The 126409-nt window shown below is 49.6% G+C and overlaps 2 protein-coding genes, 1 long non-coding RNA gene and 1 other non-coding gene across 4 annotated transcripts in view; 2 read left to right on the top strand and 2 right to left on the bottom strand.

The window, feature by feature from the left end:
• Positions 1-5133, top strand: part of LOC147368183 (uncharacterized) — an 8807-nt gene extending 3674 nt beyond the window's left edge. The window contains exon 2 of the long non-coding RNA XR_015166537.1: positions 4274-5133. This is a non-coding gene — a long non-coding RNA (uncharacterized LOC147368183). The remainder of the gene's footprint in view (positions 1-4273) is intronic.
• Positions 5134-64796: 59663 nt separating this feature from the next.
• LOC147368184 (U6atac minor spliceosomal RNA) lies at positions 64797-64922 on the top strand. Its single transcript, XR_015168703.1, has one exon. It is a non-coding gene; the product is annotated as a U6atac minor spliceosomal RNA (small nuclear RNA).
• A 10492-nt stretch (positions 64923-75414) lies between these two features.
• Positions 75415-105264, bottom strand: AP1M1 (adaptor related protein complex 1 subunit mu 1). The gene is made up of 12 exons (XM_086408659.1): positions 105116-105264; positions 99416-99572; positions 96756-96823; positions 95082-95212; positions 93627-93774; positions 83981-84107; positions 82871-83013; positions 82357-82428; positions 81593-81751; positions 77096-77221; positions 76418-76493; positions 75415-76247 (listed from the first exon to the last, which is right to left on the bottom strand). The coding sequence occupies exons 1-12, from the start codon at positions 105155-105157 to the stop codon at positions 76225-76227; spliced, it is 1272 nt and encodes a 423-aa protein (XP_086264785.1). The 5' UTR covers positions 105158-105264; the 3' UTR covers positions 75415-76224.
• A 5287-nt stretch (positions 105265-110551) lies between these two features.
• On the bottom strand, positions 110552-115994 carry FAM32A (family with sequence similarity 32 member A). Its single transcript, XM_086408660.1, has 4 exons — positions 115876-115994; positions 115616-115757; positions 111056-111109; positions 110552-110805 (listed from the first exon to the last, which is right to left on the bottom strand). Exons 1-4 carry the CDS (start codon positions 115947-115949, stop codon positions 110737-110739), a joined length of 339 nt encoding a protein of 112 aa, XP_086264786.1. The 5' UTR covers positions 115950-115994; the 3' UTR covers positions 110552-110736.
• Between the last annotated feature and the right edge of the window lie 10415 nt (positions 115995-126409).

Genomic DNA, 126409 nt, shown 5'->3' on the forward strand with positions numbered 1-126409 from the left:
CCTGCCAGAGCAGAGCTCCTCAAGTAATTAAATGTAGCATTGCAACATGACACAGCTACTCCACTCCTGGGGATCTACCCCATCCCACCCGCACCAAACTGAAAACAAGTGTTTTCACGAGTTTTGGCACACACATGTCCACAGTATCACTGGTCCCAATCGCCAGAATGTAGAAACAAAGGAATTTCCTGGCGGTCCAGTGGTCAGGGCTTCAAGCTTCCACTGCAGGGGGCTCGGTTCAATCCCTGTTTGGGGAACTAAGATCCTGCTGGCTGTGAGTTGTGGCCAAAAGAAAAAGGGAAAAGGTAGAAACAAGCCCAATGTCCATCAGTGGATGAATGGATAAACACAATGTGATCGTCCATACAATTACAAAGGAATAATACAAAGGAATGGAGCACTGATTCATGCTATGATGTGGATAAACCTCAAAAACACCATGCCGCGTGAAGGAAGCCCAAACATAAAAGTTTATATGTGATTCCATTTATATGAAAGATCCAGAATAGGCAAATCCACAGAGACAGGAAGTAGATTTGGTGGTTGCCAGGGGCTGGGGGAGGGGACGTGGGGAGTGATTGCTAATGAGATGGGCTGTCCTTTTGGGGGTGAAGGAAATGTTTAGGCACTAGATAAAGGCGCTGATTGCCCAACACTATAAATGTAGTAAATGCCACTGAAACACAAACTTGAAAATGGTTAAAATGGTAAATTTTATATTGTTTATTTGACCACAACTTTTAAAAAATATTAGGGAGGGGCTGGCTAAGAGGAAACTTGGGCTATCATCAGGCCTGTGGCCAGATTCCTGGAAAAGTTGTGAGCAGGGACCCTCTTTGGTGGGCTTCCCAGGTGGCTCAGTGGGTAAAGAAACCACCCACAATGCAGGAGACGCGGGTTCAAGTCCCCGGGTCAGGAAGATCCCCTGGAGGAGGACGTGGCAACCCACAGCAGTATTCTTGCCTGGGAAATCCCATGGGCAGAGGAGCCTGGCGGGCTACCGTCCATAGGGTTGCAAAGAGCCGGACACGACAGTGACAGAGCGTGCATGCAGGCACGCGCCCACTTTGGTTGGTTACTTGCTGTCAGAAGCTGTGCCGTTTATAGATGTCAGGCTCCACTGAATGCTGGGAGGCAGGACCACTGGTGTGCTGCCCCCTTACAGAAGTGGCGACTGAGGCCCTTGAGGTCAGGGAACTCGCCCAGGGACTCAGCGTGAGCAGCTGGGATTGCCTGTGGGACCTCAAGCCCAGCAGGTCCTTCCAGGGAAATACCATTTGCAGGCCAAAGGTGCTCAAGTCACACTGGGGGTGGGCCCAGGAAAGCCATCGCAGGACATTGTAGCGGGGAGAGCCAAGGGCTTCTCCTCTGACAGCCCCTGGCAGGCCCAGCATACAGGGGCTGACGGAGGATCAGAAAAAGGCCAGAATCCCCATAATCAGGAGATGCTTTGGTTAAGAGCTGGGTTCCTGGAACCAAGTAGCTGGCTTTGTTGGGCTAGGGGAAGGGCTTCACCCCTCTGAGCCTCAATTTCCCCCCTGAACCTGCCCCTCCCCCCGAGGGTCAGCATTAGCAGAAGGTGATGCTATGCGTGGGCTGGTGTGGCGTTGAACCCAATCCCTAGAGAGTTCACCACACCCCAGGACATCTCGATCGAGCCTTGAAACCCCTCCCCCGAGGAGCTTGGACATCTAGTTATCTGTTTGAGAAATGAGCATCGCGGAGAGGATACCGGCTATTCTGAAATGTTTAAACAGGACCAAAGTCAGTCCACCCTGCTGAGAACTGGGGGCTGGGGGGCAAGCACACACAGGGTGCTCTGGGTGGGAGATTTAGGATAATCCATTGACTGATGGATTGAACGATGGATAATACTTTCAAGAAAACAAGGTAGCAGATGGGATCATCTTGTTCTTGCAAGAGAGAGAGGTTCCCTGCTCAGGCAGAGCTGAACAGAAAGGCACAGCGTCCCATGCAAAGGGGAGTTAAAGGCAGAGAGAAAGAGACAGAGAGGGGACTGCAGAGAGATGGGGAGAGACAGAGAAAGTGAGAGAGGGACCCTGAGATTGGCTGATAGAATTCAGCCTTTGAGCTACTTTGAATTGAAGCCTCTGATGGGATTCAAACCTTCATCTGACAGATGCAGAAAGAAGCTGAGAGGTGGAGGGAGTGCCCTCCTTTCATCATCACCTGCACCCGTGGGTGCAGCTCTGGTGGAGCCCCCAACATCCCCCAGCCTCACGGATGTCCTCTGTCCCTACTCCTGCATCCCCCTGGCCCACAAGTCCAGTTAAAAATAGCTAGTGGAGGACCATGGTGACTTCTGAAAGGGGCCTCAGCCCAGCCAGCCACGACGTGCAGGCCACAGCCAGTGACGGCATTCACTGTGGCAGCACTCAGAGTACAAAGGCGCCTTCAGGGGAACCGGCGTGTCTGGATCGGATTTCTGGAGAGCAAACGCTTCTTTCATTTCCCTGAGCCCCGGCAGGGATCTGCCCTAACGGCAGAAGAAAACATCCCCTGGAAGGGAACAGGATCTCTTTGGGGGTGTGGGGGGAGCCCCAGGGCTCTACTGAATGCTGGCACAGAGAGAAGCTCCCGGGGCACCCCAAGGCAGCCCCCTTCCCCCATTTAGAGTAAGTTGGGAAGGCTTCCTTCTCCAGTGTTATGAAAGCGGCTCTGTAGCACTGGCATTCTTTCTTTCCCAAATGCTTGGGGAAATTTACCAGTGACGCTGTTCAGACCTGGCTTGCTACGCGGGAAAGTTCTCCACCAGCCCATCGGTTTCTTCCATAGATACAGGGCTATCCTGGCGATCTCTGTCTTCTTTTTAAGAATATTTGTTTATTTGGCTGAGTTAGATCTTGGTGGCAACACCCCAGATCTTCAGTTGCCACATGTGAACTCTTAGCTGTGGCATGTGGTATCTGGTTCCCAGACCAGGGATTGAACCCAGGGCCCCCTGCATCGGGAGTGTGGAGTCTTAGCCACTGGACCACCAGGGTGGTCCCCTGGTGATCTGCTTCTTCTTGAGTAAGTTGGGGGAATTTGAGTCTTTCAAGGAATTTGTCCGTGTCATCTGAGCCATTGAATTGATTGGAATCAAGTTGTTTTTGAACGGAGGAGCCTGGAAGGCTGTAGTCCATGGGGTCGCTGAGGGTCGGACACGACTGAGCGACTTCACTTTCACTTTTCACTTGCATGCATTGGAGAAGGAAATGGCAACCCACTCCAGTGTTCTTGCCTGGAGAATCCCAGGGACGGGGGAGCCTGGTGGGCTGCCGTCTATGGGGTCACACAGAGTCGGACACGACTGAAGCGACTTAGCAGCAGCAAGTTTTTTATAGAATGCCCTGGTGAACCTTTTGATATGTGTAGGACTTGTCCCCAGGGTCCCCTCTCTCCTTCCTGACATTGATCATTTGTGTCTTCTTTTGTTTTTCTGATCCATGTGGCTCAGCCCAGGATGAGAAGCTCCACACCTTGGTGTTGACTTTGTCCCAAAATTCGGGCAGTAGTGGGCTTGTGGTTCTCACTGTTCTGATGGCAATGACATCAGAGGTCCTTTTGGAAAGGCCACCCCGCCTGTGCGAACAACCTGCCTATGTAAAGGTGATGGTCAACCCATCTTCTGGCTGCACCCTTCGAGCTCCCTAACTTTAACTTCTAAGCATAGAACAGAAAGAACTTTGGGCCCTGTGAAGTCCAAAGTCCCTGGCTCAAATCCGTTCCTTTTTGTCAGGACTGGGCTAGGGTAAGGCAAAGTGAGGCCTCCAAGTGTAAAATGGAAAGAGGTGTCCATCAGCAGGCTTGTGGAAGGCAAGGTTGGAGAAAGCTCACAGAGACAACTTGGCCACGGTGTCTTGGGTTACCATGACAACAGGTGATGCTAATCCCTGCTTGCTACACCTGTGAAGAGGGGGAGGAGATGGAATTAGAACCGATGCAGGGATTAAATATATAATAATATATGGATGCCACACCCAGGGAAGTAAACATCCTGAAAATAATGATGGTGTGTGCATGCTCAGTTGTGTCCCAGTCTTTGTGACTCCATGGACTGTGGCCCTCCAGGCTCCTCTGTCCATGGGATTCTCCAGGCAAGGAACACTGGAATGGGTTGCCATTTCCTCCTCTAGGGGATCTTCCCAACTCAGAGATCAAACTCGTGTCTCCTGCATTGGCAGGCGGATTCTTTGCTGCTGAGCCACCTTGGAAGGATTCATAATAATTATTTAGCTTCCTTAGAGCCATTATTTGCTCCATTTTACAGATGAGAACACTGAGATCCAGAGCTGGTGGCAGAGACAGGATTCGAACTCTGGCTGTCAGCCCCCCAGCCTGTGTGCGCTTTGGTCATCACTGCCGACCGAAATCACAGCTCCACCCGCGTTCCTCTCTGCTTGGGTTTGCATATTCAGCTGGAGAAAAGTGATTTAAAACAGGAACACCCACGGTGGCCCTGAGTCTGCCTAAGTTCTGGAAGCGGGGCAGCCTCAGGACTCTGAACTTGGCTGGTGTTTTCCCCTAGCCCCAGGGGCCCAGGGACCAGGATTTGGCCTGTCTTAGGCCCCAAACCACCTGCTCGGCCCAGCGTCCAGCCGGCCTGCGTGTGAGTGAGGCAGAGAGGGGACCCTCCGCCGTCCTTATATACCGGGGTTATTTTTAACCCGGCCTTCCAGAACATTACGGAGCTTCCTCTCTCCGACTCGCAGGAAGCCCTACTTGGCTGTGTTTCCTGCTAACACGCGGCCCTGAGATTGCTGAGAACAACAGGCTCAAGACTGCTCGGCTCCGGGGAAAAAAAAAACCTGGCCCCCTTTCAAAGCCCTGACAAAACCCTTTAAGAGCCCAGCGCTCCCGCCAGCCAGAGCATGGCCCCCACAGGGCTGACAGATTGGTCCAGACTGTGTCCAGGGCCCCCAGGCAGGGGGCCCCCAACTCTATCACCCCTTCCCAAGGTGGGTAGAAAAACCTGTGCCTTCCACCCCACCCCCACCACGCCCCTTGGAGAGACAAATACTTGCCTTGGTGGATTTTTTTATGCTTCTGTTTTTTTTTTAATTTTTACCTGTGTATTTTTACTGAGGGGAAATTCACGTAACATAAAATTAGTCATTTTCAAGGGGAAAATTTGGTGGCATTGAGTCCATTCTCCGTGCTGTGCAACTATCACCTCTACCGAGTTCCCAAACATTTCCACCACACCAGAAGGAAATCCAGCCCCCATCAGCAGTCACTCCCCGTTCCTCCTCCTCCAGCCTCCGGCAACCACTGATCTGCTTTCTGTCTCTACGGCTTGGCCTCTCGTGGACATTTCTTAGAGATGGAATCGTGCGTTGTGTGGCTTCTAGCGTCTGTCTTCTCTCCCATAGCAGTTTTCGAGGTTCATCCACCCTGCAGGATGAATCAGCGCTTCACTCCTTTTTATGACTGAGTACTATTCCACTGCATGGAGGCCCCCGTGTTTTGTGTTATCCACCCCACTGTGCTCTTCTGTTTGTTTTGGCGGCAGCAGGCAAGATTTTAGCTCCCCGACCAGGGACTGAATCCATGCCCCCTGCGGTGGGAGTCCTGACTACTGGACTGCCAGAGAAGTCCCTACTTGTTGATGGATGGATGTTGCTTTCCAGCATACTTTGAAGGCTTAGGTTCAGAAGAAACTATTTTTGTCAATGCTGTGTCATTTTTTTTGGGAAGTGTGGCCGTTTGAGAGCAGAGCGAGTCACCCATAGTGTCTGCGATTTGGCAGCAGGTGCGGAGGAAAAGCGCTTGGCGACAGAGGCATCTCAGCACTTCCGTTCTGGTTGGACCTATTCTTCCCGTGGTCTTTTGTGCGCAGTGATGGTTTCTCACCGGGGGGGCAGTGAGCTGCTGGGGGCAGCTAGGATCTGGTTCAGTCCAGCCTCCTTTGCTTAACAACTGTGGGACGCTGGACAAAGCCCTTTGGTTCTCTTAAAGCCTAAAACCCTTATTCTTTGACATCAGCCCCCAGTATCCAGAGATCTTTGTGCTGGGAGGGCCCTCTCCTTTGCAGATGAAGAAACCGAGACTTAAAGAGGGCGTATGACTTGCCCAGGGTCTCAGGGGTACAAGAAGCTCAGAGGTGGGGCTCCCCTGGTGGTCTGGTGGTTAAGACTCTATGCTTCCATTTCAGGGGGTGCGGGTTCCATCCCTGGTCGGGGAACTAAGATCCCACATGCCACGTAGTGCAGCCAAAGGGGAATAAAAAGGAAACAAAACAAAACAAAAATGCCAGGGATGCAGCCCCAGCTTGATCTTGGGTGGGCTCCTCTCCTGGTTGGGGGCTGGCATCCTTGTGAGCAGCCTTCTCCTGACCCTCCCGGGGTCCTTTCTTTGGCCCCTCAGAGGAGCCACTGCCTCCTTTTCCAGTTTTTCTTGTCAGTACCTGTTGGAGTCACCCATCCTGTTGTTTGCTCCTTTGTGGCTTTGTCTGAGATAAGATCTTGTCACCATGTCTAAAGACATTTGCCTGAGTCAGTGGTTCTTACCTGATGGAGATTCTGCACTCCAGGGGATGTCTGGCAATGTCTGGGGACATTTTTTGTTGTCACAACTTGGGGTAGAGGGTGCTATTTGCTTTGAGTGGGTAGAGACCAGAGATGTTGTTCAACACTCTACAGGGCCCAGGATGTCCCCTACCCACAGGGATGATGGACCCCAAATGTCAGCACTGACATGAGAGAGACCCTGCCTCAACATGCAAGAGATCTGTTTGCTGTCTATCTATCATCAACCAGTCTATCATCTGTCAATTGATCATCTAGCTATCATCTTTCAATCATCAATCAATCATCTATCAGTTATGTATCTACCATCCATCTAATTATCCGGCATCTATCTGTTAGTCATCTGTCTATATCTATCTACCATATTTATTCCTGTTGGCTCAGGTGGTAAAGAATCTGCCTGCAATGCAGGAGACCCAGGTTCAATCCCTGGGGAGGAAAGATCCCCTGGAGAAGGGAGTGGCAACCCCCTCCAGCATTCTTGCCTGGGAAATCCCACGTGCATGGGGTCAAAAAGAGTTGGACTGAACGACTATCACTTTCGCCATATCTATAATCTATCAATTATCTATCTCCTATCTATCTACCTACTTAACCTATCACAGATAACAAGCCAGTCTCAAATATCAGCAGTGCCAAGAAATCCCAACCCAGCGATGATTCATGTGTCTGTATCAGAAAGGGCCGGGGTCCTCTGTGGGCTGGCTCCTTCCCACCTCCCAAGACTTGGAATCCTCCTACAGCCCTCTGAGGTGGGATCCTTTATCCCCAGGTGAGGAAACTGGGACCCAGGGAGGGGAGGGGCCTTGCATATGAAGCGGAGCTCAGGCTGCACTCTGAGGGCAGTAGGGAGCCATGAGAGGTGTTAAAGCAAGGGAGGAAACCAGTTGAGTCTGTGTTGGGGAGATGGCTTTGGGCCCCGGATGTGGGCTTGACTGAGGCAGGGAGCCTCGAGGGGACCCCTTTGGGAGAGCTAAAGGACTCCAAGAAGGAGGGGGCGACCCAAGTAGGGTTCAGGAGAGGTACTGGAGAGAGAAAGAGACGAGCAGGGCTGTTTCTGTAACAGCAGCTGCAGGCTGTGGCTGCAGAAGGGAGGGGGGCAGCTTCATTGGGCTCCTCCTGGGGGTCCAGGCATGGACCACTATATCTGTCCCTGGGGAGGGGAGGTCCGCTGAAGAGGGGAATGGCAGCCCAGCTTGTCACTGAATAAGCCTTCATCAGTGTTTATCTAGGCCAGGTACGGTTCAGTAGGGACACAGACTTCTGGTGAGGAACTGGCATGTGGGGGGGCTCCAGCCTGAGGGGGACATTTGGACATAGACATCCCCAATTCTGTGGGATTCGGACGGGGCAGTGGGAAGGACCCAGTGCTGGGGGCTCCCAGAGCGGGAACAGGGTCTCTGCCTGGGACTGGGGAGCACCGCCCGGGGAAATGGTATGTAGGTTCAGGCAAACAAGCAGAGCGGTGTTCCAGGTAGAGGGCATGGGTCTGGAGGCGAGACTTCAGCAAATTTGGGAAACAGGAGGAATTCAGTATGTCAGAAGGAAATCTAGGGAAGTGAACCTAGATTAGAAAAGATTGTAATGTGAGTGGCTCTTCCCCGGTGGCTCATCGGCAAAGAAACGGCCTGCAGGGCTGGAGATGTGGGTCGGGCCTCTGGGTCAGGAAGATCCCCTGGAGGAAGAAATGGTAACCCATTCCAGCATTCTTGCCTGGGAAATCCCAGAGAAGCGCCTGGCGGGCTACAGTCCATGGGGTCGCAATGAGTTGGACACGACTCAGAGACTCAGCAACGACACTGAGAGTTGGAGGTGGTGTGAAGAGCAGTTATGGGGACCGGATCCTCTCTCTTGTCACCTCCCATCCCTGCCCCAGCATCTTACAAGGTGGCAGCAGCTGTGGTTGGGAACCTCATCCCAGTAGGAACAGGGGACCTCAACTCAGGGCAAGTTTAAAAGTTGCACCTAAATTTATACCCGAAGCAGCTTCCAAGCCTGCAGCTATTTCTTGTCACCTTATTTTGGGTCTGCTGCCCTGGACACCTAACCCTTTGTAGCTGGCTCCACCAGCCAGGTCCCAGCACTGAACTTAACCCTCTGACCTCGCATAGCCCCGGGTGGAGCCCCTTGTCATAGCTACGGGTCCCTGAAGTCACTCAGCAAACCCTCAGCCTCTGGGCTGCGTGAGGCTGGGGGATACAACCCCCTGCAGGCCATGCCCGAGGAGCCCTGGGTCCGGGGAGAAAGAGCAGGACACAGACACCCCAGACTGCAGTCAGGGCTGGACCCGAGGGCGGGACGGGATGTGGGGAGGGGGAGACAGCAGGCTCCATAATGGGATCTGACACATGGAATTGAGATGCGGGGGCAGAGAGGGGATCCCCTGGTAGGGAAACCGCATGTGCAAAGACCTGGAGAACTGAGGCAGCCTGGGCCAGCCAAGAGGGGTGGAGATGCCCAGGGCCAGGTCAGCGGTGCCTGAAGACTGGAAGCCTGGACTTGACCTGAAGGCAAGCAGATTTCTCTTTCTTTTAAGCTTTTGTTTTATTTCTGTATTTATTTTTCGCTATGCCCGGTCTTTGTCGCTCGGCGTGGGCTTTCTCTAATTGCAGCGAGCGAGGGCTACTGACTAGCTGTGGTGTGCGGGTGGCTCCTCTGGTGTTGGAGCTCGGACTCTAGGGTGCAGGGGCTGCAGCAGTTGTGGCACGTGGGCTCCCTCGTTGCGGCTCCCGGGCTCGAGCGCTCTGGCCCAGTAGCTGCGGCCCAGGGGCTTAGTTGCTCCACAGCACGTGGGCTCCCTCTCCGCGGCTCCCAGGCTCGAGCACTCTGGCTCAGTAGCTGTGGCCCAGGGGCTTAGTTGCTCCACGGCACGTGGACTCTTCCTGGAGCAGGGATTGAATCTGCGTCTCCTGCACTGGGAGGTGGATTCTTTACTACTGAGCCACCAGGGAAGCCCAAGAGGGTTTCTTTAAAAAAAAAAAAAAACAACTTAATTTGTATTGGGATATAGCCGATTAACAGGGGCTTTCCAGGTGGCTCTACTGGTAAAGAATCCTACTGCCAATGCAGAAGACTCAAGAGACTCAGGTTCAATCCTGGGTCAGGAAGATCCCCTGGAGAAGGAAATGGCAACCCACTCCACTATTCTTACCTGGAAAACTCCACGGAGAGAGGAGTCTGGCGGGCTACAGTCCATGGGGTTGCAAAGAGTCGGACACGACTGCGCATGACTCGACAGCATAGCCGAATAGCAGTGTTGTAATGGTTTTGGGTGAATGGCGAAGGGACTCATCCATACAAACCTGTATCCATTCTCCCCGAGGGGCCTTCTTGACAGGGAGAGACAGCTGGGTTCCATCCTACTCGGGAGGGTCCATGGCAGGGGGGAGTGCGGGGGCAGCTGAGCTGGAGGAATCTTGCTGCCTTCACCTAGAAGAGCTGCAAACATCTCCTGGTTTCTCATTTCCAAGACCCGTGGCTTGTCTAAATGTGGAGCATTTTACTCCATGATGGATGCCCCCTCTGCCTCCCACAATTTATCTCCGCACCCACTCACTCATTCCTTTATTCATTTACTCAGTCATCTCAGTCATGCCTTCCCTGTCCCTGGGGAGCCTGGCACTCAGCCTGCTTTGGTCCTCCACGACCCCTGGCTCATCTACCAGAGCAGATGCGTTCCTCACCCAGTTTTGCCTCAGGAACAAATTCCCCTTTGATTTCCACTGGCCACCACCAGCTGGGATTCACACGCTGCTAATCCCAGTGCCAACCAACCCATATGGGGTGGCCCAGGAGTCCATGGACAGAGGAGCTTGGTAGGCTACAGTCCATGGGGTCGCAGAGCCAGACACGACTGAGCAACTAAGCCCAACACCACAAGGGGTCTAAAACTATAGCCTGGGGCGGGCGACAATCCTGCCTGCCGCTTGCGTTTGTAAAGCCTGGGAGCTGAGACTATTTGTTATCTTTTCTTTTTTAAATTGTGGTAAAATATGCATAAATTGAAAGTGTTAGTCTCTCAGTCATGTCCAACTCTTTGCGACCCCATGGACTGTAGTCTGTCAGGCTCCTCTCTGTCCATGGGATTCTCCAGGTGAGAATACTGGAGTAGATTGCCGTTCCCTCCTCCAGGGGATCTTCCCAACCCAGGGATCAAATCTGGGTCTCCCACATTGCAGGCAGATTCTTTACTGTTCTGTCTGAGCCACCAGGGAAAGCCTGGTGCATAACATAAAATTCATTTTAAAAATGCACAGTTGAGTAGCAGTAAGTACATTCACGTTGCTGTGCCACCATCGTCCATCCTCAGAACTCTTTCATCGTCCCAAACTGAAACTCTGTCCCCATTAAACATGAACTCTGCATTCCCCCTCCCTCTCCCCCGACCCTGACACCCACCATGCTCCTTCCTGTCTCTTGTGAGTCTGACTCCTCTAGGGACCTCATATAAGTGAGATCATTTCAGTGAGGTCATATAAGTGAGATCAGTATTTGTCCTTCTGTGTCTGGCTTATTTCATTTAGCGTAACGTCCTCCAAATTCATCCGTGTTGTAGCCTGTGTCAGAATTTCCTTCCTTTTTGAGGCTGAATAATATTGCATTGTGCAGATGGACCATAGTTTGCTTATTCATTCATTCATCAATGGACATTTGGGTTGTTTCCACCTTTAGCTATTGTGTGTTTTCTTTTTATAACAGCTTTACTAAGATATAGTTCACATCCCATATAATTTCACCCACCCAGGGTGTACGATTCCATGATTTTTGTGTATTCACAGAGCTGTCACCACAATTGATCTTGGAACATGTTCATTACCGTGAAAGAAACCTGTATCTCGTAACTGTAACCCCCTGATACAAATGATTTTATATTTTTTAGTAGTTGAAAAAATACAAAAGGAAACATACTATTTGGAGACAAAAGGAAGCTCTATGAAATTCAAATGGTGTCCATAAATAACGTTTTATTGGCACCTGGCCCTGCCCATTGATGTACATCTGGTTGTTTTTTTTAAGAAGTTTTTTTTTAAAGTTTTATTCTTTCACCCACAGCATAATCATACTAATTTTTTTCTCTCTCTCTCTTTCTGGTGCGTGGCATGTGGAATCTTAATCCCTTGACCAGGAATTGAACCCATACCCCCTACATTAGAAGCACAGAGTCTTTTAAAAAAATTATTTATTTATTTATTGGCAGCACTGGGTCTTCGTTGCTGCGTGGGCTTTCCTCTAGTTGCAGTGAGTGGGGGCTACTCTGTGCTGTGCTGTGCTGGCTTCTCTTTGCAATGAGTTCCCTTGTTGCGGAGCCCAGGCTCTAGAGCCCAGGCTTCAGTGGTTGTGGTTCACGGGCTTAGTTGCTCCATGGCACGTGGGATCTTCCCAGACCAGGGGTTGAACCCATGTCTCCTGCATTGACAGGCGGGTTCTTTGCCACTGGACCACCAGAGGAGTCCCAGATGTGTATCTTGTCCCTGGCTACTCTCAAGCCACAGTAGCAGAGTTGGGTGGTTTGGGCAGAGACTGTATAGTTCACAAAGCTGAGCCTTGGTACCGTGTATACCTTTGCAGGAAAAGTTTGCTGACCCTGCAATTTCTCTGCACCTCATCATCCAGGCTCCAGTCCTGCTGTGTGTGCATGCTAAGTCACTTAGGTCGTGTCTGATTCTTTGTGACCCTGTGGACCGTAGCCCGCCACGCTCCTCTGTCCATGGGATTCTCCAGGCAAGAAGAGCGGAGTGGGTTGCTGTGCCCGCCTCCAGGGGATCTTCCCGACCCAGGGATAGAACTCACGTCTCATCATGTTTCCTGCATTGGCAGGTGGGTTCTTTACTGCTACGGTCACCTGAGAAGCCCCCCAATCCAGCTGAGCCCCCTCCATCTTGCCCAGGGATGTCAGCACCAGCCTCCTGCTTCCTTCCTTGAAAGACCGTTATGCCCAGGAGCACGAGTGTCAAGGATGCCTCCTTCAGGGAGGCCCTGCAAACATCACTGTGGATGGTGTGTTCAGAGTTCAATTCAGATGTCCCGTCCAGTGGCTCCCTTAGCTTGGAATTCTGAGCGCCAGCACCGCGGACATCTGGGACCGGATTGTCCTCTGTGGGGGGCCATCCCGCGCATGGTAGGGGTGCTTTTCTGAGTGTTTGTTTATTTGGCTGTGCTGGGTCTTATTTGTGGCACCTGGAACCTTTGATCTTTGTCGAAGGGTTCTGGATCTCTGGTTTTGGCATGTGAACTCTTGAGCTGCAGCATGTGGAATCTAGTTCCCTGAGCAGGGATAAAACCCAGGCCTCTAGCCTTGGGAGCGTGGAGTGTTGGCCACTGGACCACCAGGGAAGCCCCAGATTGTAGAGTTTTAAGCAGCAACCCTGATGTCTGCCCACCACACGCGTGCAGCAGCCTCTACCTGCTGGCACTGATGACCAACAATGGCCCCATGTAGCTACATGTCCCTTCAGGGCAGGATTGCCCCTGAGTGAGGATCCCTGCAATAGAACTGCTTCATTTGTACGTAAGCAGTTTAATATTCAATATTACGTGTATATGTAGCTCTTTCCCTGCTGATAGATGCGTCTGCTACTTCTGGTTTTTCCCCTTTCTTAGAAATAATGTAACACGCTTCCTGTGTGTAACATTGAGTCATATTTTAAATCACAAAAGGACCTACGTGAGACTCATCTGGCTGTTTGAGAAACAGTATTCGTCCCCGGTAACCTCTCAGCCTGGGCACTGCTGACACGTGGACGGGGACCCTTCTTTGCTGTAGACCTCTGTCCTGTGCATTGTGGGGTGCATTGCAGCATTTCTGGTTTCCACTCACCAGATACCAGCAGCCCCCAATAAAACCTCCCCCACCAACATAACCAAAAATGTCCCCTGACATTGCCCAGCGTCCCCAGGGCTTAAAATCACCTTCCCCTTTTGTCTGACCCCACCAGGCCTGGCTTGGTGGGTGGTAGAAAGTGAATCGGAGAAGGCAGTGGCACCCCACTCCAGTACTCCTGCCTGGAAAATCCCATGGACGGAGGAGCCTGTTAGGCTGCAGTCCATGGGGTCGCTAAGAGTCAGATATGACTGAGCGACTTCACTTTCACTTTTCACTTTCATGCATTGGAGAAGGAAATGGCAACCCACTCCAGTGTTCTTGCCTGGAGAATCCCAGGGACGGGGGAGCCTGGTGGGCTGCTGTCTCTGGGGTCGCACAGAGTCGGACACGACTGAAGTGACTTAGCATAGAAAGTGAATAGAGACCTCCCCCTCATCACGCAGACACACCAAGAGTTGGGCTTTTCACACCTGACACCTCTCCCACTCCTCACCGCCCTCCTGTAATATGTCGATTACTCGCCTCTTTAGCAGATGGGTAAACTGAGACCTAGCCAGGAAAGCCAGTAATCTATCTTCCTGCTCCCTCAAGTTGTCTCCAGGCAGCAGAAATTACAGCCCTCAGAGTCCCAAATAGCTTGTTTCTCTCTCTCCAAGGCAGCTGCTGAACACACTAGCCTGTGGTTCAGACTCCCAGCTGCAGAGATTTTTTTTTTAAAAGCTTCAATTCTCATCCACTGGAGATCACAAGCTTTAAAGAAGGCAGAGCAGTCTGGTCCCTGATGAGGGGGCCTGGTTGTATTTGCCCACGGCAGTGGGGAACCATCACAAAATGAGCCCCTGCCAGTGAGTCCCACCCCAGGCTGTTCTGCTCAGTGAGCTCAGAAGGAGGCTCCTACAGACATTTTGGTGAGAATGTGGGACCCTGAGATGGTGCTGGGTGCAGCTTTGGAGGCATGGATTAGAGGTCACCTCCTCCAGGAAGCCTCCAGGAGTGCATTCCTTCCATTCTCACCTGGTCTGCTTTATAAAACTCCTCAAGTTTAGGAAGCCTCCACCCCTGGGCCCTGAAGGCTCCTCACCAACTGGTGAGACAAGATGTCGAGGTGAGGGAACCTTGAGAAGAGCGTGGAGGCTCAGGCTGTTAGAGCTTTGAGGCTTCTCTGCATTTTCAGAAAAGAGAAGGCTGTTAGAGGCTCAGGCTGTTAGAGCTTTGAGGCTTCTCTGCATTTTCAGAAAAGAGAAGGCTATTGAAGCTGGTTGTTTCCAACTCTGCCTGAATATTCGAGTGACCTCGGGGAGACCTGAAGACCTACGATCCCACCTGAACTCAGTGAACACCGTATCCCCGGCAAAGGGATAAGCCAGGGTCAGGTGCCTTGGGATACGAGGGACGGGGAGGACCATCATGGCTTCTCCAGATCCTGCCCCCAAGATGCACAACCAAGCCTGGGCACCAGCAACCAGCAGGCGTGCTTATTGGTAAATGGCTGTAAGATAACTAACTGCACTCGGCAAAAATGTCACTTTCTTGAAAGACACAGAAAGGCTGAAAAAAAAAATGCTCCTGATAAAGGAGACTAGGTCCTGAAGAAGACTCTCGAGAGTCCCTTGGACAGCAAGGAGATCAAATCAGTCCATCCTAAAGGAAATCAGTCCTGAATATAATATTCATTGGAAGGACTGATGTCGAAGCTGAAGCTCCAGTGCTTTGGCCACCTGATGAGAAGGGCCGACTCATTGGAAAAGACCCTGATGCTGGGAAAGATTGAAGGCGGGAGGAGAAGGGGGTGACAGAGGATGCGATGGTTATATAGCATCATCGACTCAATGGATATGAGTTTGGGCAAACTCTGGGAGAGAGTGAAGGACGTGGAAGCCTGGCGTGCTGCAGTCCATGGGGTCACTTGGACACGACTTAGTGACTGAACAACAACAACAACGGAAAGACATGAGAACAAAAGACAACCAGTGAGAAACTTCCCTGGTAGTCCAGGGATGAAAACTTTGTCTCCCAATGCACAGGATGCTGCTTCGATCCCTGGTGGGGGAGCTGAGATCCCGTGTGCCTCACAGCCAAAATACCAGAACAAAAAACAGAAGCAACATTGTAACAAATCCAATAAGGACTTTAAAAGTGATGCATATTAAAAAAAATTATTAAAAAAGACAACAGGTGAGTCTGGACTGGATCCTAAATGAGGAAAGAAAATGTTGCCTTAAGGGATATTGACTTAGTCTGCTTGTGCAACCATAACACAATATCAAGGCTTCCCAGGTGGCTCAGTGGTAAGAATCTGCCTGCAATGCAGAAGGCAAGTGTTCGACCCCTGGGGTGGGAAGATTCCCTGGAGAAGGGAATGGCAACCCACTCCAGTATTCGTGCCTGGAAAATCCCATGGACAGGGGAGCCTGGCGGACTATAGCCTATGGGGTCACAGACTCAGACACAATTGGGCACACATGCACGCCACACAATACCAGAGACTCAGTGGCTTATAAACACAAACTTATATCTCACAGATCCGGAGGCTGGAAGTCCAAGTTCAAGGTAAGGGCTGATTCGGCACCTGATAAGGTCTTCCTGGCTCATAGTTGTTGTCTTTTCACTGGGGTTTTACATGGCAGAAGGGGCAAGGGAGCCCTCTGGGATCTCTTTATAAAGGCCCTAATCCCATTCACCAGAGAAGGCAATGGCACCTCACTCCAGTACTCTTGCCTGGAAAATCCCATGGACGGAGGAGCCTGGTGGGCCGCAGTCCATGGGGTCTCTAAGTGTCGGACACGACTGAGCGACTTCACTTTCACTTTTCACTTTCATGCATTGGAGAAGGAAATGGCAACCCACTCCAGTGTTCTTGCCTGGAGAATCCCAGGGACGGGGGAGCCTGGTGGGCTGCCGTCTATGGGGTCGCACAGAGTCGGACACCACTGAAGTGACTTAGCAGTAGCAATCCCATTCACAGGAGTTCCACCTTCATGAGCTAATCATCCCCCAAAGGGCCCACCTCCTTGATACCACCACCTGAGTGTTAGGATCCCAGAGTATGCATTTTGGGAGGACACAAGCATCAGACCAGCAGCAGTGGGGTTCACTTGACTGCAAAATGTCAGTTTATTGTTGTTTAGTTGCTAAGTCATGTCCAACTCTTTGCCACCCCCATTGACTGTAGCCCAACAGGCTCCTCTGTCCATGGGATTTTCCAGGCATGAATACTGGAGTGGGTTGCCATTCCCTTCTCCAGGGGATATTCCTGACTTAGGAATGGGACCTGGGTCTTCTGCATTGGCAGGCAGATTCTTCACTGCTGAGCCACCAGGGAAACCCTACAAAATGTGAGTAAGATCATGGCATTTCTCAATGAAAAATTTGGGGAGTGCAACATTTGTCCTGGAGTTGGGTGGGAATCTCCTGGTTCTCAGGAATCGCCTGTATCTCAGGATATACAAACAGAAGAATTTAGGAGCCATGGAACATGATGTCAGCTGTGTATTCTCAAATAGTTAAAAATTATATTACATTGCTCTGCACTTAATATTTATATCCCTCCCCATGCATGTGTTGCAGCCCTAACCCCATCTGGAGTGGGGTGCCATTGCCTTCTCCGATGTACCTCAGAATATAACTGTATTTGGAGGTATGGTCTTTAAAAAGATGATTATGTTAAAATGATGCCTCGCAGTGGGCTCTAACCCAGTCCGACTGGTGTCCTTATGTGCACGCTTAGTCGCTCGGTCGTGTCTGACTCATTGTGACCCCATGGACTGTAGCCTGCCAGGCTGCTCTGTCCATGGACTATGGAAGCATCGTGGTTGCAACAGCAGGATCAGGGCAGGGGCCCTTCTCCGAGGGCCAGTGGGGATGGTGGTGCCAGGGTGGGCGTCGGGGTACAGTCTTGGGCAAGGTCCACACTGCCCCTTTCCGGCCTCTCCCCCACCTTAATGGCCTCAGTCCCTTTCTCTTCTGGTCTCTTGAGTTGTCCCTCATGAGAGCAGTGTTTGCTCCATTTTGCAGAAGTGGGCATTGACAGGCCTGTCGGCCACACACTGACGTGCTTGTCACGCCTGAGGGCAGAGAAACCCCGTCCCCACAAGCTGTCACTCCTCGTTCCTCTCCCCCCACACCTGGCACCTGCCAGTCTCTTTCCTATCTCGGTGGATTTGCCTGTTCTGGATGTTTCATATACATGGAATCACATACAATGTGACCTTTCGGGTCTGGCTTCTATTGCTCATCAGTTTTCGGGCTTCCTACGTGTTGCAGCCTATGTCAGTGCTTTCTTCCTTGTTGTTGTTGAGTCGCTAAGTTGTGTCCAGCTCTTTGCAGCTCGATGGACAGCAGTGCACCAGGCTTCCAGTCCTTCACTGTCTCCAGGAGTTTGCTCAAACTCATGTCCATTAAGTTGATGTTGCTCTCTAACCGTCTCATCCTTTGCTGCCCCTTCTCCTTTTGCCTTCAGTTGTTCCTTTTTAGGGCTGACCAAATATGTTATTTTTTAAAATCAGGGCTTTGCTTATAGAAATGCAAAATGCTATATTTGGCAAACATCAAACGATGTTTGGTTTCATTTTTTTTTTTATCCCCTCCACAAATAGCTCAAAATTGACTCAAGCTGCCAAACATCACACACTCCCAACGCTTAACCACAAGCCCAAGGGTCTCCTATTGAAAAGATTCGGGGTTTGGACATCCTTCGATGGCCCCCGTGGGACTAACATTTTAATTAAAAAGGTCTTAGAATGACAGACTTGAAATGTAAACTCCCAGGCATAGAAGGCCCGGCCGTGCCTGACATTCCAGGCCAGTCTCCTTGGAGCCCAGCAGCCGCAGAAGTCCCCAAGCTGAGCCAGGAATAGTTCTGCCTTTTATTTGGAAAGAGAATTACAGGGCGTGCAGCCCAGCCCCAAGCTTGCTGCGTCGAAGCCGTATTTTTGAACACGACCGTAACCGCACACTTGCCTTCGATAGTCTGTGCCAGGCTAAATGCTGCCAGCTGCCTAGACGCTCGGCTTGAGGCTCTAAACACAGGTTCTTTTTTATTCCTGTTTTAAGGTCTATCCGACTATTTCTGTGCAAAAACAGATTTAAAATCTCGATGGCTCAGAAGCCACTGGCAGCTGCCAAGGCCGCCCTGTTCTCTCAACTCCCCTCAAGGGGAATCTCAGGTTTGCCTTGTCCGTGGAGATTTTCCTACCTGCAGGAGCTGTCCCTGGTTCCCCAAATTTCCACTTCCCCATCACCCCAAGCCTGGAGAGGGTGGGTCTCTGGGATTGATGGGCTGACTGGCTAGGATGAGATGAACAATTCCTGGAAGGAGGCCTGGGTGTTTCTACCAGAGAAAGCAGGATGCATGATGGGAATGAAAACAGTCATGTGGTCACAGTGGTTGAGCCAAGATTTGAAGTTGGGCCCTACCTAGGTGAACGTCACAGGGTTAGTGTTGAGCCCTGGCTGGTGGGAGTGTAAAATGGTCAAGTCGCTGAAGTTTGGTGGGTCCTCCAAAAGTTAAAGGTAGAATTACCAGCTGAGCCACAAGGGAAGCCTAAGAATACTGGAGTGGGTAGCCTATCCCTTCTCCAGGGGATCTTCCCGACCCAGGAATCGAACCAGGGTCTCCTGCATTGCAGGCAGATTCTTTACCAACTGAGCTATCAGGGAAGCCTAGAATTACACAATGATCCATTCATTCCAGTCCTACCACAAAGAATTGAAAACAGGGGTTCAAATGAAAAAGGGCTTCCTAGGTGGCACAGTGATACAGAGTCCAATGCAGAAGACATAAGAGATGGGGTTTAGTCCCTGGGTCAGGAAGATCCCCTGGAGTAAGAAATGGCAACTGACTCCAGTATTCTTGCCTGAAAAATTCCATGGACAGAGGAGCCTGGTGAGCCACAGTTCACGAGGTTGCAAAGAGTCAGACACGATTGAGCGACTGAGCATCCATGCATGTGCTTCCTGTACCCGTTCAAATAAAACTTGTGCATGCATGTTCACAGCAGCGCTAGTCAGAGTCTCTGAAAGGTGGAAACAACCCAAATGTCCACCAGAGGATGAATGGATAAACAAAATGCAGTCCATGCATGCAATTGATCCTAGGTGGCACAGTGGTAGAGAATTCGTGTGCCAATGCAGGAGACACAAGAGATGCAGGTTCAATCCCTGGCTTGGGAGGAGGGCATGGCAACCCACTCCAGTATTCTTGCCTGGGAAAGCCCGTGGGCTGAGGAGCCTGGTGGGCTACAGTCCACAGGGTCGCAAAGAGTTGGACATGACTGAGCAAGCATGAGGTGAGGTGTACAATAGAATATTACTCAGCCATCAAAAGAAAAAACACTGATGCATGCTACCATGTGGATAAACTTTGAAGACATCATGCTGATTGAAAGAAGCCAGACACAGAAGGCCACAGAGTGTACGATCCCATCTACAGGAATTGCCCAGAATCAGCAAATCTGTAGGGACAGGAAGTAGACTAGTGGTTGCCAGGGGCTGGGGGAGGGGCAGATGGGCAGTGACTGCTTATGGGGACAGGCTCTCTTTTGGGGGTGATGAAAATGTTCTGGAACTAGGTGGTGAACTAGAGATGTTGGCTGCATAACCTTGTGAACCTACAAAGCCCACTAAATTTACTTCAAAATGGTAAATTTCACATTATGTGAATTTCATTGCAAAAAAAAAGCAACTCAGCTCTACCCTTGGGTTCAAGGAAAGGAAGTGTCTGGAAGCAGGTGGGGGAGATAACGGCATATCAGCAACACCTGTGAAAAAAAACTTCGGGGTTCCGTTGGGTTGATATGACTCAGCGGGGGGAGGGGCGGGGCCGGGACGCAGTGAATCTCTGCCCCTCAACAGGGGTATAGGGTCTGGAAGAGGGAGGTGGGTTCCCTGGCCAGACCACAGCCGTGGAGTGAGGCAAAGACAAAGAGCAGGGGATTTGGGGAAGAGCTCTGCAGGGCTGAGAAAATTTCAGAACCCATCCCTTCAAAGAGAAATAGTCAGTGTTAACTCTAGAGCTGGGCTGATGGCATTCAAATCCCAAACTCTGCCACTTACCAGCCGTTATGGCCTTGGGCAAGCCACTGGGCCTCTCTGAGTCTCAGTTTCCTCAACTGTGAAATGGGGTTAAGAAGAGGACCTGTTTTGAGACTTCTCTGGTGGTCCAGTGGTTGGGACATCGCGCTCCCAGTGTGGTGAGGGTCAGGGTGGAGGGTCTGGGTTCCATCCCTGGTTGGGGAACGATCCTACATGCTATGAGTTTGCATGCTGCGGATCCCAAGTGCCACAACTAAGACTCAGCACAGCCGGATGAATAAATATTAAAAAGAAAATAAAAGAATAGGACCTGTTTCATAACAGCTGTGAGAACTCAGTGGCTTGGGGTAAATGCACTATTCCCAGCAGAGGGAATGGCATAGGGAAAGCTCTGGAGATGTGAAGCTGTGTGGCAGACTGATGATGAACAGTGGGCAGACCTGGAGAGAGGCTGGGTTTCCGCCTCAGACACACCCAGCACACAGTAGGTGTTCAGACGGCTTCAGATACCTGCCCTGGCCTGGAGGAAATGAGCCAATTCCATCCTCTTTGCTTCAGGTTGGCCCCTAGGAATTAAAGCCGCCCCCCACCCGCCCCAGTTCTAGTTTAAAGAAGTTATACAAATGAGCAAGCACATAAAAAGATGCTCAACATCATTAATCACCAGGGAAATGCAAATCAAAACCACAAAGCGATACCACCTCACACCCATGAGGGCGGCTCCTATCAAAAACACAGAAAATAACAAATGTTATCAAGGAGGTCGAGAAATTGGAACACTTGTGCACTGTTGGGGGGGAAAGTGAAAAAGTGCAGCTGCCGTGGAAAGAGTAGAGGAGTTCCTCGAAAAATTAAAAATAGAACGACCTTATGATCCAGCAGTCTCACTTCTGGGTAGATCCCGCAAAGAACTGAAATTGGGGTCTCTAAGAGATCCTTGTCCACTCGTGTTCATAGCAGCATTTTCCACAATAGCTGAAAGGTGGAAGCCACCCAAGTGTCTAGCAAAGGACGGATGATCAAGCACAACGCGGTCCATCCATACAGCAGAATATTATTCAGCCTTTAAAAGAAAGAAAGCTGTCGCACAGTACGTGGATAACCCTTGAAGACATTATGCTGAGTAAAATAAGCCAGTAACAAAAAGACAAGCGGGCATGATTCTGCTTATGGGAAATTCCTAGAGCAGGTTCAGAGACAGAAAGCAGAATGCTAGTTGCTAGGGGCTGGGGGAGGGGGAGTGGGGAGTTAGCATTTAACCAGGACAGGGTTTCGTTTTTGCAAGGTGAAGGGCATTTGGAGATGGATGGTGATGATGGTGTGAATGTACTCAGGGCCACTGAGCTGTGCATTTAAAAATAGTTAAGATGGTGAATTATATGTTACGTGAATTTTACCACAATTTTTACCACAATTTGAAAAAAAACCACACACACTCTGAGATGTGTCTGTAAGAGAATAGATAATTCATTTGTACCCAGGGTGGGGCTCGCTGGGTGATGCAGGGTGAACAGCTCATTCTCTGGGTGCCTGTTTCCTCCACTGCAAACTGGGGGTGTGGGGGCCCCCCTCCCGGTGTCACTGGGAAGGTTAACATGTCATGTAGGGAAACCAGATGGGGTTGGGAAGGGGCGCCCCACATTTTGCAGGTCCTGCTTGGGAAATCAAACCTTGAATGTTCTGTTTTGGCTGACTGAGCACCATGCCTGCACTTTATTGCACAGAAAGATGCCAAGCACCTTGAGCAACCGTAAAACTAAAACTTGGGGCTTCCCTGGTGGCTCCGTGGTAAGGAATCTGCCTGCCGATGCAGGAGACGCAGGTTCGATCCCTGGTCCAGAAAGATCCCACATGCTGAGGAGTAACTAAACCCTGCACCACAAGTACTGAGCTTGTGGTCTGCAGCAAGAGAAGCTGCCACAACGGGAAGCCTGCGTGCCCAGACCAGAGAGGAGCCCCTGCTCTCTGCAACAAGAGGAAAGCCTGGGCAGCGATGAAGACCCGGCACAGCCAAAAGTAAATAAATAAAATTCTAAAAAAAAAAAAAACAAGAAAACAAAACCCCCAAACGTGCTGGTGTTTGTCCCGTGCCTGCCACGTGCCTGGCCAGCATTGTATCCACCCATTTTACAGAAGAGGGAACTGAGGCTCAGAGAGGTGAAGTGACTCGCTCCAGGTCACCCAGCAGGATGTGGCTGGGGTGGAACTAGAAGCCCTAATTTGCCTGAGCCCAAGCTGTGAAGGCCCTGAAAAACAGGGGAAGGCTCCCCTTGATGGTTCAGAGACAGGGGCAGCGTTGGGTTCTTCTGATACAACACAGCGTGGTTGGGTGATCAGAACTCTGTCCTAGCTGTACAACTCTTTCATAAATGCAAAATATATTCGTTTTCTTCACTATGGTGAGGAAGTGGGGGAAAGAGCTATTTTAAAAATGTGCTACCTAAATGCTATTGTGGGGAGGAGGGATCATTCCCGATGAGCCTGGGGAACAGCAAAGGGACACCTGGAGAAAATCCAAAAAAGGTCTGGAGTTCGGCAAACCAGAATTGTTCCAAGGTTGTTGTTTAGTCAACAATGTTACCCAAACTCATGTCCATTGAGTCGGTGATGCCTTCCAACCATCTCATCCTCTGTTGTCCTCTTCTCTTTCAGCATTCAATCTTTCCCAGAATCAGAGTCTTTTCCGATGAGTCGGCTCTTCAAATCAGCCCAAGTATCAGAGCTTCAGCTTCAGCATCAGTCCCTCCAACATGTATTCAGGGTTGATTTCCTTTAGGATTGACTGATTTGATCTCCTTGTAGGCCAAGGGACTCTCAAGCGTCTTCTCCAGCACCGCAGTTCAAAAGCATCAGTTCTTCGGCACTGAGACTTCTTTATGGTCCAATTCTCACTTCTGTACATGACTACTGGAAAAACCATAGCTTTGACTAGATAGACCTTTGTCAGCAGAGTGGTATCTCTACTTTTTAATATGCTGTCCAAGTTTGTCATAGTTTTCGTCCAAGGAGCAAGCATCCTTTAATTTCATGGCTGCAGTCACCGTCTGCAGCTATTTAATTGCTCCCTTTTGACAAATGGACTGCAGACATGGGAGAAGATTGCTTTGGGGAGGCTGAGGAGTGGAGGTAGGGGAGACAGAACTCTTTGTACATCATTGCAACTTTTCTGAAATAATAGTCTGGATGAGCTAAACCTATCCAAAGTAAAAACTTCCTTTTCATGAAGTCAACATGAATTTTGGCCCAGATGGGGCTGTGTCTCTGGGGGAGGCTTATGCTTCAGGCTACAGAGTACACGGAGCCCTTTGTCACCCTCGAGAATCGGTGACGTTGGGTCAGGGGGCCTTGGCTCACCAGACATGAGTGTAAGGCCGCCTCGGGGCCAAGAGGATTGGAGGGAGGAGCAGGCTTGGGAACAAGAGGGATAAGTACCCAACCCTTTCCTTTTTCTCCCCTTCTCCTCTGGATCACCAGAAAGTCTTGTTGGTTCTGCCTCCAAAATGCATCCTGATTTTGTTCTCTCTACTACCTGGCACCACCCAGCCTTCATCCCTGCTCCAACCCATCCCTCTGGCCTCTTCAGCCTCGTCTCCTCCATCACTCTGTTCCAGCCACCCTGACCCCCTTGTCCAGGACTTTTCAGCCTCCGGGCCTTTGCACTGGCTATTCCATCTGCCTAGAATACCCTTCCCCGCAGGAAGCCATGTGGCTCCTCCTCTAACTTCCTCCTGTTCTGTGCTCCAGAGTCACCTGGGAGCAGTCATCCTTGTCACTCTGAATTAAACAGTCCCCTCTCATCTGTTTGCTGCTTTGCTGAATCATCTGTCTCCCCTGCCAGGTCTTCACTTTCCAGGAGGACAGGTGTTACCCACCAGGGTCCTTGGTGTTCCCCAGCCAGTAGAAATTGACTAGAGGCCAGACAAAATATTCAGGCAAGGCTTTACTGGGGCCCCTACTGCAGCAGGAGAGAGCAGCTGCATGTACCAGCTTTCCTTGCTTGCTTGCTCCCTGGGGCGGGGGAGTCAAGCTCATTCCGTTCATGGGATGAGGGTAGAGAATGTGTCTGAGGGTCAGGCTGGAGGATGGCTTAGGTGGTTTGCCCACCCCTTAGGTGGTTTTGTGTGCAGGGTGCGTGCACACTAAGCTGCTTTTGCCCCAACGCTTTGCTTTTGATCCAGGCTCTTTAAAAGTGGCAATTAGGTTTTTTGGTCTCCTTGTGTCTTTTAGAATTGGCCCTAACTGCTGGATGCACCCAGTTATTTTTAGTCCCATTCAGTTTCTTGGTATTTTGTTGCTGGAGGAGAGGTGTGTCCAGGTGCAAGCTTGGCAACACTGCGGCAAGGGGTCCCAGGTCCCAACCTGTCTCAGCTTCCTTGCAGCTTTACTGTGATACAGTGGCTGCATGAAGAATTCCCTGGTAGCTCAGACAGTAAAAAAACAAAAAACAAAAAAACGCCCTCAGTGCAGGAGACCCAGGTTTGATCCCTGGGTCAGGAAGAGACCCTGCAGAAGGGAATGGCAACCCACTCCAGTATTCCTGCCTAGAGAATTCCGTGCACAGAGGAGCCAAGCAGGTACAGTCCATGGAGTCACATAAAGTCGGACACAACTAACCCTTTCAAAGCACGCACCTGGATGGGTTTTGGTAAAACTGCACGCATACAGTGGAACTGGCGAGCGTGTTTACGCCTGTAAATTTCCCGAGTCTCTTGGTAATTCCTTTCTCCCCTCCCCTTCCTCACCCGTCCCTCCCATCTCCACCCCTTCCCTCATCCCAGGCATCCACAGTCTGCTCTCTCTGACTATGGATTGGTTTGCACCTGCTAGAATTTCACATAAACGAAATCATCAGGAGTTTTCCTGGCTGGTTTTTTCCACTCAGCATCACAGTCTTGAGCTCCCTCCAGGCCATCACGTGCATCTGCAGTCCATTCCTTCCTGTGAGTGGAGGAGGGTTCTGTGGTGGCCACCGACACAGTTTCTCCCTTCATTGATGGGCATCTGGGTTGTTGCCATTCTTGACAATTCTGAATAAAGCTGCTATGAACATTCCTCTGAACACGTGTTTTCATTTCTCTTAAGTAAATACCTAGGCGTGGAATGACCGGGTCAAATTCTAAGTATGTGTCTCACTTTTTTAATAGAGGTAAAATTTGCATGCCATGAACTTAACCATTTTCAAGTGAACAGTTCAGCAGAGCATTCAGTACATCCACAATGTTGTGCAACATCGTCTCTATCTAATTCTAGACCATTTCCATCGCCCCAAGATATTTAACCTTTTAAAACTGCCAGGCTGTTTTCCAAACTGGTTGTACCCTTTTTACATTCTTGCTGCTGTGTTTGAAAGTTCCAACTGATCCACCCGTTAAGAGTCAGTGTTTTTTTCTGCCTAGTTCACCCAGAGCCAGCCCTGGCTCATGCAGGTGTTAAATAAATATTATTTGTTGAATATGTGAATAAATGAATGACCGTGATGACTCCTGGGGTGGTTTCTGAAATACACAGATGGGGCCTGGACTACATCCGATAAGTGTTGAGGAGGGAGATGCCCCCTGATGTCTGGAGACCCTAGGGCATCTGGGTTACAGTATAGCTCCATGTGCTGGCCAGCAAACAGTCCTCAGTTCATCCACAGCACAAGTCCCATTTTACAGAGGGGGAATCTGAGGCTCTGAGAGCACCTCTGAGGAAGATGTGGGGTTAGCAAGGACTCTGCAAGGGCCCCAGGAACGAGGCAAGAAGGATCAAACTGCATAGAGGCCAGTGGTTGATCTGGTTTCAGGGGACTTGGTTCGAACCCTAGCTCTGCCGCTGTCATTGTGTGAGCCCAGGCAGGGCAGCCACCATCCTGATCTTCCCTTTCCTCTGTTTTGGTTCAAACGGTAAAGAATCTGCCTGCAATGCAGGAGACCTGGGTTCGATCCCCAGGTGGGGAAGATCCCCTGGCGAAGGGAGTGGCTACCCTCTCCAGTATTCTTGCCTAGAGAATCCCATAGACAGAGCTACAGTCCATAGGGTCACAAAGAGTCAGACACGACTGAGCAACTAACACATACAATTAATTAGCCTGCACCAGGATCTTAGATGCAGCATGCAGGATATTTTTTTTTTTCAGTTGCAGCCTGTGGGATCTAGTTCACTGAACAGAGCTCAAACCTGGGCCACCTGCTTTGGGGCTCGGAGTCTCACCCATTGGGCCACCAAGGAAGTCACCGCTTTCCTATTCCATAAGAGATTTATTGAGGGTCTCGTGTGAGTGGAGTTCATAGCTGTGACTACGACACTTGGTCCCATCAAGTCAAATTCTAGGAGGTGAGACCAAGAGGAGGGGCAAGCTGGGGTGGATCAAGGCTCATTTATCTTTATTGTTTTTAACTAGCAAATATCCAACATCCTATACATATAGTATCAATATATAAGTGCTGCTGCTAAGTCGCTTCAGTTGTGTCCAACTCTGTGTGACCCCATAGACGGCAGCCCACCAGGTTCCCCCGTCCCTGGGATTCTCCAGGCAAGAACACTGGAGTGGGTTGCCATTTCCTTCTCCAATACATGAAAATGAAAAGTGAAAGTGAAATCGCTCAGTCGTGTCCGACCCTCAGCGACCCCATGGACTACAGCCTACCAGGCTCCTCCGCCCATGGGATTTTCCAGGCAAGAGTACTGGAGTGGGGTGCCATTGCCTTCTCCCAATATATAATTACCTAAACAAATATTTATAAGTATAAAAATATATAAATATTTTTCTTATATTTTATATATCATTTATATAACTATTTGTATATTTATGTATCAATATATTATATATCTTATATAATTTACTATATTTGCTGTTTTTGTTCAGTCACTAAGTTGTGTCTGAATATTTGCAAACCATGGACTGCAGCATGCCAGGTTTCCCTGTCCTTCACTGTCTCCTGGAATTTGCTCAGATTCATGTCCATTGAGCCAATGATGTCATCCAACCATCTCATCCTCTGTCCCCCGCTTCTCCTCCTGCCCTCAGTCTTTCCAAGCATCAGGGTCTTTTCCAATCTCTTTGCATCAGGTAGCCAAAGTATTGGAGCTTTAGCTTCAGCATCAGTCTTTCCAATGAATACTCAGGGTTGATTTTCTTTAGGATTGGCTGATTTGGTCTGCGTGGTGTCGATGGGACTCTGAAGAGTCTTCTCCAGCTCCACAATTATTACATGCAGATATAGACAGTCAATCCTTGTTAGTCAGAGAGTCTGTGAATTCTCCAACTTGCTAAAATTTACCTATAACACCCAAATCAATTCAAGGACACACACAGAGGGGCGACAAATCTGAATCACTTAGTGCAGGATCCCATCCGAGGCCGGACAAGGCGACACTCTGCCTTCCTGTTCAGACTGTAAACAAGCATCCTTTTCATACCTTTTTAGTGCCACAGTTTCCCCACTTCTATGCTTCTCATTGATGATCCTGCCGTTTAAGAAGGCCCCAAGGGTAATGCTCACGAACTGTCTGGTGTGCCTAGGAGAATAGAGGCTGGGATGCATGTTGGGGAAAAACACGTGTCACTTCATTCAGGTGTGAGTTCTGTTGGCAGTGAGGTGAATGTGAGTGAATCAACAATATATATTAAACAAAGTGTATTTAGGACTTCCCTGGCGGTGCAGTGGATAAGAATCTGCCTGCAATGTTGTCAGACATGGGTTCGATCCCTGGTCTCCGAAGATCTCACATGCCTTGGAGCAGCTAAGCCCATGCACCACAACTCCTGAGCCCGCGTGCTGCAACTCCTGAGCCCACGTGCTGCAACTATTGAAGCCCACGTGCCTAGAGCCTGTGCTCCCTGATTCGAGAAGCCACTGGAACGAGAAGCCCGTACACCACGATGAAGAGTAGCCCCTGCTCTCCGCAACTAGAGAAAGCCCTCTCGCAGCAACGAAGACCTAGTGCAACCAAAAATATCTTAAAAAAAAAAACAACACCTATGGCTGATTCATGTTGATGTTTGGTATAAACCAATGCAATACTTTAAAGCAATTATCTTTCAATTAAAAATTTTAAAAAAATTAATGCAAATCAATAAATTTTTTAAAAAAGTGTATTGAAATAGAAACATGTGGAAAACAAGGTTATGCATTTACTGGTTGATGAAGATGTTGTGACCAGAGGCTTGCAGGAACCTAGCCTTGTATTTTCTTTAGGGGCTATGGGTCCAATATTGGCTAATTCAGTGTTTTAGGAGTATAATGAGAACTGACTATACACACACACAATATGGGAACATATGTAAATATATGCAAATACGTGATAATACACAAATGTGTAATACATGTAAAGTTTTATATATAAACTTACATTTACACACATTTTAAAAATACTATATATATATATATATATATATAAACACAACATTGTAAAGGAGCTATACTCCAATCAATTAATTTAAAAATTTATTTTTGCTTTGTTGACTATGCCAAAGCCTTTGACTGTGTGGATCATAACAAACTGTGGAAAATTCTTAAAAAGATGGGAATACCAGACCACCTTTCCTGCTTCCTGAGAAATCTGTATGCAGGTCAGGAAGCAACAGTTAGAACTGGACATGGAACAACAGACTGGTTCCAAATTGGGAAAGGAGTATGTCAAGGCTGTATATTGTCACCCTGCTTATTTAACTTATATGCAGAGTACATCATGAGAAACACTGGGCTGGATGAAGCACAAGCTGGAATCAAGATTGCCAGAAGTATCAATAATCTCAGATACACAGATGACACCACCCTTATGGCAAAAAGTGAAGAAGAACTAAAGAGCCTCTTGATGAAAGTGAAAGAGGAGAGTAAAAAAATGGCTTAAAACTCAACATTCTAAAAGCTAAGATCATGGCATCCGGTCCCATCACTTCATGGCAAATAGATGGGGCAACAATGGGAACAGTGAGATACTTTCTTTTCTTGGGCTCCAAAATCACTGCAGATGGTGACTGCAGCCATGAAATTAAAAGACGCTTGCTCCTTGGAAGAAAAACTATGACTAACCTAGACAGCATATTAAAAAGCAGAGGCATTACTTTGCTGACAAAGGTCCGTGTAGTCAAAGCTATGGTTTTTCCAGTAGTCATGTATGGATGTGAAAGTCGGACCATAAAGAAAGCTAAGTGTGGAAGAATTGATGCTTTTGAGCTGTGGTGTTGGAGAAGACTCTTGAGAATCCCTTGGACTGCAAGAAGACCCAACCAGTCAATCCTTAAGGAAATCAGTCCTGAATATTCACTGGAAGGACTGATGATGAAGCTGAAACTCCAAGATTTTGGCCACCCGATGCAAATAGATGACCTATTTGAAAAGACCCTGATGCTGGAAGAGATTGAAGGCAGGAGGAGAAGGGGACGACAGAGGATAAGATGGTTGGATGGCATCACTGAATCGAAGGATATGAGTTTGAGCAGGCTCTGGGAGTTGGTGATGGACAGGGAAGCCTGGTGTGCTGTAGTCCACTGAGTCGCAAAGAGTCAGATACAACTGAGCGACTGAACTGAACTGATACATACATTTTTTTTTTTCTTTTTTACGGTTGGTTTGTTTGAATCCTGTTCCAAGCCAATGTGCATTAGGTTGGAATGTCTCTTTTGTCTCTTTTGTCTCTTTAACATGTAGTTTTTCCTCTCTCCTTTCATTTTCCCCTTTGCTTTCTATTTGTTGAGGGGCCGGGGTCGCCTCTAGATTCTGCCACTGGCATCCGTGTGTGTCACTCACCTGGTTGTGGCTCGGTGTGGATTTTCCAGCATGGTTGGCCCCCTTGAGACACAGGACAGGTCCCAGGGCTCTGTGCCATCTGAGGGACCCCGCAATGTCACGTCCTGTCCTCACAGCCTCCAGTGACCACCTACTGGAGCCCCAGCCTCTGAGTGGACTGCGTTTGGGGCCGGACAGCTGTCCCTCTAAAGCCTGGATTCCCCCTGGGACTGGGGTTAGGACAGCAAGGTGAATCCCACCCCTGCTGGCTCAGACTCGTCTTTATTTAGAAAGGGAATACTTTGTTCATCATGGATATTTTTGCACTCATTTGATTTTCAGAAAGATTGCATTACATATTATTGATGTCTATTCTTAGAGCTCTCTGGGCCCCCCACCTCCCTCCTCTGGACCCCTTTGACTTTGATCCTCATCTGCATGGGATAATAGTAATAATATCTTCCCCCCTACCACCGTGGGGTTGGAGTGAGGTTGGAAGGAACCCACAGGCAGGAGAGTGTTTTTGGCCCCCTCCCTCCCCCAGGACAAGGTGGTCCTGGAAGGGAAGTGGTTCAAACAGGGAAACTGAGAAAGAAGAAGGTCACCTGGTTGCTGGGTGGAGGGGTAGGGGAGAGAGGACCCGGTCACCTTCCTGCCCTCCCTGACTCTGTTGCTTCACCTGTAGTTTGAGATGGCAGCCCCATTCTTCTGCTTCCCTCTCTGTCTACAGACTTCAGGCTTCCAAAAACTGACCTCCCCGGTTCTCTGAGTTTCCTGAACACCTACTACGTGCTGAGCTCAGCCCCACCCCTGTCCCAGGGCCACAGCAGTGAATAAGACAGGTCGAGTCCTGCCTGATGGTCCTGACATTCCAAGGGGATCACGTCTGATGATTTGATGACAGGTCATGACAGAGACGGGGAATTACATAAATAGGGTGTTGAGGCAGGGGTGCTATGGGGGCTGTTTAGTAGCTAGGGGACCCAAGGGGGCCCTCTCTGAGGAGGTGACATTTAAGCTGAGGCCTGAAGGAGGTGAAGGAATGCACTGTGTGAGAATCTGGGGGAAGGCGCTTTGGACAGAGGGAACGGCATGTGCAAAGATCCTGGGGTAGAGAACAAGCTGGGTTTTTGAAAGCCTGTGGCCCAGGCAAGGAGGGACCCGGGGTGGAGAGGTGGGTGGAGGTTTGCCAGAAACCTCAGGAAACCAGGAGATCAGTTCGGGGATAAACATTCGAATCAGGCTTTCAGATGTAATTTCTCATAGCATCTGCCTTTCTGGGGCCATGTGGCTGTGTAGTGCCTCTGAAGCCCTCCATCTACCCTCGCATCCCCATCTGCCTGCCTCTCATCTTGGAGGTGTGCATTGGAAAGTAGAATCATCTCCCCTGGCTTTGCAACGAGTTATAAATACCGCACTTACTTAAAGCTTAGTTTCCAGTAGTTATGTACAGATGTGAGAACTGGACCATAAAAAAGATTGAGCGCCAAAGAATTAATGCTTTCCAACTGTGGTGCTGGAGAAGACTCTTGAGAGTCCCTTGGACTGCAAGGAGATCAAACCAGTCAATCCTAAAGGAAATCAACCCTGAATATTCTTTGGAAGGACTGATGCTAAAGCTGAAGCTCCAGTACTTTGGCCACCTGATGCAAGAAGCCGACTCATTGGAGAAGACCCTGATGTGGGGTTGGGGGGGGGGTGGGTGGTATGACAGAGGATGAGACGATTAGAGAGCATCACCGACTCAAAAGACATGAACTTGAGCAGACTCTGGGAGATGGTGGAGGACAGGGAAGCCTGGTGTGCTGCAGTCTATGGGGTCGCAAAGAGCTGGACACGACTTAGCGACTGAACAACAAGGATAAGTGCTCGAGGTGAGGGTGAGGGAAGTGGTGAGCATTTCTCCAGGTCCCTCTAGGTTCCAGGTGCATGTCTGTGTGTGTGGTGGTCGGGGAGGGTGTAGGAACCATGGCAGAGCCCTAGGAACCCCCAGTCTGACCCAGGATGAGCAAGAGTATCCTAGAGGGCTTCTCAGAGGCAGTGTCCAAACCGGGGCCTGCCCCCAAGCAGCCGTATGGGGTAGCTGTATGCTGTAGCTCAGGCCCCTGCCTGGAGCTCCGGTTGGCTTTGAGAGGCCCAGTGTTTTTGAATCCTGGCTCTTCCTTCTTTTAGGCCTGGGGCTTAGGACAGTCCCTGAACCACCAGGAGCTCTGTAGCACCCGAAGGTCTGGAGGGAAGTGTCCTTTACCATTTTTTTTCTGCCAGTTTTGGGACTATCTGAAGACAGGGGTGAGACCAGGGCAGGCCTTGGGGGGTTCCCAGGGTTCTGCTGCTCAAACCTTGCCTCTTGGAGGTGGGAGGTGGGGGTGGAGTGAGGTTGGATCCAACCTGACCCACCTCAAGCAGAGAATTTCTTTGAGGTTTCAGGATGTATTTTGAAACATCTCTGAAGTTTTCGCTCACCCCCTTGACATTTTCTTGTTAACTTTGCTGTAAAACCACATGCAATTTTCTGTTGAATCTGTGCGTACACTTCCCCAGACTCAATCCTATCATTACCGAGTGAATAGTCACTAAATCTGAGGCAGGCCTGGGACCCGGGACCCTTTGCTGCCATGTTGCCATCCTTCTACCTGGACACACCTCTGCCGGCAACAAGATACAAAGAAACCACATGGGATAGGACGTCCCCAAGTCCAGCGTCCAGCGACTGGAAGTTCTCCTTCCAATGCAGGGGTTGTAGGTTTGATCCCTGGTCAGGGAGCTAAGATCCTAGCTGCCTCCCGGCCCAAACACCAAAACATAGAAACAAGCGATATGGGGCAGATAGAGAGTAGCATGGAAACATATACGTTACTGTACGTAAAATAGACAGCCAGTGGGAACTCGCTGCAATGATGTGGGGAGCTCAACCCAGTGCTGTGACAGCCTAGAGGCAGGGTAGTGGTGGGAGTGGGAAGGGGTGGGAGTGGGAAGTGGTGGGGATGGGAAGGAGGTTCAGGAGAAGTGGACATATGGATATCTATGGCTAATTCGTGTTGATGAATGGCAGGAATCAACGTAATATTGTACAGCGATTACCCTTCAATTAAAAATAATTTTTTTAATGTGAAAGAAAAGAAATGATGATAATAAGCCACAACAAGCCCATGAACTAGGTACTGCCATCATCAATTGTATAAATGAGAAAATCAAGCTGTGGTCAATCTGTCTCCAAGTTTGGTAAGAGAATGAAATGAGCTTTCTATCTTTCTTATGTTCCTGCTAATTGGGTTGTTCCTGTTCCTAAAGCCAACACTAGAAGATATAGCAATATTTGTTGCTGTTCATTTGCTAAGTTGTGTCCGACTCTTTGCCACCCCATAGACTGCAGCACACCAGGCTTCCCTGTCCTCCACTATCTCCCGGAGTCTGCTCAAGTTCATGTCCTTTGAGTCGGTGATGCTCTCTAATCATCTCATCCTTCATCGCCCCCTCTTCTCCTTTTGCCTTCAATCTTTCCCAGCATCAGGGTCTTCTCCAATGAGTCAGCTCCTCGCATCAGGTGGCCAAAGTACTGGAGCGTCAGCTTTAGCATCAGTCCTTCCAAAGAATATTCAGGGTTGATTTCCTTTAGGATTGACTGGTTTGATCTCCTTGCAGTCCAAGGGACTCTCAAGAGTCTCCTCCAGCACCACAGTTTAAAAGCATCAATTCTTTGGTGCTCAGCCTTCTTAATGGTCCAGCTCTCACATCCACACATGACCACTGGAAAGTGTTAGTCGCTCAGTTGTGTCTGACTCTTCGTGACCCCATGGAGTGTAGCCCACCAGGTTCCTTTGTCCATGGGATTCTCCACGTAAGAACTGGAGTGAGTTGCCATTCCCTTCCCCACGGGGTATCTCCCCAACCCAGGAACTGAACCAAGGTCTCCCATATTACAGGCAGATTCCTTTACCATCTAAGCCACCAGAGGAACTGGTAAACAGGCACAGAAAAGAATTCTAGGCATTGAGGTGCTTGCTCTTAGGGGGAGAGGGGGGCTTATTCATGCCTGAGGCTGGAAGGAGGCAGGAGGGTGTCTTCCATGAGGTGAGAGAGGTCAGAGGGAACAGCCAGTGCAAAGGCCCCGTGCTCCTCACAGCCATCCTGCATGGTTGGTGATTTTAAAAAAAAATTTTTTTTAATTTATTTTTTGAAAAAAAAAATTATTTTTTGGCTGTGCTGGGTCTTGCTATTTCAAATCCTGAAAGATGATGCTGTGAAAGTGCTGCACTCAATATGCCAGCAAATTTGGAAAACTCAGCAGTGGCCACGGGACTGGAAAAGGTCAGTTTTCATTCCAATCCCAAAGAAAGGCAATGCCAAAGAATGCTCAAACTACCGCACAGTTGCACTCATCTCACACGCTAGTAAAGTAATGCTCAAAATTCTCCAAGCCAGACTTCAGCAGTACGTGAACCATGAACTTCCAGATGTTCAAGCTGGTTTTAGAAAAGGCAGAGGAACCAGAGATCAAATTGCCAACACCCGATGGATCATCGAAAAAACAAGAGAGTTCCAGAAAAACATCTATTTCTACTTTATTGACTGTGCCAAAGCCTTTGACTGTATGGATCATAGTTTCCATAAACTGTGTGGATCACAGTTTCTATAAACTGTGAAAAATTCTGAAAGAGATGGGAATACTAGACCACCTGACCTGCCCCTTGAGAAACCTGTATGCAGGTCAGGAAGCAACAGTTAGAACTGGACATGGAACAACAGACTGGTTCCAAATAGGAAAAGGAGTACGTCAAGGCTGTATATTGTCACCCTGCTTATTTAACTTCTATGCAGAGTACATCATGAGAAACGCTGGGCTGAAAGAAGCACAAGCTGGAATCAAGATTGCCGGGAGAAATATGAATAACCTCAGATATGCAGATGACACCACCCTTATGGCAGAAAGTGAAGAGGAACTAAAAAGCCTCTTGATGAAAGTGAAAGAGGAGAGTGAAAAAGTTGGCTTAAAGCTCAACATTCAGGAAATGAAGATCATGGCATCTGGTCCCATCACTTCATGGGAAATAGATGGGGAAATAGTGGAAACAGTGGCAGACTTTATTTTTTGGGCTCCAAAATCACTGCAGATGGTGATTGCAGCCATGAAATTAAAAGACGCTTACTCCTTGGAAGGAAAGTTATGACCAACCTAGATAGCATATTCAAAAGCAGAGACATTACTTTGCCAACAAAGGTCCGTCTAGTCAAGGCTATGGTTTTTCCAGTGGTCATGTATGGATGTGAGAGTTGGACTGTGAAGAAAGCTGAGCACCGAAGAATTGATGCTTTTGAACTGTGGTGTTGGAGAAGACTCTTGAGAGTCCCTTGGACTGCAAGGAGATCCAACCAGTCCATTCTGAAGGAGATCAGCCCTGGGATTTCTTTGGAAGGACTGATGCTAAAGCTGAAACTCCAGTACTCATGCGAAGAGTTGACTCATTGGAAAAGACTGATGCTGGGAGGGATTGGGAGCAGGAGAAGTGGACGACAGAGTATGAGATGGCAGGACGGCATCACTGACTCGATGGATGTGAGTCTGAGTGAACTCTGGGAGTTGGTGATGGACAGCGAGGCCTGGCGTGCTGCAGTTCATGGGGTTGCAAAGAGTCGGACACAACTGAGCAACTGAACTGAACTGGGTCTTCATTGCTGCATGGGCTTTTCTCTCGTTGTGGCAAGCAGGGGCTATTCTCTAGTTGTGGTACCTGGGTTTCTCACTGCAGTGGCTTCTCTTGTTAGGGAGCACCGGCTCTAGCACGCAGGCTTCAGGAGTTGTGGCTCGAGGGCTCAGTAGTTGCGGATATCCAGCTCTAGAGTGCAGGCTGAATTTTTGCGGCACACTGGTTTGGTTGCTCCCCACGCACGTGGCATGTGGGATCTTCCCTGTCCAGGGATCGAGCCTACGTCTCCTGCACTGGCCTGCTGATTCTTTACCACTGAGCCACTAGGGAAGTCCAGTGGTTGGCAATTTTAACCCCATTGCTCAGGTGAAAAAACTGAGGCTCAGCTATCCCAGAGAAGTACCCCCGGGGGGTTTGTGGCAAAGCCGTCTCTGACTTCGGACCCTTTTTTCTTGGAAGAGGGTCGGGACTAGGCCTTCCTCTCAACTTGTCCCCAGTTCATTCTGGGAGGTATTACCAAAATGTCAAATGGTGGGTTGCAGGTGAGGGGCGAGGTGAAGGAGGGCCTTGGCATGTCAGGGCCAGGAGAACCCAAACACCTGTGAGCAGACAGACAGACAGGCGGGTGGCAGCCGGCAGAGGAAGTGGCTTAGCAGGTAGACAGGTAACAAATGCATGGAAACCCCAGGCTGGCCCGGTGCTGTGGGCGGGCGGGGGGCCCGGTGCCTGCTGCCACATCTGAAGGGCAGCCCCTGGCACCTCCCCCGCTGAGGAGAGGCAGGAACAGCTGTGGCAGCTGGGGTTCCCGGTGGAGGCTCACGTAGTCCCGGCTTGGGTGTCAGAGCACTCATGAGCTCTGTCCTTCAGCATCCCTCGAAACATCTCTTACAGGAGGTTCGCCACTGCCTCCTGCATTTTCCAGCTCCAAGAAAGAAAAGGCCTCCTCTGTTCTTTACATTGTTTATTTTTGGCTGCGCTTGGTCTTCGTTGCTTTTGTGAGGGCTTTTCTCCAGCCGCAGTGAGTGGGGCTCCTGTCTAGCTGGATGCTCAGGCTTCTCACTGCGGTGGCTCCTCTTGCTGTGGAGCACAGGCTCTAGGCCCGCGGGCTTCAGTGGTTGCGGCTCCCAGGCTCAGTAGTTGAGGCACACTGATTTAGCTGCCCCGAGGCATGTGGAATCTTCCTGGACCGAGGGTTGAACCCACGTCTCCTGCTTTGGCAGGTGGATTCTTATTCACTGCACCACCCAGGAAGTTCCCCTCCTTTGTTTTTAAGTTTTATTGAGATATAAATGCACATACCCTTTAATTCGCCCATTTGAAGTATCTTATGCAATGGTTTCTAGTGTATTCACAGAGCTGTGCATCTATCACCACGGTCCATTTTCCAACATTTTCATCACCTCAGGAAGTAACCCTGTACCCTTCAGCTGTGTGCGTGCTCAGTTGTGTCCAACTCTTTGAGACCCCCATGGACTGTAGCCCTCCAGGCTCCTCTGTCCATGGGATTTTCCAGGCAAGAATACTGGAGTGGGTTGCCATTTCCTCCTCCAGGGGATCTTCCCGACCCAGGGATCGAACCCGCATCTCCTACCTTGCAGGCAGATTCTTCACCGCTTAGCCACTGGGAAAGCCCTACTCTTTAGCTATCATCTCCCTACTGCTCCAGTCGCCTCCCCTGACCCTAAGCGACCACTAATCTACTTTCCAGCCATGCGGATTTTCCAATTCTGTCTTTCTTCCTTTCCTTTATTTATTTGGTTGCACTGGGTCTTGGTCGCACCAGGAGGGATCTTTGGCTGCAGCGCGTGTATTCTCTAGTTGTGGCTCGCAGGCTCCAGAGCTTGCTGGCTCAGCAGTCGCCAGCAATTAAGGGCTAAATTGCTCCCTGGCACATGGGATCTTACTTCCCCAACCAAAGCCTGAACCCACATCTCCTGCTTTGCAAGGCGGATCCTTAACCACTGGACCACCAGGGAAGTCCCCGAAGCTTCCATTTCTTGACGACGTCACTGGTCCAGCTCCCTCCAGCCTGTCCCTGCTTGGCACGTCTCCCTCCAGCCCACGTCAAGTGGTGTCGCTTTATCTTCACATCACCCACATGGGGTGAGTGCTACTCACTGTGCCCAGTTCACAGATGAGAAAACCAAGGCTCAGAGACTGCAAGCTCTGGGTCCTGTTACAGAGCGGGGGCTGGGATTTGAACCTTCACCTCCCCAGCTTTAGCTCTGCAAAGTCCCCACTGCCCTTGAGATAAGGCCCAGCCTATTAACTTCAATTTGTCAAGTGGTCCTCCCCTCTAAGCTTTTGCCCATGTGGGTCCTTTTTCCTGGAGCATCCTCCCCACTTTCTGCAACTAACCCTCACTCTTTCCCCCGAGACCCCTTCCAGCATCCCTTCCCCCAGGAAACCCTCTGGAGGCCCTGGTATAGCCGTTCCCTGCCCCCTCCCCAGCCCTGAGCCCTTGGCTGTGAGACCAGGAGGCATCCGGCTGAAAATCTGAAAAATAAGTCCTGTAAACAAGTCACTGGCAGCATTAAAGGCTCTCATAGGCCGGAATCGCGATGGGGGGGCCTGATAACCCAGCTGTTTTGTGCTAGCTGCCCTGTGATGACATGGGCCAACTCTTCTCAGAAGTACGCATATGGAGAGGCCCCCAAACCGCCCTCCCCCACCCGGCGCTGATAGCAGATAACAGCGCCCGAGCTGTGGTTTTCGCAGCAGTCAGACTTGTGGTGCTAGGTCGACCGAGCCGAGTGAGATCAAAACAGTATCTGGGCCCAGCCGTGGTCAGAAGTGAAGGGCCGCGCGTGGGGCACTCAGGGATACGAGGGAGAGGCAGGGGGCCCCCAGCGTCTGATGAAAGCAGTGGGTTGGTATTATGCACAGTGGGGCTTTTTCCATCCATTTCACACTGAAGAAATTGAGGTCCGGGACTTCCCTGGTCAGGCCTGGTGGTTAAGAATCCACCCGCAAATGCGGGGGAAATGGGTTCTATCCCTGAAGATTCCGCATGCTGCAGGGCAACTAAGCCCATGCGCCGAAATTACTAAACCAATTCTCCAGAGTCCACAAGCCACAGCTACTGAAGCCGGTGCAAAGAGAGCCTGTGCTCTGCAACAAGAGAAGCCATTGCAGTGAGGAGCTTGTACATAGCAATGAAGAATAGCTCTGCTTGCTGCAACTAGAGAAAGTCTGCACGCGGCAACGAAGACCTAGTGCAGTCAAAACTAAATAAATAAGTAAAAATAAAGTTATTAACAACAAAAGAGAAATTGAGGTCTGGTTGGTCCACAAGCCACATGCCTTGGGTCTATCTTGGCCAAGTGGGCATCCAGATGGGTCTCAAACACTCTTGGTTCATAGATAGGGTTCAGGAGTAGTGGAATGAGCTGCCATCAGGCCCGGAGCTATCCAGGGGGACTGTGGATTGTCTTAGGGGTTGGCAGGAAGTGCCAGTAGCTTAGAAGACTATGTCTAGAATGGTGGCTTCTTTTCTGTCACATGGTCATGTCTCTGCAAAGGGGCGCTTCAGTCTTCCTGGGTTCAGGTTTGAGGCTGGCAGTTGCCAGCCAAGGACTTGGGACCTGGAGAGGCCAACTCAGCTGAACCCTGCTGGAAACAGAGCCTTGGCTCCAGAATGCATGCATGCTATTCCACACAGTTTCGCACTGTTTCAGCTTTCTCAGGAAAACAGGCTCAAATTCCCTGCACCCTGGGGTCTCCAAGGATAGGCCTGAAAGCTCCCAAGCTCCAAAGGCAGGGCTGGGTCTGCAGTACATCCACCCATTTTGAGCAAATATTTTCAGAACAACCAGAGCATGCAGGCCCTGTCCCAGGTATACCCACAGGCACGTTTGGGAAAAAATCCAGACCCTGTGATCTGATCCCTAATGTCCTTTGACCCCATCTTCTCTCATTCCTAACTCACTAGCCTCTCTCCTGTGCTGTGATCACACTGGGTTCAGTCTGCCTCTGGGCTTTACATTAGCTGTTCCTTCTGCCAAGAATGCTGTTCCCATGGATAACTCCCTCTGGTTCACTCCCTCACTTCCTGCAGGTCTGAGCTCAAATAAGGCCTTCCTTGACCTTCTCAGCAGAAATAACCTCCCTAGTCCTGCCCACCTCCTTGCCCTGATTCGTTTTTCTGTATTACAGAGATTTTTCCTGATGTTATGTTCCTAAAGGAAATAGACCCTGAATATTCACTGCAAGGACTAATGCTGAAGCTGAAGCTCCAGTCTTTGGCCACCTGATGTGAACAGTCGACTCATTGGAAAAGACCCTGATGCTGGGAAAGATTGAAGGCAGGAGGAGAAGAGGGTGACAGAGGATGAGATGGTTGGATGGCATCACCGACTCAATGCACATGAATTTGAGCAAACTCTGGGAGATAGTGAAGGAGAAGGAAGCCTGGTGTGCTGCAGTCCATGGGGTCGCAAAGAGTTGGACGTGACTTGGTGGCTGAACAACAATGTTGATGTCATGTTGCTTGTTATACATTTTTTTTTCCTCCATGGCCAGGAATCTTGGCTTTCTTGCTCGCTGTGGTACCCTAGCCGGGCATGCAGCAACTGCATAGTAAATAGCTGTGAACAAGTCTGGGGGAGAATGGATATATGTGTATGTATGACTGAGTCCCTTCCCTGTTCACTCAAAACTCTCACGCCATTGTTTGTTCATCGGCTATACCCCAATACAAAATAAAAAGTAAAAAATAAAATAAAATAAATCGCTGTGAACAGATGGATAAAGTCAAGCGGAGGTGTGAGGTGGGGCTGGTTTGGGTTTGGGGAGGTCTGTGGGGGACCTCTCTGACCTGACATTGGAAAGGAGGCTTGAAGAGTTTGCTCCTGGGGAAGTCGGCCCAGGTGTGACCCAGGACAGGCACAGAGCCACCAGGAACCACCAGGCAAAGGGGTCGCTGGAGTCCCCAGGCTTTGCTCAGGCCCCAGGTTCTGAGATTATCTCTTTCTCTGTTCCCCACCCTTGTCCATGGGATCTGAGGGTTGATGTGTGTTCAGGTCCGGCTAACTCTTTAAATAAACTTTTTATTTTGGAATAATTTCAGGCTTCCCAGCAAGTCACACAGGAAGTGCAGGGAGCGCTGCAGCCCTCCCCTCACCCTCCTCTTTCGACATTTGACATTTTCACAGTATCTTCGCCAAATTCAAGGGACGTTCATGTTTACGTTACTATTAATGAAATGCCACATTTTATTTGAACATCACCAGCTTTTCCACTGGCATCCAGCTTTGGTTCCGGGATCCCACACTGCATTTAGTCACTGCGCTGTTTTAAAAATATGGACACTAGGGCTTCCCTGGTGGTCCAGTGGTTGGGAACCCGCCTGCCAATACAGGGGACATGGGTTCGATTCCTGGTCTGGGAAGATCCCACATGCCACGGGACAACTAAGCCTGTGAGTCACAGCTACTGAGCCTGCATACCTAGAGCTCGTCCCCCGTAATAAGAGAAGCCACCACAATGAGAATCCCACGTACCTCAGTCCTGCTTACTGCAACTAGAGAAAGCCCTTTTGCAGCAACAAAGACCCAGCCCAGACAAAAATAAAGTTTTTAAAAAATTAAATAAAGGAATTTTTTCTCCTCTCAAATAAATAAATAAAATTAAAATACGGATTCCACGTATTGGAAGGGCTTCCCTGGTGGCTCTGATGGTGAAGAATCTGCCTGTAATGTAGGAGACCAAGGTTCGATCCCTGGGTCAGGAAGATCCCCTGGAGAGGGGAATGGCAACCCACTCCAGTATTCTTGCTTGGAGAATTCCATGTACAGAGAAGCCTGGCAGGCGGCAGGCCACAGCCCACGGGGTCGCAAAGAGTCAGACAAATCCGAGTGACAAACACACACATATATTGGAAACCCAGCTGGGAAGCTGGAGAAGGTTTGAATGAAGGGCTGGGTGGTGTCTGTGGACTTCTGTGAGGCTGTCCCTGAGCAGGAGGTCCCTAAGGTCAAAGGCATGCTTCGAGGAAGCCAGGGAAAAATTGAGGCTCCATCTGGGAAAGAATCTGCTAATTCTGGGAGCTGTCAGGGGTGAGGGTCCCACCAGGCTGCTCTGTAGGTAGTAAGTGCCCCGTCATGGGGGCATGTAAGGAAGTTCTGTTTGGGCTTCTGTTGTTCAGTCATCAGGTCATGTCTGACTCATTGAGACCCCATAGACAGCAGCACACGAGGCTTCCCTGTCCTTCACCATCTCCCGGAGTTTTCCCAAGTTCATGTCCATTGCATCAGTGATGACATCCAGCCATCTCATTCTCTGTCACCCTCCTCTCCTTTTGCCTTCAGTCTTTCCCAGCATCAGGGTCTTTTCCAATGAGTCAGCTGTTTGCATCAGGTGGCCAAAGTATTGGAGCGTCAGCTTCAGCATCAGTCCCTCCAATGAGTATTCAGGATCAATTTCCTTTAGGATTGACTGCTTTGATCTCCTTGCCATCCAAGGGTTCCTAAGGAGATCTTATGGAGTGCTCTGGCAAGCACAGGGAAGTTGGATGGGATGAGCAGATGTCCAATTCCCACTTGAGAAGAATTCCCTGGAGCATTTCCATCTTGTTCTCCTTGTGATACACCCACGTTCCTCTTTGCCTTCAAGTCTGAGGAGCTGAGTTTTCATGTAGGGCAAGCGGGTCCCTCTCTCTGAGCCTCAGCTTCCCCATCTATAAAACAGAGACTTCTCACACACTGGGATGACTATCTTCAAAAAGATGAAAACGATCAAGGGTTGGCGAGGATGTAGAGAAATTGGAACATACAGAGAGTAAATTTTTTTTTTTTTTTTAATCTTTGGACTTCCCAGTGCAGGGATCTTAATTCCCTGACCAGGGATTGTACCTGTGCCCCTTGCATTGGGAGTGCCGAGTCGTAACCACTGGACTGCCAGGGAAGTCCCCACACTGCGGATCAGAATGTAAACTGGCTTAGTAGCTTGGAGAAAAATCTGGTTGTTCTGCAGAGTTAAACATCGAGTTGCCATATGACCCAGCAATTCCACTTCTCGGTACAGACCCAGGAGAAGTGAAAACACATGTCCCCACAAACACTTGCACACACACACATCCACAGCAGCAATAGTCACAGTCTCCGAAAAGCAGAAACAACTAAATGCCCATTGATAGGTGAGGGGATAAACAGAATGCGGTCCCTCCATACAATAGAATATTATTCACCACATGCGTTTATGCTCACTGACTTCAGTGGTGTCTCTCTGTGACCCCGTGGACTGCAGCCCGCCAGGCTCCTCTGCCCATGGGATTCTCCAGGCAAGACCACTGGAGCGGGTGGCCACGCCCTCCTCCAGGGACCGACTCAGGGATCAAACCCACGTCTCCTGCAGCTCCTGCATCACAGGCGGATTGTTTACTGCCGAGCCATGGGGAAAACCCATTATTCAGCCATAAAAAGGAATGAAGCTCTGATACATATTACAATGTGGATGAACCTCAAAAATATGCTGAGTGGAAGAAGCCAAGCCCCAGATGCCACATACTGTGCAATTCCATTTATAAGAAATATCCAAACAGGCAAATCCGTGGAGACGGAAGGCAGATGTGTGGTTGACAGGGGTTGGGGGTGGGGCCATAAGGAGTGATTGGTAAAGGGGGCAGGAGTTCTCTGTGGGGTGATAATGTTCTGTAATTAGATAGGGGTGATGATTGCATAACACTGTGAGTACGCTAAAAAACCACTGGATTGTATACTTTAAAATGGTTAAAATGGTGCATTTTATGTTATGTAAATTTTGTCTCGATTTAAAAAAATCAGAGCTAGCCTCTAAGACCATCCCTAAAGCAGGGGGCTGGTGGCGGGGGGTGGCCACAGGTACTGTCCCTTCCCCCTTTTTTGACTCAGTGACCAGGATAGATTTGGGGTGTCTAATGACACCCCACCCGCCATGCCCAGGTGGCAGCTACTCAGGCTAGAATGGTAAAGGGGGAAGTGGGGCTTTTCGTGGTTCCAGGGCCCCTGGATTTGCATCGGCCACTTTTACATAAAAATCTTTCCAGGCTGTGCCCAGTGGGCCCTGAAGCCGGCCATGGGGTCCTCGGGCTGTGCACAAGGGGTGACCTCGCTAGTTTAGTTGCTAAGTCATGTCCAGCTCTTTTGCGACCCCATGGACTGTAGCCCGCCAGGCTCCTCTGTCCATGGGATTTCCCAGGCAAGAATACTGGAGTGGGTTGCTGTTTCCTTCTCTGAGGTGTCTTCCCAACCCAGGGATCGAACCCACAGTCTCCTTCATTGGCAGGCGGCTTCTTTACCTGAGCCACCAGGGAAGCCCTCGCTGGAAGCTTCTGCAATACCCAGTGTGACCCGCTGGTTCCTGTTTTGGGGGAATGTTATCACTACTGTCTTCTTAGAAAGAGCTCAAAGTGGGGGAGCCTGCCAACCCCCACCAACTCCGGGCACCACCTTTGTCCTCTCTTTCCCTGGGGTGGGGTGCAGATTGCAGCTCTATCCTGGGGTCAGCAGGGGATCAAGGCCAAGGGTTGGGGTGGGGGAAGGTGACAGGGCCCATTTACAGAGCACTTCCTATGTCCCTGGCTTTCTCTGTGCTGTGGGTCATCTCCTGGGACCCCCAAACGATGTGTTAGCCCCAGGCCCACAGTTCAGCTGAGAACATGGGGTTCATAGAGGTGTGATGGCCAGACCAAAGCCAGGCTAGGGTTTGAGGTGCTGGCCTGTTGCCAAGCCAAGGCTGATAAAGCCCCTGTTGAGATAAGCTGGGGAGACGGCCTGCCACCATTTATTCAGGCAACAAATATTTACTAAGTTCCTCCTGGTGCCAGGGTCTGGGGCTGGGAGCCGGAAATTTGATGGGGAGCAAGCCAGAATGGTCTTACTCTCCAGATGACTGATGGCCTATAGCCAGGGGACAGATGAGAGAGAAACAAATGAGCAAGGTGATTCTACAGAGTATGGTGGGGTGGTAGTGGGGTCTGAGAGCTGCAACGAGGGCCTGCTCGGGGGAAACGGGCTGGCGGGGTCTTGATGGTGACCCCCTGACAAGGTACCTGACAAGGCATCTCTTTCGTCGCTCTCTTTCCTGCTTTGGTTTCACCCCCACGGGTCTGAATTTGCATCATTGGGACATTTCTTCTTTTTAAAACTTCTGCCTCCTGCCTTCTCTTGGTGCAGGCTGAGGTGGGGGGCGGTGCAGCTCCTACCACACGGTTCCCCATGAGCAGAGGAATTCCTCCTCAGCTTCAGGCTTCTCAGAAAAGCCACCTCCGCGGTCCCCGGCTTGTGAAATGACCCCTGGGCTGGCCAGGAAGACCCTGCTGGACTCGCTGCCTACCGAGCGCCCCCTGCACCTGAGGCTGGAAAGGACAACTCCTCGCCAGCCCCATTTTACAGAGGAGACCCCGAGGCCAGCGAGCTTAGACCAGGACTCGAATTCAGGGAGCCTCACCTCTTGGGTGCAGTGAGCCTGCCTACCCTCCACAAGGGCATCAGACTAGAAAGAAAGAGACCCTGGAAGGGTCAAGGAGGCTCACATTGCATCTCCACCAGCAACATGGAGCCAAGTAGCCTGGCCTCACTGGGTCTCAGTATCCCCCTCTGGCACATGGACTGGGGACCACTTCTGCTTGCGGCTTTAGCGGCCTTTGTATGTGTCCACTCCATATCGTCAGCCTCCACTTTAACCTCTTGTTGGCATTGCATTGGTTTCAGAGTCATGTCCATGCTCTTGCTGGTGGCTTTGGAGGTTCTACGTGGCCAGTCCCTGCCCCCACCCCAGACCTGGGTCTCTGCCAGATCCTCAAACACATCAGAATCCCCTAGGACCCCAGCACTCGCTCTTCCTGCATCCACCCATGTCTCCAAACCTCATCTAGTTGTTGTCTACTTACCTGTCAGTCTCAGCCTGATATCAAACTCTTTCCTTCTTTTTAAATGTTTCGTTCAAGTATAGCATATAGACATCTACAGCTCAATAACTTTTCCTCAAGTGAACACACCAGTGTAACTAGCACCCAGATTAAGAAACAGAACATTCCCAGCCCTAATCCTTCCTGCCAAACCCTGGTGGGCTCAAAATTTTTGAATTGATGGTTAATGATTACATAATAGCCCTGCTGTCTGTGATGTAGCTGCCAGATAAGCTGCTGGGTCCATGGGTTGCATTAATAGAGTTATAGGCTCCAGAACAAGGGAGGTGATTTCTCTCCTCATTTTGGGTTGATCAGAGCAGGCAGACGGTGGCCCCTGCCGCTTTGAAATGGGGCACAGAGACAGAGGGTTCAGTGAAGACCACCATGGTATGTGTGCTTGTGTGTGCCCTGGGAGAAGGCATTGGAGGCTTTAATGCATTTAACTTAGAGAAGGACAGGCCCAGGTCCTTGTCACCGGCTGTAGGTGGCTCAATGGCAGAGCAAGGCAGAGCAGGGGCAGAGGGTCCCCTCTGAGCAACGTGTGGATTTTTGGGCTCCTTTAATGGTAGTGAGCATCCCGTTAGGAGAGGGATGGAAGCCTGATTCCCCAGGACAGCAAGCTGAGCAGGAGCTCATTACTGCAGGCTCGCCAAGACAGGGGTAGTCTAGCCTCTTACATCACACCAGGCCTGGCAGAGAGAAGGGCGTGGAGGAGGTCTGCAGGAGACGTGTGGCCATTCTGGGACCTTTCTTGGGAGGGAGACAGAAGCCCAGAACCTACCCGAACTCACGGGGCCCAAACTGGCTTTCCAGGCACGGGCTGGCCTTGGGGCTCTGGTTTTGGGTGGAGTTCAGGTCAGGTTATATCTGGCATGGCGGTTCCCTCTCGCTGGCTGCAGCTGCCCGGGGCGGGGGGCCACTGGGCACGCTCCACCACCCGCACAGTCAGGCCGCCGCAGGTGCTGGGCCGGCCGCTTTACATAGCCATGCTTGGCCTCCCCCGCCTGGCTTGCCGGCCTGCCCCCTCGACTCTCACCAGGAAAGGGCCCCGGGGTCTCAGAGCAGGAGCCGACTCTGAGCACCAGTGAGCTCTTGAGTATTTTTATTTCACTTCTGCGTTTCACTTTTACTGGTCGTGGGTGACATGTACATTTTAGTCAGGCTCCAAGCAGTAGCTGCTGCGTCTGGGCTGGTTCCCTTGTGTGTCGATCAGGGGTGGGGATGGGGGCGGGCACACAGACCCGGGTTTGAATTCTATCCCTGACATCGGCGGGCTGTGTGGCCTCTGGAGCGATCCTTAGCCCCTCTGAGCCTCCTGAGAGGGGCGTGGGGTGCAGGAGGGGACCTTGGGCCTGGGTTCTGATGCCACCCTGCTTCTGGCCTGCCGTGCAGCCTCAGGCAAGTCCCTTCTCCACTCTGGACCTCAGTTCTCTTCTCTGTAAGATGGGAATAACTGCGACCACGTCCTTGGAATGTTGCTTCTCTGACCCAGCGGTTGTTTGGGGTCTGGTTGGGTGGTTGTCCGGGGGAGGTGAGGAGTCCTGGAGACTTTGAACCAACGGTGTGTCCTTGAACTTGAGAAGCTTGAGCTTGTATGAGGCTAGTTTAAAGTGCAGATTCCTGAGCTCCCCCCTCACCAAAATCACATATATTGACGTCCCCACTTCCAGCCTCTTTGGAAGCAGAGGTGCTGTCTCCTGGGCTGCAGTCCTCATTTTGTCCCCAATAAAAATTAACTAGCAACTAAAAAAATAAAATGCAGATTCCCAGGCACTTCCGGGGGTGTGGAGGGAGCAGGGGAGGGTTGGCCCTCAGGTGTCAGCAGATGCCATGTCAGGCCAACAAACTTCAGGAAACGCTCTAGAACCCGTGAGTGTGGTTGGAGTCCGGTGAGTGTTTCCTGAGGGGCTTCCCTGGTGGCTCAGCCGGTGAAGAATCTGCCTGTGACACAGGAGATGCACATTCGATCCCCGGGTCGGGAAGAGCCCCTGGAGGAGGGCATGGCAACCCACTCCAGTATTCTTGCCTGGAGAATCCCATGGACAGAGGGGCCTGGTGGGCTGGAGTCCGTAGGGTAGCATAGAACTGGACACGACTAAAGCAACGGAGCACGCACTGTTTCCTGGGACAGGACCGGGGAGGGCTGTGGGGATGGAAACACCAAGGCCCGGAGAGGTGAAGCTGTTTGCCCTGGGTCGCTCAGCCAGCCAGTGGCCGCACTGAGGCACTGAGATTGAATGGGGCGGGGGAGTCGCACACGGGCCCCGGCCGCTCCAGTGAGCCTGGCGCTCTGGTTCACCCCGCTCCGAGCATCTTGCCCAGGGGCCACAGGGCTGCCGAAGAACGTGAAGCTTCGCGCTTCCCCCGGGAACAACTGGCAGCCCAGTCAGGGTTTATATAGCGGCTCCCAAAATATCAGGCCGTGGATAGGCTGAGGCGGCTGAGGGTGCGGCAGGCCAATGCCGTGGCTTCCTGTCCTGCCAAGATGTTTCCTGCTGATAGCTGGGCCCAGTGGCCTTATCTGTGACCCTGGGGCCACCAGGAGGACACCCCCCCCAACAAGGGGACAGACTGTTCTAGGCCCCAGGGAAGGGGCTGCAGGGACCCAGGAGGGGGTCAGGGCGAGCAGCCCTCTGAGGGTGGTGGGTAGTTAGGTCCACTCTCAAGTTTTGAGATGGAGTGGAGCCCGACTGCCCCAAGTGAAACTGCAGCTCTGCGGCTACAGTGACTGTGTGACCCTCAGGAGCTGAGTCCCACTCAGAGTCACCCTCATCCATCAAATGGGGATAGTGGTGGCTTCATTTTCACTTAACATTCCCCACCCTGGCCTTCCCAGCCTGGGCATCAAGGAGCCTCCAGTCTGGGGGAGATGCCTCCTGCACACACAGCCCTACAGGCTCAGAGCTCAGCTAGAAGGAGGCTGGAAGAATCCAGGTGTCTGTCTAGGGGGACTGCCTGGAGGAATGGTGTCATAGCTAGGGTTTAGCGGATATGTAGGAGTTCATCAGGCAGAAGGCATGGAAGGGATGACCAGGCTGAGGGAACAGTGTGTGTGAAGGCTTGGAGTCAAGTGACACTCTCCCTATTTCACAGAGAAGGAAGCTGAGATTCCAAGAGGGGGTGATTGCATGGCTCTGAAACCTGATTCTTCCTCCTAGATCTGCCGACCAAGACCTGAGCTCCTGGGAGAGGACTTATTCCATCTCGGTTGAGACCCTGGGATCTGGGGGATTTTTTTTTTTAATTTCCAAATAGATTTTATTGCAACCAAAATAATAGCATTAGTTCATTCACATAATAAACTATATATATATATATGTATGCACATTTTAAATTATAGGCAATAAAAGGAATAATATTTTCTAGGAAACAAAGTTCATTTTGGCAGCAGGTGTAAAATTAAAGTTGCTTCTAGTCATAACTCAACATCCTCAATTTTGTAAAAGTGTGACACATTTTCTTGCCTTGCTGTGTCCTGCTCAGTCACTGTGTCTACCGCTTTATCAGACTGATACACTGTGATTAAACATTACTCATTTCACTCTGATTCTCAAAACAGTCTTTCACCTCTGACTCTCGCCGGCTCCACTGTGGTCCTCTGAGCCCTGGGGCCTGAGTCTGGGGGCTCTGATGGGAGAAGCAGGGAGGGACCGGGGTCAATGATGCATCTCCAGGTTCCAGCTGAGGCCTGAGACAGGGTAGCTGGCCCTGCCGCTGTTTTGGCCTCTGGCTTCAGGGACGTGGTCCACACCTCCCTGCCCTTGGAGGCAGGGACCAAGATGCCACAGAACAGCAGGGTCCTAGGACTGTTTCTCCAGGAGGACCCAGCCCCTGCCTGCTGGGCCCATATATCCCATACTGGCTCAAGTTTAGAGCTTTTGTGCAGAACACAAGGAGGGTCAATGGGGTGAGAGGTGAGGGAACCGCTGGCTTTCATCTCCTCTTTCATTTTTAAGAGACGTGAGTGAAATATGGAACTTCGTTCATAAATCAGTGCTACCTCTGTGGGGCCTCAGCTATTTGGGGCTCCTGGTTGGAGGACTCAAACAAACGTGTGTGTGCACTCAATCATATCCAACTGTTTGCGACCCCAAGGACTGCAGCCCGCCAGGCTCCTCTGTCCACGGAATTCTCCAGGCAGGAATACTAGAGTGGGTTGCCATTTCCTCCTTCAGGGGATCTTCCTGACCCAGGGATCGAACCCCAGTCTCTTGCATCTCCTGCATTAGCAGGTGGATTCTGTACCACTGCGCCACCTGGGAAGCCCCACTCAAACAAATACATGTACATGAATATTCACAACAGCATTTTCACAGTAGCCAGAAAGTGGAAACAAACCAAATACCTGTTGATGGGTGAAAGGTAAACAAAATGTAGTCCATCATATGAGGAAATATTACTCAGCCATAAAAATGAATGGAGCCTGATACACGATACAGTGTGGATCAACCTCAAGTTCATCACCCAGAGCAAAAGAAGCCAGACTCAGAAGGTCACACAGTGCGTAATTCCATTTATATGAAATGTCCAGAAGAGGCAGATTCATCAAGACAGGAAGCTGCCTAGTGGCTCCAGGGGCTGAGGGAGGGGTTACGAGAAGGGACTGCTTATGAGAACAGGGTTCCCTTTTGGGGTGATGAAAACGATCTACAATTAGATACTGCTGGTGCTTGCACAATTTTGTAAATGCAGAGTGCCCCTGAATTGTTTGTTCACTTTAAGATGGTTTGTTTCATGTCATGTGAATTTCAGCTTATTTACAAAAAAAAAAAAAGATTTTTTAGCTGTGTGGCAGTGTCCTAGGGCTGGGGGCGGGGGGGGGGGGGGTGTTTAAAATTTCAAATGGTGAAGCCTTGTGCTATGATCTGATTTTCTTGGCTGAGGACGGGATGTGCCCTTAGGCAGTCAGTGCTCCATAGGAAGACCTGCTTCTAGAGCTGGGGCGAGGTGGCCCCACCCTGCTGTAATGAAATGCCTGCAAGCTTTAGCTCTGCCTGCCTGCTGGACCTTGCGCCACACACGCCCCGCCCCCCACCAGCTCCCAGTCCCCCCACAGAACCCTCCTAAGGGCCATTGTGAGCCCACTTCCCAGATGATGAGTTGAGGCTCAGATTCCCTTGGTCACCCAGACAGAAGGCAAGCAGCCGAGTCCCGGCTGCACTCAGGTCCGGCTGGCTCCAGCACGGTGTGCTTGGTATACCTCCCCAGCCCTCGCTTTCGGATCTAGGACCCCTCCCTCCCCCAGGCGGCGGTGCGGCGGGGGCTGCAATGTGACCACACGCCCCCACACACCCACTCACGTGGCTGGACTCCTGCTGCCCTGGGCCTTCTGGGAAGCCGTGCCAGGTGTAACCTGTTTCTCTTGGAAGGGAGCAGAGCCAGCAGTGGGATGGGAAATGCGCTCAGCATCTGATTGCAGGCGGGGTGGGGGAGGGGCTCTGCGGGAACTGCTCGGGGGAGCAGCTGGGAGCAGTCTGAGCTTCGCGGGAGGAGGGCCAGGGCAGCCCCTGCTGGGTGATCGCTAGGCACATCACTCCTGCTCTCCAACCTCAGTTTTCTGCCATGAAACGGGCTTTATGAGAGCTACTGCCTCTCAGAGCAAATCTGAGGGATTACTGTTGTTGTTTAGTCGCTAGTTCACGTCCGACTCTTTGCAACCCCATGGAGCCCGCCAGCCTCCTCGGTCCATAGCATTTCCTAGGCAAGAATTTTGGATCCCCTTCTCCAGGGGATCTTCCTGATCCTGAGATCAAACCCGTGTCTCCTGCATTGGCAAGTGGATTCTTTACCACTGAGCCACCTGGGAAGCCCAGTGTGAGGGATGGATGAGACAATTAGGGGTTCAGGCAAGGGGGAGCCCTGCTTGGCAGGTGGAAGTTGGGACAGGAAGGACTGTTTGGATCCTAGATGGGACACGCGAGAAACACTCTGGGCTTCAGACGGTAAAGAATCTGCCTGAGATGCAGGAGACCTGGGTTCAATCCCTGGGTCAGGAAGATCCCCTAGAGAAGGGAATGGCAACCCACTCCAGTATTCTTGCCTGGAGAATCCCACGGACAGAGGAATCTGGTGGGCTATAGTCCATGGGGTCGCAAAGAGCTGCACACCACTGAGCAATTAACACTTTCCCCGGGGGTCTAGTGGTTAAAACTGCACTTCCACTGCAGGGGCCAGGGGTTCGATCTCTGGTCAGAGGAAGTTCCGCATGCCTCACGGTGCAGCCAAAAAGAAAAAAAAAAGCAAACAGTATATTTTGGCAGTTCCTCAAAAAATTGAAAATAGAATTGCAACAGATGAATTGATAAACCCAATGTGGCATATATGTTTGATGAGCTATTATTCAGCCTTTAAAAGGAAGGAAATTCTGACACCTGCTGCAGGTGGAATGAACCAGGAGGATGTTACACTGGGTGGAAGAAGCCGGTCGTGGAAGGACAGATACCATGTGATCCCACTTATGCGAGAGCCCGAAGGTAGTCACGTTCGTAGAGACAGGAAGTCGAATGGGAGTTGCCAGGGAAGGAGGGAAATGAGGGGGGTTAGCATTTAATGGGGACAGAGTTTCAGTTTTGCAAGATGAAAAATTCTGGAGATGGACAGTGGTGATGGTTGCACAACAGTGTGAATGTACTTAATGTCATGACCTGTGCTCTTTAAAACGGCTAAGACGGTAGGACGGCCCTGGGGGTCCAGTGACTGCGCTCCCCATGCAGAGGCCCGGGCTTGGGCCCTGCTCAGGGAACTAGATCTCATGCGCCGCAACTAAGAGTTCCCACGCTCCTAAACCAAACGATTCTGCATGCCACAGTGAAAAATCGGAGATGCCACATGCCGAAACGAAAACCTGGCAAGCTGAGCAAATAAATAAGTGCACGTGTGCATGCGCTAGTCGCTCAGTCGTGTCTGACTCTCTGCGGCCTCATGGAACGTAACTCCTCTGTCTGTGGGATTTTCCAGTCAAGAATACCAGAGTGGGTTGCCATGCCCTCCTTCAGGGGAATCTTCCCAACCCAGGAATCGCACCCTCATCTCTTGCGTCTCCTGCATTGGCAGGTGGATTCTTTACCACTAGTGCCACCTGGGAAATTTTTACAAATTGGCTAAGCTGGTGAATTTTATGTGTCTTATCACGATTTTAAGAAAGAAGGAAAGAGCCCAATGATCCCTCCTCTTGGAGCTGCTCTGGGCTCAGACTGCACTAGAGGAAGTTACCAGGTTTGTCTCTCTGATTAGAAGACCCCCAAACCATCTGCCTGCCAAGCTCCAGCTCATCCTACAAAACCCAGCTCGAACACCCCCTCCTCCAGGCAGCCCTCTCGGATCTCCCTAGTAGATCCTGCTTTGCCACTGGGCCTCCCAGCCCTTTCCTTCTTCTGGCTCATCCCTGACCTCTCTGAGATGGGGTGTGTGTGTCTGGCTAGTCAAGGGATGAGGCTGAACTGGTGAGGAGTTGGGGAGTGGGGAATCTTGCTTTGAGTATGAGGCAACGGCATGGGAGAGAGGCTTGGGAACCAAGACCATTTGTTCAGTAGGCATTGACCGCCCCTCCCACACCTGCCCTGTGCCCTGAGGAGCTCCCACTGTGGGGGACAGAGCAGGACGCACAGCGTGTGGTCAGGATGGGGCTGGGGCTGAGCGGCAGTGGGGCCCTTTGGCTCTGCCTCAGTGACTCCAGCACCTGGCCTGGCCCTGCCAGGGGGAGCTGGAGGCCCTGGCCGGGAGATAGAGGGGCAGAAAGGATTGTCGCTTGAAGGCTGGGTTGGAGAGGGTGAATGCGTGCCTGTGTCCTGTAGGTGTGAGCTGTGTGTGTGTCCTTCTGTGTATCTGTGTTGCAGGTGTGTCTCTCTGTGTCTGTCATGTGTATATCTGTGCTTTTCATGTGTCTCTGGGTGTGTACGCATGTATGTGTGATGCACCCATATGTGTGATGCACCCGTGTGTGTGATGCACCCGTGTGTGTGATGCACCCGTGTGTGTGATGCACCCGTGTGTGTGTGTGTGCAAATGCACACGTGCATATGTGGCAATTTTGAGGAAGTGAATCCCCCGCTCAGATGTGTTTGCTGCCCAGAGACTATGGGAAGTCTCTCCACGGCGTCATCACCCCCCACACCCTCCCCATCCCACAGTCCTGTGTCCCCAGGCCTTCTTGGCTCTCGGGCCACACTCCAAATCCGACCTCTTCTCTCCATCACCCAGCACTCCTGGCCTCCCCACCTCCCTCCTGCCTGGGTTCACCGCTCTCCCATCAGCCACCAGGGGAAGCTGTGAAAACCTCAACCTCTCTGGGGCTCCCCATCCCATTCTCTGGGGGCTCCTGGTCTTTGTTCTCCCTGCCACGCCCAGCCTCGGCCTCTCCACTGAGTTCCCTGGGGATGTCTCCCCACCCCCTGTCAGGCTGAGGCGTCCCTGCCCTCACACAGCCCCCCACATGCTGTGAGCATGGAGATAACTATTGTCCCCACCCCCTACTTCATGCTTTCCAGAGTAGAGGTTTTTTGGTCTGGTACAGTTGCCTCTCTGCATTGAGAATGAGATCTGGTACACAGCAGGTGCTCAATAAATGCCCAAATGAATGAATGAATGAGTGTGGGAGGAGGGGCTGGAGAGGTCAGAGGAGCCAGATCCAGCAGGTATGCACCTGAGGGCTTAGGCAAGGGACCGATGCTGAGAAGCTATCTGAACACCTAAGGGGGCCACAGGTGGTCTTAGAAGCATCACTTTGGTGTGGGTTGGACAAGAGGCAAGTGCCAGGTATGGGAGGTTGTGTCAGGAGCTGGGCTCATCCGGTGGAGATGGTGGAGATGCAGGGGCTTAGGCTAGATGGGGATGGGAGGCGAGGGGAGGAGAGGGAGAGCTGAGACTAGTGAGGTGAAAAGGGCAGGAGAGTCAGTGATACACGCTCCTTGAGTTCCCGTTTGTGCCTTGAATTGGCTGGGCAATTGCTCACTCAGGCCGAGGAGGCAAAGTAGAATGCTGAGTCCTTCTGGGGATCCCTTGACTCTGTGGCCATTTCCTGCGAGGAGGGAGGACCTGGAGACTTTGTTTCCAGATCAAGCTGAGATAGAGGATCCCCTGAGGGAATGGAGAAGAAACAGGGGTAGACAAAACACAGAAGGAGATGGTGGCCTGGAAGCCAAGGACAGACGCCCCCCAACCTTCAAAGATGTGGGTGTGGTCTGCACTCCTGTAGTTCCCAGAGGGGAGCTTGGCATAGAATCCAGTGGGCAGGGACTTCCCTGGTGGTCCGATGGCTGAGACTCTGGGCTCCCAATGCAGGGAGCCTGGGTTTGATCCCTGGTCAGGGAACTCGATCCCACATGCCACAAGTAAAGATCGTGCATGCTACAGTGAAGATCAAAGATCCCATGTGTCTCAACCAAGACCCGGAGCAGCCAAATAAGTAAGTATATTAAAAAAAAAAAAATCTGGAGGGCACAGAGTCCCAGTGCAGTGGAGTTGGAACATGCATGGACCACAGCCCCACCTGCAGGCATGAAATGGAGAAGACTGGCCCCTAAGTGGTGAAGACGTGGAGCAGATGGAACTCTCACTCACTGCTGTGGGAGGTAAAATGGTCCAGCCACTTTGCAAGATGGTGTGGCAGTGTCCACGGAGCGTAGGTCTCCCCCTCCTCTATAACCGAGACGTCACGACCTTCGGTATTTACCCGCAAGAGATGAAGACATGCAGCAGCCACAAGACCTGGGCACACGTGCTCGGAGCAGCTCTGAACACAAACCAAACGCCCAGTGACAGGACTGAGCCAACAAACCGCTGAGTTGTTTGTATCCCACAGTTGTGCTGTGGGATAGTTTACAGCAAAGCAAAAAGATAGGGGGATGTGGGTGAGTCTTGAAGTTATGATGCTGAGCAAAAGTGGACAGATCCCAAACAGGACACATGGTGTGAATCTGTGCATCTGAAGTTCAAGAATAGGCAAAATGAACCAATGGTGTTGGCCAACAGGATAGTTCCTTCTGGGAGATACTGCCCAGGGGATGGAGGGCTGTTATGTGTCAGTTTGAACAGCCACAGAGTTAAAAATGCATCAGGCTGCACACCTCAGATCTGAGTATTTGGCACGAATTTCTGTGTATCTCTCAATCCAAAGGTAAATATATAGTCACTAAAAACTCAAGATGGTAAAGAATCTGCCTGCAATGCAGGAGACCCAGTTTCAATCCCTGGGTCAGGGAGATCCCCTGGAGGAGGAAACAGCAACCCACTCCAGTATTCTTGCCTGGAGAATTCCATGGACACAGGAGCCTGGCAGGCTGTAGTCCATGGGGTCGCAGAGTCAGACATGACTAAGCACACAAGGCAAAAACAATTTGGACAGCACGTGAAATGCATGTGATTCGCTGGTAGGGAGGCTGGGCAGTGATTACTGGAAAGAACTTGCTGGAAATTTCCAAGCATGGTATTCCCAGTTTGGCCATGACCTTTTAGTCTTATTAAAAAATACCAGTTAAACGCCTCAAAAAAACATGAAACTACCTTATAATCCAGAAGTTTCAGTCCTAGGTACATAACGAAAAGAACTGAAGGCAAGGATGCAAATAGACATTTTCACACCCGTGTTTTTAACAACACAATTCCCCTGAGCTGAAAGGGGGAAACAACTCAAGTATCCGTCGACAGATGAGTCAATCCATTCAACGGAATATTATTCTGCCATAGAAAGGGAAGCAGTGACACACGCTTCCATGTGGACGTGTCTTGAAAACAGCATGCCGAGTGAAAGCAGCCAGACACAAAAGAGCACACAGAGCGCGATTCCGTCTACGGGAAATGAAGAGAACAGGCAAAAGCACAGGGGTGGGAAGCAGGCTGGTGGCTGCCAGGGCCTGAGGGCGGAGGATGGGAGTGGCTGCTCACGGGGACAGGTTTCCATGTGGGGTGGAGAAAGGTCTGGGATCCGACGGAGGTTGTGGTTGCACAAAGTTGCTTGCCTCTCATTCTTTGTTTCCTCTAGGTCCTTGTTAGCTGTGTTAGTGTCCTTCCTTACCGTTTATGATATTCTTTAAGGTCTATTTTGTCTGATACGAGAATTGCTATCCAGGCTCTTTTGAGTTCCATTTGCAAGGCGTATCTTTTTCCATCCCCTCCCTTTCAGTCTGTATGGATCTCTGGTCTGAAGCGGGTCTCCTGTAGACAGCATGTATATGGGTCTTGTTTTTGTATCCAGTCAGCCAGTCTGTGTCTTTTGGTTGAAGCGTTTAACCCGTTTACATTTAAAGTAATTATTGATATATGCGTTCCTACTGGCATTTTCTTAATTGCTTTGGGTTTATTTCTGTAGGTCTTTTCCTTCTCTTATGTTTTCTGCCTACAGGAGTCCCTTCAGCATTCGTTGTAAAGCTGGCTTGGTGGTGCTGAATCCTCTTAACCTTTGCTTGTCTGTAAAGCTTTTCATTTCTCCATCAATTTTGAATGAAATCCTTGCCAGGTAGAGTAATCTTGGTTGTAGATTTTTCCCTTTCAGCACTTTGAATATATCCTGCCGTTCCCTTCTGGCCTGCAGAGATTCTGCTGAAAGCTCAGCTGTTACTCATCCAGGGTTTCCCTTTCATGTTACTTGTTTCTGCATAGTATTCTGGATGTGCCAGATGCCATGGGATTGCCCACTTCAAAAGGGTTTTGCGAATGGTGATAGGTTATGTGAATTTCACCTCAGCTGAAAACACAGCACCGCCTGCCACTGCGGAGACTCAGGTTCAGTCTCTGGGTAGGGAAGGTCCCCTGCATGAGGAAACGGCAGCCCACTCCAGTATTCTTGCTTGGAAAATGCCATGGATGGAGGAGCTTGGTGGGCTACGGTCCATGGGGTCGCAAAGAGTCAGACACGACTGAGCACACAGCACACACACACAGTGAACTGGTAACACCAGGGTCTTACCCCTTCTCAAAGGATCTCGACCCCTCGGAAAGGGCAACGAGTCATTCCAACTTGGGGGACAGCAACCTAGAACTCGCTTTCTTCTAACAAAATGGCATGTAGAAGCTCCATGTGGTCATGGACACAGGCCCAGAGAGGGTCGGGAGTCTGCTTGAGGTCACACAGCAAGGCTCGGCTGTGGACTGGGGCTCCCGGGTGAGCTTGAATGAGGCACAGACCCAGTTCCCCATCTGTTGAATGGCTGGAAGGAAGCAGGTGAGGGGTCCCCTGCCTGCATGCCCCCAGGGGGCAGTTGGGTATAGGGGACATGTGCAGTCCTGGTGCCCTGGGGACTGCTCCAGCCTGTCTTTGGGCCTCAGTTTCCCCATGTGTACAGCGGGGCTGTGAGGTTCAGGCAGGTACTGGGCCACCTACATGAGCTAAGTTCCCCTGAGTTTGGCAGAGTCAGCCTGAGCCCTTGGTGGCCCTGACTTGATCCTTCTAGCCAGGACAGGCCGCTCGGTGGGTACCACAGGCACTACCTGAGATCAGAGTCCCCAGCAACTCTGCCCACCCTCCACCCATCAGGGGCTGAGAGGGCACAACCAGGCAATCTGGGAGCAGTCAGAACCTGAGACCTTTCTAGGACGAATCCAAGCCTCGGTTTCTACATCTGTCCTGCTCAGGCTGAATGAGAATCCCCATACAGGATAACAGGTGTTTGGGGGCAGCTCTGTGCTCAGAGAGGGCCTGATCCTTCCCATCCGCAGGTCTGTACCGCTCACCTATCTCTGTGGCCTTGGACCTGCCCTATTCGAAGGTAGCCAAGCATTTACTTATGACCTGTGGGTGCCTCCTGGTGGTCACGACTGGCAGAGCCTGTGGGAGTGTCCACAGGCTTGAAACTCAGCTCAGCACTGCCCTGGACCCTGGGGACACAGCAACGATAAACCACACAGGGGATCCTTCCCTTCGGGAGCTTCTAGGCAGACTGGGGACACAGGAAATGTGGGACAAAGAACTTTTGTCTGTAGGAACAAGCTGGCGTGGCTGGGGGAACTTGAGATTTGAGTTAAGCAGTGTCAGGAAAGAGGCGGCCGAAAGACGGGTACACAAGGCAGAGGGAACAGCGAGTGCACGGGCTCCGAGGTGGAGACAGCCTGGGGCAGAGATGCGGGGATGGGAAGAACACAAAGCGGGAGAGGAGCGCAAGAGTGGAAATCTAGACGGAACGGGGCCAGACACTCAGGCCAAGAGGGACGGTCTTACTCTGGGGGGCACTGGGAAGCCAAGGCAGGATTTTGAGCAAGGGTGGGACATGATCTCAATTACAGTCTGTATTGAGAGTGATCTTAGGGGATGTCCCTGGTGGTGCAGTGGATAAGAATCCGCCTGCCAGTGCAGAGGGTGTGGGTTCAATCCCTGGTCTGGGAAGATTCCACATGTCAAGGAGGAATGTAGCCCCTGAGCCACAACTACCAAGCCTGCTCTCTGCCTTTCTCACAACTAGAGAAAACCTGTGAGCTGTGACGAAGACCCAGCACAACCATAAGTACTTTTTTTTTTAAAAAAAAAGAGTGATCCTAGGCTTGTCACAAAAACACTGGTGATAGTTTAACATGTATGCATCACTGACCAGAAGAAATAAAACTTGACAATTGCAATCAAGGTTCATGGTCCCCAGCTCAGCCCTGGACATTCCTCTCCCTGCCCCAGAAGGTGCTGTTATCTAGAATTTGGAGTTAGTCTTTTCTTGTGTGTGTGTGTGTGTGTGTGTGTGTGTGTTAGTCGCTCAGTTGTGTATGACTCCTTGCGACCCCGTGGACTGTAGTCTGCCATGCTCCTCTGTCCATGGGATTTCCCAGGCAAGAATACTGAAGTAGGTTGCCATTCCCATTCCATTCCCTTCTCCAGGGGCTCTTCCTGACCCAGAGATCCAACCCGGGTCTCCCGAATTGGAGGCAGATTCTTTACCATCTGAGCCAAGGAAGCCCCAGTCTTTCCCTTATGTGATTTTGCATTTTATTATATACTATGGACGTGAGTCTGAGTGAACTCCGGGAGTTGGTGATGGACAGGGAGGCCTGGCGTGCTGCGATTCATGGGGTTGCAAAGAGTCGGACACGACTGAGCGACTGAACTGAACTGATGTGACCATAAGGGCTTCCCAGGTGGTACTAGTGCTGAAGAATCTGCCTACTAATGCAGGAGACCTGGGTTCGTTCCTCGGGTTGGGAAGATCCCCTGGAGGAGGAAATGGCAACCCACTCCAGTATTCTGGCCTGGAGAATCCCATGAACAGAAGAGCCTGGCAGGCTACAGTCCACGGAGTCGCAGAGAGCCGAACGTGACTGAGCACGTGAACCAGTGAACCATGTGGCTATTAATGTTGTAGTGCTGTTCTAGGCGATTTTAAACTTTGTATGAATGGGGCGGGGTGGGGGGGGCAGACACATCCTCCTGCGGTTTGCTCATCTCATCAACAACGTTGCCAGATTTCTAGTTGTTAGTATTTTCCGTTGGTTTTTAAGCGTTGAAAAGCTGAGGGACAGCACGTGTGCACGAAGTGTTTAAAGTGCGAGTCTTCAGTGCACGTGAGCTGCATGCCCACAAGCGGCACCCAGCGGACTATGTAGAAATCGATCTCCCATCATTCCAGAAGGCCCCGTCTGGGCAGCAGCCTCCTGGCCCCAGCAGCTGCTGCTTTCGCGTGTGGGGTGACTCTGTGATGTTATGGGCGGGCTCTCGTGGCTTTCTCACTGCTGTAACTCTTCCGTCGCGTGGCTCATCCACTCCTTGTGTTTCTAGTCTGAAGCTCTCGTGTGTCAGGCTGCTGTGAACTTTGGAGCCCCTGTCTTTTCATGATATGTGTGCTCAGTTGTCTGGGGTGAGTTCCCAGGGGTGGAATGGCAGAATCCCAGGCTGGGCAAACGGTCAACTTTGGTAAGACTACTGGGTGGAGCTGAGAGATGTGTTAGCATTCCCAGCCCTGGGCCGTTCACTGAGTGAGCGGAATATTCGCATGGATGAATTGACAACTGCTCTGCCATCATCCCACCTGTTCCCATTTGGTTGTTTTCCACTGTTAGCTCTTACAGAGCCGTGGTGAGTGTTCTTAGACCTTTTGCGCTTGTGTGAGGGGTATAGGGGGGCCTGCGATGGAATTTGGACCTGGGCCAGGGGAAAACAATGGCATCGTTACTTTAAGTTAATTAAAATTAATGAAAATTTGGCTTCCCAGATGGCTCAGTGGTAAAGAATCAGCTTGCCAAGCAGGAGACGTGGGTTATATCCCTGGCTCAGGATGATACCTGGAGGAGGAAATGGCAATCTGCTCCAGTATTCTTGCCTGAAAAATCCCATGGACAGAGGAGCCTCGAGGGCTATAGTGCATGTGGTCGCAAAGAGTCAGACACCACTGCACTCAGTGACTGAGCACGCAATTAAAATTCAGCATTTCTGAGCCAGGGCTATGAAATCTCAACGGGCTGGGGGGTATTGATTCCTGGCCCTTCTTCCCTGCTGTGAGCTTCTGCCAGAGAAGGCCATTACTACACCTTTCCTTCTGTGATTCAAGAAGCAAAGAACCTCCAAGGACCTCCAAGACGAGCACTTTCTGCTGTGTGTGTTTAGATGCTCAGTTGTGTCTGACTCTTTGTGACCCCATGGACTGCAGCTTGCCAGGCTCCTCTGTTCTTGGGGATTCTTCAGGCAAGAATTACTGGAGTGGGTTGCCGTGCCCTCCTCCAGGGGAGCTTCCTGACCCAGGGATGGAACTCATATCTCTTCTGTGTGGAGACTCATCTCTTATGCCTGTGCTGGCAGGTGGATTCTTTACCACTAGCGCCACCTGGGAAGCACTTTCTGATGCTTGATGGTGAATGGGACTCCTTTGTGAAGGGGAAGTAGCTTCTGACTATTTCTACACCTGTTCCTGTTAGAAATGTCTGCTATATTTAAGCATTCCTTTCCCAAATTTACTGATGTGGTTCAGTTTGGTGGTGGGATGAGTTATGTGGCTCAATTAGACTCTGTGGAAAGATATTTTCCTAAGAGTAAATCCTGCTTGGTCATGTTGTAATATTGACCACCACTCAATTCTGATTGCTAATATTCTGTTTTCTGAATGTTGAACATTAAGCCAACTTTTTCACTCTCCTCTTTCACTTTCTTTTTTTTTTTTCCTCTTTCACTTTCAACAAGAGGCTTTTTAGTTCCTCTTCACTTTCTGCCATAAGAGTTGTGTCATCTGCATATCTGAGGTTATTGATATTTTTCCCAGCAATCTTGATTTCAGCTTGTGCTTCTTCCAGCCCAGCGTTTCCCATGATGTACTCTGCATAGAAGTTAAATAAGCAGGGTGACAATATACAGCCTTGATGTACTCCTTTTCCTATTTGGAACCAGTCTGTTGTTCCATGTCCAGTTCTAACTGTTGCTTCCTGACCTGCATAGTGGTTTCTCAAGAGGCAGGTCAGGTGGTCTTGTATTCCCATCTCTTTCAGAATTTTCCACAGTTGATTGTGATCCACACAGTCAAAGGCTTTGGCATAGTCAATAAAGCAGAAATAGATGTTTTTCTGGAACTCTCTTGCTTTTTCAATGATCCAGCAGATGTTGGTAATTTGATCTCTGGTTCCTCTGCCTTTTATAAAACCAGCTTGAATGTCTGGAAGTTCATGGTTCACGTATTGCTGAAGACTAGCCTGGAAAATTTTAAGCATTACTTTACTAGCATGGAAGATGAATGCAATTGTGTGGTAGTTTGAGCATTCTTTGGCATTGCCTTTCTTTGGGATTGGAATGAAAACGGACCATTTCCAGTCCTGTGGCCACTGCTGAGTTTTCCAAATTTGCTGGCATACTGAGTGCAGCACTTTCACAGCATCATCTTTCAGGATTTGAAATAGCTCAACTGGTATTCCATCACCTCCACTAGCTTTGTTTGTAGTGATGCTTCCTAAGGCCCACTTGACTTCACATTCCACGATATCTGGCTCTAGGTGAGTGATCACACCATCGTGATTATCTGGGTTGTGAAGATCTTTTTTGTCAGTTCTTCTGTGTATTCTTGCCACCTCTTCTTAATATCTTCTGCTTCTGTTAGGTCCATACTTCCGGAGCTACCACAGGAGATCCCACCCATGACAAAGGTCATGCGGAGAAGACCTGACAGGCAAAAGCGGATCAGGACTCGAGGGATTCCCTGGACCTGCTAGAACATCTGCCCTGAAACCAAAATCTGTCTGTCTACTGTCTACTATATTATGCCTTTCAACCACTCTTCTGATATTAGCAGGGGGCTATACCCGACCACCTTTCTCTGGAGAAAATCAACTTAGGGCTCTAAGTTGATAAGTCTCCAGGGCATAAAAGGAATATTTCTATTTTAACCCCGCTGTTGGCATTCTAGCTTGCTTGACAGGTTTTTCCTTACTCTTACACACATGATTGTTCACAACTCCCCAACCATGAAAGGCACGGGAAGCCTAAGCATTCTAAAAGTCCTAATGGGCATAGAGCCCTTTAAGGGGTGAAAAATTATTAAAATAGCACTGGTAAAGGGCTTCATTATTGGGCCAATGCTTGCTGCCAAGTTCCCATATCCCTTATCCATTGTGCACCTGGGAGTGCGTTAGTTAATGTAGTTGGAACGTAAGAAAAACAAGTAGTGGCCTTGGAATTAACCACATCAAGCCTTTGAGCTAATAAGTTCTTTCTTTGTTGTGACCCACTGCACCTTTGCTCCGTGAGAATGTAACTCTGTTTAGTACTTTCTGAGGCTGATACAGATTAAAAATATAAAGAAAAAACACTTCAAGGGACAACAAGTTTTCTGGTTGATCAACCTTTATCAAAAAAGGGTCATAAAATGTCAACAGGCCTCCAGGCCAAAATATAATAAATAACATAAAACCCTTATTTATGGAAAGGCATAATTTCCATAATGGAAAAAATTCTGGTTTTGATAAGGACAAAACTGCTGGAGTGTTTGGGCTGACTCTACATGACCTTACATCTTTCATTTCCCTTTATGTACAAGTCAGGGTATAAAAGCTCCTTTTGAAAATAAAGTTATGGGCCTTGCTCACCGAAGCTTGGCCTCCCCATGTCATTCATTCACCAACGCCGTTCATCTTGAGGGTATCCCTGGACTCTGCTGAAGCTGGTCCCCAGCACCATACCATTTCTGTCCTTTATTGTGCCCATCTTTGCATGAAATGTTCCCTTGGTATCTCTAAATTTTCTTGAAGAGATCTCTAGTCTTTCCCATTCTATTGTTTTCCTCTATTTCTTTGCATTGATCGCTGAGGAAGGCTTTCTTATCTCTCCTTGCTATTCTTTGGAACTCTGTGTTCATGGGAAATAGATGGGGAAACAGTGGAAACAGTGTCAGACTTTATTTTGGGGGGCTCCAAAATCACTGCAGATGGTGACTGCAGCCGTGAAATTAAAAGACACTTACTCCTTGGAAAGAAACTTATGACCAACCTAGATAGCATATTAAAAAGCAAAGATATTACTTTGCCAACAAAGGTCCGTCTAGTCAAGGCTATGGTTTTTCCAGTGGTCATATATGGATATGAGAGTTGGACTGTGAAGAAAGCTGAGTGCCAAAGAATTGATGTTTTTGAACTGTGGTGTTGGAGAAGACTCTTGTGAGTCCCTTGGACTGAAAGGAGATCCAACCAGTCCATCCTAAAGGAGACCAGTCCTGGGTGTTCACTGGAAGGACTGATGCTGAGGCTGAAACTCCAGTACTTTGGCCACCTCATGCGAACAGTTTACTCGTTGGAAAAGACTCTGATGCTGGGAGGGATTGGGGGCTGGAGGAGAAGGGAATGACAGAGGATGAGATGGCTGGATGGCATCACCGACTCAATGCACATGAGTTTGGGTGAACTCCAGGAGTTGGTGATGGACAGGGAGGCCTGGAGTGCTGTGATTCATGGGGTCGTAAAGAGTCGGACATGACTGAGTGACTGAACTGAACTGAATTGAATATTCTGTTTGGAAGCCCTAAACTAAGGCTCATCTACAGTTGCCTTTTTTTTTCCTATCTTTAACTTGTTTTAGTATTCAAGTGCTGGATCCTTCAAAGAATGAATTCGGGAGCTTTCCACCATTTTGACTGCCTGAATTAGAGTCATCTGATTTTAATGCATTAAATTGGGGGGATTATAATATTATACTTGTAATGTTCCTTTAAAAAAATGTACAATTTAACAGAATTATGAGGCAAACATCTGTGTCATGACCACCCACTTGAGACATAGAATATGGTGTTGTATGAAAGGAGAGAAGGTTAGCACTCCCTTTAACAAGGATGGAAGAGACCCTTGGGCCTGACAACATCCATATCGTTAAGGCATTGCCTCCTACTTCATGGCATCTAACCACTTTTTTATTGGACCTAATTAAACTTAAAAGTTTTTGCACAGCAAAAGAGAAGGAAATGGCAACCTACTCCAGTACTTTTGCCTGGAAAATCCCATGGACGGAGGAGCCTGGTGGGCTGCCGTCTATGGGGTCACACAGAGTCGGACACAACTGACGAGACTTAACAGCAAACTTAAAAGTTTTTGCACAGCAAAGGAAACCATAAACAAGATGAAAAGACAGCCCCCAGAAAGGGAGAAAATAATTGCAAATGAAACAACTGACAAAGGATTAATTTCCAAAATATATAAGCAGCTCATGCAGTTCAATATCAGAAAAACAAACAACCCAATCAAAGTGGGTAGAAGATCTAAACAGATTTTTCTCCAAAGAAGACATACAGATGGCTAATAAGCACATGAAAAAAATGCTCAGCATCACTTATTATTCAATTCAGTTCAGTTCAGTTCAGTCACTCAGTCGTGTCCGACTCTTTACGACCCTATGGATCACAGCACGCCAGGCCTCCCTGTCCATCACCATCTCCCGGAGTTCACTCAGACTCATGTCCATCGAGTCAGTGATGCCATCCAGCCATCTCATCCTCTGTCGTCCCCTTCTCCTCCTGCCCCCAATCCCTCCCAGCATCAGAGTCTTTTCCAATGAGTCAACTCTTCGCATGAGGTGGCCAAAGTACTGGAGTTTCAGCTTTAGCATCTTTCCTTCCAAAGAAATCCCAGGACTGGTCTCCTTCAGAATGGACTGGTTGGATCTCCTTGCAGTCCAAGGGACTCTCAAGAGTCTTCTCCAACACCACAGTTCAAAAGCATCAATTCTTCGGTGCTCAGCCTTCTTCACAGTCCAACTCTCACATCCATACATGACCACTGGAAAAACCATAGCCTTGATTAGACGGACCTTTGTTGGCAAAGTAATGTCTCTGCTTTTGAATATGCTATCTAGGTTGGTCATAACTTTCCTTCCAAGGAGTAAGTGTCTTTTAATTTCATGGCTGCAATCACCATCTGCAGTGATTTTGGAGCCCCAAAAAATAAAGTCTGACACTGTTTCCACTGTTTCCCCATCTATTTCCCATGAAGTGATGGGACCAGATGCCATGATCTTAGTTTTCTGAATGTTAAGCTTTAAGCCAACTTTTTCACTCTCCTCTTTCACTTTCATCAAGAGGCTTTTTAGTTCCTCTTCACTTTCTGCCATAAGGGTGGTGTCTTCTGCATATCTGAGGTTATTGATATTTCTCCTGGCAATCTTGATTCCAGCTTGTGCTTCTTCCAGTCCAGCATTTCTTATGATGTACTCTACATATAAGTTAAATAAGCAGGGTGACAATATACAGCCTTGACGTACTCCTTTTCCTATTTGGAACCAGTCTGTTGTTCCATGTCCAGTTCTAACTGTTGCTTCCTGACCTGCATACAGATTTCTCAAGAAGCAGGTCAGGTGGTCTGGTATTCCCATCTCTTTCAGAATTTTCCACAGTTTATTGTGATCCACACAGTCAAAGGCTTTGGCATAGTAAACGCAAATCAAAACTACAATCAGGTATCACCTCACACCAGTCAGAACAGCCACCATCAAAAATCTATAAATAATACATGCTGGAGAGGATGTGGGGAAAAGGGAACCCTCTTGCACTGTTGGTAGGAATGTAAGTTGATACAGCCACTATAGAGAATAGTATGGAGATTTCTTTAAAAACTAAAAGTAAAACGACCACATGATCCAACAATCCCACAACTGAGCAAACTCCAAGAAAACCACCACTGAAAAAGACACATGCCCAGTGTTCATTGCAGCACTACTTACTGGAGCCAGGACGTGAAGCAACCTAGATGTCTGTCTACGGATGAACGGATAAAGAAGTCATGGTGCATACACACGATGGAATATTACTCAGCCATAAAAAGGAATGAATTTGAGTCAGTTTGAGTGAGGTGGATGAACCCAGAGCCTGTTATTACAGAGTGAAGTAAATCAGAAAGAGAAAAAATAAATATTGTATATTAATGCATATATATGGAATCTAGAAAAAATAGTACTGATGAACCTATTTGTAGGGTAGGAATAGAGACTCAGATGAAGAAGAGATTATTACACAGTGGGGGCAGGAGAGGGTGGGACAAACTGAGAGAGTAGCATTGACATATATATATTACCATGTGTAAAACAGAGAGCTGATGGGAAGTTGCTGTATAATACAGGGAGCTCAACCTGGGGCTCTGTGACAACCTGGAGGTGTGGAAGGTGGCAGGGAGATCCAAGAGGGAGGGGACATATGTATACCTATGGCTGATTCATGTTGATGGATGGCAGAAACCAACACAACATTGTAAAGCAATTATCCTCCAATTAAAATAAATTAAAGAAAAGAAATAGAATACGGCCAGCATCCCAACCCACACCCTCTGGTCCTTCTCCTCTCCTCCCCACTCCCCCAGGTAGCTGTGCTCTGACTTGATCTTCATCTCACTCTTTAGAGGTTTTCCTTGACCCTAGAAACATCCCTGAAGAATATAGTTTAGGTTAAGCCTGTTTTTAAACTTCATCCCAAAAGAATCACACTGTCTATGTTGTTTTGTGTCTGAATCACTGCTCACTGAGTCAGTCTTGAGTGAGTGAGTGAAGTCGCTCAGTTGTGTCCGACTCTTTGCGACCCCGTGGACTGTAACCTACCAGGCTCCTCCCACCATGGGATTCTCCAGGCAAGAGTACTGGAGTGCATTGCCATTTCCTTCTTTAGGGGATCTTCCTGACCCAGGGATTGAACCCAGGTCTCCCTCATTCCAGGCAGATACTTTAACCTCTGAACCACCAGGGAAGCCCGAGTAGGTCTTAGTGCCCAGCTAAGAAAGCCATCCCATCTTATTCTTTTTCAAGATTCCTCTTCTTGGCCCTTTGATCTTCTATGTACATTTAATTAGTTAATTTTTGGATGCACTGGGTTTTCTCCAGTTGCCGCAAATGGGGGCTCCTCACTAGTTGCAGCAAGTGGGAGCTTCTCATAGCAGTGACTTCTCTCGTTGAGCACGGGCTTTACAGTGTGTGGGCTTCAGTAGCTGTGGCCTATGGGCTTAGTTGCTCCAAGGCATGTGGAATCTTCCCGGACCAGGGATTGAACCCATGTCCCCTGCACTGGCAGGTGGATACTTAACCACTGGACCACCGGAGAAGTCCTTCTATGTCCATTTCCGAATTCGTTTGTCAAGTTTCACAGAAACCTGATGGAGATTTTATTGGGAAATGCATTTAATCTATAATTCAACTTGAGGAGTGTATTAGTTCTTATTGCTGTGGTAACAAATTACCAGGTTAAAACAACACAGATGGATGAACATAACAGTTCTGGAGGTCAGAAGTCTAAAATGGGTCTTACCAGGCTAACAAGCAGGTTATCAGCAGGAAAGTATCCTTTCTGGGGTCTCTAGAGGAGAATATGTCTCCTCAGTGTTTCTAGCCTCTCAAGGCTGCCTGCGTCCTTGCCCCTGACCCCTTCGTCCATCTTCAGAGCCCAGCAACACTAGGCAGAGTGCTCACACTGCCACTTTCCGGCTCCTCCTCTTCTGCCACTTTATTCCACATTTAAGGACTACTGTAATTATGTTGGGCTCACCTAGGTTATTCAAGGCAATCTCCCTACTGAGGTCAGCTGATTAGCAATCAAGCCCATTGGCAAACTTAACTCCCCTCTGCCGTATAACTTAACATATTCATAGATTTGATGGATTAGAACGTGGGCATCTTGAGTTGGGGTGGGGGGAAGCACTCTTCTGCCTTCCACAAGAAGTGTTGCTGTTGCTGTTTTGTCGGTAAGTTGAGCCCGACTCTTTGAGAACCCACAAGGAGTGTTGGCCCCTTTGATATTGCGACTCTATACTCAGGGTGTATCTAACCATGTGTGTGTGTGTTAGTCACTCAGTCGTGTCAGACTCTTGGCGACTCCAAGGACTGTGGCACACCAGGCTCCTCTGTCCATGGAATTGTCCTTGCAAGAATATTGGAGTGGGTTGCCAGTCCCTTCTCCAGGAGGTTCCAATGACCTGCATGAAGTCCCCATGCAGACCTTGGAGAGTTCTTTAAATTTAACCCTGGGTGCTTCATTTTTTGACACTGTGGCTTAGTTGTAGTTTGCTTCATGCCTGTGCTCACTCGTGTCAGACTCTTTGTGACCCCATGGGCTGTAGCCCACCAGGCTTCTCTGTCCATTAGATTTCCTAGGCAAGAATACTGGAGTGGGTTGCCATTTCCTCCTCCAGGGGATCTTTCCGACTCAGGGATCGAACCCGCATCTCCTGTGTTTCTAGGTGGGTTCTTTACCACTGAGCCACCAGGAAAGCCCTGTAGTTTGCTAAAGGGTTGTTTATTCATTTAAATCATGAATGGATGTTTAATTTTATCAAATACTTTACCTGCACCTACCTATTGAAATGATCACATATGCTTTCCTCCCTTACTTTTTTTTAAGACAGTGGATGGATTTTCCAGTATGAAGCCAACTTTGCCTTCCCAGGATTTACCCTGAATTTAGTCACAATGGTATGCCCTTTCTATACAATGCCAACTCCACCGCCTGCCCTGAACCCCTGGAATTTTATTTAGGATTTCCACATCTATGGTCACATCTAATCCCACTAAGAGATTATAATTTTCTTGTCTCATATTGCTTCAGGGACATGCTAGTCTCGTAAAATGAGTGTTTCATATTTATTTATTCTTTGGGAGAGTTTGTTAAATTCTTTTTTTTTTTCCTTGAATGCTTGGTAGAACTTTCCCAATAAAGTCATTTGGATTTGGAGTTCTGACTAGCTTAATTTCTATAGTAGTTATAGGACTATTTAGATTTTAATTTCTTTTTGAGGTTGTATTTTTCCCTTCCAGGAATTTATCCAAGGTATCTAAAATTTTCAAGTTCGCTTGCATAAAGTTGCTCATAATCTCTCTTTATCCAGTGCTCCTCTTGCCCGTATGGTTTAATTCAGGAGGATCAGAAAAACATACCTCTCCCCAGTGTGGATGAAGTCTGAGCCGGGCACACAACTTGGTGGACAGAAAGTGGACTGAGTGTCTTTGTGAAGTGGCACATGCCCTGCGCTCATCTTTTTAATACTTTTAAGCCGTAATAATGTTTCTCCCCCATTTCCAATAAGAGCCTTAGTGCCTTTATCTTGCTCAAAATTTCCAGAAGATCTTCAATTTTAAATAGCCAACTTGTTTTGTTGATTCCCTTTATTGAAAGCTTTCTATTTCCCTCATATCTGTTCTTTGTTATTTCCTTTCTATGCTCGTAGATTTATTTTATTCTTTTTCTAACTTTTTGAGATGGATGCTAAGCTCATTCTTTTCAGTCTTTCTTTTATATTTTATATACAGTGGACTTCCCAGGTGGCTCAGTGGTAAAGAATCTGCCTGCTAATGCAGGAGACGTGGGTTCAATCCCTGGGTCGAAAAGATCTCTGGAGAAGGAAGAGGCAACCCACTCCAGTATTCCTGCCTGGGAAGTCCCATGGACAGAGGAGCCTGGCAGGCTACAGTCCACAGGGTCACAAAAAGTTGGACATGACTGAGGTGATTTGGCATGCAGCATGCATTATATGTTACATATATGCAACATACATCACATAAACATATATTGTAATATCTAGTATTTATAAACCTAAGGCCACACAAATTTCCTTCAAAGTGCTGGTTTAGCTGCATTGCACATGTTTTGAAATGCAGTATTTTCATTACTTTTCAGTTCAAAATCTATAATTTTCCTAGAATTCCTTCCTTGGTCAATGGATTATTTAGAACTGGTTCCCAAAGAATGGAGATTTTTCTCCTTATTGTTTTAAAACTGATTCCTAACTAAGCAGCATTTGGCCAAGGGACTACTTCCTTCAGGCTTGCTTTATAACAAAGGGAAATGTCTTCTGGAGTTGCTGAATACTGTGTTCCACAAATACAGGGCCATTAGGTAAGATTCACTGCCCTGTTCAAATACTCCCTTTACTTCTTCGGGGTTACTTGTTCTATCAGCTGCTGAGAGAGATGAATTTAAGGTGCTCATTTTTACTCTGGACTTAGCTACCCTTGTAGTTGTGTCGATTTCGGCTTTATGTATTTTGAGACCATGCTATTAGGGTCACACAAATTAAAAAAAAATTTATCTTCCTAATGAAGTACATCTTTTATTATTTTTATTATGATGTCCTTTATCTCCAGCAATGATTTTGCCTTAAAGCATATGTTGTCTAATATTAACTTAATTCCAGCTTTCTTTTGGTATTTCTATGGTTACTTTCCCCATGCTGTTATTTTTAAATTGCCTGCATCTTAATGGTTTTGATGCATCTCTTATAAACAACATAGAGTTGGAATTTTAAGAAATCCAGCGTGACAAACTGACCTTTAGCTGGAATATTTAGCCCGTCTATATTTAATGTAAGAACCGATCTGACACTGAAACCTAGGTTTAAATCTACTGTATTGTTTGCTGTTTCTTCCCCTTAGGTTCCTTTTTATCTTCTCTGGCCGTCTTTAAGGTTGTTTTGTGTGTGTGTGTCGGAGAAGGCAATGGCACCCCACTCCAGTACTCTTGCCTGGAAAATCCCACGGACGGAGGAGCCTGGTGGGCTGCAGTCCATGGAGTCGCTGAGGGTCGGATACGACTGAGTGACTTCACTTTCACTTTTCACTTTCATGCATTGGAGAAGGAAATGGCAACCCACTCCAGTGTTCTTGCCTGGAGAATCCAGGGACGGGGGAGCCTGATGGGCTGCTGTCTATGGGGTCGCACAGAGTCGGACACGACTGAAGCGACTTAGCAGCAGCAGCAGCAGTGTGTGTGTGTGGCCTTAAAAAAATCATTGCTTTCCCTCGGAACATTTGGAAATTGCAATTATTTTATTATTTTAGTGATTCTCTTAGCAAATATAATGTGCTCTGCTTAGTCGCTCGGTCGCAACCCCATGGACTGTGGACCACCAGGCTCCTCTGCCCATGGGATTCTCCAGGCAAGAACACTGGAGTGGTTGCCATTTCCTCCTCCAGGGGATCTTCCCAACCCAGGAGTTGAACCCAGGTCTCCCACGTTGCAGGCAGATTCTTTACCAGCTGAGCCACCAGAGGAGCCCTTAGAGACGATAATGCACGCTTATGAAAATGCAGATTCCATCCATGCTTTTCACTGTCCTCCGTCACAATCACGTACCAGGAAACTTTACCTCCATTTACTTCTTCAGGATGTGTTTTTTTTCTTGTGTATATTTTAATTCTACCATTTTTCTTAACTTCAGGAAACACTGTCTTACGCAACCTAGGTTTATGTTTTCACATGTATTTACTTTATTCCTTACTCCTTCTCGCATCTGGACTTGCCATTACTTTCCTCTTGCCTGAAGTACTATAATTTAATATTTTCTTTAGTGTGAGTCGGCTGCTGGCAAACTAACGGGTTTTGTCTGAAAAAGTTTTTATTTCAACCTCAGTCTTGAAGTGTTTTTGTTGGGTGGGCAGTTTTCTTTCAGCATGCTGAGAATGTCACTTTGCTTTCATCTGGCTTCCTTTGTTGCTGATGTAAAGTAAGCTGTTTATCTCACTGTCATGCTTTTGAACTTAATATTTCCCCCCCTGGCTGCTTTAAAGGTTTTAGTTTTTTCTGTAAACATTTTACTGAAATGTTATATACAGAAGAGTGAGTAAATTGTAAGTTGTTGATGCATTTTCAAAAGTAAGACTTTTGTAATCTACATACAGATTAAAAAAAATTCACTATTATTTTCTAATTTCCATTACATGTTCTTCTTTGACACATGGTAATTTAGAAGTGTCCTTTAAAAGCTAATTATATTTGGAAATTAAAAAAAAAAACTCATTTGTTGTTAATTCTAGCTCAATTCTCTTGAGAATTTCTTAGAGAATGTAGACTCTAATACTAAGAATTCTTAGAAATTTGTGAAAACTTTTTCAGGGTCTATCACATTTTTTTTTTTGCCTGAGGTCTGTTTGGTCTGATATCAATGTAACTACATGAGGTTTATCTTGGTAAGTTAGCATCTTTTTACTTTTAACTGTGCTGTGTACTTATGTTTACGTGTGTATTTCATAAACGGGCTTCCCAGGTGGCGCTAGTGGTAAAGAACCCACCTGCCACAGCAGGAAACATAAGAGACGTGGGTTTGACCCCTGGGTCGGGAAGATCCCCTGGAGGAGAAAATGACAACCGACTCCAGTATTCTTGCCTGGAGAATCCCATGGACAGAGGAGCCCAGCGGGCTACAGTCCATGCGGTCACAGAGTCAGACACGACTGAAGTGACTCAGCACGTATTTCATAAACAAGGTATAGCTGGATTTGGGATTTTAGTTCAGTCTCTTTAACAGTATCTTAAACTAGCAGATGTGCATCATTTACATTTATGTGTATGACTCCTAATGTTTGAACTTATTTTTACAATCTTACTTTTAGTTTCTATGGCACAAAATGAAAAGTTGTAGTGGAGTTTTTTCTTTTTGGCCACGCTGGGTGGCATGTGGGATCTTAGTTCCCTGACCAGGGATAAACCCGTGCCCCCTGCATTCCTGCATTGTAAGTGTGGAGTCTTAACCACTGGACCACCAGGGAAATCTCACGTGGTGCAGTTCTAAGTGCTGTTTATCATTAAAAGATTCTTAGGACACTTGCATTTATTCTGATTTTCCTATGCTTCTTTCTCCTGTTGGTTCGTTAAAATTTTCTTTAAATCCTTTCCCAACCACTGGTTTGAGCTTTATACGTGGATACATAGCTGTTTTAGACTGTAGTCCATCTTCCTCCCAAACAGTATAAAGATGTTGGGAGCCACTGATGCCAACCTCCTATCTCCTCTATTTTGCAGGATGCTGTGCAGAATTTTAGTTGTACCTTAGATTACTACTCAGACATTACTCGTTCAATATTATGACTGCTTTATATATAGTCAACAATAGTTTAGATATTCCCAGTGGCTTCCAAGCATTTTCAGCATTCCTTGTCTCTTTCCTTCCTTGTGCATTGAATCTCCTTTTTAAAAATAATTTTATAGACTTTTGGCTGTGCTGGGTCTTCGCTGCTGTGAGAGGGCTTTTCTCCAGTTTCGGAGAGTGGAGGTTACTCTGCGTTGCAGTAAGCAGGCTTCTCGTTGCGGCGGCTTTTCTCGTTGCGATGCATGGGCTCCACAGCACACCGCCTTCAGTGGTTCCGTTCCGGAGCTCTAGAGCACAGGCTCAGCAGTTGTGGTGCATGGGCTTAGTTGCTCCGCAGCATGTGGGATCTTCCCAGATCAGAGATCGAAACTGCGTCTCTTGCAATGGCAAGTGGATTCTCTACTACCGAGCCACCCAGGAAGCCTTTGAATCTCCCTGATGTACACACATTGCTTCACTGAGGGTCGTTACTGCTGAATGTTTCATCTTCTTTTGTAGCTTAGCCGGGCACAGAATTGGTTGTCAAGATTGGTCATCTTCTCTGAGCAATCTGAGCATTGTTGCCATCATGAAGCCAGCTCTCAGCCTGTTTTTTTCTTCTTTCTTTTTTGTGTTCTGTGTTTTTAATCTTCTTTGCATTGCTTTTATACGCTTCACTGAGTGTCTGATATTTTGTGTTTTGACTGTGATATTTCTTAGTTATAGACTTAGGTTTATTGATCCTGATTTGGGCTCACTGGTTTCCTGAATCTGAGAATTTAAAGATTTTCATTCATCTGGGGAAATTCTGGCCACTCTCTTTGTACGCTGTGGCTCCCCAGGGTCTTCTGGAGGGGGCCGCCAGGGCTTGCTGCAGATGCGGGCATGGCAGTGAGGGGTGGGGCATCAGGGGCGCCTATAAGGGCTTTGGCCTGAGCCCTGGGCCAGGGCAGTGTCCTTTCCTCCATGTGGTGGATGACCAAGACTCCACTCGGGCTGATGCCCACCAGACCTCCAAGGGGGAGCTGGGTGATATGGGAGAGGGAAAGGAAAACATAGCCCTTGGAGGCAGGAACGGGCAGGCCTGTGACTGCAGTGGGCAGACAAGCTGTCTTCTGCCCACGCCCCTGCCGAGACCCCCCTCTATGGGCCAGGCAGCGGTCCTCAGGCTCCAGGGCACGTATGAATCACATGCAGAGCCTGTGAGCCGGTCTCCTGGCCCCATCTCCAGAGACTGCCTCGGCGGGTAAAGGAGGGCGCCTGTGAAGCTGCGTGTGCAGGGGGATGCTGATGCTGCTGGCAGCAGGACCACACACTCGAGGAAGCCCACCGGGCTGGGGAGGGGAGTGGGCTGCTGGTGGCCCGAGGGCTGAGGGCTGTAACAGTCATCTCAGACGAGATGGAAAAGTCTGCCCGTGTGCCCTCCCCTCTGCAGCCCCTCTGGGAGGCCCCTGGGCAGTGGCTCTGCTTGCTCATTGCCTGGTCCCGTCTTCCCCAGGGGATGTAGGGGTCCCAGGAACTGGTGCCACACCCAGGTTGGTGTGAGCCCGCCCCTCTCCCGGGCACCCAGGAATCAGCACAACGCTGCACCAGAAGGAAAGCATGTTTAACCGATGGAGTTTAATGTATTCATGACACAAACACGGACCAGGTTGGGGCGGTGGTGTCCAAACACAGATGGGGATGGCCTGGGACCCCCACCCTCTGAGGCTGGGGGCCCACGCCGGACCCCTCTTCCCCTGGTGGGACAAACACTGATGTGGCTGAGTGACAGCATCATGTGGCACGGGCTGGCCCTGAGAAGGCGTCTCTATTCAAAGCTCCAGACCAGGAGCCTCCAGTCGAAGTGCCAGGCGCTGGGAGGGCGACCCGGTGTCAGCCTCACTGGGGAGGAGGGTGAGGAAGAGGAAGCCTGTCCTCGCTAAGTGCTGCCTGAGAGCTTCAGGATGGGGGAGGGAGGCGCAGACGATGAGGATCACGTACACAGCGATGGCCCGAGACAAAATCTAGGAATGCTCGATAAACCCACAACGTTCAACACAATGGCAACACGACGGCAGCCCTGCCAGCCCGGCCAAAGAGCGGTCTGGGCAGCGCTTCCCAATCTTTTTGTGACTGGGAGCTGAACAGCACAGAGGCTGTATTTGACCTCTGGAGGGAAAGATGCCTTTCGTTCCCCCCAAATTGACTTAGGGGCTGAGAGACAAGACCTCTTGAAGATGAGCCTCTTCTGGGAAAAGGGGACTTGGGAGGTGAGAGCGGCGGTGGCAGAGCAGGTGCACCTGGAGGAGGGGCCCCTGGGTGGAGCCTGGAGGGGCGCCGGGGTCCAGGGGAGCCCCTCCTTCTGGCAGGCTGGGCAGGCGCTTCCACCAGGAGCCCCCATGCTGGGAGCGTGGGCCACGACGGCCCTTCACTGGGTCCGGAGCTGGTAATCTAGAAAGAGGGAGGGGGGTGTCCATTGTCTGCTCTGACCCTAGAGGAGGGGCTGCCCCACCTGCCCTGGCCCTGGGGTTGCTCCCTGAGCACCACCCTGGGGACAGTGGCACCCCCACCAGGGACCTTTTCAGCATCCCCCACCTGCCCCATGGGCAGGTCGCACGTACCTCCATTCTGAGTGATGTAACGAACCCACGGTAAGGCCTGGTAGCCACTCTTCTCGATGATCTTCAGGTAGCGCACCTGCAGCACAGGTACCAGGGCCCTAAGCATGCACACGCCACCCCCGCTCCTGGCTGCCCACCGAGTCATTCCTCCCGGGGCTGGGCTGAGACCGAGAGGGCCAGGGAGAGACGAAGCACCTTAGTCTGTATCACACTCAGGCCAAGGGAGGGTGGAGATGCTTCTAGAAGGTGTGGCAAAGAGCCAGATGTGCAGTCACAGGCATGACCCTCTAGCAGATTCCTAGAGAAGGGGCCAATCCCAGGGTTTTCAGCCCCATACAGGGCTTCCGTGGAGGTGCCCAGGAAAATGGGCCCCACGGTGGCAAGTGTGTGAACAATAGTTTTGGGGGCTGAATGCATCTCTGAGCTTGGAGCACAGGTCAGGTCTGAGAAGACCACTGCGGGCCTCTTTCCATCAGAGCCAGGCTGCCCACGGAGATGGGCAGGGCTGGGGAGCAGCTTGGAGCCCCGGGACAAGTCAGCTAGCGCCCTTTGCTAACTGGCTGCACTGGTGTCTGTCACCTTTAACCCTCTGAACCTGGACTGATGCCTGGTCCCTGAGAGGCCCCACTGGGCCGTCCATGCCTGCTTTGGGGCCCCGGCAGCCCTGGTGGCACGTACCTGGATGCCAGAGGTAGTGAAGTAGGGGATCTCGAACTTGACGCTGATCGGGGGCTTGCCCTCCTTGTCCTCTGCCTCCACGCTGGGCAGGCCAAAGTGGGCCCGCATCAGGTACTCCTTACCGCCCTGGGGGAGCAGACCACAGAGGAGATGGTCAGGCGGAGACCCTGGCAGGTTCATCCAACAGCTGCCCCTGGAGGATGCCAGGCTGCGGCCTGGCCAACGAGTCCCTTCCTGCATGGTCTGTGGTCACTCAGGGCCTCGGCTCCTGCAACACACTCACACCCACACCAACCCCGCTGGGGAAAATTAGTCCTCTAATTCTGAGGATGAAGAGAAACTTCTACAAGTTCCCAGGCACAGAAGCCTAGTTGCGTCAAGGAAAAGAACACTAGGGCTTGGGGAGGAAGAAGGGACAGGAAGAGCGAGCACTGGCAGGGGGCAACAGGGCTGCCTGGGACTCATGAGCTGGCCCTAGGTCTTCCCCTGGAAGGGAAAGGCTCTGGTCCGGGGAGCTGAACAATGACTCCAGAGATGGGACCTGTAGTGGGGGAAGGAATGGCTTCCCTGCTGGTGCAGTGGTAAAGAATCCACCTGCCAATGCAGGATATGCTGGTTCGATCCCTGGATCAGGAAGATCCCCTGGAGAAGGAAATGGCCACGCACTCCAGTATTCTTGCCTGGGAAATCCCATGGACAGGGGAGCCTAGCAGGCTACAGTCCACGGGGTTGCAAAGAATCGGACACGACTCAGAGACTGAACTCTCAGCCGTGAGGGGTCAGGAGTCCTGGCCTGGTTGTCCCAGGGCCTGGTGAGTAACACAGAACTGCAGGGAGCAGTAGGAAATGCAGCTCCCATCACACCAGGACACAGAGGGTTTTGATCCTCAGGCCTTTGGCAACATGAGTCACTGCTGACCAGGGCTGCCTTTGCATGGCCTCGGCAGAGCAGCACAGAGCTCTGCCTCCCCAGTGCTCAGCCCCCCCTTCCAGGGATGAAGTGAGTGGTCAGGATCTGCTCATCAGTGCAGGCGTGTGGACTCTGCCTGACTTGGTGCTGCGTGCTCAGTGAAGATTCTGGGACAAGGGGAGAATAACGCAGTCTCAGCAACAGACAAAGCAGGGCTTCCCTGGTGGCTCAGTGGTAAAGAGTGCTTGCCAACGCAGGAGACACAGAATCGATCCCTGATCTGGGAAGATCCCACAGGCTGTGGAGCAACTAAGCCCATGCTCCACAGCTGTGGAACCTGTGCCCTACAGCCGAGGAACCACAACTACTGAGCCCACACACCCTAGACCTGTGCTCCACGACAAGAGGAGCCACCGCAACGAGAAGCCCAGCACCACAACTGGAGAGTGGCCCCTGTTCCTGTTTACCGAAACTAGAGGAAAGTCCACGCAGCAGCGAAGACCCAGCACAGCCCCAAATAAATAAAATTATGTAAAAAAATAGACAAAGCAGGCAGCAAAGGAATAAAACCAGCTGCATCAGCCTGTGCATGAAACAATAACCAGACCAAAAACCTCAGCTTTATAAAAACCAAGAGGAAAATGAAAGCAAAAGAATATGCAGAGGTGGGCCCTCCCCGGCGGGTGGCAGAAGTCTGCAAGCCTACCTTTGTCAGTCATGTCCATGTAAATGGCTTTAATTTCCTCTGTTAATGAGACTTGGAGACTGGCTCACAGACCAAAACCCATCTCTCCACTGTAAAAGCAGAGTCAGAAAGACGAAACCAGTAGAAAGAATGGGTGAAGGCATGCTGGCTAAAGTCAAACAAGCAGAGCAGGGCTGGGCTTCCCTGCAGTCCAGTGGTTCAGAATCTGCCGACCAATGCAGGGGACAGATTTGATCCCTGTTGGGGACGATCTCACACGCTGCAAGGCAACTGAGCCAATGCGCCACAACTGCTGAGCCCACATTCTACAGCCTGCAAGCTGCAACTGAACTACTGAAGCCTGTGCTCTGCACCAGGAGAGAAGCCCCTGCAATGAGAGCCTATGCACAGCAACTAGAGGGTAGCCTTCACTCACCATAATTAGAGAAAGCCCGTGCATAGCAATGAAGACCCAGCGCAACCAAAAATGTTTTTAAAAAAGATTAAAAAAAAAAAAAAAGCACAGCAGGACTGCTGCCACAGGGGAGAATTAAGGGCAAAGAATTCCAGGTGCAGAGGACAACTGTTCACAGCCCGAAAGGCTGCTGTCCTACAAATCCACAGGGAAGACACAGTAGTTATGAGTGTCTATGCACCAGGTAACACGCACAACTTCTGTGAAGCAGATGCTACGAGAGAGGAGACAGGAACCAGAGGAAGGCAGAGCTGGCCCAGCTCTCTGTGTGGCTGATGCCGTCATGGCATCATAGCAGACCTCACGGTGCTTGTGTCAAGTTCTCTACCCCAGTTACAGAGGCCTTGTCTTCTCAAGTAGATGTGGGATATTCACAAACTTTGACCTTATATTAACACACAATGAATACTTCAATACATCTTATAAGCAGAATAGCATGAATAACCTTTTCTAACCTCAGTGCACCAAACTCAAAGTGAAGATAAAATGGAAAAGAAAAGTCCCTTTGACCAGAAAAACAGAAAACGAACAAAACGAAAAAATACTCATTCGATTACAGAATTTCTAGATAATAGTACCAAATATTACATGCCCGTTCTATGGGTTATATAGCTAAGGCAGGGTTCAGAAGAATATCTGTGGTTTAAATATTTATATCAATGCAAATTTTAAAAGAAAATAATAAAATTTTTAAAACTTGAAAATCAGGACAAAGGATGAAGAAATTAAAGACTTATAAAACTGAAAAATATGACAAACAAACTAAAAAGTGAATCCGGAAAAAAAATAGACAAACCACTAGGTAACCTTATCAAGGAAAAGAAGTAACAAAAATGCAAAATAAGATATAACAAGGGAGAAGTCACTGTCATAAGAGAAGGGGAAAAAGAAACTCCTTTCTACAACTCTGTGTAGGCAAATTTGAAAACCTGGTTAGGATGGATAATTTTGTAGGAAAATAAAAATTTACCCAAACTGACTCCAACAGAAATAGAAACTCGAAATGGCCTAATTTCCACAGATGAGTTAGAAAGAGTATCAGAGAGACAGATGGCCATACACAGCCAAATCTATCAATCCCCTCAAGGCCAGATGATCTCAGGGCCACTTTAAAGCTGTTCTGCAGCATGGAAGAGGGAGACCAAAAAAACTATGAAACAGGTACAACATTGACACCTGAGATAGAGGTACCAAAAAAAAGGTCAATCTCAGTCATGAATCTCAATGTAAAAATACTACATACAATGTTAACCAACAGCATTAATGGCACATCAAAGAGAAGACGTATCATGATCAACTGGAGTTTGCCAGAATGCAAGGACGGTTCAAGACCCATCCTGTGTTGATATCTGAACTTACAGACACTGAAGAGGCATTTGGCTACATTTGTTGCCCTTTTGTGCTAAAAACACAGCAAAGCAGAACTGGAATAAATTGCAGCCCAAAGCAGCAAGACACTGAAAAAGGGAAACCCTAGCAGTTCCGGTTGGAGGCAAAGCCAGGAGGCTGCTCTCTACCACCACTTACAGGCATGGAGACAGGAATGGAAGCAGGGAGCTGCCAGGGTCATAAGGTGCCCAAGAATAGGAGAGGAAAAGGGGTAACTGCAACTGCCGCACACATATGAAAGAATATCTAAGAACCCAAGAGAACTGAAAAAAAACTACCACAATCAAAAAGATTACAAAGCGAAAATAGCCCAGAGGCAAGGCTGAAAGACAAGCAGCAAACTAAGGAAACCCTCTGCAACTGCTGTCAGAGAAAAGTACTCACCTGCCCGTGTGCAAACGGCTTTTGGAAACCAACAGGAAAGTGACCAAACTTGACAGAAAAGTGAGCAAAAGGACAGCTACTCCAGTTTCCAGAGCAAGGAACACAAACGGCCCCGAGACAAAGGGAAAAGGCACCGCGTCTTTTTACCATGAGGAACGTGCAGTCCGTGCAGCCTCATTCCTGCCTTCCAGTCCCTGGGCACTCTGCCCACAAACCCAGACTCAAGAGCTCGAAATCCTGAACACCAGCCAGGCGGCCATGCCAGCTTGTGGGTCGGGCAGCAGGTGCTCTATGTTCCTGGAGCTGGTGCTGCTCTGCCCCCAAGGCAGGCAGTCTGCGCCCCTGGAGGCAAGCTGAGTTCCAAACAGGAGCGGCAGGCAGAGAAAGAAGGGCAACAGGAGGCTGGGGCGGGGGTGCTAACCTGACTCTGGAGACAGGCGGGTGCACGCACAAGACGAAGGTGGAACACCCCCACCCCACCCGCCCCTGTTCTCCACCCACCCTCTCTTCTGAGCCTCCCTGAAGCCGCAGGCGGGGATCCTGGCCGTGGGCTTGAGGGGCCCGCACTGGTCAGGCTGCCACGCTGCGTGGGACCCAGGGAGCAGGCGGGTGTGGGTGAGGGTCTGGGGGGTGCCCTGCCGAGAGGGTGCTCACCGGGAAGGACTTGATGGACCAAACGATCTCACTGTTCTCGGGCACCCACTTGACGCTCCCCACTGTCGTCTTGAACTTGGGTGAGTCGGCATCGTTGGGCACAGGGATGTGGATTTCCACATTGTTGGCTGTTGATCGCCGCTTGAACTGGCTCTTGGCCTGGAGATGAGGCAGTGGGGCCAAGGGTGAGGAGGGTGACGGTGAGACAGCCCAGCTCCCACTCAGCCTGCTCCCCAAGGGCCACAAACCCCTTAGCCTGGCCTGTGGGATTCCCCCAGCCTCTCCTGCCCTCTGAGGTTTTCTTTAAGCTCAACTTTGGAAGGTAACCTCTACCCGCCTGTCTCCTCAGCCTTTGGGGCTTCCCATCCTTCTCTGCGGTCCTGGCCTCCGGGGACAATGTCTGCGTCACCCGGACTGGCCTGGGATGGATGAAGTCACTGGGTGGCAGATGTGTGCCACCTGGACACTCAGTCACAGCCTGCTTCCACGGTGGCAGCACCTAGGACCTGGGGTGTGTGTCCCGTGTCCCAGGCCCACTCTCGGTGAGCTCACAGGGAGACAACATGGATGGCAGCCACAGGTTGAGCCCCGGGGCAGGGCTCACAAGAGCCCCCGTGTGCCCCTAGTTCTGCGTTAGGACCCTGTGTCAAAGGCGCTAGACAGGCCAGAGATTCCGGAAAGCCCGTACCATGCGGGGCCACCCACGTCCCCCTCTCTTACGCCCTGCACATCCGGCTGACGCTGCATGCAGGATGCACACGCACCTTGATCATGTACTCGATGCGGCTGTGGGAATGCTTTTCAATCACGGACTCGATCCAGATCAAGGGCTTGACCTGTTGGGGAGAGGGAACACGGTGCTCTCGCCTAGTTGTTTTACAAAGCTCCCTTTCACAGAGGGGAAACAGGGCAAGTGACCACTGGGCCTGGTGTGAGCCCAGCACCGGGGCTCTTGGGAGAATCCAAGCCGGTGCCAGGATGGGTCAGAACAGAGAGAGAATGCAGAAAGCATCACAGAGGACACTCTGGGGCGCTGCTGGGGAAAGGGGGCAATGGCGCAAAGGGTCTGACCTCCTCAAAGTTCGGAGCCTCGTGTTGACAAGCAGGCTCCTTGGAGCCCGGCTGCCCCTGGGGCACTGTGCCCGTCCCACGGATCACCTCACAGACCCGAGACTCACCATGGAGGCGGCGGCTCCCACCCAGCAGGGAAGGGGGGCGCTGCCGGGGCGAGGCGGGGGTGGGAGCCTGGGGCCCAGGCGCCGGCGACTGTGCACTCACGTGCGTGTTGAGGCGGTAGGACATGAGCTCGAACTCGCCGTCGGGCGGGATGAAGGAGATGGTGCGGTCGTTCTCAAAGCGCGAGAGCCGCACGCACTGGTGGAACTTCACGTCCTCCAGCTCCACGGACTTGCTTTTGCCACCTGCAGGGAGTGGGGGTGTGAGGGCGTGACAGGCAGACCCTGGGTCCCCAGGGCCCTCTCTCAGCAATGGTGCCCCTCGGTCTGGGGCCCAGCCCTGCAGAGCAGAGCTGCTTCCAAATCTGTGAGAGCGTCTTGGGCCACAAACACCAAGGTGGCTGGCTCTTGAGACAGGCATCCCCACCTCTCCTCACCCCAGGAAGCCCCATCACATCTCAACACTGGGCTGAGGGCAGAGCTGGTGGGCGGTTCACTCTGAGCCCCTAGCCTAGGGTGCTGCCTGGGACGTGTTTGCTGAATGATGAACAGACCCCACTGGGCGTGCTCAGGGATGACTCGGGGTCCCCTGAGGGCCCTGGGCCTGTAGTCCCTGGGATCCCATCTCAGTTTCTCGGCCCAGAGAGGCTGAGGGTCGGGCCCAGTCCTGGGAGGGGAGCTGCTCTGCTGGGTGGATGTCTGAGAGGCCCTCACGAGCGCTACTGCTGATGTAACTATGACAACCTTCCTGTGGGTGGGAGGGGAGGCTGGAGGTCAAGCTTGGGAACACCAGAGCCCCAGCAGCCCTGGGCTTCTGAGGCCATCCCAGGCTGCCACTCCACAAAGCATTATACCCAAGCCAGGCAGGGCGAGCTTGAGCCGCTGTTGTGGTTTCTGCACAGCCCAGCCCCAACGCCAGGGGTGAGGACAGAAACTGGGCCCAGGAGGAGACGAGCCCTGCAGTCCCTGCAGGAGGGCGGGGCTGAGGACCTTCTGTGTGACCACCGAGGTGCCCATGTGCACGTCTGGCCTGAGAGGCGACACGGGGACTGGACTGGAGGATTTTTCACTCCCCCGTGTCCTCCAGGCCCAGGCGTTAGCTGACCAGTTTTCACCATTGTAAACAACGCGACAATGTTTCTAAGGCAATATGCCTAAGGTGAACTTGTTGACCACTCAGGTGGACGCTCCCGGGCCTGGGCGGGGTACTCACGGCCCGTGTTGTCGAAGAGGACCTTGTCGTTGAGCCCCAGGCGCAGCTCAGGCATGCCGGACAGGAAGACGCGCATCTTGATGGAGCCTACAATCTCACTGCGCAGGACATTCCCGTTGGCACTGACCTGGGGGGTCCGGGGGCCGGGGGTGAGGGGAGGCCCCGCGCCAGCGGCCACTGTCCCGCACCACGCTGTGTGACCCTCCCAGCCAATCCCACTAGTGAAGCCCTTCTCTGTCCCCTGGCTGAGGAGGCAGTGTCAGGGCAGACCTGGAAGGCAGACACCCGTGGGCCCTGCCCTCTAGGTCTCAGGCCACAGCAGACTCCTCCCTCTTGGATGGGCCAGCTGATGCTGTGCCTGGAATCCTTTTGGGGGCTCTTTCACACACTGACCCCTCTGAGGTGCCCTAGGATGCCCAGGGCAGACCTGGTGGCTGGAGGCTGTGTGCTTGGCTGGCCTGGGCAGGGATTCTATCAGTGTCTGCTCATCTACTGGGCTCTGTGAGCTTTTCTCAGAGCAGAGCGGACTCACTTTCCGGAAATCTACTTCTTCATGGGCCAGGTGAGGCTACTTTATGTTCTAGGTGAGCCTAGGGCTTGTTGAAGATGGAGCTGCCTGGGTCCTGCTCCCAGGGCTGCTCTGAGGTCTGATGCAAAGTAACAATTACACTTAAGCAAATACAATCCCAGCTCTAACACTGCCTGGCAGTTCCTCCTTGACCGGGAGGGGCAGAGACTCGGGCGACTTTTAACTCCTGTGCAGACTGGAAGGCATCTGAGAGTGCAACTGAAAATCACAGCACACAGGAAACAGCCTTGTGGACACAGCCGGGGAAAGAAAGGGTGGGATGAATGAGACGGCACACAGAAGGGAAACATACACCACCGTATGGAAAATGGACAGCCGGCGGGAACCTGCTGCATGACGCAGGGAGCGCAACCCAGCGCTCCGTGACAACCTAGAGGGGTGGGTCCTATGGCTGATCCACAGGTATGCACATGCATGGCAGAAACCATCACAGTACTGTAAATCAATTATCCTTCAGTTAAAAATACATACATTTTTATAAATAAATGGAATAAACATCACAGCAGGACGATGGGTAAACCCGGGGGGTGTTTGGAGGGAGCCGGGCTGCTGCAGCACATCTCCACGGCCCATTTTAGAGATGAGGACACTGAGGCACGGAGCAGCTGGCAGAGGTTCTGGGGCCGCAGCCCAGCCCGCCACCCCAGAGTGCCCTTCTGTGAGGATGCCACATGCACACCGGCAAGCAAAGCAAACTCAGAGCCCTAGGGCCACACGGGCCACTCCTTGGAGGCCCTGACTCCCTGATTTCTGCGGAGAAGCAGGAAAATCTGTCCAGTCTTTAACTCAAATATCTGGAAGTGCCGTGGGCAGGCATGGGAGACCTTCACCTCTGAGGGAAATGACTCAGAAAAAGGCACAAAACAGCACGGGAGGCCCTGCCACCTCCCGTCACTCACCACGCTCTGACCTCGCTGGCCTCTCGCTGTCCTTTCCTCAGCAGGCAGCGCGTGACCTGACCCCCATCTGCCTGCCCGTCCACCTCCGTCCACACCCTGGTGAGGAGTCGGGTAGGGCTGCTCACTGCGGGGTCCAGCGTGAGGACGGTGCCTGGGGCAGCGTGCACTCGTGAGTCCGTGCAGACATGGCCCCTCACCCCTGAGCTCTGGGCAGCTGGCACGCCACCGCCTTACTCTGCGGGTTCTCAGTGCTCCCCCCAACTGTCCTGAGTTCTCCTTCTCTGGGGGGCTATCCCCCCTGGGGGAGGGGGTACTGTGCAGCCCTCTAGAGCTGAACGATGGCAAAGGAGGCTTGGGAAGTGGAGACAAAAGCCATGCAGCCTTTAAGGCCAATGCTGGCCGTGACAGGCGGCCCAAAGTCGGCGCCGTCCCAGGGCAAGCGTGGAAGAGCCGAGTGTCAGCAATACGGCTGCTAATTATACCTGTAGAACCAGATTTTCAGAATCTGGAGGCCAGTGTTGATTTTGGAGGCCGCCAGCTCTGCCGTCAGACTCAGGAAGGTGTGCTCTAACATGCCTCGGATGCCCACACTGCCTCGTGCTGCCCCTTGTATGAGAGGACAGGGCTCCCTGGACGGTGCCATGTGTGCGGACACAGGGGCTGGGGCAGCCCGGAGCTCCCAGCGCTCTCCTGGGCAGCTGCTTACAAACTGCTCCCTGGGATTTGCTTCTCCACCTCAGGACACCTGAGAACATGTCTGGGCTCAATAAATGATCCAGATGAAGGTCCTCCGGCAGGAGGGGAGTGCAGTGAGCCACTGTCGCCTCAAGGCTTAGAAAATAAAGATGGGAGATACATTTACATGCAGTCCACTGAAGAATTTTTTGGAAAGTGTCTCACTCAGGAATTCCACGCCTGGGCACTCAGCCCTCCAGAGATCCTGCCCAGGTAAGGGAGATGCCCAAACACACGTGAGGATGAGCAATCATGCTCATTTCTGCACTGGTTGGAACAGCCAAAAATGGGCAAACCTAAGTAGCCCATGTGACGGGTTTGGCCCAGTCTGCCCTGGTTTGCCCAAGTACTGGGAGTGGAGGTCTTCTGTGTGGAGACAGGCAGGCTGCAAGTGAGATGAAATTGGCTCGCATCACCCGTTCTCTGCCACCAACCACAGCTATAAAATCTGGGCAGGGCGTTTCCCTGATGGCTCAGTGGTAAAGAATCCACCTGCCAATGCAGGAGACGCAGGGTTGACCCTTGATCTAGGAAGATCCCACATCATCCCTTAGTTGCAGAGCAACTAAGCCCATATGCCACAACTGCTGAGCCTGGGAACTGTGACTATTGAAGCCCACACACCCTAGAACCTGTGCCCCACGACAAGAGAAGCCACTGCAGTGAGATGCCCGTGCGCTGCAACTAGAGAACAGCCCAAGCATTAACACAGACACAGCACGTTAATTAATTAAATAAAGTTAAAAATCAGCAACAACAAAAAACCTGGGCAGAATGCATGGGCAACTATTGGGAGACCAAAAAGGTGGATCCAGAAGAGCTGGCCGGACGGGCAGTGTCTCCCGCCCGCCGTGACGTGAAGGTGCAGCAGAGGCCTGGGAGTGGAACTGAGCAGTGGGGTGTAGCCAGAGCTTGCAGAAGCCTCTAGTTCTGACTTCAGGGCCGGAAGGGGAACTCCTGCCGCTCAGAGGGAATACGGAAATCCCCTGTTTCTCCCCCCTTTCAGTTTTCTCACGGCTGTCTGGGGCCCAGGCAACTGAGCTGCTTTTCCAGGGGTGGGGGTGCTAAACCTAGGATTCCAGCCCAAGTGCAGACCAGCACAAGAGGAGGCATCTAGAGCCCTAAGTTTTTGGCTACAGACCCAAGAAAGGAAGGCCCAGGCAGCCAGAGAGCACAGGTATACAGCAGACAGTGAGAGGTTCAGGAGAGCAACCTCAGGAAGTTGTTTATGTCTCCAGACCTCTCTAGAACCAGGTGTGCACAGACAAGATCCTACGGCCAAAGGCCTTGAGAACCAAACTGTTCCCAGGCCCAGATGGACCGCTGGATGCTGCATATTTGGAACAGATGCAAATAGCAAAGGGCACAAAGGCTTTGAAAACTGAACTGATACTCATGGCTCATAGACTGAAACTTATGGCCTGAACATAACCAGGTCAATTGTCAGCTAAAACAAACCAAAAAAAATCAACATTTTCAGTATAATTTAAATAAGACCTAGAATCCTACCGCAACATATAACCTAAAATTACGTAGCATACAAAGAACCATGAAAATTTCAGCTCACATGAAAATACAATCAACAGACACCAATATTGACATGGATGTTGCGATTCTATGAAGAAGACTTTAAACCACTATGGGAAAAATCGCAAATACTCTTACAACAAATGTCAAACTAGAAAGTCTCAGGAAAGAAGTAAGACTATAAGGAGAAGGATCAAATGGAAATCTTAGATCCGAAAAATACAGTAACAAACTAAAAACTCACTGGATGGGCTCAAGAGCAGAATGGAGATAACATAGTAGGAAAAGGGCCAGTGAACTTGAAAGCTGATCAACAGGAATTATTCAATCTAAACAACAGAAAGAAAGATGGAGCAGAATGAACAGAGGCTCAGAGACCCTGGGGACAATCACAAAAGGGCTACCATTTATGTTACTGGGGTCCAGAAGGAAACAAGAGTGAAACAGTAAAAACATATTTGAAGAAATGATGAATAAAAACATCTCAAGTTTGGTGAAATACATAAGTCTATAGATCCAAGGAGCTGAACAAAACCCAAACAGCAGGAACTCAAAAATATCCATACCTAGACACATCATAAACTATCTGCTGAAAACTAAAGACAAAGGAAAAATCTGAAAAGCGGCCAGAGAAAAACTACATATTATTATTATCTACAGGGGAATACTGATGTGAGTGACTGGATTTTCATCAGAAATCAGTGAGCCCAGAAGTAAGTGGTACAACGTTTTTAAGGTACTAAAGGAGAGCTGTCAACCCAGAATTTGATATCCAGTGACAGCATCCTTCTGGAAAGAAGGTGAAATGAAGACATTCTCAGATGAAGGAAAACCAAGGGACTCTGTAGCCTGTTGCCCTGTTCTGAAAGAACTGCTAAAAGGAGCATTTTAGACAGAAGTAAAACTGTACCAGAAGGAAACCTGGAAAACTGGGAGTGAGGGGAGAGCAGCAGGAACAGTAAATACCTGGGAAAATAAGGTAGAGAGTCTTCTTTTCCTCCTCAGTTCTTTAAAGTATGCTTGGTAATTGAAAGCAAAAATGTTTAACACTAATACGGTTTTCAGTATAGAGAGACAATTGTATAGGACAACTCTACAATGGGGTAGTAAAGTTTCTAAATTTCAAATAAAGTTGTAAAATATTAACTCTAAGTAAATGATAAGAAAGTATGTATTTTATAGCAACCACTAAAAAAAACTATCCAAAGAAAAAATGACAAGAGTGAAGAAACAAAATGGAACACGACAAGTGTTCAAGTTTAACTGGTATTTACAGAACACTCTCTCCAAAAAGGGCAGAATGTACACTTTTTTCAAATGTACATGGACATTCACCCAGACAGATCGATCATATTTTGGATCATTAATCTTAACAAACTTTAAGGAACTGACAGTAATATAAACTATATTCTCAGACAATAACAGAATTAAATTAAAAGTCAATGACAAGATAACAGAAAAATCTGTAAACATTTAGAAATTAAACAACACACTCATTAAGTAATCCATGGGTCAATGGAAGTCTCCAGGAAAATGTGAAAATATCTTTAACAAAAATGAAAACCCAATGTTATCAGTCTAGAATACAGCTAAAGCAGTGCTTAGAGAGAAATTTATAGCATTAAATGTTTGTATTAGAAAGAAGAAAGGCTTCAAATTAGTATCTGTTGGGGGCCAGAGTGAGGTACTCCGCCCATGGCAAAGGTCATGAGGAAGGAGGCTCGACATATGCAAAGGCGGGATCGAGCCTCAGGAGTCCCCCTGGAAATCCTAGAGCATCTACCCCCATAACCAGAGCCTGCCTACTTTACTACTTTGTGCTCTCACCTACACCTCTGACTTTATGAGGGGCTGTCCCCCACCACCTCTTTCGGAGAAGGAGTTAACCTAGAGCTCCAGTTAATAAAAACTCCTGGGCGTGACAAGAGTGTTTTAACCTACAAACTCCTCTGAAGGTTCTCTGGCCTGCCTGACAGCCTTGTCCAGCCACATGTGATCGCTCACAGCCTCCCAACCGTGAGAGGCACAAGATGCTTTAAACCTTCTAAAAACAGGTTCCTTAGAAAAGTTAGAAAACTATTAGTATAAGTATAATGGGCTGATTAGAAACTGTATTGGTGAAGGGTTTTTCATTTGTTGAGCCAACAAATTTTGTTGCTAAGTTTGTTGCTAAGTCTCCACATCCCCTGCCCTTACACACCTTAATGAGTATATAGAAGAAATAAGTATTAACCTTTGATATTAATCACGTTAGACCTTAGGCTAAGTAAATTCTTTCCTTAACTAAAACCCACTACACCCTCACCCTATAGGAATGTAACTTTATTTGGGTGGCGTCTGTTTTAAGGATAATCACCCCTGGAGAAATAAGTGTCCTGGTTGACTGACCGCTGTCACAAGGAGAGGGTCATAAATTGTCAGCAGGCCCCCTGGCCAGAAGATGATGTAACACCCCTAAGACCTCTGTATACATTTGTATGAAGCACCTGACTTTGATAAAAGTCAGGACTGCTGACCCCGTGTGACTTTTGCATAACATCTCAGTGTATAAAAGTAGACCATGGAAAATAAAGAATTGGGATCAGTTTCTCGAAATACTGGTCTCCCCATGTCGCTCTCTCTCTCACTCTGGTTGAGTGTCCATCTGGAGCGCGGAACCCACCATGCTTACTAATTATGCCTGGGCTTCTAAGATCCGACTGGGGAGGCCTCAGTGTCTCCTCTCCTTCGGGAGAACGGAAGGACGCCTGCGGCCTACGTAAGTGGTGCAAACTTCTTGCCTTGAAGTTTTATTGGTCTCCCGCGTAAACCAAGCTACTCAGCCTCTTTCCTCCACTGAATTTTCCTACTGAGCTATCCTCATCCTAGTACTCTTTATATCTTTGATAAAATATTTAAATAAATAGGTCGCCGACGCCGTCCCCACTTCGAATACCTTGGATCAGCCGGGGCAGGACCCCGGCAAGTATCTTCAGTTACCACTTTAAAAAGCTAGCAAAAGAAGAGAAAAGTGAGCCAAAATCACAAGGAAGACAAAAGCAGAAGTCAATGTAATTGAAACAGAAAGACAATAGGGGAAATCGATGAAATCAAAGCCGATTCTTTCTGTCAACGAAACAGATAAACCTCTCCTAAGAGTGACAAAGAGAAAAGAAAGACAACATAAATTACCAATATCAGAAATGAAGGAGCGGTGTCAGTACAGACCTTGCACATATTAAAAAGCTAATAAGGGAATACTACAAACAACACTGCATATGAACTCTGACTTAGATGAAACAGACCAATTTCTTAAAAACCGCAAACTACCAAAACTCACTCAAGATGAAACAGAAAACCTAATCCATCCTACAGCTGTTATATAATTGAAATCTGTAGTGAAAAATACTCTGAAAAAGAAATCTCCAGGCTCAGATAGTTTTACAGGTGAATTCTAACAAATAAAATTAAAAATAAGCAATTTGCGATAGCTTCCCCAAAATGAAATACTCAGGTGTAAATCTAACATGAAAATTTGTACATGGTAAAAACTATAAAATGTTGATGAAAGAAATAAAATATTATCTAAATATATATAGAGAGACATATTTCTCATGGATTGTGAGACTTAATATACTAAAGATATCAAATCTCTCCAAATTGATTTAACAGAGTTATTTAACTCAATTCCAATCAAAACCCCAAAGCAAGTGGATTCTAAAACTCTATAAAAGGAACTAAAGAGCTAAACAATTTTGAAAAACAAGACTGTCAGGAGGATCACATTATCTGGTTTTCAGACGTAGTATAAAGGTAGTTATTAAGACTGTGTGGTACTGGTGAAGAAACAGGTACGCAGATCAACGGAAAAGAACAGAAACCAGAAGCAGACTTGTACAATATAGCAAATTAACTTTTGACAGAAATGCAAAAGCAATTCAATGGAGAAAGGATAATCTTTTTTAAAAAATGATGTTAGAACAAGGAAAAAAATTGTTCAATGTGCAAAAAATGGATATAAGCCTCATACCTTACATAAAATTTAACTAAAAGTTGATCATAGATCTAAATATAAAACTATAATCTTTTAGAAGAAAACTCAGGAGAAAAATCTATGTGACCTTGGGTTTGGCAATGAGTTCTCAGACATGGCACCAAAAGCATAATCAGTTTAAAATTTTGATATTTGGGTTTTTTTCTGAATATTTTTTTTCTGTGGATCATTTTAAAATCCTTTATTGAATTTGTTATAATACTGTTTCTGTTTTGTTTTGGTTTTTTGGCTGAGAAGTATGTGAGATCTTAGATCCTCAACTCAGGATCAAACCTGTACCCCCTTCATTGGAAGGTGAAGTGTTAACCAACTGGACTGCCAGGGAAGTCCCTAAATACTTGATACGTGGACTTTCTCAAAAACTTCTGCTCTGTGAAAGAAATGCCAACAGAATGAAAAATGACAGACTCAGGAGAAAATATTTGCAAATCACACATCACATTGGATAAAGAAAAAAAAAAAAAAAGACTATCCAATACAAAGAATTTTCAAAACTCAGCAATCAGAAAACAAACTCAACTTAAAAATGATCAAAGGCATGAAAAGACATGCCTCCACAGATATATGGATGACAAAGAGGCATACAGCAAGATCATTAGCCATTAGGGAAATGTACATGAAAGCCATAACACGATAGCTAGTGGGATGACAAGAATGAAAACGCTGATCAAGGATGTGGAGCGACTGGAATTCTCATCCACTGCTGGTGAAAACGCAAACATGTTACTGGAGAACAGTTGGACAGTTGCTTATAAAGTCAAACATACACTTACCAGATGACCCAGCAATCCCACTCCTGGGTATTTGCCCTAGAGAGATGGAAACTTCTGTCTACACATAAATCTATACAGAAAATGCTCATAGCAACTCTTCACAATTGCCAAACACTGGAAACAACCCAGATGTCCTTTGATGGGTGAATGGATGAACCAACTGTGATTCAGAGTATAAAATAAATGAACCAAAGAAGACATACAATTTGGATAAACAGAGCAACGTGGATGAATCTCAAGGCCATATATTGAAAGAAGTCAGATTCAAACTGACACACACTGTATGATTCCACTCACACAACAATCTCAAAAAGACACAGCTGCTGTGATCCGCAGGCGCAGCTGCTGGGGCGGGACAGGTGGGAGGGTGTGGCTACTGAGAGGCAGCAGGGGCGGGGTGTTTGAGGGGATGGAGCTGTTCTGCTGCCCGGTTATGATCATGGGTACACAAGTTTGTACATGTGCTCAAATTCACAGAAGATGTGGTCAGTTACCAACTAACAATAACTTAATAAATAAAACTAAAGAAACAAACATGCACAAAACAGTACAAACCAAACCCCAAGCAACTCCAAAAGCCAGCTGTAGGAGAACTACACCTTACACTCTCAGTTTTACACAAAACAATATCTGTCTGCAAACCTACAGCAGGAGGGGCTGAAAGATGACAATGAATCCTTCTGTGATGTGGCCTTTCAGATTGCGGAGCCCTGCACTTGCCTGCTTTCTAATTATTGTTTTACTTTTGCCTGGAAGCATGCAGGATCCTAGTTCCCCAACCAAGGTGGAACCCAGGCCCCCTGAAGAGGTAGCATAGGGTCAGCCGCTGGCCCACCAGGAAGTCCTGGAGCTCTTGGCTGTCTAACCCTAGACATTTTTTTTTTAATGATATGCATGCGTTCGTTCTAAATAAGAACAAAAACTAATGAAGGTAAAACAAGCTCGTGTTGCAATGAGTCCCTAATGAATCCCGCTGATCTGCTATCACACAGAAACTGTTTCTCAGGGCCTTGCTAATTTTAAAAGTCAAGTTTGCTTTATTTCCAATCACGAAGAAGACACATTTTTTAAAAAAGAAAAGGAAGCCTACCAGGAGATTGACGGACTCGATGACATCCAAGAACACCTCGTTCTTCCGGTACTTGATGCCCTCCGAGCGCCAGGACACTGCATTGGTGACAGTGGCCGGGGGCCGCGGGGCCCCCGTTTCCAGCTTGTGGCCTTCCTGAGTGATGTACCTGTGGGCCCGGGCTCAGAGTTAGCTGGCTCAGGCACTGACATATTGAAAACAGCCCCTCCCTGTAGCAGGCGCCAGGAGAGGCAGGTTCTGGTTTCACCTGGGGCCATTTAACACAACAAAATCACGATTTCTAAAACCCCAACACACTCTTCAGTTACAATGAGTACAGAGTTCTCAGTCTCAGGGCAGCAAGGAGCCAGCACTGGTGAAGAAAACAAGCAGTGGGCATGAAATGCTTCCCAGCTGGGCATGCAGAGGAGACTGACCTCCCTAGGAGAGTGACCTGGTGACCCTGATTCCACTCGCTATTTAGTCAGAAGTCATGTGCCACCTGACCCTGTGGACTGCAGCCCACCAGGCTCCTCTGCCCATGGGACTTCCCAGGCAAGAACACTGGAGTGGGTTGCCATGCCCTCTTCCAGGGGATCTTCCTGACCCAGGGATGAAACCCACATCCCCTGCATTGGCAGGTGGATTCTTTACCACTGAGACACCTGGGGAACAACAGATGCGGGGTGTGCTGAAGTCACATGGCTTCTCTGAGTGCCCCTCTGCTCCCCGGTAAGATGGGAAGACAGCAGCTCTAAGTGAAATGGAAAAAAGCTCTCACAAGAGGCCTGCTTCCCAAGACGTGCTTAATCAATGGTGACCATTATTTGGTGCACAGGATTCCAAAGGAGGGAGCTTTTTCATCACAATCTCATTTATGACAGTAAAAACAAAGGCAGTGGGACTTTCCTGGTGGTCTAGTGGTTGAGAATCTGCCTTCCAACGTAGGGGACGCAGGTTCGATCCCTGGCCAGGGAACTAAGATTCCACAGGCTACGGGGCAACTAAGCCCCTGTGCCTTTACTAGAGAGCCCTTGGGCCGCAAACTACAGAGCCCACTCGCTCTGGAGCCTGCATGCCACAACTAGAGTGAAGCCTGCGTGCTGCAAGGAAGACCTCGCGTGTCCTAACTGAAACCCAAAGCCGTCAAAACTAAACAAGCATGTTAAAAACAAAAACAGAACAGCGGCAGGCGACTCCCTACAAACACAGCACCGAGCGCACGTCTGTGGACAGAAACGAAGACCCAGCAACAGGAAAAGTGCTCATGCCATGCAGTGATGCTGAGTGCAAAAGGACCCAAAGCTGCCCCAGGAACTTAGGAAACTCCTGGTGGGCTGGAGACAGGCAGGGGACCAGCGACGTGATTACACATTTGCCTCCTGCACCTCCAAACCTGCCCATGACTTCAACACATGACATAGCCCTGGCCTGACCCCCACTCACCCGTCCCCGGGCCCCATCCCAGCCACTCACTCCTGTAGGATCTTGCTGTCTGTGGTCTGGGGGTAGCCGAAGTCCATGAGCTCATCCAGCAGCTCATAGATGATGACGAAGTTGTCTCGAATGCTCTCCTCCTCCAGCTCTTTGAAGTATTCCGAAAATACCTGCAGTGTTGCCGTGGGAGGCAGATCAGTGAGAGGAGAGATGAGGAGGGGATGAACGCCTGCACAAGTTCATTTGCACTTCGTGCCCCGAGGCCCCTGCCAATAGCCCTTCTGTTCACAAGCTGTGTTTGCCTGGTTCCCAGGGGTGCTTGGATGAGGTCTTGGGCTCAGGGAATGTGGGCAGGCGGACAGCAGTGGCTGTGACGCGCAAGCCAGACTGGGGGTGTGCAGGGGACTGAGACCTGCTCAGAAGCCCAAGTTCCCACACCTGCAGGCCCACTCTCCTCCTCTCCCTGACAGACACCTCCAGGCCTGGGGCCTCTTCCCAGCTTCTCTTTCACCCTGACCCTTTGCCTCTGAATCAGGAGTGATTCAGATGAGGGACAAAGGCCCCTGTGGACAGGACAAGGAGCTCTTTAGGCCTCTCGTGACCTCCCTGAACCCCAGTCTGTACAGTTGTGCCTGCAGATAAGCCTGCCCCATTTCAACAGAAAGTTCACATGATGAAAGCAGGGGCACCAGGGGAGCCAAGGGGAAGAGCAACTTGACAGAAGGTCTTTCGGGAGCACAAACAAGGAAGCAGGAAGGCAATGCCAGTCACTGCTGGGAGAACCTTCCTCCTTCCTGCTTCCCCATCTCTACACCCCAGGATGGCAACTGCTGGGCTGCTCCTCTGAAATCACAAATAGCGCCGACTAGCCCGCGACAGCCTGGGGATGCCGGCTGCCCCTCAGCCCGCACGTGGGGCCTCTCCTGCCCCGTGTCCTCACTGCCCCACCCCCCACCGTGGAGCAGAGGAGACTGCTGAGCAGGCTGCACACGACACCATCTGGAGTATGAAAGCTTTCCTGGGCAGACCCCAAGCCTCCTGGGTCGGACTGTCCACTCTGTTCAACCCCATGAAGCCCTACGTCAGCCAGGCCCCTCCACCCCCTCCTCCCTGCTGCCTTTAGGTTCTTTTCCCACCCAGCTGCCGGAGAGGATCTTAAATCAGGTCTTGTCAGGCTCCTGCTTAAAGCCGTCCACCATCTCTCACCAGACTTGTAACAAAATCTAAACGCCTCACTAGGCCCTGTGCAGCAAGCCCCACCCTGAAGTCCAGCCTGGCCACCCTGCTGACAGCTCCACACTCTGTCCCGGAACACTGGGCACCACAGGCACTTCTGCCTCAGGGCCTTTGCACATGCTGCTCTGTCTCCCCATCTCGCTGGCAGCTGGGCCTGGCATGTGGGCCTGGCATGTGTCACCATTCTCTAAGGTGGGGCCTCAGGCCACTGTGCCTTTAGAGCTCCCACAAGGAGATTCTGAGCAGAACTTAGCTCCACCCTCCTCCTGGTTAACCCACCTCCCTAATCCCTGACTCAGCGGGTCACTCTCCAGCCTTCCACAGCCAGCTGTGGGCACACCTGTCCTGCTCCCTCAGTCTTTTTCCTGGGGTTCCAGCTCCCCCAGGGACGCTACGGCCCTCGGGTGGCCAAGATAGGGAGGCACACTGAAGGGCAGGGCGACGGATACCCTTCACGGCCCCTGTGCCTCTACTTACCTGCACCACCTTGTAGAGGAAGGAGAACACCAGCGACACGCACGCGTTCTTCTTGGAGGTGGCGACCACTGCACGGCGGCCACAGTTAAGGAGCGTTCAGAGGTAGGGCTGCCACCTCCCAGACTCCCGTGCCCTGCATGTTTTGGAGCCGCCCCCAGTCACTGACTCAGCGCTCAGGGTTCCCCAGCTCCTGGTCTGAGCCAGGCCTGGGCACCGTGGTCACAGACAGGGGTGGTCCCGGCTCCCAGGGGGTGCTCAGCTGACAGAGGGGCAGCAGGGGCACAGGAAACCCACCGCAGCTGCCGGGTGAGGGGCACTGCCCAGGGGAGGTGACACCTGAGCGGAGGGCTGAAGCTCGAGGTATGGCAGAGGGCACTTCAGTAAGGTGAGCAGTCCCAGGAGAGCAGCATGACTCATCCTAGAGCGGAAACCAGGAGCACAATCTGCTCTCCTCCAAAGCCCATCGCCTACAAGACCCTCCTGAGGTTCCGGGCTCCCTGGCCTGGGCTGATTCTGGCTCGCGCCTGTGTCTTTTCCCCTGAAGCAAACCTTTTGAATGAAGCCTCCATTTTCTCACCCATGGGCTTCCAGGTGGCTCAGTGGTAAAGAACCCGCCTGCCAAGAAGGAGCTGTGGGTTCGATCCCTGGGTCAGGAAGATGCCCTGGAACAGGAAATGGCAACCCACTCCAGTATTCTTCCCTGGAGAATCCCATGGACAGAGGAGCCTGGCAGGCAACGGTCCACAGGGTCACCAAGAGCCAGACATGGCTTAGCAACTGAACAACGCTAACAGCATAACAGGGGCCCGGGAATGGATTCACCGAGGTGAGGCGTAAACTGGCACACACTCTGGACATGGGACGTGTCCCCAGCTCCTGGGGTCAGTGCGTACTGGGAACTTCCTGTTCCTCTTTCCCTAAGGGCTTGATCACCTGGGAGAACAGCTCCTCTGCACTGCACCCTGGCCACCCCAGTGCCAAGCTGTGGAGGCAGGAGGGAGAAAGGGGCCGTCTCCACCCCACTTCCAGCCTCATCCCAGCCCAGCACAGGACCTCAGGAAATGGACGCTGGGCCAATCAGGGGAGTGCTGGCTTCCCTAGTCCAGGCAACACGGGTTCCAGGTGCTTTCCAAGGAGGGGCAACGGGCACCTCCAACCCTTTGGCTGGGCTTGGAGACTGCCACCTGACAATGGAACTTGGGCTGAAGGTGAGTAGATGCCCACTCAGGCAGGGTGCGCTGAGCACTGGCATCCAGAGGGATGAGCCCTCGCCGTCTCCTCACCGGCTGCCCACGCATGGGCACCAGAGCCCCACTGGGAACTGGTCTGACGGCTCCTGCTGAGCCGGAACCGCTACTCCCCAACCCCCCACAGCTGGGCACCCATGCCCAGACCCAGGGCAGCTTCTCAGACAATTTCTTCCTGGCTCATGGGCTGCCTGCCACACTCTGCAGAGCTGCCCCTTCTAGAGAGAGGTGAAGAAACAGAGGTGCACTGCAGGGAGCCAGGCCTCAGGGCCGTGGGTAAGCGTCCCGGGCCAACACCTTCCACCCTGCAACGTGCACACACATCACGAGGGATGGCCCTGCTCTAGTGTAGCTTTGACCTGGCAAGGCTGTATGGACCCAGGATTCTGCATTCCCAAAAGGCTCCCAGGGGATGCTCTGGCCCGTGGACCACACCTTCACTAGCAAGGTCCCGTCTGTGTCCAAGAACATGGAAAAGGGGACAGAGCCCATGGTGCCTGGGTGTGTTGCACATCCACAGCTCAGCTGACACTAACAGCGCTGCAAGGAGGGGTCACTGCTTTCACTGGACCAGGGGGAGGTGAGGACCTGCCTCCACTCACATGGCGACCGGAGCACGGGGCTGTGGGCTGCGAAGCCAGGCTCTTCCTGCAGCAGTGTAGATACCAGAATGCACCTAGAAGGGTTGGCCAAAGCCACGGGATGGCCGGTCAGCCCTCCTGGATGGGAACTGGCTTAGCCAGGCCTCCCCATGGGCCTGAGTGTAGGGGGCTCTGAGATGTGGGCAGGGTGGGGAGGAACCTCTCCCCTTCTCTGTATCCCACCACCCCTCACAGTCCAGGCTTCTGCGCACCCCCCCACCTCCCCATGTCCACTTCTGATCCCTGAAGTCTGCTCTCCACTCAGCAGCCAGAGAAAATGCAGAAAATGCAAATCAGACCGTGTCAGCCCTCTGCCTGAAACCCTCCCAAGACTTCCCAACACACTTCATCCAGGTGGTTTCCTACAGGGCCCTGCAGCGCACACCCTGCTGACCACGGGGCCTTGCTCCTACCATGCACCCCACTCTAGGGCTCCAGTCATCCCCACTGCAGCTGCCGAGTGAGACTTCACCCAGGCCTCACATGCCTCGTGCCAGCAGACACCTGTGGCAGACATCTGGCCTTCCTGCAGGTCTCCACTGGGATGTTCCCTCCCCAAGCAACCTGTCCTGGCTCCTTGGACCTGTCACACTTATCCTTAGGCAGCAGGGAGCTGTGCCTAAGACAGGGCTGTGCCTGATGGCCCCCCGTTGGCCTGAGCCAGCCAGCCCTGCGGACAGCAGCTCTCAGTTACACGTGTGTACATGTGTGCACACACGCACACACAAGCCCACACAGGAGCCATCTCCCCCACCCCCCAACAAAGGGATACGATACAGGTTGTTGTGCTTGATCCACATGAAGCGGACTCCCCCGTGGGCCAGGATGGGTGACAGCATGCCCTCCTCCTCCTTCTCCATCAGGATGGGCATGAAGTGCTCCACCTCTGACATGTCAACGTCGCCACGGTAGTTCCGGCAGATGAGTACCTGTGTGGGTGGGAGAGAGGGAAGGCACTTTCACCTCGAGTTCCACCAGCCTCTGGCCCTCCTGGGAACCCCAGTCACGCCTGTCCATCAAAGGGCCATTTGATCTCCACGCCCCAGGGAACTCCTCAAGGACAGCACATACCCACGTGAACATCTACTGGGGCTACTGAGAGTCCTTGTATGGGGGCCATGGGAGGGGGCTGTGGGGCAAGAGTCCAGCACTGAATCATGGGGAGACCAGGTTAAAGGTCCTGCAGGCTCTCAATGCAGACCTTCTCCATGCCTTTCCATGTTCATGCACCCTGCTCTTCTGGCTCTGTCAGGAGAGGGACACTGCTGAGTGTGTACACCTACTAGATCCCCCGTGACCTGAAAAGAAACCCTTCTCCTCATCTCTCTCTCATGGGTCCAGATGTGCAGCATCACTGCTGATGGAAATGTAAAATGGGACAACCACTTTGGTAAAGTCTGACAGGTTCTCAGAAAGCTAAAATCAGCTTATAACCCAGCCATTCCTCTCTTAGGTATTTATTTATCCAAGAGAAAGGAGACCAGACATCCACATGAAGACACATGTGCGGATGCTCACAGCGCATTATTTTAAGTAGACTCAGGTTGCCGAGAATGCCAACATCCTTCAACAGGTGAGTGGAGACAAGAATTGTGTCCAACCACACTACAGAAAACTGCTCAGCTATGAAAAGGAATGACTCCTGAGACCGGTGACAGCAGGAGGGAATTCCAGGATCACTGAACAAAGGGAAAGAAACCAGACAATGGAATGTGATTCCACCTACACAAACACATGCTGGGAAATGGTAACAGAAAATACATTAGTGGCTGCTTGGGGACAGGCTGGACATGGATGGTGTGGGGAACCTTTAGGAAGTGACAGTGTGCCCACGGTTTTCTGGGAGTATACAATGACTGAACTCATCGAACGATATGCTTTATATGAGCAGTCAATTACATGTAACTCACTGAAGGAAAGAGGAGTGTGAGCTACACCACGGTGAGCAAGGCTCTATTTGGAGGTGCTGCCCAGAGCAGCTGCTGCTCGCGTGCATCCCTGAGGACAGCCAGCTGCAGGACGCAGCAGTGTGCAAAGAATGACACCACTGCGCCAACCAGCCTGGGAACCGCCTGCCTCAGGACCTTTGTTGCTGCATGCTTGCTAAGTCGTGCCCGGCTCTTTTGTGACCCCCACGGACTGTAGTCCTCCAGGTTCCTCTGTCCATGGGAAAATACTGGCGTGGGTTGCCATTTCCTTCCCACAGAATCTTCGTTTCGTAAAATACATTGTCTTACTGCTGCAAGCCAGAGAGAGAGAGTAGTCAAGTGAGTGACCGAGAAAGAACCTTCCTTTCTTAGTTTCTCCTTTGTGGCCTACGGGCAAGGGACCCTGTGCACTCATTGCTGTTCGGAAGGCCTCTTAGAGACCCAGCACCCAGTGGGTGAGCTTATGGGTACCTGGCCCAGGGACTATGACATACCCTCTCATATATTCTTTGCCAGAAGTATATACTACTTCATATAAATCCCCACTACTATGAAGTGGACTGATATTTTTAAAGCGATGTCTGGAGAGGTGGCACCACCCGCCTGAGGTCACAGTGAACAAAGGAGAGCCCGGGTTCTAACCCCACTTCTCAATCCCTGCAGGGCCACTTCCACTCAATAAACATTGCTCTCCTGGGCTTCCGAAGCCCAGCTTCTACTCCAGGTTATCCAACTTTGGGGGATTCAATTGGCATGGAGCCCCTGAGGCCCCAGTATATTCCGAGGAAAGAGCAGGGAGCAATATATTTTGCTCACCTTCATCACACAGGCTGCAGAGGCCCACTCACTCATGCTCTCTGCCATACACTATGCAGGGCCTGGGGACACCAGGGAGACCAAGACAAACAGGGTCCCTGCACTGAGCTATTTGCTTGAAGGGAGATGAGAGACTCGGCAAGGGTGTGACCTTCAAACTGAGCCCTTAGGATACAGGTGGGATAGAGGCAGAGGGGCCAGTGGAGCTAAAGCCATGGGATGGGAGGCAGAGCCCACGGTGGGTACCTAGGAGCACTGGTTAAGTAGAGTGAGGGCAGCCTCGGACCCTGGCCCCATAGCAGCTATTCAGTAAATGTCTCTGCACTGAGCGTGGTGGTGAGGCAAACAAGGGCAGGATAATGCCCAGGTCTCTAAATGGGCACCTGTGTGGATAGCGGTGTCACTCCCTGAGAGGGAGAGAGACAGCAGGGCTGGGGGGTGGTGCAGACCTCATCTGAGGAAATGCCGAGTTTGTGACAGCTGTGAGACCTCCAGGGTGTCCTGACAGCCCGCGGATCTCCAGATGAGTGCTCCGGACTTTAGTACAAATTCAGGGGTCATTGGCACAGGGACAGAAATCAAAGCCTGCCCCTTGGGACTTCCCTGGCAGTCCAGTGGTTAAGACACTGTGCTTCCACTGCAGGGGATACAGGTTCAATCCCTGCTCGTGAAACTAAGATCCTGCAGGTGGCGAGGCATGGCCAAAAAACAGGAATGAATGAATGAGTCAAAGCCTACCCCAAGTAGAGCAACAGTATGTGAGGCATGCCAGGCCCAAGCAAGAGGAGCCAACATCCGAGGGGTGGGCTGGAGAGAAGGGGCAGCAGTGAGAGAAACGGGGGAAACAGAGACTCAGCAACCACGAGGCCAATGGAAGCCTGCTGAGGAGCAGAGTAGTGGTGCCAGAAGCTGCAGAGAGGTGAGAAAGATAAGGGCAGCGAAGCGTCCTAGAGGGCTTTCCATCAGCTCAATGTGGCCCCGCTGGTTTCCTTGGAGATCAGAAGTGCTGGCTGGCAGGTACACGTGTGGATGAGAATCTACTTGATGTCCCATTACCTTCCTTTTTTATTGAACGCAGTTTCTGCAGAAGGCAGACTTTCAAAACACGAGGCCCAAGGGGAGTGGAATAACAAATGCGGGGTGGTCAGGGGGGATGGGAGGCAAACCCACCCATGGCAGCCTCTTCTGAAAGACACATATAATCAGGCTTCTCCCAGGCTACAGTCTCCTCATGGCAGCTGTTCCTTCTTGGGATCAAAGTGGTCTCCTCCCACTCTCCCCTCTGGACCCCCTTCACCCACGGCCCACTGGGTCCCATCCTCCAGGCTCCAGCATTACCCATGACTACCCAGCCTCAGCGGGCTGCCCCTGACCCCGTGGGCCTAGTGTGACACCTGTGCGTCCACCTGACTGCCACCTGGTCGCCTGCCCAGCGCTGGCATCTCCCTCCTCCAGGAAGCCTTTTGTAACCACTTATCCGGCCAGCCCACACTGAGGTTGGGCAACGGGGTTACCTGAGGGCCTCAACCTTGCTGTGGTGGCTAACTGATCATCTGGACCCATGCAGCTGCTTGGATCTGTCAGTTTCCACGCACCTCGCCTACAAGACCTCAAGGGCCATGGCGACTGTGGACCATGGGTGGTGCTGCGCTTGTCTCGTGTGTCTGCTCAGCGAGTTCACACGCTGGCCCGAGGTCATGCAACTGAGCAGCAGGGGCAGGTTTTGAGCTCAGCCCCCAACCTGCTGCATGCAAGGTGCTCATGAAATGTTCGCTGGAAGAATGAGTGATCTGAGGAGGTGGCCTATGGCACCTCTGGTGACATGGTGGCCAGGGAGGAAACAAGAACACACGCTACATGGGGTGGGGGAGTTGGCGGTGGGAGGGAAGTTCAAGAGGGAACATGTGTAAACCGATGGCTGATTCATGTTGATATATGCAGAAACCAAAACAACACTGTAAAGCAACTATCCTCCAATTAAAAATAAATAAATATTAAAAAACAAACAAACATGCTACAAAAACTCAGGGAATACTGCACCCTCCCACCCCTGGGGTGTCCTGTGTCTTTCTTTGCCTCCAAGGACTCAACTTTCTCAACCTCCCGTCCTCAGAAGGGAGCCGAACACAGGGCCTCACTAGTTGTTGACTTTGGGTGGCATCCAAGGAAGGCAACCCACTTAAGGGAGGTTTGGGAAAGTACTGGGGGTGGGGAGTGAGGCAGCGAGGGCAGGCATTTCAGCTCTTCATTCCCTACTGCTTCTGGGCACACTCCTGCCCACTCCACCTGGGACTGGCACCCATGTTTCCTTTACTCACTGATGTGGGGCTGGTTAAATGTTGCTGGCCCTGTCCTATTACAGGAAGCCCTGGTGGCTCAGTGCTAAAGAATCTGCCTGTTCGTGCCTGCCAATGCAGAAGACATGGGTTCGATCCCTGCGTTGGGAAGACCCCCTGCAGGAGGGCATGGCAACCCACTCCAGTATTCTTGCCTGGAGAATCCCATGGACAGAGGAGCCTGGTGGGCTACAGTCCATGGGATCGCAAAAAGAGTCGGATAGGACTTAGTGACTCAACAACAACAAACTTTCCTATTCTTGTTACCTCTCAATGCAAGAGACCAGGTATCACCTGCCCTCTAGCCAGGGCAGACTTGAGGGAAGGCAGCAGGCCACTTCTGAAAGGCTTCAAGATCCCTCCTATAAAAAGCTTTCCTAGAAACCCCCCCAGAAAAGTCCCCTGGGAGTGGGTCCTAGGATTCTGCTGCTCCTTCATATTTCAGCGGGGTTGTCACTCCCCCTGGGCAGTGCTGCCTTATCCCCAGTGGAGGCTGACTCTATTAGATCCTCACTGCTCCACCACAGCAATTTACCTTTATTTGTGCTTTTTAAGATGAGTGTCCCTCTCACTCACCAGATCGTGGGCTCCAGAAGGCCAAGGTTCAGGGACTGACCCTGGTTTCGCTCATCAAAGGCAGCCCAAGGCTTAGCACCCTGCTTGGCATTTAGTAAGTGCTCCTCAACTATCAGCTAAATGAACAAATGACTCTGGATTCAGCTCCTAGACCCGCCACTTTTCTGTGACCGATGTGGCCGTGAGCACTGTGTCTGTGCCTCGGTCTCTCCCTCCATGAAAATAGCACTCCCGCCAACCACCTCCCCTAGCCCTTGTAACTCAGTGTCACAGTGAACGTTAAGAAATTGCTTCAGGGACTAATACACAAAAATCGCTGCATAAAGAAAACGGGCCGAGATCCCAGAGGGCGGTACTGGCCCGAAGGTACTGTCCCCGACACGCTTCACCACCTCTGGTCAAGGGTCGCGCAGCCCCTTGGCTCCAGGATTGGTTTCCCAGCCGGCTGCGGCCCGCGCTCTCCACCGCCTCGGGTTGCCCCGGGCCTCCACAGAGGCCTAAAACCGCCAACCCACAGAGGTGGGGATGAGGGTCGTGCAGTCGGTTACAGAGGTGGGGATGAGGGTCGTGCAGTCGGTTATCTGGCAACTGCGGCAGCCCCTCGCGTTACCTGGCAACAAGGCAGGTCTCGCGGTCCTAAGACCCGTTCCTGGATACCCAGCAAAAGGGTGGAGTCCTCCGGTGAGGACAAACGGCTTCCTTGCCTAAGACCAAGGTGGCTCCCATTGGACGGCTACCTAGCAACAGGGTGGGTCCCCACGGGGCGAGGCCCCCGCCGGTTGCCTGGCAACGCGGAGGGTTGGGAGCCCTTGGTACCTTGCCCTTCAGGTCCAGCACGTAGACGGCACTGGCGGACATGGCGGCTGTGGAAAGCCTCGGCAGTGGCCGAGGGCGGCGGCAACAGCGGGGACTGCCAGGCGGTGAGCCGGGCCGGGCGCACCCCGCGACAGTTCGTCTCCACTTCCGGTCGGGGGAGCCGCGCGCGAACCGTTATGTCCGGCCGAGGGGGAACAGTCAAGAATGCGCCGGCGCAGAGTGCACTGTGCACAGGCGCAGTTTGTCCGATGTGCCCTATTTCCCGCTCCTCCCTCAAGCATCCCGGAAGTAAGCCCAGAGGGGCGGGGCGGGGAGAGGCCTGGAGGCGGCGGGCGGGGCCAACTGGAGCAGGGCACTGTAAGGTGCCAGGCTGGGCGAAGCCATAGCAGCTGGAAACTCCCACTTTGCAGGCCAAGTTAGGTGAGAGATCCTGGTGGTGGAACCCACCTAGAGCCATACGGAACTCACAGTCTGGTGGGGAAGTCTAGGAAACAAATATACAGTCACCAATTGTGACACACTTTATCAGTTCAGTCACTCAGTCGTGTCCAACTCTCTGCGACCCCATGGACTGCAGCACGCCAGGCTTCCCTGTCCATTACCAACTCCCGGAGCCTGCTCAAACTCAGGTCCATTGAGTCGGTGATGCCATCCAACCATCTCATCCTCTGTTGTCCCCTTCTCCTCCTGCCCTCAATCTGTCCCAGCATCAGGGTCTTTTCCAATGAGTCAGCTCTTTGCATCAGGTGGCCGAAGTACTGGACCTTCAGCTTCAGCATCAGTCCTTCCAGTGAATATTCAGGACTGATTTCCTTTAGGATGGACTGGTTGGATCTCCTTGCAGGTCAAGGGACTCTGAAGAGTCTTCTCCAACACCACAGTTCAAAGGCATCAATTCTTCGGCCTTTACGGTCCACCTCTCACATCCATACATGACTACTGGAAAAACCATAGCTTTGACTATTCGGACCTTTGTTGGCAAAGAAATGTCGCTGGTTTTTAAAATGCTGTGTAGGTTTATAGGGAGCAGTAAGATGGTTGGATGGCATCACCAACTCAATGGACATGAGTTTGAGCAAACACTGGCAGACAGTGAAGGACAAGGAAGCCTGGTTTGCTGCAGTTCATGGGGTTGCAAAGAGTTGGACATAACTTAGGGACTGAACAACAGCAACAAAGCGGGTGGTTACTTGGAAAGAGGTCAGACAAACTCTCTTAACGGCCCTAAGTCGAGTCTTATCAACAGTGCCTGTCACCTGTCAGTGTTAACACTTGTTAAGAACAAGTGTGCCAGTTTACTGCCTGAAATGATCTCTTGAACACCAAACCCCACTGAACCTAGGCAAAAAAACGTGGTAAGTTAGCGGTTACCGTGGGTAATGCAGATTGTGATTCCTGATTAATCTAACTCTATTTTATCTCTTTTGCTTTATGAACACTGGAGAAATGCCTGCATTTCATCCCAATGAACCATCACGGTGCCCTGGGCCCAGTCCAACAGTGTCAGAACCATTTACCCAGGCTGCCTGCCTCTCACTTATCTTTTTATCTTCCCCATTACCTCCATTTGGGGTTTTGAAAGAGAGTTTTTGCAACTCTGTGATTATATATACTATACTTGGGGTAGAGATGTAATTACAAGAAAATCCAGAGAAGAAAAGTAGAATTGATGCTGAGCAGGGCCCTGTGGGACTCCGGGCCATGGAGGTCCTTTTGTCCCCCATTCCTTGTAGGCAGAACTCTTGGCCTCCATGACCTTCTCTGAGTTCCAAAGGGCAGAAGAGTTGCTAATCAAAGCAGCAGCAACAAAACCACCTGAGACAGGGACTCATCAAAATTAGAAGATGAACCACCTAGGACCCTGCAGAAGAAAAAATACACAACTGTTACTACCTTGATCCTTATCACATACTCAGCCTGACTATATTCCCTGCTCACTGGGGGTGGGTGGGTGGGGGGGACACAGTTCTTGAGATGCTAGCAGACTGTGTTCCCCCTTTGCCTGGCAAAGTAATAAAGCCAGTCTGTCTTTCTCCTCCATAACTGTCTCAGTATTTCTGTTTGGCACTGGTATGCAGACAGCCAAGATTCTGATGACAAATCTTTAAAGATTATCAAGTGAATCCTGGGCTGGAAGAATCCTTGCCCAATAAAGACAAAGAGCCTTTTTGACACCAACTGTCTTAAGAAATCCTATATTACCTGGCCTCATTCTTCCCTAATTTATTGCAGTGTTTTAGAAAAACATGTCTCTTTTTTAATTACAAATATCTTACTGAAGAAAAACTGAGGAAATGACAAAAGCATAAGACAAAAAGAAAAACCACCCAGGAGAGGTAACACCTTCCATTATGAAGCATTTCCTTTTCAGGCTTGCTCTGGGCCAACAAAGGTCCATTCAGTCAAAGCTATGGTTTTTCCAGTAGTATGGATGTGAAAGTTGAACTATAAAGAAGGCTGAGCGCCGAAGAATTGATGCTTTCAAACTGCGGTGCTGGAAGACTTGATGCTTTTGAACTGCGGTGCTGGAAGGCTCTTGAAAGTCCCTTGGACAGCAAGGAGATCAAACCAGTCAATCCTAAAGGAAATCAACCCTGAATTTTCATTAGAAGGACTGATGCTGAAGCTCCGATACTTTGGCCACCTGATGTGAAGAGCCAATTCACTGGAAAATTCCCATCACCAGCCATTTCCCTGATGCTGGGAAAGGTTGAAGGCAGGAGGAGATGGGAGAGGCAGATGAGATGGTTGGATGGTTTTATCGACTTCATGGATAGGAGTCTGAGCAACTCCAGGGAATAGTGAAGGATAGGGAAGCCTAGTGTGCTGCAGTCCATGGGATCACAGAGTCGGACAGGACTGGCGACTGAACAATGGCAGCTGGGCATTTTAGATGAAGGCAGGAGGAGACGGGGGAGGCAGATGAGATGGTTGGAATACAGTGTCAGCAGGGCTAGGAGGACAAAATCTTTTGAGGAAACAGACTTCCAAGTGCCAAAAGTACTCTCACAGTATGTGTGCTGTGCTTAGTTGCTCAGTCATGTCTGACTCCTTGCAATCTTCTGTTCGTGGGACTCTCCAGGCAAGAATACTGGAGTGGGTTGCCATCCCTTCTCCAGATCTTCCCAACCGAGGGACTAAACGCAGGTCTCCCACATTGCAGGTGTTCTTTTTTTTTTTTTGATTTTTAAGCTATTATTGGTCACACCTGAGAGTGAATGAGTTTATCTGCTTGCAGGTGTTCTTTACTGTCTGAGCCACCAGTGAAGCCCCAAACGCTATACATAAATTACCTGTAACCTGCTTTTCTCCATATTTGGAGGAATTTGAATCACACCTGAATTTCATCCTTGGCAGTGAATGTATAGGACAATAGTTGCTCAGTTGCGTCTGAATCTTTGCGACCCCATGGACTGTAGCTTGCCAGGCTCCTCTGTCCATGCAATTTTCGAGGCAAGAATCCTGAAGTTGGTTGCTATTACCTTCTCCCGGGGATCTTCCTGACCCAGGGATTGAAACTGGGTCTCCTGCATTGCAGGCAGATTCTTTACTGTTTGAGCCACCAGGGAAGCTGCAGTCAATGAACGGACCTCTGTAGACCATACTGATTGTGCTAGACCGGAATCTCTCAAACTTTGCTGCACAGTGGGGTCACCAGGGGAGCTCTGAAAAACCTCCATGATGGAAGCCCACCCAGGAAGCACCGGTGTGTTTTTTGATTCTTGCTGCCCTGGGTCTTTCTTGCAGTGTATAGGCTCTGTTGGGTGTGTACACTTCTCTAGTTGTGGCGCTTGGGCTTAGCTGTCCCAAAGCATGTAGGATCTTAGTTCCCCCAATCAGGGAAGGAACCCACATCTGCTACACCGGAGGGCAGATTCTTAACCACTGAACCAGCAGGGAAGTCCCAGCATCAGTGGTTCTTAATGCTCCCTTGGGGAGCCTACCATAGATTTTGAGAACCACTGTGGTAGACTGTCGGCCCTCAATAAACCACATCTCCTGGTTGTCCGTGCCCAGAGAGGGTTTGGCAGTGACTTGTGTTGGCCCCATGGAATAGGTTACAAGAAGAGATTCTGGAAGACCTCTGGCACCATGCAAGTCACTGTAACTTACGTGAAATAAACTATACCTCATGAAGCAGAACCTCCCAGCTGAGCTTGGTCAACCCACAGAATCATGAGAAAGCCCATTGTTTTCGGTCTGTTTTGGAGTGGTCTGATGGGCAGGGAGAACTGGAATAGCCATCTTCCCCACTGCCAATGCATGCTTTTCAAAGCACCACATCATGCCTGAAGACCCCAACTGCTGACTCATGGGTGGTAAAGGCCTGATAGCGCCTTCCAGTCAATGGGGGAATCTGCCCCAAGCAGCCACTGCTAATGAGACAGTACATCACCTCCCTTAGGTGGGTTGCAAACCACAGGTGAAAACGTGTCATCTAATTTTTCCAAATTGAGGGATACTGATTTTGCAGTATGGACATTCTCTGTGAGTGACAATACAAGAGACAACATTTCTAGTGGCAGTCAAACAGTCTGTAATTAAGCTACTCAGACTTATACTTAATAACTTTTTTGTTTTATTCTGCATTCCACATGTGGCAGTCCCCAAACCCAATATTTGTTTTTTTTTCCCTTTCTTATTCTTTCAGCATCTCTGTCAACACACTTTCTCCCAATAGCAAATACAACTTGATTTTCATCTGGTGGGTACACAGAGACCCTCAAAGATCCTGGCTCTCCAGTATGGGGACCTGAGTCCTTCCTTTCAATTGTGTGCACGTCTGTCTGTGCTGGGGCTCTGCCTTGGTGAATGCCAAATGCGTAATGTACCAACTCTGAATAAATACAGGGGGCTGCTTGGAGCCCAGGGTTGAGGGTAAGATGGCAGGCTGTGTCTGGCTGGGTTCCCTTACAAAGAAAGTTGTGTTGACCGGCAATGTCTGCCATGGTGACACCCACTAGACCCATGTCTGGAATGGGGATGCTGGGAGAAGCGGCTACACGCTGGCCACAGGATCAGAAAGGGACGAGGTGTATGTTCCATCGGTGCCTTAGGTGGTGGTTCTGTTTCCCAGGCTGTCCTGCTTCACTGCCAGGTGGCTGAGGAAGCAGTCTAAAGGCTACGGAGCTCCAAGTGGCTTCTCCAGGCCCTAGGAGAGCACAAGCCCCAAGCTAGAAGGAACTTAGAAGGGCAGCCCGTGCAGGGCTCTACAGGGATGTACATGCTCAGGGCCGCGACGACATCAGCTCTTTGTTCTCTGGAGTCAGTTTTAGCCACACAAAGCCAGCTGGCTGGCTGTTGAAGAGTCAGAAGCAATTTGGGGTTAAGAACACTTTTCCACAGCACTTACCCAGAAATAACCTTCATCTCTGGATAAACTTTTCAAACTAAGAGGTCTCTCTTCTATGTGCTACTGAGAAATCAAAACTGAGGAAAAGGACAGTCTTACTTTAATCAAGTTCCAAATGAGGACACACAGCTTTGCAAAGCACTGTCTCAGCAGAAGATGCAAGGATGTGTGCACAGAATGTTTCTAGAAAATACCAAAGGCCCCAAACATAGCCGCGACGTTGCCTTCTGCTCCTCCTCGATGCCACTCGGTACCCATGGTGGGCCTGCTACTTGGTCCAGCTGACTTTGGGAATGTCATAGTGCTCTGTGAGCGTGTCCAGGTGTCTGTTGAAGTCCTGGGAAAGCCAAGGGGAAATGCCATGTCAGCAGTGCCCAGTCCCCTTTCTCCATGCTCTCTCTTCTCAGTGAACCCCCACCCCCTCTCAAATCCACCCTGCTAGGCCTCCTGGATGCCCTGCCCTTAAATGACCCTGGGGAGGTTGGGTAGATCTGCCAGCACGCCAATGCTCCTCTGCCAGGCTCCCAGCCTCTCGGCCCAGCCTGGCCCCTATGTGGCCCAGTCTCCCCCACCAGCACGTGACGTACCTCTACTCTCTGCTTGTGGGTTTTGGATGCTTTCTTCAGGATCCTTTCCATTTGCTGAAGAGAGGAGAGAAGTGGAGGTGAGTCACATGCCTGGTGCAGCCCGGGCCAGCCTGGCTCTCACACTCAGTATGGCTGCAGGTCTCAGGATATACACCCCGCCCCTCCCTTGACTCCACTCAGGAGGGTCTAACAGGGATGCGTGGCCATAACATGCCCCACTAGGAACTCTCATCAGCTGCCGTTTGGTCTGAATGGTGGGAGACATACTACCATTGACTTAAGGAGACCCTGCTGGGAGCTATATATGCGCTTCCTGCATCCTTGGGCAACTGACTGCTTTCCCAGTTTGCAGAAAAAGAAAAGTCTAAGAAGGGGTCTGAGGAAGGATAATAAATGAGGAAGGCAAAGGACCTGACACATAGTAGGAGCTTGAGTGACAGTGTGTGAGTGCTCAATCGCGTCCGACTCTCTGCGACCCCATGGACTATAGCCCACCAGGCTCCTCTGTCTATGGCATTTTTCCAGGCAAGAATACTAGAGTGGGTTGCCATTTCCTTGTCCAGGGGATCTTCCCAACCCAGGAATCGAACCCGTGTCTCCTGTATCTTCTGTACTGGAGGCAGATTCTTTACCACTGAGCCTCCTGAGTGATGGTACACAGTATCAAGGGGGCTACATGATCCAGATCACCTTGACAAGCATAATGCTGGAACATCCATCCTGTACCACCATGCCCTCCCCCATTCCTTGCTTAACACCAGCGGTACCTGGTATGAGTTAAAAGCACGCGATGCAGAGTCAGACTGACGTGGGGCCATACCCGGCTCTCACTCACTAGCTGGGTGACTGCGGCCAACTCACTGTGGTGCTCCTCCACCTCCCCTGCAAATGAACCCAGCTGCCTTGTACTGCTGCCCCGGTGCAGTCCCCTACCATGCTGACTCTGGGCTGGTCCTGTGACACAGTTTACTTAACAGAATTCAGTGCCAGTGCTGAAAACATAAGAAGACTTAGCAGCTTTTGCTTTGTGTTCTTAGAAGCTAGTCATCATGCGCGAAGTCTGATGACCTTGCTGGAAAGGACGGACCTGGAGAATGAGATGACGTGTGGGGAGAGATGTCCTGGAAGGAGCACTGAGGTACCAGACATGCCATGGTGAAGCTATCTCAGATGTTCCAGCCCAGCTGGGCTCCAGCTGCCATCTTGGTATACCAGGTTCCCAGGGAGGCCAGCAGAAGAAGCACCCAATTAAAGCCAGTCAACCCAGGGAAGCTTGAGATATACTGTAGACTGCCACCTGGCTGTCTCCTTTGCTGCCTCCTCATCTCCCTCTGTATCCAGCTGGCTCCCACCTAGCTGACACTTCCTCTCTCTCTCAAGTCTCTGCTTTGTCCATCCCTGCCTCTTCCTGCTGTGAGTCCAGTGGGGTTCGTGTCTCCTCACAAGAGGCCATGCTGACCTGACCAGCTGTCACCAATGCCAGGCACTTGGCGGGGCTCTGCCCTCCCTCCTCCCACTCCATGCACCAAATTCACAGGCTATCACGGGTGCTGTCACATACCCCACTTCACAGATAAGAAAAAACCAGGACCAGAGTGAAGAGTGGGTAATGGAGCTGGAGATGCCAAGCCTTGACCCTTTCCACCAGGCTGGAGCCTTCTAGGAGCTGTCCAGCCTATAACACCCACTGTGCTCAATCCAACACTCTTCCATGAGGGAATCCGCATTTCCCAACTGTCCTCGCTTTGCCTGCACCTGCTCCCCCACGCCCCTCTCCTCCGTCAAACAAAACCCTCAGGAGTACTTCATTTCCAACAACAAAAATTTCACCTTGATCTTCTACCCTCCAGCTGGAGGAGTTTCTCCATTCCCTTTGACAGCAAATCTCCTGAGACTTATTTCAAATCCTTGTCTGCACCTCTGCCTTTCCCCACCCCAACGTGGATCCACTCAAATCAGTCTTCCTTCCCTCCCCACCACAAACGCCAACCAACGGCTCGGAGTGCAGGTGATCACTTCCAATTAAAAAAAATTTTTTAAGGAATTCAGGGTAAATCAGATTTATTTATGGCTGTGTGAGGGTGGGCTCTTAATGGCGGTGTTCAGTCTTTCTCTCTAGTTGTGGCACTTGGGTGTAGCTGTCCTGCAGCCTGTGGGATCTTAGTTCTGTGGATCCTTAACCACTGGACCACCAGGGAAGTCCTGCTTATTCCTCCTGGAACACTTTCTCCACTCAGCTCCTAAGAACATGCTCTGTCCTGGTATCCTTCTGGCTTATGCTCCCTTGCAATTTCCTCTCTCCCACCCTCTGATCATCAGAGGTTTGATCCTAGACCTCTTCTGTCATTATGCCTCCTCGAAGGATCTCATGCAGTCCCAGAACAACTACCCAGACCTTTCCTCCAAACTGCAGGTTCAGGTATCAAAGAATGTCCATGAGAATTCTCTGCTTGAATTTTTAACAGGCACTCAAATTTAACCTCTAAAACAAAGATCTTTCCTTTTTTTGGCTGCACTGGGTCTTTGTTGCAGCATTCGGGGTCTTCACTGCCATGCATGCTGCCTTGCTGCACACAGGCTTAGCTGCTTCAAGATAAGTGGATCTTAGTTCCCTGACCATGGATGGAACCCATGTCCCTTGCACTGGAAGACAGATTCATAACCATTGGAGTGTGTGTGTGTGTGTGTGTGTGTGCGCGCGTGCGCGCACGAGCAAGCTCTGTTGCTCAGTTGCCCCACGGACTGTAGCCCATCAGGCTCCTCTGCTCATGAAATTTTCCAGGCAAGAATACTGGAGTGGGGCAATAAGAGAAGCCACTTCAATGAGAAGCCCTCACAATACAAGGAAGAGTAGCCACTGCTGGCCACAACTAGACAAAAGGCCCTCACAGCAATGAAGACCCATTACAGCCAAAAACAAATAAAATTATATATATATAAAGAATACTGGAGTGGGGTGCTGCTTCCTACTCCAGGGGATCTTCCTGACCCAGGAACTGTGTCTATGTCTCCTGTATTGGTACCATGTCTCCTGCATTGGCAAGTGAATTCTTTACCACTAGTGCCACCTGGAAGCCCAAGAAGTCCCTAAAACTAAGATCTTGCTCCCCCACTTTATAGAAACCTGCTTTACTCACAGTCCTTCCAATTTCAGTAAACCAGTACCTCCATTCACCCAGTTTCTCCCACCAAAAACCTTGATCATCCTTGATTCCTCTTTCCCAACCCACACCCAACCCATCAGCTTATCTGGCTATTCTTCCTTCAAAACCTATCCCAAACCTGATACCTTCCATTACTTCCACTATGACTGCCCTACTCTGAGGGGCCATTATTGGTCATTTTGAGAGTTGTATGAATCTCTCTCTCCCATGCCATCCCAACTCCAGCAGTAAAACCCCAGCCCTGCCTCTGACTAGAATCTTAAGGAAGCAGCTTAGCATTCACTTGTTAAATCCTCACCACAAACCTACTGGTTTGAGGCTGGGACTTGAGTCCATTACAGAGATGAAGAAATTAAGGTATGGGAGGTGAGCCAGCTCGCCCAGAGTTACATCATCAAGAGCAGCGGAGACAGAATGGGACGCAATCTTGTCAAAGCCAGTGAGTTGTCTCTCTCTCTTTTTTCTCCTATGACTCAATTAGGCCTGGAAGTAATGAGTTAACTTTTGCTGATATTACTGGACCAAACCACCAAGTCAGGGTTAGTGTTTCTCAGCCTGGGCACTAACGACATTTTGGGCTAGATCAATCTTTGCGTGGGCAGGGCCGGGGGGGGGGGGGGCCCACACTGTCCCAAACAATAGCAGCACCCCTCCCCACCCCTCAACACACCTAAGTTGTAAAAAAAGAAAAAAAAAGTCTCTAAACAAAAAGTCTCTAAACATTGCCGAGGTTGGGGAGGAACAACATCCCGGTGGGAACCAGGGGACCTAGACTGATTACTCCCTTCCCCAAGCATAATGGGCAGAACTTATCTATCCCACGCTGACCTATCCTTCCGTCACCTGAATTTACTAAATATTTAACATGAAGAGAATTCATTCATCAGAGCTTGAAAATACAACATATTTGAAGCTGCCAAAGTTGTCATGGAAACACTTTGTGGTGACTTACAGCAGCGGGTACGCTCATTTAACATCAACTGGGAACATCAACTGAGCACTGACTTTATGCCAGACTAAGTGCCATTTATCCACGTCACCTCATGCAAAGTTTCCATCCCTCTTAGGAGACAGCATTATCCTGACCCTTATATTTGTGGAAACTGAGGCACCAAGAGGTGAATCACTGACCCAGTGTCACGGGGCAAATGAGCGACAGCGTTGGAATCCAAATCTGGGTCTCTGTCTCTCCCCTTTGTGGTCCACTCTGGGCGAAGAACCTTCTTGTCCTCCCCACCGTGAACTCTTCCTCTCTTACGCACTATCTTCTCCCCGGAATTAAGGTCCTCTCTGACCGCTCTTCCTCCCCCGTGCGTCCCGGGTCTTGCCTCTGAATCCATCCAGGGAGACCCCGACTCGCGATGAGGGGCATCCCGAGGCCTCCCACCCGCCTTACCCGCTTCTCCTGCATCTTCTCAAATGCCGCTTGGGCCGGTGTCCGCTTGTCCAGTCCGCGTCGCTTCTCCTCCTCGTTCTTTTTGCTCGTTCCCATCGCTTCCAGGAGTTTCGCCTTGTCTTTGTCTTTCTTTTTCTTCTTCCTAGAAGATGAGTTGGGTAGGAGAGGTGGATAACGGCGCATCAGAGGGCAACACCCGGAGGTCTCAGGGAGAGGTTTTAAAAAGAGAATACAGGGTCTCCTGGGATCTCAGGACTTACCGCTTAGTCACTCCGAGCTCTGCGACGCCTTTCAGCTTCAGGGGCCCCTTTTGGACCTGCTCGTAGGCCTCCATGGCCTCCTGGAAAGTTCAGGACGTAAAACGCCACACTTCCGGTTTGATAGCCCCTGCCCCATACCCGCCTCCCTTCGTTTTTATTGGTCATCTTGGCGGCGCGCATGCGGTCTTGGAATCTTGACTTAAGCCACACTTCCGGGTTCCGGGCGGCTGGCTGGCAGAGTCAAGCTCGTCCCAGTCTTTGTATCCTGTTTCCTGCCAGTATTGCCGACTTTGGCTCCCGACCCCGATTTCCCCCGCCTTGGGCGCCTGGACCCGGGAAGCCAATTGAACACAGGCCGTATTTCCTAAAACCCAGCGTTTTCTTGGGGCTTCCCTGGTGGCTCAGACTGTAAAGGATCCGTCTGCAATGCGGGACATCTGGGTTCCATCCCTGGGTTGGGAAGATCCACTGGAGGAGGGCACGGCAACCCACTCCAGTATTCTTGCTTGGAGAATCCCGAGGGGTAGAGGAGCCTGATGGGCCACAGTCCATGGGGTCGCAAAGAGTCGGACACGACTGAGCGACTAAGCACAGCACAGCAACGTTTTCTTGAGTGGTTTGCACGTATTTGGATATTGTGTTCTCTGTCACTGCCATATTTGAGGGTTCAATGGATAAACTGATTTTGTAAACCGTATAAGTAATAGTTAGTTTTTCAGGTAAATGAGGATAGTATGTGAAATACTTTTGTGGTATTTAAAATATTTTTAAAAATCGATTTATTTGGGGTACAATTTATAGACAGTAAAATGCACCCATTTAAATTGTACCCTTTCACGAACATTGTAACTTGTATGTTGTTTTGTTGTTCAGTCACTAGGTCGTGTCTGACTCTGCCACCTCATGGACTGTGGCCTCCAGGCTTCTCTGTCTGCCACTGTTTCCCGGATAGTGCCCAGACTTGCCCAGACTCATATCCATGGAGCCTATGATGCCATCCAACCATCTCATCCTCTGTGGTCCCCTTCTTCTCCTGCCTTCAATCTTTCCCTGCATCAGAGTCTTTTACAATGAGTCAGTTCTTCGCATCAGGTGGAGAAAGTATTGGAGTTTCAGCTTAAGCATCATTCCTTCCAATGAATACTCAGAGTTGATTTCCTTAAGGATGACTGGTTTGATCTCCTTGCTGTGCAAAGGACTCTCAAGAGTCTTCTCCAGCACCACAATTGGAAAGCATCAGTTCTTTGGCACAAATCGTTAGCATTAAATACGTTCACAGTATTGTGCATCTATCTATTTATTTTTTATCAGATTACAAAAGATACACAAACATTAACTGTGGAATATGTAATTAAAAAAAATACAGAAAAACCCAAAGAAGACATTAGAACCCATCTAGGGGGAAAAAAAATCTGTTGCTGTGTTAATTTCTTTATTTCAATCTCTTATCTCTAATTTTAAAAAGTAAAAATGGGATCTTACTCCATGCTTGCTTTCTCTTTGACTCTTTTCTCTATCAGAATATCATGACTGCCTTTATGGATTTTTTTTATTTTTTCTTTTCATGTATTGAGTTAAAATTTTTTATTGTTGAATTTTTAATACTGAGGAAAACAGGGAAGAAACCTAAAATCTCCCATAATTTTTTTCTAACATTAAAAATAAATATACACACACACACACACACACACACACACACATACGTGCGCATGCTCCATGTAAGAAAACCATGCAGTACAGAAAAGGTTAAAAGAAAGAAAAAAAAGGAAAACAAGAGTAGAAAAACAAAAGAGTAGAAACTTCCCGTTTCTTTCCAAACCGATTAACACGTTCATTTTGATTCTTTACAGCACAGAAATGTGTGTTGGTTGTTGTATAGTCACTAAGTCATGTCCGATTCTTTGAGACCCCATGAACTGTAGCCTGCCAGGCTCCTCTGTCCATGGAATTTCCCAGGCAAGAATACTGGAGTGGGTTGCCATTTCCTTCCCTCAGGGAACTTCCCGACCAGGGATGGCACCCACATCTCACACACGGTAGGCAGATACTTTACTGCTGAGCCACCTGGGAAAGAGAAAAGTGTGTATATGCCTATATAGGCACATATACATATATATATATATATATATCTGTGTGATGTTCTTGTATTTCTGTCTCTGATTTTTCTTATCAAAATATCTCGAAACGCTTCACAAGAAAGCAGGTCCACCTCTACCCCACCTTTCTCAAAGCTGCATGTCTGGTGGCTGAGTGACGCCCTGCCCAGTGACCATCTACCTGCCCATAAATTTCACCTGACTTTTGCAAGTGGCCTGAATCTGTAGCTGGCATATTGACTGCAGCACTTTCACAGCATCATCTTTCAGGATTTGAAAGAGCTCAACTGGAATTCCATCACCTCCACTAGCTTTGTTCGTAGTGATGCTTCCTAAGGCCCACTTGACTTCACATTCCAGGATGTCTAGCTCTAGGTGAGTGATCACACCATTGTGATTATCTGGGTCGTGAAGCTCTTTTTTGTACAGTTCTTCTGTGTATTCTTGCCACCTCTTCTTAATATCATCTGCTTCTGTTAGGTCCCTACCATTTCTGTCCTTTATTGAGCCCATCTTTGCATGAAATGTTCCCTTGGTATCTCTAATTTTCTTGAAGAGATCTCTAGTCTTTCCCATTCTATTGTTTTCCTCTATTTGTTTGCATTGATCACTGAGGAAGGCTTTCTTATCTCTCCTTGCTATTCTTTGGAACTCTGCATTCAAATGGGTATATCTTTCCTTTTCTCCTTTGCTTTTCACTTCTCTTCTTTTCACAGCTATTTGTAAGGCCTCCTCAGACAACCATTTTGCTTTTTCGCATTTCTTTTTTTTGGCAATGTTCTTGATTCCTGTCTCCTGCACAATGTCAAGAAACCTCCATCCATAGTTCATCAGGCACTCTGTCTATCAGATCTAGTCCCTTAAATCTATTTCTCACTTCTACTGTATAGTCATAAGGGATTTGATTTAGGTCATACCTGAATGGTCTAGTGGTTTTCCCCACTTTCTTCAATTTCAGCAAATTTGCTATTTTTTCAATATGCCAGCAAATTTGGAAAATTCAGCAGTGGCCACAGGACTGGAAAAGGTCAGTTTTCATTCCAGTCCCAAAGAAAGGCAATGCCAAAGAATGCTCAAACTACCGCACAATTGCACTCATCTTACACACTAGTAAAGTAATGCTTAAAATTCTCCAATCCAGGCTTCAGCAATACATGAACCGTGAACTTCCAGATGTTCAAGCTGGTTTTAGAAAAGGCAGAGGAACCAGAGATGAAATTACCAACATTCACTGGATCATCGAAAAAGCAAGAAAGTTCCAGAAAAACATCTTTCTGCTTTATTGACTATGCCAAAGCCTTTGACTGTGTGGATCACAATAAACTGTGGAAAATTCTGAAAGAGATGGGAATACCAGACCACCTGACCTGCTTCTTGAGGTCAGGAAGCAACAGTTGGAACTGGACATGGAACAACAGACTGGTTCCAAATAGGAAAAGGAGTACGTCAAGGCTGTATATTGTTACCCTGCTTATTTAACTTCTATGCAGAGTACATCATGAGAAACGCTGGGCTGGAGGAAGCACAAGCTGAAATCAAGATTGCTGGGAGAAATATCAATAACCTCAGATATGCAGATGAGACAACCCTTATGGGAGAAAGTGAAGAAGAACTAAAGAGCCTATTGATGAATGTGAAAGAAGAGAGTGAAAAAGTTGGCTTAAAGCTCAACATCCAAAAAACAAAGATCATGGCATCCGGTCCCATCACTTCATGGCAAATAGATGGGGAAATAGTGGAAACAGTGTCAGACTTTATTTTTTTGGGCTCCAAAATCACTGCAGATGGTGACTGCAGCAGTGAAATTAAAAGACACTTACTCCTTGGAAAGAAAGTCATGACCAACCTAGAGAGCATATTAAAAAGCAGAGACATTACTTTGCCAACAAAGGTCCATCTAGTCAAGGCTATGGTTTTTCCAGTAGTCGTGTATGGATGTAAGAGTTGGACTGTAAAGAAAGCTGAGTGCTGAAGAATTGATGCTTTTGAACTGTGGTATTGGAGAAGACTCTTGAGAGTCCCTTGGACTGCAAGGAGATCCAACCAGTCCATCCTAAAGGAGATCAGTCCTGGGTGTTCATTGGAAGGACTGATGTTGAAGCTGAAACTCCAATACTTTGGCCACCTGATGCGAAGAGCTGACTCATTTGAAAAGACCCTGATGCTGGGAAAGATTGAGGGCAGGCGGAGAAGGGGACAACAGAGGATAAGATGGCTGGATGGCCTCACCGACTCGATGGACATGGGTTTGGGTGGACTCCAGGAGTTGGTGATGGACAGGGAGGCCTGGTATGCTGCAGTTCGTGGGATTGCAAAGACTCAGACACAACTGAACTGAACTGGAACTGAACTGAATCTGTAGCAGTGGAATTGCTGAGTCCAAGAGTATCTGCGTTTATGCATTTAAATTTGTATTTCTGTTGCCCAAACTGTGCCAGGGACTTTTTTGGGAGGGCATTAGCAGTGTGGAGAGGGAGAAAAAGTGAAAAGAAGCAAGCTCTCATAAATCTAGAGGGGGCCTGACGAAAGAGGGCAAGATGTCAGCCTTTTCCCATTCTACCTGCAGGGGGCAGCAAACGACTGCCCAATTTCCAGCCATAGGCTCAACCTTTGGCTAGCTGGAATTGACGAGATTGCCAAGGAAGGAACAGCTTTCCCATGCCAGCGGCATGGGGCAACCAGGTAATACCAACTTCTCAGGGAGGGACAGGACAGACTCAGGTGGGAAGATCTGTGCTCCCCTAGGCAACCCAGCGGCTTAGGAGCTCCCTTTTTGTCACTTCCAAGGCTGTGTGCCCTGGAGCAAGTGGCCTGACTTCTTTGAATTTCTCTTCCCTCTATTATAAAATGAGAATGATGATCACAACAACAACAGGTAATACTTACATGAATTCATATGGTAACCTCATTTACTCTCACAGTCACCCTTTTATGTAAATCATCCTCAGTTCAATTCAGTCACTCAGTTGTGTCCAACTCTGCAACCCCATGGACTGCAGCATGCCAGGCTTCCCTGTCCATAACCAACTGTTGGAGCTTGCTCAGACTCATGAGCATTGAAACAGTGATGCCATCCAACCGTCTCATCTCACCCTCTGTCGTCCCTTTCTCCTGCCTTCAATCTTTCCCAGCATCAGGGTCTTTTCCAATGAGTCAGTTCTTCACATCAGATGGCCAAAGTATTGGAGTTTCAGCTTCAGCATCAGTCCTTCCAATGAATATTCAGGACTGATTTCCTTTAGGATTGACTGATTTGATCATCCTAATTATACATTAATAAAACCCTAACCCTAAACCTAATTTTAATTAACATCCTAGTTTTATATTAACAGGTATAGACACTGAGGCACAAATGTAATCCATACATACTGAGTGTTCGGCCCTTGTCACCCACTATGAGGCCATCGTCTCAAATAAGAGGATTACTCTTATAAATCTTTTTATAAAGACTATGCATTATTTTATAAATCTTAGGAAAGTGTTTCTCAACCTTCCCCATTATTACCTCCTAAAGAGACCACTTTAATTTAATTTAAAGAGAAAGTTAAACACTGATGAATTAAGATTTTGTCAGGGAGGTTTAAGCTTTGGAGGGCCACTTTGTGGCCTATTGAAATATTTGTTTTCTTGTCCCCCACTCTCCTGAACCAATTTTCATCCTCTTGAGGGTAGTATTAACTTCACTGATAATTTGTGTTCTAAGGGGGTAAATGTGGCAAATAAACTATGACACAATGCTTTTGATCGCTGAAAATTTTTAGTTCATTTCTTTTCATTTGTATTTTATTTGGCTTTGTCGGGCCTTAGTTGTGCGGATTTTTGGTGTGGTGCATGGACTCTTTGTGGCAGGCTGACCCAGTAGCTGCAGCTCACAGGCTCCAGGGCGTGTGTGTTTCAGTAGCTGCGGTGCATGGGCCTGGCTGCTCTGAGGCCTGTGGGATCGTAGTTCCCCCACCAGGGATCAGACCTGAGTCCTCTGCATTGCAAGGCAGATTCTTAATGACTAGACCACCACCCCTTAATTTATATCCTCTTAAAGAGTCTCAAGATTTTCATCATGTACTGCTGCTTTGTCTACAAACAAAGAAAATACAATGAATCAGTTAGGGCTTCCTCAACATCTTCATCCTGAGAGTATATTCTTCAAAATCACTTTCCAACTTTTCCAGGTTGTCAATGTCTTTGCTTTATCACATGACATCTCCCTCTGTGCTATCAAGGATTCTTGCAAGGAGCATTTCTTTAAGACAATCTGCATTGTTTTCAAAGAATAAGGTATGGAAAGGGGGAAAAACACATATGGTATGGTGGGGAAACAGGGGAAATAGTGCCTTCCAAGCAAGACAGAGTTGTCGGTAACGTGGCACAGCCCTCAGGTAATCCCTGGTGGGACTTCGCTGGTGGCCCAGTGGTTAAGACGTCACCTCCCACTGCAAGGGGTGCGGTTTCGATCCCTGATCAGAGAGCTAAGGTCCCACCTACCTCATGGCCAAACTACCAAAACACAACACAGAAATAATATTGTAACAAATTCAGTAAAGACTTAAAAAAAAAAAAAGGCCCACATTAAAAAAAAAAAAAAAACCTTAAAAAAAAAGTAATCCCTGGTATGACATGGTAATGAAATTGAGCAGGACCCTGTAGAGCCTTGCCTGAGACAGGCCCTCTTGTCTTCTGCCTTTTGTTCTTAGAAAAGTTTTAGTGTCCTAGGCCTTTCCCAAGTTCTGAAGAGTGAACTTAATCAGAGAAGTGAGAAAATGTAGAAAGAAAGGAAAACAGTTAAGCAAACAAAATAGTAATAGTTTAGTCATTGACATAGTAAAAGACCTTTAGTTCCTCCTCAAAAACTATAGATGATATTCCAAGCCCTAATTGAGCTGTTTTGGTTTCCCTAATGGCTCAGACGGTAAAGAATCCGGCTGCGATGCGGGAGACCTGGGTTTGATCCCTGGGTTGGGAAGATCCCCTGGAGGAAGGCATGACAACTCACTCCAGTATTCTTGCCTGGAGAATCCACATGGACAGAGGAGCCTCGTGGGCTACAGTCCATGGGGTCCCAAAGAGTCAGACACGACTGAGTGACTAAGCACAGCACAGACAGCAGATATTGAAACCCCAAGCAGGTGGAAGAAGTTAACTGTATGCTGCCCACAAGCAGGTAACCCCAGACTGGTTGGAATCAGAAGGTTGACGATTGAGATTCCCCCAAATAGCCACCTTGATACCTCACCACCACCCAGTGAAAAGGACATACAAGAGCTGACCATTCACCCTGTGACTTGCTCTTTCACCTTGCTTTTAAAAACCCTTTCCTGAAAAGCATTACGGTTTTCAGGTCTTTTGAATATGAGCTGCCCATGCTTCTTGTTGGGCTCTGCATTGGGCACCTTGCCATAAACGCTGAAATTTCCTTCCGAACAATCCGGTGTCATTAGATTGGCTTGACTACAGGCAGGGGATCAGACCCAAGTTTGGTGCAGTTCCAATGAGCTAGGTACATCACCTCTGAGGTCTTTCCCCCACCAACCCATAAATTCAGTCCAATCATAAGAAAGCATCAGACAAATCAAAATGAGGGCCATTCTACAAAGGCTCCAACTAGTACGCCTCAAGACTGTTTTTGTTGTTGTTGTTCAGTCACTAAGTCGTGTCTGACTCTTTGCAACCCCATGGACAGCAGCATGTCAGGCTCCTCTGTCCTTCACTATCTCCCGGACTTTGCTCAAATTCATGTCCACTGAGTTGGTGGTGCCATCCAACCACCTCATCTTCTGCCACCCCCTTCTTATTTTGTCTCCAATCTTTCCAATGAGTTGGCTCATCACATCAGGTGGCCAAAACATTGGAGTTTCAGCATCAGCATCAGTCCTTTCAATGAATATTCAGGGTTGATTTCCTTTAGGATTGACTAGTTTGATCCAGACTATCAAAGTAATGAAAAAAACCCACCAAACTTCCCCAAAACCCCAAACCACAGACTGATCAGGGGCCTAAGGAGACATGGTGATTAAACACAATATCCTGCAACAGAACAAAGGACATAACTGCCGTGTACACTAGTCTTCACAGCAGTGTTATTCACAATAGCCAAAAGGTGAATGAAAGAACCCCAAGTCTCCATGGGTGGATGAATAGATGAACAAAGCATGGTAGATCCATAACATGGAATATTATTCAGTCTTAAAAAGGAAGGGGATTCTGACACATTCTACAACACGGGTTCGATCCTTGGTCCGGGAGAACCCCACGTGCCGTGGGGCAGCTAAGCCCATGTGCCACAACTACTGAGCCTGCGCTCTGGAGTCTGAGAACAGCAACAAGAGAAGCCGCCTCAGTGAGAAGCCTGCACACTTCTTCTTTAGAGCACACTGCTCTAAAGAGCAGCCCCCACTCACCTCAGGTAGAGAAACCCTGCTCACAGCAACAGAGACCCAGCACAGGCTAAAATAAAATAAAAAATTTTAAAGGAGCCCTATGCCATTAACAGTCACTCCCCATGCCCCCTCCCTCAGCCTCTGGCAACCATGAATTTGTTCTCTGTCTCTGTGAATTTGTCTGTTCTGGACATTTCAAATAAATGGGATCATACAACATGTGGCCTTTTGCATCTGACTTCTTTAACTCAGCATAATGTTTCTGAGGTTCATCTACGATGTAGCATGAATCAATGAATCATTCCCTATTATGACTGGATAATATTCCATTGTATGGATAGACCACAGTTTCTTTATCTATTCACTGATTGATGGCCATTTGTGTTGTTTCTACTTTTTGTCCGTTTTGAATAATGCTTCAGTGAACATTCACGTACAAGTTTTTATGGGGACATAGATTTTCAATTCTCTTCACCTAGGAGTAAAAATCGCTGGGTCATATGGTAACTCTAAGTTTAACTTTTTAAAGACCTGCCAGATTGTTTCCCAAAGTGGCTGCATAATTTTGCATTTTTGTCAGCAGTGTGAGGGCTTCCCCAATGGGTCAGTGGTAAAGAATCCACGTGCAGTGCAGGAGACACTGAAGATGTGGGTTCAATCCTGGGTCAGGAAGATCCCCTAGAGGAAGGCATGGCAACCCACTCCAATATTCTTGCCTGGAGAATCCCATGGACTTCTGAGCCTGGCAGGCTATAGTCCATAGGGTCACAAAGAGTTGGATATGACTGAGTGACTGAGCATGCATGCATGAACACATACCAGCAGTGTATGCTGGTTCTGATACATTTACCTCCTGGTTAACACTGGTTATTGTGTGCCTTTTTATATTATAGCCATCCTAGTGAGTGTGGTTTTGATTTGCATTTAACTTATCTAATGACTAGTGATGTGGAGCATGTTTTCATGTGCTTATCATTTGTATATCTTCTTTGGAGAGACGTCTATTCAAATCCTTCAACCGTTTTGTTTTGCTTTAATAGACATTTTTAGAGCAGTTTTAAGTTCACGGCAAAACCGAGAGGAAGGTGCAGAGACTTCCCTTACATCTCCTGCCCTACTAATGTACCATCTCCCCAGTTGCCAACACCCCCCATCAGAGTGGTGCATTTGTTATAATTAATGAATCTACACTGACCCATAATCAGTCAGAGTCCATAGTTTTAAATTAGAATTCACTCTTGGTGTTGTTCATTCTGTGGGTTTGGACAAATGTATAATGATGCAAGTGTAATGATGCAAACTCATCATTATAGTATCATTCAGAGTAGTTTCACTGCCCTAAAAATCCCCTGTGTTTCGCCTATTCATCCCTCCCTCCCCTTAACCTTCGCCCATTTTTCACTTGGGTTATTTGCCTTTTTATTGTGATGGTGGTGATGGTGTAGTCTCTAAGTAGTGTCTGACTCTTGCGACCCCATGGACTGTAGTCTGCCAGGCTCCTCTGTCATGGGATTTCCCAGGCAAGAGTACTGGAGTGGGTTGCCATTTCCTTCTCCTCTTTTTTTTTTTTTTTTGTAGACTTGTGACAGTTCTTTATGTAGCTTGGCGACCAGTCCCTTGCCAGTTATGTGATTGGCAAATGTTGTCTCTGTTTTGTGGGCGGATTATTGTGTACACATAGGTTTTCATGTCCTCTGGGCAAATGCCCAGGAGTGGGATTGCTAAGTCATGTATAAGTGTCTGTTTAACTTTATTAAAAAACTGCCAACTCATTTTTCGGAGTGGCTGTACCATTTTGCATCACCATGAGCAATGTATAAGAGTTCCAGTTGCTCTATATCCTTGTCAGTACTTGGTATTGTCATTTTTTTCCCCCAAAAATCATCCTCAGGGGTTCTTTAAAGCTTGATCGTAGTCATATTATATAAGATGGCTTCGCATATTTGGAAGCTGAGGCAGGGGCCAGAGGAGCCTGGTGGGAGGAATTGTGATGGTTCATGCCATGGAGAGCAGGGATGAGGGAAGGGGAAGCCTCAAGGGTGGTTCAGGGGGTCTAGAGTGTGG

The sequence above is a fragment of the Bos grunniens genome, chromosome 7 (genome assembly GCF_055505025.1).
Source record: "Bos grunniens cultivar Pamir isolate PY7600 chromosome 7, Bosgru_T2T1.0, whole genome shotgun sequence".
NCBI classification, from domain to species: Eukaryota; Metazoa; Chordata; class Mammalia; order Artiodactyla; family Bovidae; genus Bos; species Bos grunniens.

Excerpts from the sequence above, each read along its gene's own strand:
- FAM32A (XM_086408660.1), bottom strand. The coding sequence starts at position 115,949 with ATGGAGGCCTACGAGCAGGTCCAAAAGGGGCCCCTGAAGCTGAAAGGC. Across the intron at positions 111,110-115,615 it reads AGAAGATGCAGGAGAAGCGG|CAAATGGAAAGGATCCTGAA; the intron begins GTAAGGCGGGTG and ends TCCTCTCTTCAG. Across the intron at positions 110,806-111,055 it reads CCCACAAGCAGAGAGTAGAG|GACTTCAACAGACACCTGGA; the intron begins GTACGTCACGTG and ends TGGCTTTCCCAG.
- AP1M1 (XM_086408659.1), bottom strand. The coding sequence starts at position 105,157 with ATGTCCGCCAGTGCCGTCTACGTGCTGGACCTGAAGGGCAAG. Across the intron at positions 96,824-99,415 it reads CAAGCACAACAACCTGTATC|TGGTCGCCACCTCCAAGAAG; the intron begins GTATCCCTTTGT and ends GCCGCCGTGCAG. Across the intron at positions 82,429-82,870 it reads CCTACCGCCTCAACACGCAC|GTCAAGCCCTTGATCTGGAT; the intron begins GTGAGTGCACAG and ends TCTCCCCAACAG.